The sequence below is a fragment of the Mytilus galloprovincialis genome, chromosome 6, assembly GCF_965363235.1.
Source record: "Mytilus galloprovincialis chromosome 6, xbMytGall1.hap1.1, whole genome shotgun sequence".
NCBI lineage: Eukaryota > Metazoa > Mollusca > Bivalvia > Mytilida > Mytilidae > Mytilus > Mytilus galloprovincialis.
Window position 1 is genome coordinate 97,116,911 of NC_134843.1, and position 144,125 is coordinate 97,261,035.

Sequence of the window (144,125 nt, forward strand, 5' to 3'; positions counted from 1 at the left end):
ACATAGATTTTTATTTTGAGTGAACTGTGTAATCGAGGTCAAAACCATTATTTGGCATACACCATGATATTTCACATCATAATTAACATGTAAGGTTTAAGTCAACTACCTTTACCAAAAACTTTAACATTATACAGGATACCAAAAGAACCACAGGCAGTTTTCCCTGAATTTTGTTTTGCCTTTAATCTGGTATATAAAGTGATTGATGACTACTAGACACATAGAACACAAAATATAATGCCCTACTTTTGCCATAAACAGGGTAAAAAAAGGGTACAAATCTGTTTAATAATACATAGTCCCCTACCAGTTAAAGTCCATTGTACTGCAACAAAATGCTAATTTGATCTATATCTTGACATGGTATTATGTATATAACACATTTTAGATCAATATCTGCAAACATGACGAAAAAAGTGTGGAAAACTGATTATTTTTCATGAATTTTCTAAGTTCAAGGACAATAACCTTGCAAAAAATTTCATTTGAACCAAACAAATTTGAACTTGCCCTTGAACTGGTCATGGTAAAACTATATGCTAACTAATAAATCAATATCTTCCAAGTATCCACCCAAGTTCAAATGATGTGGATGTAAGATACTTTGTACCTATCTTTTAAACAAATCACAGATGATTTTATTGTAAAATAAGATAAAAAAAAAAAAAACAGGTGCTCCACAGGGCGCAGCTTTATACAACCGCAGAAGTCGAACCCTGAACAGTTGGGGCAAGTTTGGACACAACATTCAAGCTTGATACAGCTCTGAATTTGGATTTCGATCAAATTTTTGACTATGTATGAGTTTCTGACACAAAACAAATGTCAAGATCTTACAAATCTATTGCGTAATATTGTGCAATTAAAGATTTCTTCTTTAAAAAAAAATTTGGAACTTGAGAAATTTGAAGGAAAAAAATAGAAAACAACTACCACCCCCCTATTTTTTGCAATTAGTCCAAAACCTGACATTTCTTTAAACAAAATATACAAGTAGTGTAAGGGAGGTAAATTTGAACATACCCAACATTGTATGTTAAATGTTTTAGAATTACCTCCCTTCCACTGCTTTTAAATTGTCTTAATTGCAATTGTCCATTGACCAGAAATACCTAATTTTCACCCTTTTTTGCCCCCAATTCCAAACATTTTGAGCCATAACCACTCCATACACTTAAACACAAGTTATTGTCTGAAAACTAGAAAAATGCTTCTTTTTGGCCCTTTTTGGTCCCTTATACCTACATATTCAGGAAAATTAACCCTAAACTGAATCCCAGCCTTCCCTGTGTTGTATGGAAACTTATGATAGAATGTCAGAGAGATCCATACAGTGACACACAAGTTATTTTCTTGAAACTAGAAAAATGCTTGTTTTTGGTCCCTTTTTGGCCCTTAATTCCTAGACTGTTTGCCCAATAACCCCTTAAAATAAATCCTAACCTTCTACTTAAGGTATTAAACATTGGGGTACAATTTCAGAACAATTGAAATACTAATACACAACTTTTTGTCCTGAAACTAGATAAATGCTGTTTTTGGCCCCTTTGGGCCCCTAATTCCTAACCCTTTGGGACCATAACCCCCAAAATCAATCCCAAGCTTTCTTTTGTGGTTATAAACATTGTGTTAAAATTTTATTAATTTCTTTGTACTTTATCAAAGGTTATTATCCACAAACCATCTGTCTTCGGACGACTCAGACGACAACGTGATACCAATATACGACCAAAATATTTTTTATTCTTGCGGTCGTATAAAAATTTTAAAAAAACAATAAAAATTTACATTTTCTTCTTAAATCATGAAAATTTAATACAAAAGAATTATTACATAAATTTATAACATACTTATTTAAAGAAGATATTCAAAATAGTTTTACAAAATTCACTTGTTTTTATCTTTTGAAACATAAAAGTAAGGTAAGGAAAGAAATCTAAAAAAAAAAAAAAAATTTTGAGTAAAGTTATTATTTTAATTACATTTTTATATGAAAAATAATTTGCTTGTAAATTTACATAAATAAATCTCTATAGAATAAAATCTGTAATGTATGCCCTTTATGGTAAAATCATACATCAAAGGCATCACAAATATATCTACACTGAAAAAACTTCTTAAAACCTGTCTAAACTTTAAAATACTTGAGAATGTAAAGAGTTTTTTTTTCATATAAACATCATCAATTAGCTGAAGATTCATCTTAATCTAAATGTTATTTCAAATTCTTAAACTTATTTTGTATCTCAACTTAAATGATAATCTATGATTCAAAAAGTCTACATATCAAAGATACCTAAATGCTTATAAACATCATCAATTAGCTGAAGTTTAATCTAAATCTAAATGTTATTTATTCTAAAACTTATTTGGTATCTCACCTTAAATTATCATCTATGCTTCAAAAATTCTGCATATCAAGTGATCCTATTTTACAATTTATAGACATAAAACAACAGCTTTATAATTTATCCTACCTGACTACACCAGTTAATATCTTTAGATATACACAATCAATAAAGGACAACATATTGTGGCTTTTGTCAATATATATTTTTGCAATTACTTAAATGAAACTTTGTAAAATACAATTCAATGTGTTACATGTTTGTGAGCAAGATATATATACCTGTTAATATTGTAATCTTTTTCACACTTCATAAATCTTACAAAATTATTGTATTAGGTAACATCAATTTAATTTGTAGTATCTTACTTATTGAAATCACATTAATCATGCCAACTGGTTTAAACAAAAGACTTTTTAATAGATATTTGCTGCTTCTCTGCTAGACCATGACATTAAGGAGTAAAAGCAAAGACTGGTCAGCTAGGAGTTACAATAAAGTGTCTAGGTAAGGTGACATGTCTTCCTGCTAGACCATGACATTAAGGAGTAAAAGCAAAGACTGGTTAGCTAGGAGTTACAATAAAGTGTCTAGGTAAGTTGACATGTCTTCCTGCTAGACCATGACATTAAGGAGTAAAAGCAAAGACTGGTTAGCTAGGAGTTACAATAAAGTGTCTAGGTAAGGTGACATGTCTTCCTGCTAGACCATGACATTAAGGAGTAAATGCATAGACTGGTCAGCTAGGAGTTACAATAAAGTGTCTAGGTAAGGTGACATGTCTTCCTGCTAGACCATGACATTAAGGAGTAAAAGCATAGACTGGTTAGCTAGGAGTTACAATAAAGTGTCTAGGTAAGGTGACATGTCTTCCTGCTAGACCATGACATTAAGGAGTAAAAGCATAGACTGGTTAGCTAGGAGTTACAATAAAGTGTCTAGGTAAGGAGACATGTCTTCCTGCTAGACCATGACATTAAGGAGTAAAAGCATAGACTGGTTAGCTAGGAGTTACAATAAAGTGTCTAGGTAAGGTGACATGTCTTCCTGCTAGACCATGACATTAAGGAGTAAAAGCATAGACTGTTTAGCTAGGAGTTACAATAAAGTGTCTAGGTAAGGTGACATGTCTTCCTGCTAGACCATGACATTAAGGAGTAAATGCATAGACTGGTCAGCATGGAGTTACAATAAAGTGTCTAGGTAAGGTGACATGTCTTCCTGCTAGACCATGACATTAAGGAGTAAATGCAAAGACTGGTCAGCTAGGAGTTACAATAAAGTGTCTAGGTAAGGTGACATGTCTTCCTGCTAGACCATGACATTAAGGAGTAAAAGCATAGACTGGTTAGCTAGGAGTTACAATAAAGTGTCTAGGTAAGGTGACATGTCTTCCTGCTAGACCATGACATTAAGGAGTAAAAGCATAGACTGGTCAGCTAGGAGTTACAATAAAGTGTCTAGGTAAGGTGACATGTCTTCCTGCAGACTGTTACCTTGTAAACTTACCAGTTAACAAGAGGCTGTCAAAGAGACAGCAAACTGGGATTTTCCTGCAGAGTTCAAACCCAGAACAGTTGAGCAAGTATGGACACAACATTTAAGCTTAAAACAGCTCTGAATTTGAATTGTGATTGAATATTAAAATTTGAAAAGCTTTTGTTGAATGGTTCATGAGTAAATGCAACGACATGACTGGAAATGCTATTTTTCAATTTTTCAAGAACCATAACTCCTGAACAGGATTGGTGAAAATCACCATTATTGAACTTGACCTCCATTTTGTCATCAGTAACAACATATATAAATTTGAAAAGCTTTGGTTGAACAGTTCGTGAGTAAATGCACGGACACTACTAGAACGACATTTTTCAATCTTTCAAGATCCATAACTCCTGAACGATAAAAGTCAAAATCGTCATTATTAACCTTGGCCTCCATTTTGTTGTCAGTAACAACATATTAAAATTTTAAAAGCATTGGTTGAACAGTTCATGAGTAAATGCATGGCTAGCAGGCCTGCCCGACTGGCTGCCTGCCCTCTGTACATCCTCAAATCAATAACTGATATTTTCGTTGCAAATCCAGTTAAAAATCCATCTCAGCATGTTGGTCTAGTACAAAGCTGAGTAAATACTCATATTACATGTTCTTATCCTGAATATGCAGATCAATTTGACACTGGCTATTAACAGCCATCAATCATCATCATCATTAATCATATAAAAGAAGTTTTCTGATTTTATCAATGAAAATCCAAATACATCTAACTTGGAAAAGGACAAGCTGAAATAACAGTTGACAATTTGGTAGTTGACTAATCAGTTGACAGTTAAGACTTTTTGACTCTCTACTCTACATTTCCACACAATCTCATCATTTTGAAGTTTCTTATTTGATTTTTTTTAATGCAAGTTTATTTGCTGCAACCTTCTTCTATAATGGAAAAGATAAATAATGCTGGATAAATTTACTGGAACTGTATCATAATGATCAAAGATGTCTATTCTTTCATTCACAAAATCTATGTATGTTTTAGCAATACAGTTCATCAACAGGCTGCAGGTATTCCTATGGGCACTAAATGAACCCCTTATAAAGCAGAATTATTCCTGTTCCTGTATTGTTTACAGTTAAGGTCAAACTGAGTAACTATTCCAGCTAACAAAATAATATAATAAATATAAACCCTTACCTTGATGATATTTTAACTCTATTTTAATAATGTCTTCAGATTTCAAAGAGCGTAATCTTTTTCTTACATGTAATAATTTGTTCAGGGTTTTCCTTGCCACAAATTACTTTACTAGATTATTTTCCTATTTTTAAATTAGAATCTGCAAATTAATTGGATGTGTCTTGTTCTACAAGAAAATGTCCTTTTTTTGTATCCTTAATAAACGTGCTAACCATCATTGACAAAATGTAGGTTTACATTAACATGCATCATTAATCATTGATTACGTGATAAACAACTAGGACTCCACATATTAAAATCTTTTAAAAACATCCTTGAAAGTGGGACTCAATTACAAATTTAAACTCATCATAAAAAAAGCTTCTTTGAAGTTATTTATGTAAGAAACACACACTGTCACAAGAGCCAGCAAAGCCAGCAAAACTATACTAAATGTAGTTGTTCCCGGACTTTTTGGACAATGTTTTTTTTATTAATAACAAAAGTAATAAATTGCTTCACAGATTGCAGCTTGATACGACCGCAGATGTCCAACCCTGAACCTGAACCGTTGGGGCAAAAAGTGAGCACCATAGCCAGAAATTAGTAGTGGTTTTGCTAATTAATATTCATAATATGTAAATGAGAATTGTACCACGTGATAGTACTTTGAACTGGACTGAGATAGGCTTGATATTATTAAAATCTTTAAAACACGGATATTATAAGTTGCCCGTCACAGAGTCCTTATTTACAATCACTTTGATATTTCCGTAAAGTTGTCAGGCGGTCAAAATCAAAACAATGAACGCGAATTTAGTGAATTTTTCGTGCCTTCGTGAGTTTATTCTTCTTGAAATAGTGACATTTTAATTTTACGTGGGAACCTAGAGTTCAACGACTACACATACAAGGTTTGGACTTGCTTATTCTTTGGAAATTCAAGTTTCATATTTCACCCAGGCAACCTGTTTTTGTAATGACCTTGTAAGCCAATTTTCAACACGAAGTTTGCAAATTTGACGTTTCAGCCATTTTAGCCTGTATTTTACACTGCAATGTTAAAGGCCTCTCGCTTCGATTTTTAAAATAGCTCAGGAACCTGTATTTTTGCAACAACAGTCATTATGTTTCGTTTAAATGGTGTATATTGTTGTGTATATTCATTTTCTGCCCCGGCAACCTGTCTATCACTTAAATTAAAATTAAAACAGACATTTTTTCAAAATTTCCTATCATTTTAATGTAATTTCCGTGACCCGTATCCGATTTCTTTAGTATAATATTCAAATAAGCAAAGTGGCGTTGATTTCTGGATATGCAATAATTGCACTTGATACAAGTCTGAATTTGGATTGAAATTATATATTTCACACACAATACGTTTCTGACACAGAATAACTGGAGTCAAAGAACTTAGAATTGGTTATATGTTTGAATCTATATTCAATTTTTTGCTTTTGTGCAAAAAAAATTAAAATTTTTTACTTCCCTCTTTTTTCTGCTTTTGTGCAATACACTCTGCCGTTACCCAGTTTCTCAGCCTCATATAAAAAAGTTTATATTTTTCTGACATTGATCTATATATTTATCCTCATAAAAAAGCACTTAAAAAGATGAACTTTCGCAAAATTATAGGTGATAATTCAAATTTGTAAACAAAATATCTGGTCTACTTTACCATGCATACATGGCATAAATTGATTAAAAATTGTTTGGACTATTTTTGTCATTTCAATTTATATTCAATTTTTTCATAATCTTTAAATATTTTTGTAATTTCATAAACTTACCTGTCATTATTAAGTTTAAGATCCACAACTATGACATCATAGTGTTACAACCTGAAACAGACAATAATATATGTAAACAAAATAAAAGCAACTCATTCAGATATCCTCAGTCATGTGAATTCATTTAAGTTTTATTGATCAGTATGAGAACTAATTTTCAAATGGTTGAATGATAAATCATTTTCCTTGACTTGGATACAGAGTCACAGACATGTACAGTTTTTTGTACACATTACAAACATTCAATAGACCAGATATATTTGTCCTAGTACTTATAGTACATAGTGAGGACACGCTACAGAAACTTAAACTCGACCAATGAACCAAGAAAAAGAGGTCAGATGACACCTGCCAGACAGACATGTAAACCTAACAATCACGCCATACATCAAATATATAAGACCTATTGCTTTTAGAATTTGAAAACAGACCAAAACATAGAAACTTAACCTTGACCAATTAACCATGAAAGTAGGGCCACATTCAGATGAAACCTGCCAGATTGAACTTGTAAGGAACCCATATCCAAATAAATGATGTCCTATAACTGAGATTATAGATTATGTTATGGATGTGATGCTATAATTTTTAGAAACAAGATGGTATTTCAATTTCTCCTGTTTTCCTAAATGCTAAATAAAATATCTGGGGAGAACACTAATTACTCATAAGTGATAAAAAAAACTCTACATTTATTTCAGCTGTCACTTAACAGTGAAGATAGAGACAATGTAAGTGGACATGTGACAGATGGAAGCGTCATAACATAAGTAACATATGTATACAAAGTATGAAGCATCCATGTCTTCAACCTGTTCAAATATCAGTTGCGGACTGCCTAAGAGGGGGCCCACTCCAGTCATGCTTCAGTTATTTCCTATATATAATGATCAACCCAAAAATTCTGCTACAAAAGGGGGGGGGGTGAAAAACCCTCTTAATCTGCCTCTGAATATCAAGCTTTATAATCATGGTTTAAATACAATGTAACAGCCCTACTGTATTCCCTACAACTCATATTCTGCAACTTTTGTCACATGCAAAACAAGGATTTATTGAATCCTAGTTGGCTGAATAAATTTCCCCTTCAACCTAAATTACCAATTAAAATCTTGATTAATTGTTCATTATCATTAGAACTAGAAAATGACAAAATGAACTATAAATAAAAACTATCATTAGACTTCACATGTGTATTCTCTTATTCTCTCTATTCATCAACCACTGATTGTTGAAGTCGAAATAATGAACTTTTTTTTTTTTTTTTATCTTTGATCATTTTGTATGTTTAAGGTTACCGGTATATATTGTACATTTTATGTGAAGGTTTTTTTATCTTCTATTATTTGTTTACAGTATTTTTGTAACTTGGTGAATATGGTGAATAACACTACTAATGGGATCTCCTTTAATTATATGTTGCCATAGCTACAGATAATTACAAAAAAGTAATATACATGTGACATTTACTTGACCTTACACCACATCTAAAGTTGTGTAATAATGGAATGGATACAAATCCTAATACTTCAGAATTGAACGCTTCTTTTTATAACTTTATTTTGGTGTATTTTTAATATTACAAGCCTATCAATAACAAAAAGAAGCATGCAATATTTATAACTACATTGCTACAACCATAAATTACAAGTTTTATCAAGGTTTTCATTTGTTTTTGCATTGTTGTCATGATAAACATGTGCAGTCATTAAGGTTTCATTTCATTGGTCAAAGGAATATATATGGCTTAGAATTCAATTGTCTTTAAATTCTGATGAAACATTCATCTTTTGCTGTGTATTGTTATTATCCAACATTGGATTGAGGTATAGCAGGAGGGTTGAGATCTCACAAAACAGGTTTAACCTTGTTGCATTTTTGCCCCTGTCCATTTTCACTGAACCTGTCCTTTTTTTTTTGGGGGGGGGGGGGGAGGGGGCAGCAGAAGTTCAATTCTTGTTGCTGGATTTTACAGCTGTACTAAAGACTCATTGATGGCTCTTTTGGCTGTTTTCTACTCTTCCATTGGGGTGTTGTCTTTATGACACATTCCCTTGTTTCCATTTTCAATTTTGAGTACATTGTACTGCCAATTCAGAAATTATTGTGCATATTTATTATTCAACCTGACAGACCTTAATGTGAGAACAACTATTGTGATTAAATGAAAGTCTGCATAGAAATATGTGTGCAAAATTCAAAAATGTGACTTCTTACTATCTTACTACATGTATTGTGATACTCATCCAGTCTCATTATTCATAATAATAAAACCTTGCATTAATTTCGGAATTTACAGCAGGGGCGGATCAAGCCATTTTCTAAAGGGTGTGTATGTGTGTTCCAATCATATCATATGTCCCTATTCAAATGCATTGATTGTCTAAAAAAAGGAGGGGTTCAAACCCCTGGACCCCCCCCCCCCCTTGATCCACCACTCAACTGAGTTGTAATAATATATAATAATACAATTGGTTTAAAAATAATGAAATAACTAAGAGGTACTGAAAACAAAGCTCCCCTAAAGTTCTTGATTTCCAAAGGGAAATCCCATAAATATACTAGAATCTTATTGAAGATGATTGAAAAAAGGTTTTATATTAAAAATATAATAAACAAATAAAGAAGGAAACGGTTTATCAGTTTTCATTACTGAAGCATTACTTCCTTTTTCAAGAGATATTTGATTGGAGGATTCATACCGTTTAAATACAGAAATTTTCTCTCCTGTTTATAAACTGAAATGTATGTTTATGCACATATTTCTTGATTTGTCATGTGCATCTAAGTCTTATATCTAAATTAGTATATTGATGCATGTTATATGGTTAGGTGCATCAATTGCTTTAATCTTGTTTAATATAAGACATATCTTTATTTGTCAAGTGAAACTACCTCTGTAGGACTAACATCTTAATTAGTATGTTGTTATGTATATTTATATGTTTTGAGCATCAATTCCTTTTACCTTGTGTTATAAAGACATATTTTTATTTGTTACAGCTTTTACATTAATGCTAGCAAGACAAATCTTTGTTTGGCTTGCTTGCTTTGCTTGTATCAATGTTTGCTCAAGCATGGTAATTAAGATAGGCGGGACTTCAGCGTGTATACATCATACTTAAATTTTATGTTGGAGGTTAAGGACACTAAATTTTAAAACATCACATGACACATATTCTCACATGTTTCCTTACCTGTAAATATACAATACAGACAGGATTCTACTTCGTCGAAATTATCTTCCTATTACGCCAGTTCATTTTCACAATCGTAGAAACGGAAGACAATTTTTTTTCAGAGATCCAACTTAAAGACTGTCGGCAAGCACTTTTAGTAAAATAGCTATTCGAACACACCTACTCTGATTTTGTGATCCATTGGATAGGTATTTCACTTGACCCTTATATTTCATCTTTTAATACTGTGATTTTTTTATGTTATAAAGTCAACCTGTAGCTTTGCTATATGAAATGATAGAGTCTGAAGCGAGATGATGTATCAAATACTCTTGTTTTGTACATTTTCAAGACAAATATTCATCTGAAACACACCCTAACATAAAAAAGGTGCACTCGATTTTCTCTTTTCGATACAATTGTTTCCCATTTTTTTGGAATATTTTCTCGAGTTGCATAATCGAAGGACAGACATGGAAATAACTGACTGAACTAATAGATTGATATGTTATAAAAACAATATTAGGTCAATTAATGTTGAAAGCCAGTTTCTCAGCCTCATACAAGAAAAAAGTTTATATTTTTCTTTCATTGACAAATTATTGTATTTTTACAGGTGAGAAAAAATGTGAGAATATTTGTCATGTGATGTTTTAAAATTAAGTGTCCTTAACCTCAGACATAACGTCCAATAAAATTTAAGTATGATGTATACAAGCTGAAGCCCCGCCTATCTTAATTACCATGCATGAGCAAACACTGATACAAACAAAGCAAGCAAGCCAAACAAAGATTTGTCTTGCTAGCATTAATGTAAAAGCTGTAAGTGCATCAAGGACTAACGCCTCTATCTCATATGTTGATAACTTGATATATATACTTTGCACATCAAAAGCTCCAAACTTGTGTTATCTAAGACATATTTTTTGTAGCACCTAGGACTAATGTCCCTATCTCATATGTTGATATAACTTGATATATATACTTTGCACATCAAAAAGCTCCAAACTTGTGTTATTTGTTAAAAAAAAGACATATTTTTTGTAGCACCTAGGACTAATGTCCTTATCTCATATGTTGATATAACTTGATACATGTATATATACTTTGCACATCAAAAAGCTCCAAACTTGTGATATTTAAGACATATTTTTTGTAGCACCTAGGACTAATGTTCCTATCTCATATCTTGATATACAACATGTACAATGTACCGATATATACTTTGCACATCAAAAGCTCCAAACTTGTGTTTTTAAAGACATATTTTTATTTGTTAAGTGCATCTAAGAATAATGTCTCAATCTCATATGTTTATACATATGCTTTGCACATCAAACGCTTCAATCTACTGTTATTTAAGACATATCTTGATTTGTAAAGTTTATCCAGGACAATATCTTAATTACAGTTGTTACATATGTTACATGTATCTGGTCTTATTCTTCCTCATTCCACTGTCATGACTGTAATCTAAACAGAATTTTAACAGCTGATTCAGAAATATAAAATTGAGAAAGGAAATGGTGAATATGTCAAAGCGACAACCACTCGACCATAGAGCAAACAACAGCCGAAGGCAACCAATGGGTCTTCAATGTAGCGAGGATTCCCGCACCCGTAGGTGTCCTTCAGCTGGCCCCTAAAATATGCATAATAGTACAGTGATAATGGACGTCATACTAAACTCCGAATTATACACAAGAAACTAAAATTTAAAATCATACAAGACTAACAAAGACCAGAGGCTCCTGACTTGGGACAGGCGCAAAATTGCGGCAGGGTTAAACATGTTTATGAGATCTCAACCCTCCCCCTATACCTCTAGCCAATGTAGAAAAGTAAAAGAATAACAATACGCACATTAAAATTCAGTTCAAGAGAAGTCCGAGTCTGATGTCAAAAGATGTAACAAAAGAAAATAAATAAAATGACAATAATACATAAATAACAACAGACTACTAGCAGTTAACTGACAAGCCAGCTCCAGACCTCAATTAAACTGATTGAAAGATTATGTCTTTATCATATGAATATCAGGTACAATCCCTCCCGTTAGGGGTTTAGTATCATACTATCATAAAATATATGAGAAGAACATAACCCGTGTCATGCCAACAACTGTTTTTTCAGAAATAAATGTGTTTAGTTCCGATGCAAAGACCCTATCAGTGAATCAATGTTAAAGCCAAAATATGCAATCTTTAATGACCTGACAACAGTATTGTAACTATATCCCCTTTTAATAAGTCTATTTAAAGGTTTTGTTAGTTTCTGAGGAGAATACTGACATTTTTGTGCTTTATAAAGAATATTTCCATAAAATTTTGGATGTGAAATACCTGAACGTATAAGATGTCTGCATGTTGAGTTATATTTACGAATTATTTCCTTATACCGGTGATAAAATTTAGTAAATGTTTTGACCAGTTTGTGATATCGAAAACCCTGGTGTAATAATTTTTCAGTAATACATAAATTTCTCTCGCTAAAATCTAATACATTGTTACATACACGAGCGAATCGTACAAGTTGAGATATATAAACACCATAAGATGGTGACAAGGGAACGTCACCATCTAAAAATGGATAATTAACAATAGGAAATGAAAAATCATCTCTTTTATCATAAATTTTTGTATTAAGCTTCCCGTTTATGATATAGATGTCTTTATCAAACCAATATCAATATTTTATTTTATATTTCAAAATACTTTCAGCCATATATGCAACTTTAAATTAAAGTCATATGAAACCTCAAATTTAAAAAAAAATATGCATATGTTTTCATAACTAATTGGATAGTTTACATTATACAACTTATGTATATATATACATGTACTTTTTTCTGAGGAAAATCCTTTTATTTGTCCATATTTAGAAGAAGTTTACTTATTTTTAATTGCTTGCTTCCAGGAAACAATTCACCAACAAATTCTCTGTATGCATAGTGAACTGAGTGTGACCCTCCTCGTAAAAATCTGGTGATCGCAATACACATGGATCTGTCTTTAAAATAAACAATTATCTGATTATACATGTTAAACACATGCTCAATACCCATGCTTTTTGTTATTTGTTTACTATAAGGTGACAATCGGTCAACTTCGGCTTCAAAACACGGCATTTAATGAGCAGCCATATTTGCTAAATCACAACAGACAGAGAGAAAAAAAATTGACGATTATACGATATATTTGCGTAAAAAATTATAAAATCGTCCACAGAGAACTAAGTTTATGATATATAAATGCATTTGGTTCAAGAATGGGATAAACATTATTTTTCACCACTCACACCTTTCTTATGACTTTAAATTTTAAAAAAACAGGATTTTTTTTTAAACATGTACATGTATCATACTGGAATGGCTATGTTCTACTTAAGAAATAATTCATGGGGGCTTGAATATATCGTGATTTTACCACGGGTTGGCCCTTTATGACAAATATTTTACCCCTGAGCTATCAATATTTGTCATAAAGGGCCAACCCGTGGTAAAATCACGATATATTCAAGCCCCCATGAATTATTTCGATTCTGATAGGACACATACGGCAATTCTTTTGGATCGAAGCGCTCTAGGTGTAGGCAAATATTTGCCGTTCCCATAAATAAACGCACTAATAAACTAGCGTAAAAGAACGGAGCAAACTGCATTAGTGACATGTTTAAACTATTTAAAATAATGTATTTAGACAGTTTTGGATGAATTTGAATGATAATTTATTTATATGTCTTATATGATGTACAATAAAGGGCTTTTGCCACATTTTAGCATCATTTGTGTATGTTTCCTTGTGATGATTTTCGGATTCACAAGCGTGTATTTTCCCGTAAAATGCTTACATTCTAACGTCATTGTTCTATGACGTCGGGTATCTCATTCATAAAAAAGCATATGACGTGGGAGTACAATCGGAACAGCACTGGCAATATATTCATATTTTACCACGGGTGTGTACTCAAAGCGTTTGAAGGACGTCATGTTAGAATGTAAAATACACTGTATGTGAAGTTTCACAAAAAGAAAATCCTTCATAAAATCAAAATCTTCATAGATATACTGCTATTTAATTGTTGTCTTCCTGTAACCTTATTTTCTGCTACTTTGCATATGCAGTGACTTTAACTACAATACCTCCCATTAGAACCTCAGCCACCAAGCATCACTTGAGCATATCTTTCTATATTGTGATGCTAGACTGCTGTTTCAGGTTAGGGTGAAGGTTGGTGCCTGATAACATGTTTAAACATTTCTATGATGTTTGGTGTCTTATGGAGAGTTGTCTCATTCACAGTGAATCATACAACTTCATCTTTTCAAATGTTGAAATTAAACTTTAACATTTAAGTTATGCAAATATTAAAAGTCGATGAACCCTGACTGAAGGTACATGACTAAACAATCACCATGGAAATGAAATATGCCAATGCTAATACAACTGCAAAACAAATACCATTGGCTTATAATAAGATGTTTCCTTTAAACAAATATCATTGACTTAACATTATCAGTTCATCTTTGACTGATCTAATCACAAACTAATACCATACCAAATATCATTGACTTAACATTATCAATTCATCTTTAACTGATCTAATCACAAACTAATACCATACCAAATATCATTGACTTAACATTATCAGTTCATCTTTAACTGATCTATCACAAACTAATACCATACCAAATATCATTGACTTAACATTATCAGTTCATCTTTAACTGATCTAATCACAAACTAATACCATACCAAATATCATTGACTTAACATTATCAGTTCACTTTATCTTTAACTTAATCACAAACTTAATCACAAACTAATACATGTAAACTATTAGACAAAAGTTTCAAAGTCGATAGACCATGACTGAGGGGGTGGGGCCAAAAATTATCAATGGAAATGAAATGTGCTGATGCATATACAACTGAATACCAATTAACATTGGCCTACCACTAATGGTCCCCTTGAAATGACCTATGTAATCACAAACAAATACATGTAAACTAGATGCAAAATTTTCAAAGTCAATAGACCCTGATTAAGGGGGAGCCAAATTATCTCCATGGAAATGAAATATATACCAATGCTTATACAACTGCATACCACATATCATTGACCTACCACTAGTGGTTACCCATAAACTGACCTTATCACAAACCAATACATATATTATTACTTATTTCTGTATTTGTATTTTGTAAATGTCGGCTGGTATCATTTCTGTCATTGTATGTATAGGAATTTACACCAATAAAATTAAATTATTTGAAAAAGTTATTATTATTATTACATGTAAACTAAGCAAAAGCTTTGAAGTCAATAGACCATGACTGAGGGGACAGGGCCACACAATCTTCATGGGAATGAGATACCTATGTCTTGCTTTTTGACTCCATCAAGGCGAGACAAAAAAGACCAGTTACAAACCTGAGTAAATCTACTATCTTTAAATATTGTATGTTATTATAATGACAGCTTAAGGCAGCAACCATTTGATTTTACGGGGGTTTTTTTTTTCTGGACAAATTTTTTTTTGCCTGCGGCAAAAACAATCTATTTTTTTCGCGACAAGTCGATAACAATCTTTTTCTTTCAATTTTAGCATTACATATAGTGGCAGCTGAGGGTGAAACAAACAATTTTTTTTTTCTCAGAATCAAAAACAAATTATTTTTTTCTCCAAAAACTGGAAACAAACTTTTATTTCCAAAAAAAAACATAGCCCCCGCCCCCCCCCCCCCCCCCCCCCCAGAAAATCAAATGGTTGCTGCCTAATACATGAAATAATCAGTCATACAGTTGTACTGGGATAATCTGTGTTTTTGCATTTTTTTTTGGATTGTTTTAAACTATCAACTGCTCTATGTCAATTAACAACAAAATTATCAAATTTAGAAAACGAAGTTATTTGTAATAAATTGTTATGATGACGTGGGAAATGCATAATATGCCCCGTTGTGCATGTCCTTGTGATGTAAGTAACCAGTCAGGGTGGGTATCCGTTAGATAATTAGAGAAATATACCTTTACAAATGAATGACAGCTGTCATGGGTGTTCCCCAGAGCTTCCAAATTATTCCAAAGTGTACTTCCACACTGTAAAATGGTTAATGTCTTCCTTTATTTACTTTTTCATAAATCATTAACACACAGTTCAGGTAAGACAGAAACAGTTTATTCAACTCTGAACAGGAAACCAGTTCAAACTATACGATATAGTGTTAATTTTTCATAATGAAAAATGAACATTACATCATATCTTTTCAATTAAAACAGTTAAAATAAAATATGAGAATATATGTAATGTGATACGCTATAAGGTACCGATTTTGTTTTCTTGCTATACGTAAGAAATCCAAATTATGTAGTATAACAATAATTTGTAGAATTTTTACTATTAGAGTTATCCCCCCTTACATGGCTTAGTTGAAAAATGTATTAGAACAAAAAGATAAATTTAATATTTGTTAAATATGTTTAAATCATGCAACAAATCAACAAATCTTCTTAATTCGTATTTACAGTATTACAGATTATTTGTCAATCTGTCTAAAAAAATTGCAGATCCAAGCAAGAATATGATATCAGAAATGGTCATAAATGATCATAAATGGATAAATATAACTGTAGTATGTGTAACACTTATCAATTCAAAGTTTTAAAAAGTTTTGAAATTTTAGATTTTTGGAATTTTGATCAAAGTTTTAAAATATCAAAATTTCAAATTGTGTAAAAGTTTTGAAATTTTGAAACTTTAACTAAATTATTAAAATATTAAAATTCTAAATATCGTTTTTAAATTTGATAGTTTAGACTGAATTTGATCAAACTTTTAAAATACTAAACCTTGCGTGCAATTTTGATTTTTTTCACTTTTTGAATGTTTGGTTTTTTAAACTTTTGATTAAAATATCAAAAATAGAAAAGGGGCAAAAAGAGGGGTACCTGTAAACTGGGGAACGAAATAAAAGTGAAACGAAACGAAACAGAATGAAACGAAAACATGCTGATACATAAAAGTTAATGTATAGAATAAAACCACAGGTACGGACAGTTCTATGAGGTGAAAAATAGGATGACAAAATAAATATTTCTCAAAAGAAGAGAATTCATTTTGAACCAAGACACACGGCTCTGATAAAGACCATTTTACATGATGATTTACCCAGCACCCATATTTAAGAAGTAACAGTAAAAACTGATTAACTCGCAGTAGGTCAAATAGTATGGTTAGGCTGAGTATATATGTGTTTTCTGCTGGACTTTAAGCAATAAAATGGTTCAATACACGTTGTATTATCTTATTTGATTTCAACTTTTTCTTTTTTTCTCTACTATTTCTTACTTTCTGCAATCATGTCGGTAGATGAATAAATCTTTAATGATCATCTTTAACGTTTTAATCAGCAACAATTTCCTTTCTTTATTAATTATAAAAAAGAAGAAGTGGTATGATTGCCAATGAGACAACTATCCACAAAAGGCCAACATGACACAGACATTTTAAAACAACTATAGGTCACCGTACGGCCTTCAACAATGAACAAATCCCATACCGCTTAGTCAGCTATAAATTGTTGGCCTTAGATATTCAGCTTTGAGCGTTCCTGATCCATAAAAGCGCTTCGGTCGTAACTTTTAACGTTTTGTTTTCATTTTTTTATCGTTTGCATGACGATCGTATATTGCCTTGTATCAATAATTTCAGTTCTAAGTATTTGTACGGTAGGAAATCTGAATTCATGGTGTCCCAATGAACGATGTGGTATCTGGAATGTGGGAGGTTTTCGCTATCTTATTACGCCGAAATTAAGAGTAAAATCAATTATCGGTAGCCTGGAGTCAGGAAATTTTTATAAGGTTTCTACATAAACTCTTCATAGAAAGTTGCCCGGGTGTAAATTTTTTATTTGCGCCTGACGCGCGTTTCGTCTACAAAAGACTAATCAAAGACACTCGAATCAAATTAAGTTTAAAAAAAGCCAATAAAACCAAATTAAATTAAAAAGGTAAAAAATTTTAAAAAAATAAGAAACGTCAACATACAACTTATCGTTCTGGTTTTGTAAAAGCTGAACACATTCATCATATTTATCATAAACGTATACCATACACATTATTTCCAGGCTTCATATTAATGTAAAAGTTGCCGCTGTACATTATGCCCCCATCTATCCACTTGTAGGCGTCGGCATTTTGAAAATTAAAAAAATATTTTGAATATTTTATATTAGCGATAAATGGTAATCTTATTTGGGAATCTGATATATAAATATTGTCACTAAGGATACATTCACGAAGGGCTTCAATAATGGTACATAAAAATATTTTGAACCCCAGTTTGATAGGGGAAAATCTGTGCAAGCAGAGGACAAAACAAATATCATCTGAATCCAGATTCCCCCCATACCTTAAAGTGTTAAATTTTGAACCAAATAATTTGATCAATAGCGATAAAAAAAAACTTCATAAATTAAATTTTAAGAGCTTAGCGTGATTTTTTTACTTCAATAAAACAAATTTTGGACTGATGCTTGTAAAAAGTATATGCATTTATCATATACGTAGCTCCATTGGGGGCTCTATATCAACCTCTGTTTTTAAATAGCACATAAAAGGAAAAGGTGTTTTTTTTGGTATCAAGAGATATCATTTTTCCGTATTTGTTATTTATGCGTTTTTAAGTTATCGAACGATAATCAACTTTAATCAAAGTAAAAGAACACAGGTACGTCCAATCAGAATGGGACGTGTAAAGAGAGTGCCACGCTGTCAGCTGCATGATGGATTTTTCCATTTTTGGCCATACACCAATGTTGCTCTCGAAAAACCAGTACATTGTAAAATGCTGAATTTCAAGTAAAGCATTCACCTACAGAACACTGAAAACTGAATATTTGAAAGTGAAGTATATATAAGAACCGAATCAATTAAAGAGGTGTTTCGCTAAAATGAAGTTAATCTGATGTACAATGGTTGTCTTCTGTTGATGTAGTTCATACGTGTTTCTCGTTTTGATATAGATAAGACCGTTGGTTTTCCCGTTTGAATGATTAACACTAGTAATTTTTGGGGCACTTTATAGCTTGCTGTTCGGTGTGAGCCAACGCTCCGTGTTGAAGGCCTTACCTTAACCTGTAATGGTTTACTTATATGAATTGTTATTTGGTTGTTGAGTGTCTCATTGGCACGCATACCACATCTTCCTTTATCTATTAAACATACCAAAATACATCTATAAGGGCTACTTTGCCCGAGCCAGCTGAATCCTGAGTTTCTTTGAAATTTGTATGTAAAGAACCTATCTTGAATTATCGATTTTTGGTTGTCAGTGACAAATATTTCATGAATGATAGCAATAAATACAGCAGGGAGGATTTGTGTTTGTTATTCATTTGATGAAGACATTATCTTTCAATTAGTTTAATTGAGGTCTGGAGCTGGCTTTATGTATATATGGCAGTCCTTTGTTAATTTATTAACATTGTCATTTTGATTACTTTCTTATGTTTCCTATTCTGACATAGGACTTGGATTTCTTTTAAAGTGTGTTTAATTAACTGTGTGAATGTTAGTTCCTTCTACATTTTCTAGAGGTAGAGGGGGTGTGTGATCTCACGAAACATGTGCATTTGTGGGCCTGCATCTGTCCCAATTCAGGAGCCTCTGGCCTTTTTGATGCCGGTTTAAATAGGTGCCGTGTGTATATGTTTCCCTCTTTTCGCCCCTTTTCTATTTTTGATATTTTAATCAAAAATTTAAAATATCAAACTTTCAAAAAGTGAAATAATCAAAATTGCACGTTAGGTTTAGTATTTTAAAAGTTTGATCAAATTTTTAAACTATCAAATTTAAAAACGATATCTAGAATTTTGATATTTTAATTATTTGGTTAAACTTTCTAAATTTCAAAACTTTTACGCAATTTGAAATTTTGATATTTTAAAACTTTGATCAAAATTCCAAAAATCTAAAATTTCAAAACGTTTTAAAACTTTGAATTGATAAGTGTTACACGGACCTGTTTTGGATGATCCGTACAATTTGATCGACAGACATAGGTTTTCAACTCTAGCTTTCACACAACTTTATCATACAAAAAATACCTGAAACGAGATATTATCAAAAGAGATGCGAAAAATACCAGTGACCAGTGGGACAGACAAACTCATAGATCGAAAATAATCTGACAACGCCATGGTCAAAAAAGAAAAAGACAAACAGAAAAATGAAAGTACACAAGACACAACATATAAAAATAATAAAGACTAAGCAACACAAACCACACGAAAAACTAAGAGTGATCTCAGGTAAGGGTAAGCAGATCATACTCCACAGTGTGGCACCCACCAGACGTGTTGCTCATGTTATCAAAAATCTGTTAAATAGTCTATTTCGGTACTTTTCAAGACGGTAGGTCACATTCTTGAAAAGGGAAGGGGATTGCTGCTTCATAGAAATGGAAAGTTCACAATCGGGAAGCTGAAATCATCTCTTTTGTCGTAAAGTTTTGTTTTCAAACGGCGACCTTCATTGTCAATTTCTAGATGTTAGTCAAGACTGAAGACAGACTTAAGTGTATCTGTATCTGTTGTATTTTTTATCTCAAGTTCTAAGGGATATATGCGTTCAACATAGTCACCAAATTTGGAGTTATTTAGTGAGAGAATACCATTTGTATAGCGGATAGGACGTTGCTAACTTCTGATCTTTCTTCCTAAGAAGTTCCTGTATGAAGTCAGCCTCATAATAATAAAGAAACAAGTTGGCAAGAAGAGGGGCACAATTGGTTCCCATTGGAATGCTGACAGTCTGTTGAAAAACACGTCCTCCAAACGTAACAAATATGTTGTCAATGAAGAAATCAAGCTGAATTTTGATAATGTCTTGATAATGTCATTTTCAGATATTATTGTTTTTTAATCAGAGTCACGGATTCTTTATGAAATAGGATTTATCCCTCCGAGGCTTTAGACAAGATACATTGGCTATTCTTTTTTTTTATGAAATAAAGCAATACTAACTCTTTCGATTTGTCTTTTACTTTGGAATGGGGCATACTTGTGAAAAGTCTTGAAAAGTCAAATGTTTTAATACTATTGCTAGATGAAAAAAAGTAAAATCACAAAAATACTGAACCCCGAGGAAAATTCAAAACGGAAAGTCCCCTTATCAAATGGCAAAATCAAAGGAAACACACATCAAATGAATGGACAACAACTGCCATATTCCTGACTTGGTACAGGCATGTTCAAATGTACGAAAGAGTCTTAGATTGTATGTACTCTAAAAGTTCTCTGGAATGCTTTAGTTTCCACATCTTCTAGAAATAAACTCATCGTAGATATCAGGGTTGAAATTTTATATTTGCGCCACTTCTAGAATAGGCAGTTTCACAATAACTTTGAATGGTACTTTGAAAAATGTGATCGCAGATTTATTTTCTGCAACTCATATTTAGTCCTTTACTATATTGAAAAAAAAGAGAAATATGCTAGATAAACTTATTGCAACTGTGATGAGATGATCAAAGTTTCAAAATTCATCCTTGAATACAGCAACGAACCAAACCAAAAGTAACCGAATTTTCGACTTTCCCTAGATTAATGCTGTCTTCTAAAACCCACGTGCACAGGTTTCCAAAAATACAAAACTATTTTTTATTTACTTTTAACGTCTTACACATGTAAAACGTTGACTCTTGAACGTTAATATATTGACTTCTAGTGTACTACTAGTATTTCCAGTTTGAATATTTCATCTTTATTCTAAATTCATTAATTGTTTGTACTATATATGTTGATATACGGAAATAAAGATGTTTCTGTGTCCTTTAATTTTGGTCGTTATGATTTGAAGGATCAGCTCAGATAATGTGCACCTCAATTAATTAAATCAACTTAACTTTATGTAAAAGGCGTCTCTCGGAAGATTTGATTGAAGTTGATAATTTTCGTTTTTCACCATAGTATTTAACTCAGAAGGTCGTCTTTGATCTCTTCCTTTATTCTTTAGGTAAATTGTCTGTTGACAAACTACAAAAATGGAAGCCGGTTGAACTCCTAGAACCTGAGGATGCAACTGTGAAAGCTGATATCTGCTAGTGAGATGCTGTGAGTCTACTTGGTGATATCCAGACTTCATGTCAAGAACTGTATAATAACTGTTTCCATTATTATAAGAACTGAAGTGGATTTGTTCGCACAATAAATCTGTATGTTTAGTTGCCAATAGTCACTGCACATCACCAGCTTCACACATTTCTTTCTTAAAAGAGCAGCATTTTATGGCTATTGATAGTTCGTCAGATGATTGTTTGCCTTAAGTTCCGTATGATGGTTATGAAGTTATACCCGAGGGTATCACCAGCCCAGTAGTCAGCACTTCGGTGTTGATATGAATATCAATTATGTGGTCATTTTTATCCTCAATGCTCTTCTACTTCGGATTTCAAATGTTTGGCTTTGAGCGTTCCTGATGAAGGTAAATCCAGAAAAGCGCTTCGGACGCATTAAATTATTAAACGTGTTGTTTTCTATTTTGTACTTGTTTGGCTTCATAAATATTTTGATATGAGCGTCACTGATGAGTCTTATGTAGACGAAACGCGCGTCTGGCGTACTAAATTATAATTCTGGTACCTTTGATAACTAATTATAAATTTACTGTTTACAAAACTTTGAATTTTTCGAAAAAGTAAGGATTTTCTTATCCCAGGAGTAGATTAGTCACAGTAACGAACTATAATATAACAATGGCCATATTCCTGATCGACTTGGTACAGAACAATTTAAAAAAACATGGTGGGTTGAACCTGGTTTTGTGGCATGCCAAACCTCCCGCTTCAATGGCAATGTTAAATATAACATTAAAATGACAACATAACATTACAGGACTACAATACAAATAAATTGGAGAACATACTGGACAAAGAAACACACGAATAATAATTAACAAAAGGCACCAGGTATAAAATTTAATACGCCAGAAGTGCGTTTCGTCCACTCAAGACCTTTGATAACTATTGAAAGCCAAAACAAGTACAAAGTTGAACAGCACTGAGGACAAAAAGTTCAAAAAAGTTGTGCCAAATACGGCTTTTCTGCTTGTGTAAAGAACATCCTTATTATTTAGAATAATTTATACTTTTGCAAACAGTAAATTTTATAAAATGACTATATAATAGTTAAACGCGAGAAAGAAAGCGAAGATACTCTTTCCAAATTAATTATTTATGTGAGTTCGTTAATATAAATCAGAATTAAGAAACTGAATGGATCTATGAACACCCATGTCAGATCAATGTTTAAAGACCAAAATGTTGCAAATCACTTGTCCTACCTAAATGCCAAATATGTCGTTGTCTCCGCAGACAAAGCCCCAAAATACATTACACATTCTCCAAATTAAATAAACTGCTTGATAAATGAATTAGGTACTGACAATTCAGTTCGAAACTCAACTTATACCCCCACGACATTAAAAAAGAGGAAGTTCTGGATCAGCATAGGTCTGTTTTGTGTTATTGAATTTTAACCAAAAATTAGGAAAAAGTAAAATCACAAAAATACCGAATACCGAGGAAAATTCAAAACGGAAAGTCCCTAATCAAATGGCAAAAACAAAAGCACAAACACATAAAAAAATGGATAACAACTGTCATATTCCTGACTAAGGAGAGGCATTTTCTTATGTAGAAAATGGTGGATTGAACCTGATTTTATAGCTAGCTAAACGTCTCACTTGTATGACAGTCGAATAAAATTCCGTTATATTGACAACGATGTGTGAATAAAACAAACAGACATAAGGTGAAAATGTAAAAAATTGGGGTACACCAGTCAAAATAAATCACTATAAAAACAAATAAATATGTAACGAAGAAACACAAAAAGGCACACAGACAAAGCACATTAGTAAAATGAAAGACAAGAATACAATAATTTACCATAGCACAACAACGGGTGGTCAAAGTACAGAGCAAAGTCAAATGTAACAAAAAAAAAACCAACAAGGCATAGTATACCCAAAGCACATGGGCAAAATTTAAAACAAGAAATAAAAAATTGACCATAGCACAATAACACAATGACGGGATGTATAAGTACAGAGCATCGACAAATGGAACAGAACTCGATCTTCCATCACTGTACTCCTTACAAACAACGATATATTTCTGGGTTTCCAAGTGCTCCACGAATCATCTTTCTAAAGCATCAACATCAATTTTATCAGCAATCAAAGCCGGGCTTCAAAGTGAAACTACATATCTTAGAGGTGGCGTGAAATGTGGAAACTAAAAAAAATCAAAGATCAAAAGAGTGCATACAATCTTATACCCATTTTTTTTTGCAATCAGTATTAACCATTTGAATTTGACTTTTCTACACAAGTATTCCCAATTCCTAAAGAACGAATTGAAAGAGTGTGTCTGCTTTATTTCATTAAAAAAAAAAAAGAATGGATAACGTAGACACAAGTCCGTGTCTTAGGGATGGATTATTCGTACTTTGTCAAAAAATCACTCTGATTCAAACAAAACTGAAACTGAATCATTAATTAAGATGCTTGATTTCGTCATTGACAACATGTTTGTTACGTTTGGGGGACGTGCTTGTCAACAAAAAATCGGCATTCCATAGGTAAAAACTGTGTCTCTCTTGCCGAATTATTCCTTTATTTTCATGAGGCTGACTTCATATCGGAACTTCTTAGGAAGAAAGAAAAGAAGTTTAAATTTACTTTCCGCTATAAAGATGATGTTTTCTCACTAAATATTTCAAAATTGTGTGAATATGTTGAATGCATCTATCCCATCGGATGGGAGATAAAAGATACAACAGATACAATTAATTCTGTTTCATATCTTGACTAAAATGTGGAAATTGACAATGAGGGTCGGTTCAAAAAGAAAACTGTACTACATGAGAGAAGTTTTCAGCCTCCCAATTGTGAACTTTCCCTTTTTTGTAGCAGCATTCCGGCAGCGCCTGCATACGGAGTATATATATCCAAATCGATACGATAGTCAATGGTTTGTATTTCCTACTATCATTTCATTGATAGAGTGTTGCCGCTCACAATGAAAATTTTGAACCAAAAATTCCAAGTGTTGAAGTTGAAATCATCCCTAAGTAAGTTTGTCCAGACGCCATCACAGGATTATAATTAAGAACGCCAGACGCGCGTTTCGTCTACATAAGACTCATCAGTGACGCTCATATAAACAAGTAAAGTTGAAGAGCATTGAGAATCCAAAATTCCAGAAAGTTGTGCCAAATACGGCTAAGGTAAGTCTGTGTGTGTTACATTTTAACGTAGTTTCTGTTGTGTCGTTTGTTTCCTCTTATAATGTGAATTCGCATTGCTATAAGACGTGTCACGGTACTTTTCTATCGATTCCCTATTTCATGTATTTAGTTTTGATGTTATATTTGTTATTCTCATCGGATTTTATCTCATGCTTAGTTCGATTCTGTGTGTATTACATTTTAATGTTGTGTCGTTGTTCTCCTCTTATATTTAATGCGTGTCCCTCAGTTTTAGTTTGTAACCCTGATTTGGTTTTTTTTCTATCGATTTATGAGTTTCGAACAGCGGTATACTACTGTTGCCTTTCATTTAACGCTTTGTCTGTCATAATCCTCGACTGAATTCATCAGTATTTTGAAGATATGATTCTAATCCATGGATTTAGGATCATGTTATTTCGGGCCTTTGAATGACATATTTCGCAGAGAAGTGTTATTGACATCATTTGTGTATATAAACTGTTTGAAAAGTCTGTGACTTGCAACATCCGAAATGATTTCTTTACATTTGTATTGGTTTGAGTGAGGGTTCGAAACAATGACTTTTGAACACCGGTATACTACTCGTAACTACTTTTGCCTTTATTCCATACATACATTGTACAATGAATGAAGTTTTGAAATGGGCGACGAATTTAGCTTCATGCGAATGTGATGAATGCATAATGACTGTTGTATAAATGGCAGTAGGTCATTAGTAGAGACACCATATGGATAATTAGTAATTAAGGAGATGTATAATGACGATGACCATTACTCGAGGAGTAGAGTTGGAAAATTTCATCACATTCACCAATCATCTCTATAGTTGTAGCAGTTGAATCGAACGATATTGCTGCTTTTTCAATAGGTTGAAGCAAAAAGAAACATTATGGTATGGTATCGGAGTAGACATGGTCGCCTGAAATATTTATATATCTGATATCGAAAGGTATGAAAATTTGCGAGTGCTATAGAATGAACTTGTTTTTACTGACCGAATTACACAAAGGAAGAAGAGAATGACTCTTGATTTTGCCCTTTATTTGACTTGTTTTAATACCCTCTATTTGGGCCCACCTATTTGGATGGTTTAGATATTTTTTTAAATCAAATTAATCTATCTGTGATTTTAGGTAGATTAAGCATTATACCAAAATATCTACCGACATTTGTGTATATTTTAATTCCTATCATGTCTTAAATCAAAAGCTCCAAATGGTGAATTTGAAATCATCCCTTTGTAAATTTTGCGGACAACATCACAAGTTGGTTGACTGTCCTGACACAGATGATAGCATATATGTTCATGATGTCGTAACTACAATCCCATCCTCTCTTCACGAGTGTGACCTACTAATATAAGACTTGATTCCAGATTGTACTAACACGAGCAACATGACGGGTGTCACATGTGGATCACGATCTGCTTACCCTTCAGGAGCAACCGAGAACACCCTCAGCTTTTGGTGGGGTTCGTGTTGCTTATTCTTTAGTTTTCTATGTTGTGTTTTGTGTACTATTGTTTGTCGATTTGTCTGTTTGCTTTTAGCCATGGTGTTTTTCAGTTCATTTCGATTTATGAGCTTGAATGTACCTCTGGTATCTTCAGTCCCTTTTTTTTAATATGCATGCTGATGTTTTTTTGTATCTCTCCATCATGGTTTTAAGTCTTTTAGATAAAATTGAGAATGGAAACGGGGAATGTGCCAAAGAGACAACAGCCCGACCATAGAACAGACAACAGCAGAAGGTCACCATCAGGTCTTCAATGCCGCGAGAAATTCCCGGAGGCGTCCTTCAGCTGGCCCCTAAATTTTTTTTTATACTAGTTCAGTGATAAGGAACGCCATACTAAACTCCAAATTGTACACAAGAAACTAAAATTAAAAATAATACAATAAATAATTTATTTTTTAATGTGTAAATAATCTTCTCTCGTAATTTTATATATAAAAAAAGAGATGACTGGATTTGACTGATTGTGATTGATTTAATCAATCTGGTTTGTACTTGTTTATAAAAGGTTAAATGTTAACTAAACATTGACAGTAAATATACACATGAAAAAGAGTGGAGTCCGTTTGGTTGTGCAAGATTGTTAATACAATTACTCCTCAATTAGAAATCGTCGCAAAAAAAAAGAGAAAACCCAAAACTTAACAGATGAAATATTCCACACGCAAATCCCACGGATGAGAAAATTAATCATCAATTTTAATAAAGCGCAAAATAATATTTAAAACTGGATTGAGAACTTACCCTTTATATTTACAATAGTGACAATGTTATCAAATCTAGGAGGCATTTTACTTTAAAGCCTCATATCTTGACTTACGTCTAGAAATTGAGATAAAAACTGTACAACAAAACAGACGAATTGAGCTTTCCAATTGTAAACTTCCCATTGCTCTGTACTGCCTTTCCAGCAACTCTCAGTTGATACAATATTCCATAGCTTGTAGATTCTAGTATAATTTTTCCCTTGATGTAATGCTGCTGCTTACAATAAAAATTTGAACCAATAATTTCAAAGTGAAGTTGCAATTGCAATTATCTCTTACGGAAGCCATTGCGAGTTTGTTCATCGTTATAAAATATCTGTTCACAGATGTCGACGATGTTTTCAATTGTCGTAACCAAAATCCTGTCCGCTTTACCCGAAATATGACCGACCGATGTGAACTTATCACCTTGTTTGTTCTTACATTAGAACAAAGGCAAGTGCTACACTAGGAACAGGATCTTATCACCTTTCTGGACAAACTAAGAGCAACCCCGTATTTGGGTGTGCCCGGAAATCAATTAATTTTTCATTTTTTTTTACATCACTGGGTCGATACCTCTGCTGGTGGACTATCAGTCCCCGAGGGTATCATCAGCTCAGTAGTCAGTATTTCGGTACTGACATGATTTAACAAACTTTACTAAAATTGTCTGTTTATAGATTTAGAAATTATTAAGAAACTAAGGTTTCAACTCCCTCAGGCAAAGTTGGCTTTAGATGAATTTGGCTATTTATTTTAGGTATTTTTGACATATAGCTCTTCAACGATTTCGGTACTTATACATCTTCGGATGTCAAATTTTTGGCTTTAAGCGTTCCTGATGAAGGTTAATCCAGAAAAGCGCTTCGGACGCAAGGAATTATTAAACGTGTTGTTTTCATTTTTTTAACCATATGCTAGTATAAAAGTATAACAAAAATGCCGAATTCGAAGGTTAAATTAAAAAAAGGGAAGTCATAAAAACAAACAAAGTAAAAAATTATCAATCAACGGAAAAAAAGTCAAATTCCATATATAATCTTGTTAAGTTGTCGTTTTATATAGCCATAAAAAAATGACAATTAACTCTCTTATTCAGACAAAACATCAGTGTTTTATAAAATTACATTACATTCAAAACTTGGCTATACATTCCGTTCGTTTTACTAACATCATAACAATTTACAACAGTTATTTGATATTTTCTTTCACTTTTAAAATATGGGTTAATTATCTAATGACGACACCTAATTTTTTCTGTGAGGCTCCCGGTACTATTTAACAAATAATTAATAATATTGATTTTTTGTCAATGCTGTATGGCCCATAGTGCCTACCATTATCAGAAACTGATGAAAAAAATAAGTATAATTTGTCACCATGCTGAAACTCAAATTCAAATTCCACACGCAAAGTGACCAGTAAGATGGATTTGGCTAATTCCTTAGGGTCTTTCTGGTTAAAAAAAACCTGTTCAATCGTTTCGTTTCTGGTACTTCCTTGGCTTTCAAACATTTGGAATTATGTGGAGCAGGATCTGCTTACCCTTCCGGAGCACCTGAGATCACCCCTAGTTTTTGGTGGGGTTCGTGTTGTTTTTTCTTTAGTTTTCTATGTTGTGTCATGTGTACTAGTGTTTGTGTGTTTGTATTTTTCATTTTTAGCCATGGCGTTGTCAGTTATTTTCGATTTATGAGTTTAACTGTCCCTCTGGTATCTTTCGTCCCTCTTTTGGCTTTGAGCGTTCCTAGTGAAGGTTAATCCAGAAAAGCGCTTCGGACACATATAGTTTATAACGTGTTGTTTTAATTGTCAATACTACTGCTGGTAGGGGCTCGTTTCAGTTCTTCGGGACTGAGGTGATTTATAACAAATCTTTCTAAAAAAGTCCGTTTATTAGTTTTCAAATCGTAAAGAAACTAAAGGTTCAAATCTCTCATGTACCTGATGAAACTGAATCCAGAAAACGGTACCGAACGCATAAAATTTATGACGTGTTTTTTTTCATTTTTTTTACAGCACTGGATCGAAACCTCTGCTTGTGAAAGAACGTCATTTTTAAATTTATAGCGGGAAGTAGAAATATAGCTGGTGCATTTCTCTCGATTTTGGTTTGTCAACGGATTTGTTTTCCTTTGATCGTTTTTTTACTATTTAACAGCGGTATTCTACTGTTTTCTTTATTAAGTCGAAACGTGTGGCTGACGTACAATATCTATGATGAGTTTGTCCTACATTTGATTTTACTCCATCTATTTATAATTATCTTACCTTCTATACATTTCTAGGAATACGATTGGTTAGAAGCGTCCGCGTGGAGACCGTGTATATTTCATATTAGGTTAATAGGGAGGCGGGGCTTATTTCATACACGGTGAGTAGTGGTGTTACGTCCCTTTATATATATAAAATATATGGTAGATAACAGCTAAATCGATAAATCTATGCAGAATGGAGCCATTGCAGGTTTTTCAGGATGTGTAGAACATACAAGTGTTCTTAGTCATCTCATGCATGACTGGAAAGAAGAATTTGGCAGTAGTATGGTTAACCCTGGCAGATGCATATGGATCAGTACCACACAAATTGATAGAGATGGCAATGGATAACTACCACATTACAGATCACATCAAGAAGATAGTCCAAAATTATTTTGGTGGAACACAGCTGCGATTTACTGTAGATAACAAGACAACAGCATGGCAGAAGTTAGAGAAAGGAATAGTTACTGGTTGTGCCATCTCACCGATACGTAGGAGGTAACTGTATTGTATTTTAAGCTCCGACGGCGGCATCAATTGGGGGTCAGTTTAATGGTCGCAAATTAAGTTTACTGGCGACGTGTTAGCGGAGACAGTAAACGGGTATTTGCGACCATCAAATCCCTTTTCAGGTTGCTCTGACACAGGGAATATATCGATGGCAGAACGACAAGGTCCTAAAACATCTGGCAGAGATCCTTGATATTGAGAGAAAATGAAGAGACCATAAAAAAAGAGGCAAAGCAGATCAGATTCGTCAGAGAGGGAGATACTGGACATGCAATGAAGTCACAACAGTACTTCATCTTGAACAAGGGCAGTAAATGGAACATGAGGGCTGACATTGGCAAGAAGCTTGTGTTTCCAGAATGCGTACAGACAACCCTACGCCCAGACATTGTAGTTTGGTCACACTCGTCAAAGATGATAGTTGCAATAAAACTGACAGTTCCATGGGAAGAGAAATGTGAAGATGCATACCAGCAAAAGAAGGAAAAGTACACAGAGATGATGACAATATGTAGAGAGACAGGTTGGAAAGCATGGCTGTTCCCAGTAGAAGTAGGCTACAGAGGTTTTCATGCAGTCAGTATTGAGGATGCTACAGGCAAAGGGAATAGTCGGTAAGGCAAGGAAGACAACAGTAAGACAGCAAGGAGATGCACCAAAAAGATACGCCGAGTTAATCTGAGCTGAAAGCCGCGTGCTGATGAGTAGAGGTCAAGGAAGACAACAGTAAGACAGCAAGGAGATACACCAAAAAGATACGCCGAGTTAATCTGAGCTGAAAGCCGCGTGCTGATGAGTAGAGGTCAAGGAAGACAACAGTAAGACAGCAAGGAGATACACCAAAAAGATACGCCGAGTTAATCTGAGCTGAAAGCCGCGTGCTGATGAGTAGAGGTTTGGCCACCTCTAATGACCTGCCAACCGGAGGATATAAGGGTACAGGGTCGAAACATCTAGTGAAGGTTGGAACCAGCTAAGTCATCAAAGCATCGACAAAGAGCGACAGAGATTCAGATATGAAGGAAGATGAGCAGTTAAGAGAATATGACAGCAGAAAAGCATAATACCACAATCTGTAAGTAATAATAATCTATCATACGTTTGATACGGTGCTCTTTGTCCGATATTTGGTTTTTAGCAACGGACAAAAAGAAAGTGTCGGACGAAAAGCAAAATTAACGGACAAATAGCAAAACGGACCGAAAGCAACGGACAAAGAGCAAAAGTGTCGAACAAAAAGCAAATGCCGGACCGAAAGCACCATATCACACGTTTATCTCTTTGGATTTCAAAATGTTCTACCTCAATTGAACCTGATAAATGATATGCATGCTGTTTATTATGCTAAATAGATAGATACTGCACGTGTCGAGCGCACAAAACTTATAATAGTTAGGGATCTTTTTTTTCATTTCTTAAAGTTTACTTGAAAAACATTTATCATGAAAATCGATAGAGACTATCATATATTTGCCATCAACACCAAACCAAATTACATAAAATAAACTTGTAGAGAACGTGCGAAACATTGCAGGGTTCAATTTAGGAGGGTTTAATTTCGTCGCCAGTTTTTCCAATGGCGGGAGAGAAAAACAATGGTTTTTTTAAAAAGACACATTTGTTTTATCATGGTGGTTCGATTTACAAATAATGTCCTGAATTCAAGAAAATGGACGTATTTAAGCATGTGTTAGCCTAACAAGTCGGTGACTATTTTTGACTGACTGACCGTCTATAAACCCTACTTTGTAAGGACGCTAGAGATTTGATTGTTATCTAACTCTGTTCAATTTTAGATTTCTTTTCCTTTACAAATTGATTTTAGCTCTTTTGATGCTTAACTTCTGTAATGGAATGTTTCGAATTTCTATATCTGTAGTTGGAGAAATATTTACTCGCTATAGTTTTGAGGTTGTTGTTTTAATAATTTTTGGTTGTATATCAACAGCATAATCATTATACAATGATGTGGTTTTACAAATTATGATTTTTTTTTTTAAATAATTAACAAAGTTTAAGGTAAACACCGCTATTTAACCATAATGTTAAAATCAAACCATGAATAAATTATTAGGAATGAAAGACTTGTCCTTGTACACGACTTTTCCTTGTACAAACAAAGTTAAATTTAAACAATAAGTTAAACAACTTTCTCAAATTTCCATCTTATTTTTGCGTTGACAAAACTGTTAAAAGTCCTTGGTTGTCATATAATTATCCCGTTATAGTCGACCTCGATATGTTTGTTGGTTAAGTTATTAGGTGTCTTCACTGAGGGACACTTTTGATAAGAGAGATAAATTCATAACAATAGCCTATTCAGTAAACAGTGTTTATAAAAAAAATACGTATGGTTGATTCGCAGTAAATTTATTGATTGAAAATTAATTGCATTGAATACTGTTCGGAACTTCATAAGCATCCTAGAATCTATCCATCAGTGTCAGAGCATTGTGTATCGATTGATCGGATCAAGTTTACATCTATAGTATATGTGTTAGACATTGCTTTTTTGGATATCTAAAAGGATTCAACTTAAGATGGAGATTACACAATTTGCATTTGTTATAATTTTTCTTGTAAATATTGTTGAAGGTAAGTTTACTATATGTATTTTATTTGTTGGTGAGGGCTTGAAAATAACAAATTGAATACTAATGAATCGATATCATTTTGTTTCCTAAGCGTAAGTCGTATTTGTGAATGTAACTTCTGTATTGGTATTTCAGTAGAGGTCATTCTAGGACAGTATATAATCTCGAACCTGTTATCTTCGGCATCGATTTCTGTATAGATATTTTGGCCTTATTTTTTCTAACTCTAAAGACTATGTATATATCATATCAGATATGTCGGCTTTGGAAGCAACTGGTGTAAATTGGTATTTAGGCCCAACAATGTATCAATTTAGGTTTGGTCTCAAGTCAGGAGCATGTAATTCAATGGATGGTTGTTGTAGCGTATCATATTTTTTTTTCGTAAATGTTTTTGTATGTTTACCAGGCTGTTAGTTTTCTCTTTTGAACTGCATAACATTTGTTAAGTCGGGGCCTTTATATAACTCTCGCATTGGCTTTCAGTCCATTGTTGTATGCCGTACAGAGATCTATAGTTGCGAGTATCTTCTACATTTGATAGTTGCCTCGATCATTAACTTTTTTATTTATAGGTTATTCTATAGAATATACTACATCAGTATTGTTAGCGGTGGATGTGAAAGCATTAGTACGATCATTTTACAAAGAATTGTATCTAACACTTTTAAGGCTTTTCTCCTGTTCAGTAAGGAACTGCCTCGGTTGTGTCGTGCATGCATGGTAGTTTACTCGCCTCGAGTTTGGGAGGTAGGTTTAATCCCCACCTCGGTCAAATCAAAGACTTTAATATTGGTATTTTCTGCCTATCTGCTAACCACATGGCATTCTGAAGAGCAATGAGTCGTAGGCTTAGAGACGGAATACTCTGTTTGTTTATTGGTGTTTTCGATCCAGTACAAAGCCGTGGTTCTTTTAATAAGTATATGGTGATTGTTTAAAAGAGACCAGGAAGGTTATAAGAACAGGATTGATTGATGTTCGCTTTACGTCCAGTGACAAATATGTCATGCATGTTCAGGACGAGAACAAATAAACAATAAAGGTTGAAAGGCTAGACATTTGAAAGGTCTCTGTTAATGTTGGATAGGTTTAGAAACTAAGCATTGGAATAGGCTTTTTATTCTTGCAGGTAAAATGATGAAGTGTTACACCTGTGACTCACGAGAAGATAGCCACTGTGGAAACACATTTGGATATACTAAAGTCCAAGCTGAAAACAAACAACTGATAACAGACTGCAAGGAAAGTCAGGTCTGTAGGAAAACAACAGTGGAGGACTATGCAGGTACTAATAATCTCTATTGAAAGTTTATATAACATAAAAACAAAACATGCATAGGTGGATAGTTTTCTCATTAGCACTTATACCACATCTTCTTATATCTATATACGCTGGTTGTGATCTGATATTCATACTGGTGCAAACACATCGGTGTTTGTGTGTGTGTGTGTGTGTGTGTGTATGTTTGATGGCCCCTTCGGTGGTGCTGGTCAGTAATGATTATAGATTTGAAGTCAACCTTTTACAACCAAATACATGCAATAAATCAAATCAAGTTAAAATGTCAACACTTTCATGTAATTTATTTTAAACGTATGAAAAATGGGATTCTCAGACGCAAAAATGTACTTGTATACAATCACTTAAATTTGTAAAGTCTACGAAAAAATGACAGTATTATATTGTTTATTGGATATATTAGATAACCGATACATGCACATTCCCGGGTACTATGTAAAATATCCCAGCACAGCAACAATGAAAGGCTTACATTCACTATATAACATGAAGGTACTAAAATGTATGATTGTTCATGTCAATTTTAAAGTTATATTACGTATAGTAATCATTTATATATTTTATTTTAGGGTTATTTTATTTCTTTCTACTGTAATCTCCTGATGTAAATGTGACTGTGTTTTGTATATTTTTACTTCAGGCTTGTTTCACATCTGTGACAGTGTATTTTAAATAAAGCTATATATATCATATAGTATATGTGTAACAGGCATCTTCTTGTTATCATTAGTTAGACATTTTCTAAAATTCCTGCAATTAAGGCTTAGGTATTTTAAATGCTGGAAAAATTGAAAGGCATATTTCAAAATACAGGAAATTATTCTATATGAAATGTTCACTAAAAATGTTGAAATGGCTGATCTGTTACGCATTTGTTCTGATTCATTTGTCTGGCTTTAAACCTGCATGGTCTTAGCAATACTATAACAATCACAGTTGGTTAAAACCAGACCATGACACATTTAGCCCTACGTGACTGTAGCAATTATTGTTCTTTCAACAAGCTGACTCATTTCCACGTATGACGGTATGATGCATACAGAGCAGGAGACACCTATCTTGTCAGCGTAATGCTTCTTCATGTTCTTATGGAGATCTTACAATTCCCTGTACATGTTTTGTTTTTCAGTTACCTTGATTTGTATCTTCTTAGTTGATTTTTAGATTTGAACATCAGTAAACTCAGTACTGTCGGATTGTAAAGACCTAGAACATCAGTAAACTCAGTACTGTCGGATTGTAAAGACCTAGAACATCAGTAAACTCAGTACTGTCGGATTGTAAAGACCTAGAACATCAGTAAACTCAGTACTGTCGGATTGTAAAGACCTAGAACATCAGTAAACTCAGTACTGTCGGATTGTAAAGACCTAGAATATCAGTAAACTCAGTACTGTCGGATTGTAAAGACCTAGAACATCAGTAAACTCAGTACTGTCGGATTGTAAAGACCTAGAACATCAGTAAACTCAGTACTGTCGGATTGTAAAGACCTAGAACATCAGTAAACTCAGTACTGTCGGATTGTAAAGACCTAAAATAAGAAATATTATACAAACACCTCAAATGTTATTGTTTCCTTGTCTATAAGAACTAAAAATTTAAACTTTGTTTTTAGGACGTTTTGTGGTACGAGAGTGTGTGGAATCCGTGGTAACAGGTTGTAGAGAGATGCGTCGTGACGGCGAGGTCTGTGACTGTGTCGGTGAGTTGTGTAACAGTACAGACATACCCAGAGTATATTTCGGATTAATTATCGTCTTGGTTGTAGTGCAGAGATTACTACTGTTATAGACCGGGTACAAAGGAAGGCGATAATGAACACCAGTGGGATGTAATTACTTTTTACCAAACACTGTCACTCTGAACAATAATTGACAATATCACTCTTTTATGTAAATTTGCATCTACTCTGATTTCACCATATATGTACAGTAGTTCTCGTCCATCTTCATATTAATTATATTTGCATGAAAGCGAAATCAAGATAAACATATCTTATTGAATTGCAGGGAAATACTATGTAGTATTTTTTAAAAGTGCAGCTTTACCCCTTTCCAGCATCTTTAACGACAAATACCTCGTAACTAAATAAACATATGAACAAAGAAGACAGATATGTAAATAAATAAATAGGAGATATATATGTTGTTTTATAATGAATGGTTAACAAGCTTCAAGGTTGTAATATATCAACCGCTTTATGAATTCAGTTAATTATGCGTGTTTTTGTAAATACTGATACTTTTCCTGAAAATAAATCTTCTATACATCCTTGCAGTGACATATATATGCACACAACACTTTTCTGGGTCAGTTTTTGTAAAATCTTTGAAATCTTGAGTAAGCTACTCACTAATTACTAACCCTATAATTGATATACATGTATGAGGAGCAAGATCTGCCTACCCTTCCGGAACACCTGAGATTACCCCTAGTTTTTGTGAGGTTCGTGTTGCTCATTTTTAGCTCACCTGGCCCACAGGGCCAAGTGAGCTTTTCTCATCACTTGGCGTCCGGCGTCCGGCGTCCGTCGTCCGTCGTCGTCGTCCGTCGTTAACTTTTACAAAAATCTTCTCCTCTGAAACTACTGGGCCAATTTTTACCAAACTTGGCCACAATCATTATTAGGGTATCTAGTTTAAAAATTGTGTCCGGTGACCCGGCCAACCAACCAAGATGGCCGCCATGGCTAAAAATAGAACATAGGGGTAAAATGCAGTTTTTGGCTTAGAACTCAAAAACCAAAGCATTTAGAGCAAATCTGACAGAGGTAAAATTGTTAATCAGGTCAAGATCCATCTGCCCTGAAATTTTGAGATGAATCAGACAACCCGTTGATAGGTTGCTGCCCCTGAATTGGTAATTTTAAGGAAATTTTGTTGTTTTTGGTTATTATCTTGAATATTATCATAGATAGAGATAAACTATAAACAGCAAAAATGTTCAGTAAAGTAAGATCTACAAATAAGTCAAAAGGACCAAAATGGTCTGTTGACCCCTTTAGGAGTTATTGCTCTTTATAGTCAATTTTTAACCATTTTTCGTAAATCTTAGTCATCTTTTACAAAAATCCTCTCCTCTGAAACTACTGGGCCAAATTAAACCAAACTTGACCAAAATCATCATTGGGGTATCTAGTTAAAAAATTGTGTCCGGTGACCTGGCAAACCAACCAAGATGGCCGCCATGGCTAAAAATAGAACATAGGGGTAAAATGCAGTTTTTGGCTTATCACTCAAAAACCAAAGCATTTAGAGCAAATCTGACATCGGGTAAAATTGTTTATCAGGTCAAGATCCATCTTCCCTGAAATTTTGAGATGAATTGGACAACTTGTTGATAGGTTGCTGCCCCTGAATTGGTAATTTTAAGGACATTTTGCTGTTTTTGGTTATTATCTTGAATATTATTATAGATAGAGATAAACTGTAAACAGCAAAAATATTCAGCAAAGTAAGATCTACAAATAAGTCAACAAGACCAAAATGGTCTGTTGATTTCTTTAGGAGTTATTGCCCTTTATAGTCAATTTTTAACCATTTTTCGTAAATCTTAGTTATCTTTTACAAAAATCTTCTCCTCTGAAACTACTGGGCCAAATTAAACCAAACTTGGCCACAATCATTATTGGGGTATCTAGTTTAAAAATTGTGTCCCGTGACCTGGCCAATCAACCAAGATGGCCGCCATGGCTAAAAATAGAACATAGGGGTGAAATGTAGATTTTGGCTTATAACTCTGAAACCGCAGCCTTTAGAGCAAATCTGACGGGGTAAAATTGTTTATCAGGTCAAGATCTATCTGCCCTGAAATTTTCAGATGAATCTGACAACCTGTTGTTGGGTTGCTGCCCCTGAATTGGTAATTTTAAGGACATTTTGCTGTTTTTGGTTATTATCTTGAATATTATTATAGATAGAGATAAACTGTAAACATCAATAATGTTAAGCAAAGTAAGATTTACAAATAAGTCAACATGACGTAAATGGTCAATTGACCCCTAAGGAGTTATTGTCCTTTATAGTCAATTTTTAACAATTTTCATAAAATTTGTAAATTTTAACTAACATTTTCCACTGAAACTACTGGGCCAAGTTCATTATAGATAGAGATAATTGAAAGTAGCAAGAATGTTCAGTAAAGTAAGATGTACAAACACATCACCATCACCAAAACACAATTTTGTCATGAATCCATCTGCTTCCTTTGTTTAATATTCACATAGACCAAGGTGAGCGACACAGGCTCTTTAGAGCCTCTAGTTTAGTTTTCTGTGTTGTGTGTTTGTGTACTGTTGTTTGTCTGGTGTTTCTTGGTCTTTTTCTTTTTTAGTCATTGCGTTGTCAGTTAATTCACGACTTATGAGTTTGAATGTCCCTTTTGTATTTTTCGCCTCTCTTACGAAATAATCTGTACCTCGTTTGGTCGCTGGTTGAAAATTGTTTCATATGCAATCATATCCCTATTTTTGTAAGTAAATAATAGCATTGACTGTTATACGCTTTGTTTTGAAGACAATTTCAAGTCGAACATCTTGTTTACTATCAAACTCAATGCATATTTTACATTTATATCTTAAGCCCTGGTCACAACGAGCCCACAACACATCTATGCAGCGCCACGACAAGAAATTTTGTCAAATCGCGGGTCATCTGTGATCGTCGTCCGACAGTCGCTCGATATTTTGAGCATCGTGGCGCTGTCGTGTGTCGTGGGACGAAAATTGGACATGCACCTTTTTTGCTCTACGATTTTTTGTCGTGTCACTGTCTTGTGGCTGTCGTAAGAGTCTTACCACAATTGTGCGACTGTCGTGCGATAAACACATTGTCATGGGTACCAACATAAACCATTTTAAGAAAGAAAAAAAAAATCGTACGGCTGTCGTAATACATTCGTGATACAGTCGCACGATTCTCACGAATACCAAATTTCGTACGATGCTCGCACAGCATTGATTGTCCGTCGTACGACAGTGGTACGTTCGTCGTGCAACATATTTTTGTTTTATTTAGAAAAATACAATTCGTCGGTGATGAATATTTGGAAACATACCGTCGCTTAAAGAGGATGGCTATTCCACCATAACGAAATACGTTTGGCCCGGCTGAAAATGCGCCTTACCGGACTCCAACCAGAGCAAACAATCATCTATTTATTTTTCTTTTCGGAGGCATCCTGGTTTAAATTCGCTGAACAATTATAATATAAACTAATACGAAAAACGTCGTTTACTTGGACCGAACTTATAATGACACTTTTATATTGAAAGCAAATGGCAAATAGCTTACAATAAAACGGGCCTTCTATATATACTAGTAGTGCCGGAGTCAAACGCGCGAGTGACCCACGACTGTTGTGCGACAGTTGTAAGACAGACATACGACGCGCATCCCATGACATGAAAATCTGAAAAATAGCCCCAAACAACTCATGATTGTCGTACGACTGTCGCACGACCGACTTGCGACAAACCCACGACAGGACAATTACAATTTTTTTTCTGTCGTGTACCCATCGTGTACCCATCGTGGACATGTCGTAGCTGATGTGACCATTGGAAATATTTTTTTGACTTTTAATTTGCACGACAGTGCCACGACAACTATTTTATAGATCTTCCACGACAAAAAATCGTACGGTCTGTTGTGACCGGGGCTTTAGTCATTATTGCTAAGTAAAAATCAAAATATTCAAACTCAGATAAATCATACTGAAAAAGAGGATGCAACAGAAATACATATTTGTTTAACAAATCATCTCTGTACTTCTCTATACTACTAATACATGCAATATGACAACAAATGAGTGTATTTTCTCTCTGAATTGAATAACTACAAAACATAATGCAGCTAGGGTAAGATACGACCACTGTATATAGTAATTTACTATAGCGTATTTGTATATGATTTAAATTAATGTTATACTATATGTAACCACCTGTTAACAATTCTTTGCTCTGAGAAAAGTTGTTTAATTAAACAGGTTTAATTAATTTAGTTTTGATATTCAATGTTGTGTCCTGTTCGGAGTTTTTCACAGGTTGAAGCTCAATATGGCATTGTAGTGGTAGAATTACATATACATATATATACATTTATACTAGAATCTAGTTTTGTACACATTTTGATAGTTTTGTAACCACGTGTACTTCTGTATTGTGTTGAAATAAACATCTTGATATAAATAATTGTTTCACAATATATCTTACCAATTCTATACTGCAGTTGCTCTCACGAATTTCTATAAAAATAAAGAGATCTGGTATGATTGCCAATGAGACAACTATCCACCAAAGTTCAAATACGTGAATGTAAGCCATCATGCTGCGTTCAAACGTAATTCGACGTTAAATTTTAATTCGTATTATGAATGTTTGAACGAGGCATTAGACGCAACCATACGGCCTTCAACAACGAGAAAACCCCATACAAATAAGAAAACCGACGGCCTAATTTATAACATAAAAAAAATGATATGACAGACATGAAACCACAAAAACCAATGAACTACAAGCTCCTGGCTTGGAACAGACACTTACAGAATGTAGCGGGTTTAATATGTTTGTGAGCGCTCAACTACCACATAAACTGGGACAGTGGTGAAACAGCATAACATAAGTACAACTGTAAAAATCTGTAACAATTGATTGAACCCAAAAGATAGATACGAGGCACACAAAAAAAATAATAGGGCCATAAAAAAGAATAGGTTTGTTTGCCCAAACGCTACCTACCCAGAAAAAAGCTGCCTACTCAAATTCTTTTATTGTCCTGAATTGAAGAAGTTTTTTTTTAATCAGATAGGCATGAAGACTAATAAACACCCGATACTTCAATTTCTCTTTTTCGAAAAAAAAAAAAAAAGAAAATGCCTACCTACCTACCCACTGTCTCAACCTTTGGGTAGGGTTTGGGCAAACCAAAATATTTTTAATTGTGGCCCAGTATTCGAAGTTATTACAGGCGATGTAAAGGCCCATACCAACTTTTGAATAAATAATGTTCCGCTAGACTATTATCAATCAACAACCAGAAGTTGTATCTGACTTACCGTATTTATTAGCAACGGTTTGTATATACTCATTTACCGTGAATAGCCTACATATGTGGTTATGAATAATTACAGAATTATTTCTTCTATATTCAAATAAGGAGATGTGGTATGATTGCCAATGAGTCAATTCAGTATCCATCAAGGTTCAAATGAAGTGGATAAACACCATCATAGACAACCGCCTTCAAAATCCCATTCTGAGAAAACAATCGGAATCTAACACAGAATCTTGACACCTAAAACATATCCACCCAAAATATAATGTCAAGCCTAAGTGACACTCAGTTTTATACTTAAAAAATAAGCCATGAACTTTCTTAGAGCTACCTAGGCGGAATACATTTAAGAAAAAATCTTATACACAAAAAGTGACAATGGAGCAATGAATGTTTTAAACTTTTCCCGTTATATGTTACCTGTAAAATGGCGCAAATGTAGTTTTTCTAAAAAAAAATAAAAATAATTGCGTATATGTAACTTAACCTTGTGGCGTAAATGAAAGATTGGAGTTTGTAAAAATTGACGCAAATTTAATGCGCCTGAAACCCGACCTGATCAAAAGACTATGTATTCACCATAGAAAAACCAACCACAATATCTTCTGTCAAGGGTTTAGTATCATGACATCATAAATAATACGCGAACAACATAACCAATATCACGTCAACACCTGGTTTTAGAATAATGTGTAAATTCCTATACAAAGACTCCACGTGTGAAACAATATTGATAAAAAAAATGCAAATTCTAATGACTTGACAACAGTATCCCTTGTGAATAAGCGAAGTGTTTTGTATAGAATATTACCACAAAAAAGTGGAAAAACCTGTTCTATGATTTTTAATGGTATTGTGTTATATATGCACCTAATCACATTTCCGTTTTAATCATACAAATTAATAATGGGGTCACATGATTCCTCGATTCTTTTCTTCCGTAGAATCTGGTAGTTTCGATAATTTGAGTGGGGAATGTTTACATGATGGGCTATGTCATTACACCATTACGCTATATCATTGAGGTTTCAGTTTTTCCCCATTGTCCTTGACCTCATATTCGTGGTTCAACCACTGCTTAAAAACTATTAGAATTTATCACCTGAAAGGGATAATAGTATTTGTTATACAGGATCATTGAAAGGTCTTGAAAAGCAACATCTGACCTCGACCTCATGCCATGCATTACGGTGATCAAGCTTACGTTCGTACTTCAGATAATGTAACCAGTAGGTCAATATTTATAGTCAGAATGATTGTAAAGCGTACAAATTTGGCAGGGTTCATCTGTTCCTGGTCCCATTTTTATGGTTCATTTGAGAATGTTATCTTTTCATGGTTGTATGTCCGTTTCTCATATACTATTAGCAATATGTTAACTATAGTTGGTGTATGGAATTATTACAATGTGCACATGTCGGTCTGGCAGGTCAAGCGTGTGTCTGACCTTAACCTCTTTTTCATAGTTCATTGGACAATGTTATTTTCATGGTTATATATCAGTTTCTTAGATACTTTAAGCAACATGTTAACTATAGTTGGTAGATGAAATAATTGCATTGTGCATATGTGTGTCTGACCTTCACATTATTTTCATTGTTCACTGGTAATATGTCCGTTTCTCGGATACTATTAACAACTTTAGTTGGTGTGTGGACTGATTGCAATGTGCACATGTTTGTCTGACCATAAACTTATTTATTATTACATTAGTCAATGTAAATTTTTCAAGGTAAGGTCTGTTTTTTCAGGACTAACCGTTATGTTAACTATAACAGTTGGTGTATTAAAAAGTGTGTGGTGTAGATGTGGTCTTTATAGCAGGTTTGTCTGACCTTCATCTTTTTTGATATTCTTTCAATAATAAATCAGTTTCTTAGATACTGTAAGCAAATGGTCATCTTAATGTGTATGGAATAGCTGTAAGGTATACATGTCTGTCTGACATTGGTCATCTGACTTTTGACATCATTTTCATGGTTTCATTGGTCAATGTTATTTATTCCTGGTTTGATCAGTTTCTTGAATACTATAATCAGAATGTTAACTTTATTTGTTTTATTCAAGGATTATAACATGTAAATGTCAGTATGTGTGACCTTCAGTGTTCATTTGACATTGACCACATTAACATAGATAATTGATAAAGTTATTGTGATCTTGCAGTAAACATTTATCTTAGACTTTTAACACAATATAATCATGATCGACCAATAAAGCAAGGGAGAAATTTTAACGTCCAGTGGCTAATGAAATGTATATTTAGGCCGAATACATATTAGTGTGATCAATATATAAATAAATTGTTTTATACTACACCACAGGCTGATCAGGATATTTAACTTAATAATGTACATAAAAAAGACCAGGTGTTTATCCGCACACATATACCTTACTCTGAACCAATCAGTCTTACTTCTATATGCATCATGATTAGCAGATAAGCAGCAAATAACATTTTGTTTAAATATCTTTGGTTTGACCCAACAGGGTTTCAACCTACAATCTCTTGCACTTTGGCATTCACGCTACCATGCCAAACCATTCATATGATTTAAAAGCATAGTACTGCTTGAATAATTTTGCTAGCAATTAATTTACAACAAATAGTTGAAAAATACTGGAGATATGCAAGAGGTTTTATTCATTTTGCCTAATGTTTCATAAACATGTTTTGAAAAGGGAATGAGACTCTCTCAAGGCAGCTGAATTTTTGTTGTCTGTATGTCTCTTTCAGGGTATGGTTATACAAACAAAAGGAAAAATAATTACAATTAATAAAACCGGTAAATCTTTCATCAGAACAAGTGTATAAAATAGACACAAAAATGAATAACTCTTCCTTTACTGCAGTAGTACAAAGATAATAGGTGAAATATAAACACTCTGTCAAAGTATTGGTATTAAAATCAATAGGCAAAATTAGTATAAGCAACAAGACACATTTCATAAAAGATTTATATACATATAACATCAGCATTGTGTGTCTATACTTCAACTAGTGTACAATTACACACATGCACACAATCTTTCACAGATACATAACATATTTATTCAGTATACATATATCACATTATGAACACTTCTGTGCCAGCAAAAAATACAGATATAAAAATCTATGTTTCTAATTTGAAAGTCTTTTTACATGGATAGACATTTTTCCCCACTAAAATAATAAGTTTCAGAATTTAAGAAATCTTTGGACTGAAGAATCGGTTTCATTTAGATAGTTCCTCCTCTCATTCATAAAGTTTGTGACAATATAATATTCAATGATTGTCAAGAGGAGGCAACTCTTATATGCAAATAACCTGCAGTATTTTTTTTTACATGTGTAATTTTACCTGCTATTAGTGTTGGTAAATATCGGTTGGTGACAAATTTAGATATTGTTGTATGGAAGTAATGCCATCTGAAAGGCAGTTATAAGTTAATACAAATACGTTTAACAAATATTGTTTTGATGTAATCATATTAATCTTTACAAAATGAACACATTTTTGCTTCAAATAAAATTTAACTCTGCAGATTTACTCACCGTGTTAAAGACCCATTGGTAGCCTTGGGCTGTTTTCTGCTTATGGTAATGTGGTAATCTCTTTACTATATTCCCCGTTTCCATTCTCAATTTTATTGCATCAGTAGCAATATAATGGATATTCATCAGTCAAAGATGTATCATATTATCTGTCCATCTACATCATGCCAAGAAAAGACCTGACAGATAAAATGTCTTCGATATACAAAAAGTTGAATACAAATGGAAATTTTAACGTCCTTGACTGGCTATACAGTTTTTGCACTGTCAGCTAAAAAGTTGAATAACTGAAATGCCTACCTTTTATAGATTTGGTTACTTACTAAAAATATTAATTTCTATTAGGAGGGTTGACACACATAAAACAACTTGTTGGCTCAATGAAATAAATATATATTATTTTACAGCACTGTGGTAAGAAATTGATGCTTTTTATGAATGAATGTTACAATTACAAATGCATGTACATACAAATAAACAAAGTAAACTATTGTAAAAATTCTATTATCACACTAGGTTCAGGATATAATTATCCTCAGAGCCTACTATTTGTTAATAAGCTTCCTCAGAGCATACTATTTGTTAGATAAGCTAGCTCATTTTTTTTTTTACATAAATAAGGCCGTTAGTTTTCTCGTTTGAATTGTTTTACATTGTCTTATCGGGGCCTTTTATAGCTGACTATGCGGTATCGGCTTTGCTCATTGTTGAAGGCCGTACGGTGACCTATAGTTGTTAATGTCTGTATCATTTTGGTCTTTTGTGGATAGTTGTCTCATTGGCAATCATACCACATCTTCTTTTTTATATAGCATATGTTATATAAATTGTAGCTGCAATATTGGTCTTTTTAACATTGGGTTATGGCCCATAACTTTCTTCCTGTATTCCTTCAATAATCTATGCAAATACACCAAATACATGAGGTCTTCCTTATCCACACTGTATACGAATATATTGAAATCTTGATGGCCAGATGGTTAGATAACAAGATGAACATAACATTTGATGACATCACAACATTAAGGCCATACATAACTATTTTTTAAAACTATGACAATACTTTGAATACCTTATAATCAGTACTACATGTATTAGTTGATTAGAAGATAGGTTATCTTTAAACAGATATTTTTCTACCAAAATCTAAATTTTGCTGTAAAACTGTAAATTTGATGCAAATATTTTGGTCTTGTATAAACACAAAATGATGTAAATGTATCCAGCAGTTATCCTAAAAATGGCAAAGAGTGAAAATAGTAACTCCAATTACAGGGAAAGTGTATGAAATATGGTCCAGTAAGGCAAAGTTACATCTTCAACTTTCTTTTATTAAAAATGTGTAATGTTGCATATCATCAACTTCTACTGCATCAAATACCAGTAGTAAAACAAGTTCACACATATTTTGATGAATAATGGAAAAAAAAAACTAAATAAATAATCTCCATGAATTCAAATGCATGAGAAAATTAATAAATGTAATAACATGTTAAAATATTGCTGTATTCATGCCCACAATATTGATAGCTGGATGACTTCTTTATAATAATGCCTGCATATAGGGGAAATAACTCTTCAATAACTTAAAATCATTGATAAGACAGGATTCAACAGAAAATATTTAGCATATCATTTCTGAAAGTACATTTCATTACCCTCTAATTCTGTAGTGACAATTATTCCAGTTGCAGTTTGACATTCTACATTCAGAAGTATTCTTAAGAATTTATATATATACCTCTATACTTCATCACACATACACACAACCTAATTCATAAACACACAATTTTGTACATAATTAGTAAAATATAATGTAAGCTATGATCCTATAATTAGTCCTATACCATATCGGTATTGAGGTTTTTGAAAGTTAGCTAAACTAGCCATTCCACTTAAAGCAAATGTGAATGGAAACGGTAATAATTTTCTTTCCAGTGTTGCTTCTATTCCCCAATTTGTATCTACGCTACCTGCAAACAGAAAATAAAAAGGTGTCTTCATAGATATTTCAAAATAAGATTCATGAGGCAAAAATAAATTAAGCTGTTTGCATAGCATGACTATAACCCAAGCATGTGCATTTTTGTTGATCCAGGACAGCGGATTTAAATTTAATACAAATACTATGAAAGTTTGAGATCTTTGGCCTTAAGCATGTTTTTTTTAATAAAATAGTTGCATCTGTACAAGATTCACACATGGTAAATTTTACAGAATTATACAGACTATTGAACAGTTTGAGGTTTGTATACTGTTTTACTGTGACCTTTCGCCTCTGTGAGAGAGGTGAACTGAACATAACTAAGATGCTGTAGAACTAAGGTTAACCAAACTTGGTATGTGAATGATTGTGTCACATATTAAAATTAAGGTTAACCAAACTTGGTGTGTGAATGATTGTGTCACATATTAAAATTAAATTGCTGTGTGTGATATTAAAACAATCCTTGACAGTGAAGATATATGTCATTTCTTATACAAATATCAGCTGAGATCAAAATTTAGAGATCATTTATTATCTTTAATCTATTTTGTTTTTAAAATGATTTGACACATACACACTGTGTATCATTATTTGACATACCTCTGAATGTTATAGAAGCTTCTGGAACCTCTAGTTGATAAGCAAGCTTACATACACTCTCTCCTTGAGCTAGACTAGTCTCTATTTCAGCTCCTACATCTAATTCTTCTGTTACTTTGTGATGATAACATAAATGAGCACCACCAACTAAAGGACTTATATTTCCAGATAAGGTCCATTTATCACCTACAAATACAAACAAAATGCCTTACAAATTCAAGTTTTGCATTTTCTGTCTACAAGAAAAAAATATTGAACACAAATTTAAACATTCATTAAGTCAACATCACCGATATTTAAGGTAAAGATGCAGTTCACTGATTTTGAATGCAAGTCAATTTTTTCACCTCATTCAGATAACAACCATGCAATTCATCACTAAAAAAAAATCTTTTGTGTAAACTTTTAAACTAAGTAGCAAAATATGTCTTGCTAAATTTCAAAATTTTTAAAGCATCATATAGACCAAGTGCTTTGCAGGGCGCAGCTTTATACGACTGCAGAAGTCCAACTCTGAACAGTTGGGGCAAGTATGGACACAACATTCAAGCTTGATACAGCTCTGAATTTGGATTGCGGTTAAATAGTTGACACAACATAGGTTTCTGACACAGAATGAATGTGGTATAAGAACTTAAACTTAAAAACTTTAAAATTGGAAATTTACCTATTATGGTCCAATATCCAAAATCAAAATACATGGTAAGATTCAGCCCATCAAAGAACCCCAAGAATTCAATTTTTGAAAAAATCTAAGAAAGTTCAATTTTGAACTCTTCAGACCACAGCTGACACGAAACAAGTTTTTCAGATTTGTTATAAGTTGTAGTATAAATTTGTTAATGCAATCACATATATTTTTTTTTTAATTTGAATTATATATATTTACATATATACTAGTAAACAAATAAATCAACATGATTTACTAACGTATAACATACATTTGCCTGTCCCAAGTCAGGAGCCTGTAATTCAGTAATTGTCGTTTGTTTATGTGTTACATATTTGTTTTTCGTTAATTTTTTTACATAAATAAGGCCGTTAGTTTTCTCGTTTGAATTGTTTTACATTGTCTTATCGGGGCCTTTTATAGCTGACTATGCTGTATGGGCTTTGCTCATGGTTGAAGGCCGAACGGTGACCTATAGTTGTTAATGTCTGTGTCATTTTGGTCTTTTGTGGATAGTTGTCTCATTGGCTATCATACCACATCTTCTTTTTTATATTAGATTCGGCATATCAAGGAACCCCAATAATTCAATTTTTGATGAAATCAAACAAAGTTTAATTTGGCCCCTAATTCCTAAACTGTTTGGACCCAAACTCCAACAATCAATCCCGACCTTCCTTTTGTGGTTAGTAACCTTGTGTTTGAATGTCATAGATTTCTATTCACTCATAATAATTTAATGTGTGAAACCAAGAAAAATGCTTATTTGGGCGCTTTTAGGGCCCCTTATTCTTATCTGATCAGACCAAAACTCCACAGGTCAATCCTAACCTTCAAATTGTGGTCATTAACCTTATGTTTAAATTTCATAGATTTCTATTCACTTATACTTAAGTTATCGTGCGAAAACCAAGAAAAATGCTTATTTGGACCCTTTTAGGCCCCTAATTCCTTAACTATTTAGACCACAACCCCAAAAATAAATCCCAACCTTCCTTTAGTAGTATTGAACCTTTTTTTTTAAATTTATAGAGATTCATTAAATAAAACTAAAGTTATTGTCCGGAAACTTAATGCGTCTTCGGACAAAGACGACAACATCATACCATTATACGATGCAAAATTTTGTTTGCATTCGTATAAAAATTAAAACATTTTGCTCAAGGAATCTTCAAAACGTGTATTTTTGGCTTAAAATACATAATGAGTTTTAAGCCAATAAAATTATACCTCTCATACATGTTTTTATTACATAGATCACTTTATAAAGAATACACTTATGCAATTACTAACCAGTAAGTTTAGAGGCTACAGATAAAGCTGTAAATTCTCCTCCAGGGACTTGAGGACCATACTGACATACTAACTCAGCACCTATTGATAACCGTGATGTCACTTTCTGCAAGTACTGTGTAACTAAAATACCTGTAAAAGAAATTTGAAGTTTTGGTAAAATTTCATTACTGGGTTTGCTGTCTTGTGGGAGGTATCATATCACCTCAGTCTTAAGAAATGTATTGGCAAAATACCAAATGCTTGAGTGACATACTGAGTGACAATTTAACTCCGGGTTATGAATGATAGGGACAAACACCTCATGCTAATCACATCTTCCATACTGCAACACCATCAACCTTATACTTTAGACAAAGTATAAACAGCTGTGCCAGTGGTGCATGATATATCTGTGTGTGAGTTTAATACATGTTATAGAATGAATAAAACAGTGTGCAAAACTTGTATAAGACTGATGAAAACATGCTTGATTTATCCTGAGACATGTAGAAATTGTTTACAATCTGACAAACTCTTGAAAAACTAACATGAAAATCATTAGATTCAAAGGAAGCTTTCTAGAGTCATACTTCTTCAAAAATTTAGTGTGAAAAACTGTCTGGACATATTCAATAACTAATGTCACAATCTGTATAACATGCATTTACCAGACATATTGAGTATGTCTAGATTGCCTTGAATTAATAAAGTGTATGTTACAATGACATATTGACTACATCTAGATTGCATAGCTATTAAAGTTTGTGTTTACCTGACATATTGACTACATCAAGATTGCATAGCTATTAAAGTTTGTGTTTACCTGACATATTGACTACGTCAAGATTGCATAGCTATTAAAGTTTGTGTTTACCCGACATATTGACTACTTCTAGATTGCATAGCTATTAAAGTTTGTGTTTACCCGACATATTGACTACGTCTAGATTGCATAGCTATTAAAGTTTGTGTTTACCCGACATATTGACTACGTCAAGATTGCATAGCTATTAAAGTTTGTGTTTACCTGACATATTGACTACGTCTAGATTGCATAGCTATTAAAGTTTGTGTTTACCTGACATATTGACTACGTCTAGATTGCATAGCTATTAAAGTTTGTGTTTACCTGACATATTGACTACGTCAAGATTGCATAGCTATTAAAGTTTGTGTTTACCTGACATATTGACTACGTCTAGATTGCATAGTAATTAAAGTTTGTGTTTACCTGACATATTGACTACATCAAGATTGCATAGCTATTAAAGTTTGTGTTTACCTGACATATTGACTACGTCAAGATTGCATAGCTATTAAAGTTTGTGTTTACCTGACATATTGACTACGTCTAGATTGCATAGCAATTAAAGTTTGTGTTTACCTGACATATTGACTACGTCAAGATTGCATAGCTATTAAAGTTTGTGTTTACCTGACATATTGACTACGTCAAGATTGCACAGCTATTAAAGTTTGTGTTTACCTGACATATTGACTACGTCTAGATTGCACAGCTATTACAGTTTGTGTTTACCTGACATATTGACTACGTCCAGATTGCCTAAAGTTAGAGATGCTGTATAATCTGAACCTCTGTAGTCTATACCTGCTTGTGTTGCTACACATTTGTTGTCTTGAATCTGTCAATATAAAAATCAATTATTATGCATCAAATTTCTACACAGCAGTGCCCTTTACAAAGCTTCAAAACTTCGAGTTTATTCAATAATTATAGTTCACAAGGAAAAATCAATTACTTAATTGTACGAAACAAAAAATACAATTACAAGACTGACTTCAGTGGTTGTGTAGTTCAAATGAAGATGTTGTAAGCACTATATGCCTGTAATAAGAATGGAGACTTTGTCTATTGGCCAAAGATGACACCACTTGTAAACTAGAGGCTCTAAAGAGCCTGTGTCGCTCACCTTGGTCTATGTGAATATTAAACAAAGGAAGCAGATGGATTCATGACAAAATTGTGTTTTGGTGATGGTGATGTGTGTGTACATCTTACTTTACTAAACATTCTTGCTGCTTACAATTATCTCTATCTATAATGAACTTGGCCCAGTGATTCAGTGGAAAATGTTAGTAAAAGTTTACAAATTTTATGAAAATTGTTAAAAATTGACTATAAAGGACAATAACTCCTTAGGGGGTCAATTGACCATTTCAGTCAAGTTGACTTATTTGTAAATCTTACTTTGCTGTACATTATTGCTGTTTACAGTTTATCTCTATCTATAATAATATTCAAGATTATAACCCAAAACAGTAAAGTTTCCTTAAAATTACCAATTTAGGGGCAGCAACCCAACAACGGGTTGTCCCATTCATCTGAAAATTTCAGGGCAGATAGATCTTGACCTGATAAACAATATTACCCATGTCAGATTTGCTCTTAATGCTTTGGTTTTTGAGTTATAAACCCAAAACTGCATTTTACCCCTATGTTCTATTTTTAGCCATGGTGGCCATCTTGGTTGGATGGCCGGGTCACCGGGCACATTTTTTAAACTAGATACCCCAAAGATGATTGTGGCCAAGTTTGGATTAATTTGGCCCAGTAGTTTCAGAGGAGAGGATTTTTGTAAAAGATTACTAAGATTTACGAAAAATGGTTAAAAATTGACTATAAAGAGCAATAACTCCTAAAGGGGTCAACTGACCATTTCGGTCGGTTTGACTTATTTGTAAATCTTACTTTGCTGAACATTATTGCTGTTTCCAGTTTATCTCTATCTATAATAATATTCAAGATAATAACCAAAAACAGTAAAATTTCCTTTAAATTACCAATTTAGGGGCAGCAACCCAACAACGGGTTGTCCCATTCATCTGAAAATTTCAGGGCAGATAGATCTTGACCTGATAAACAATTTTACCCTGTCAGATTTGCTCTAAATGCTTTGGTTTTTGAGTTATAAGCCAAAAACTGCATTTTACCCCTATGTTCTATTTTTAGCCATGGCAGCCATCTTGGTTGGTTGGCCGGGTCACCGGACATATTTTTTAAACTAGATACCCCAATGATGATTGTGGCCAAGTTTGGATTAATTTGGCCCAGTAGTTTCAGAGGAGAAGATTTTTGTAAAAGTTAACGATGGACGCAGGATGACGACGACGGACGCAAAGTGATGGGAAAAGCTCACTTGGCCATTCGGGCCAGGTGAGCTAAAAACAAGTCAATTTACTAAATTTATTGACAAACTAAAGAAAATGGAAAAAAAAATCCAGCAATGGTTAAATGTTTATAAAGGGGCATAACTCATGAATAGTAAAAATGACCCCACCCATTTTTTGACCTTGACCTGTGTTTTGTGGTTATATAAGTTTATAACATTTCCTTTGAGCCAACTAAATATCAAAAAGAATAAACAAAAATTTCTCAGATTTTTTTATGTTTATAAAGAAGCAAATATGTTTGAAGTAAATGTGGTGCCACCCAATTTCGAATTTGTGATTTGTTGTCATAAGAATTGTGTACAATTTTCATAACATTTGATCGAGGCAAACTTAAGTTAGAGAGAACTAGTATGTAGTACTGAAACAAATTTGTGGAACTTTTCACTTACAGTATTCCCCCTGGTAAACACATAATGCTCCTGTTGCCTAGCAGCAGGAGGATAATAAATAAAACATACCTGTGTTACCAGTTTTGATCTAATATTCTGTGAAAATGCATGAATTATGTTGGCGTTGAGATTACCACTGGCATCCATATCACCTAAAACCACTGGAAACATCTGTAAAAAAGAATACAAAATAATGCAATGATAATCTTGCCTTCTGTTGGCACATGCACATGATGAGGCATATAACAGTAACATAATTTGTTTGAAATGTATTTAAAGGAAAAAACGTTATTCAACTTCTTGTTCTAAAATAAATTTAATAGTATTTATCTGGTATGGTGAGAAGAAAGGAAAATCCGTCGTTAATTTTATCTATTTTGGGTGATATAAAATAACATAAAGATAATTATTCTGCAGCACTTAGTCCTTTGTCCAATACATATTTTACTGCTATTGGTACCAGATAGATTAACAAGAGGCTCTCAAGACTCAAGAGCCTGAATCGCTCACCTTGATTTTTTGGCATTGATCTTTTGTTTAAGAGTTTAAGTGTCCAATTTCATCGTAGTTTGTTGTTTTGGTTAGGTTCAACTTATCAAAGAACCTAAAGAATTAAATTTTCAATGAAATCAAACAAAGTTTAATTCAATTTTTGAGATCTTACTTTGCTGATTTTTTTTGTTGTTTACAGTTTATCTTTATCATTAAAAATACTCAAGATGATAACCAAAAACTGCAAGATTTCCTTAAAATTACCAATTTAGTTGCAGCAACCCAACAATGGGTTATGAGATTCATCTAAAAATTTCAGGGCTGATAGAACTTGACCTAAGGAACACTTTTATCCCATGTCAGTTTTGCTCTTAATGCTTTGGTTTTTGAGATATATGCCAAAAACTGCATTTTATCCCTATGTTCTATTTTTTGCCATGGCGGACATGTTTTTTGACGAAACAGATAATAAAACACAAACTTTATTCTAGACACCCCAAAGATCATTCAGCTTCAGTTTGGTTTGAATTGGTTCAATGGTTTCAGAAAAGAAGATTTTTTAAAGTTAGAAAACATGATACACAAATAATTGTGTAAAATTGTCCTTAAAGGGCAATAACTCTTTGAGGGGTCAATTGACAATTTTGGTCATACAAACTTATTTGTAGATCTTACTTTGCTGAACATATTTGCTGTTTACAGTTTATCTTTATCATTACTACTATTCAAGATAATAACCAAAAATTGCAAAATTTCCTTGAAATTACCTATTTAGTGGCAGCAACCCAACAATAGGTTATCACATTCATCTGAAAATTTAAGGGTTGATAGAACTTTACCTCATAAACACTTAAACCCAACGTCAGATTTGTTCTAACTGCTTTGGTTTTTGAGATATAAGCCAAAACCTGCATTTTACCCCTATGTTCTATCTTTAGCCATGGCGGCCATGTTTTTTGATGAAACAGAAAATAAAACACAACATTTATTTTAGATACCCTACGGATCATTCATCTTAATTTTGGTTGGAATTGGTTTAGTAGTTTCAGAGGAAAAGATGTTTGAAATAGTTTACACCAGACGGACGACGACGATGGACGCCAAGTGATGGCTAAAAAGGAAAATTTAAAGCATAAAATATTTCTGATGCCTATAGTCAAGTGACAAACCTCTTGTGGTCCTAATTGTTTAGAGCCAACATATGTAGCACCAAATCTGTACCCAGATGATGCAGGATTTACTGTACTAAGATTAATGGTATGACTGACTTGAAAATGACTGCTTAATCCTTTTGAAAAGATAAACTTTCCTCCCTCGAAGCATTGGGGAAATATATCTAGAAAATATAAAAGTTTATCATATACAATTCACATAAAAGTAATTTTATTTACCGGTATTGTTGGTAATTACTTTTAAACTTGAATATTTATTAGGGGTTCAAATTTACAGAAAATTATAGGTACAAGAAACTGAAAATTTCAAGTTACAAATTTAAGCACTATAGAAAATGAATTCATAAACACCTCAGTGTAACTTAAAACAATTCAAACTGAGTGTTATAAGACACTATCCAATTGTGATACTGACATTTTCAGTGTAACTTAAACCAATTCAAACTGAGTGTTATAAGACACTATCCAATTGTGATACTGACATTTTAGGGAAGCTTTGATGATGTTAGTTTGGTTCATATGTGTTTCTTGTTTTTTATATAGTTTAGAAGGTTGGTTTTCCTGTTTGAATTGTTTTTATGCTAGTATTTTAGGGCCCTTGATCAGGTTTGGAGAATCCCTTAAATGAGGGACTCAGTGTTCTCCCCAGGGCCTTCTAGCATCATGGTATTGTGATGCTTCGTGTATCTGAAGTGGTTTTCTTATAGATTATGTCATGGATGTGATATTTTTATTTACATTGTTTCCAAATTCTTTTTTTTATGCCTGATTGATTGTTTGGTGTACTACTTTCAACACTATTGTGCTATTTTCTGGCGGTCAGTTTTAATCGGTAGATCATATAAAAAAGAACCACCGTCACTGACATTACATCTTCTGACATCAGACTCGAACTTCTCTTGAACTGAATTTTAATGTGCGTATTGTTATGCGTTTACTTTTCTGCATTGGCTAGAGGTATAGGGGGAGGCCGAGGGTTGAGATCTCACAAACATGTTTAACCCTGCCACATTTTTGCGCCTGTCCCAAGCCTTTGTTAGTCTTGTATTATTTTAACTTTTAGTTTCTTGTGTACAATTTGGAGTTTAGTATGGCGTTCATTATCACTGAACTAGTATATATTTGTTAAGGGGCCAGCTGAAGGACGCCTCCGGGTGTGGGAATTTCTAGTTGCATTGAAGACCTGTTGGTGACCTTCTGCTGTTGTCTGCTCTATGGTTGGGTTGTTGTCTCTTTGGCACATTCCCCATTTCCATTCTCAATTTTATGTGTATGCATGAATTGCACAGGTTTGGGAAAATACTTCATTACATATTGCAAAGTGAAGAAATTAGCTGTAAATTTCATGTTTTCCAGGAAAATGCACCATCAAGTATTCCAGTATTTCACTATTTGGGAGATAAATGTAATGTTTGGAAGTAATTTCTAGAGTAAGTATTAAAACTTAGTTTAAGCTTGGAAAAATTGACATCTATGCTCCATAAAGATTCCACCAAAACTTTGTAAATATCTCAAATTTGAAGGGTAGTGTTCAAACTGATATTGAGTGATAAAGTAAATTATTATGCAAAGATGCCAAGGTCATTTAAAAGGACCAAGAAAAGGGAGATCCATAACAACTGACATTGTCAGGCGATGTCATGAAAAAGTATCGAACCTTTGCATTTTCTGTGGAGCTCTTCAAATGTCCCTGGATTATTGTCAGCCGCTGTTTGTTCGGTTGGTTTTGGTGTTTCTGTGGATGACTGAGATGATGCCGGTGGTGGGTGAAGCGGCGGTGGCGACAATGACATGCCACCTGTAGTTTCATTTGGACCTGCAGCTGAAATTTTGTTACCCATATCTACAAATGTCTTTGAAAGTTAAATAAAACAGTTCATTAAAGTTGCCGTAGTGATGAATTTTATGTCATTTCTATGCCGGCAAATCTCATGTGTTTGCTGCCATGTGCTCCCGCATGCGCAATCTTCCCGGAAATAGGTCTAAATACGAAACTAGATCGGTGAAAGCTTAGGATTTCCGCAATTGTGTTCCTTTTGTTAGTTTTTAGCACTTTTTACTTGTCAGGTAATTTTTTTGAAAAAATTATAAAAAAAATATTTTTATCAAGAACAATACCCCAGAAAATATTTTGTATCCAGATTTTCCTTATTTTTTAAATTTTCGAAAAAATATAATTTGATTGATAGCATAAAAAAACTCGATAAATGTTCACATACAGAAATTTTTGACTCGACAAAAAACCAAAACCAACCCTTGCAGTTAAATGGTTGCTCCCTTAGCATTATTTACTTGCAAGTGATTAATCAGATCTCATTCTATATTCATGTGACCATCAATTTAAAACTGAAGCTAGAGATGGTCAATGCATGAATTAGGTGTGTTTAGGCAGCAACCATTTGATTTTCTGGGGGGGGGGGCTATGGTTTTTTTTTCTGGACAAATTTTTTTGACAATCTATTTTTCTCGCGACAAGTCGAAAACAATTTTTTTCTTTCAATTTTAGCATTACATATAGTGGCAGCTGAGGGTGAAACAAACAATTTTTTTTTCTCAGAATCAAAAACAAATTATTTTTTTCTCCAAAAACTGGAAACAAACTTTTTTTTCCAAAAAAAACCATAGCCCCCCCCCCCCCCCCCCCAGAAAATCAAATGGTTGCTGCCTTAGTCATTAAAAAGAACACAACATTGAAGGTGAAACAAGAGTAGACCATTTTATTGACTGATTTGTTCCACATCTTGATTATGCAAAGGACAGATTTTTTAGGGTAGTAATGCCCTTTACCATCAGGCGTCAAATGGTTAAAATTTTGCTGTAATTCATCAAATGACTTATAATTATCTCTACCGTCATTTTTGAGGAAATTTTTACGTGATTCATCAAAATCAGTCAATCATTTTTATCGTCTAATAGAAAGTGTACATTTTATCGTCATGCACCAAACATTACTGTTTAAATCATTTGGCAAGAGTTTTTACCGTTATTCCTCATGAAGGTACCCCCATTTTTACACATTTATAATTATTTTCATAATTTTTCAGGTTGTTTTACAAAATCATGTGACTGGAAAACAATTTGCCTCATTGCTTAACTTTCATTAAGAAATTGGCAATGAGGGTCAGTTGGAAAAAAAAACTTTATGACAAAAGGGATGATTTCAGCTTCCCCATTGTGAACTTTCAATTTCTATGTAGCAACATTCCAGCAGAGAATGGATACCGAGTATAAATCTATCATATGATACAATATTCCCAGGATTGTATTTCCTATCATGATTTCCTTTATAGAGAGTTGCTGCACACAAGGAAGCTATTAAACCAAGAGTTCCAAATAGATCCCTTTGTAAACAGTGGCTGATTCAAAACTTTTCACAAGGGGGGAGGGGAGGGGTGCTTCAGTGATTCCCTATATAATCAACCAAATTTTTCCCACGAAAAAAAGGGGGGGGGGCCTCCTGGATCTGCTTATGGTAAATTTTACAAACACATATGCACCATCACAAGTTGGTTGACTGTTATGGAACCACCGTTTCACAGTCACAGATGATATTGGATATGTTCTTAATATCGTAACTCCAATCCCATTCTCTTCCACAAATGTGACCTACCAAGTTAGGACTATTTACGTGGTTTGTAATAACATGAACAACACGACGGGTACCACATTTGAAGCAGGATCTGCTTATCCTTCCAGAGCACAGTAGATCACCAGTTATTAGTGTGGTTTATTTTGCTAAGTCTTCAGTTTTCTATGTTGTGTCTTGTGATCTATTATTCATGTTTGTTTCCAGACATATATAGATTGACAAAAAATGTAAAGAGCTCAAATGTTCAACGATAAATGATCATCAAAAAAGTCATCCTTACTCAAAACATCTGAGTTATTGCTCTTAAATTACCTTTTTTATATTTTCAGTTTTTTTGCCATTTACCTTTAAAATTTTAATGCATTTTTTGGTGCCTTTCCATCCTTAGTTTACAACATAGTTTTCAGATCTGTGTAAGAAAAGCATGGACAATTGATCTGATTTTTAATTTGATTGCCTGTATGAAGACATAGCAATAGAAAGTTTCCCCATTATTCAGTATATTTGGGTTTTTTTTATGTAATAAGTGTTGTCACCAGATTATAATCAAATTGGCTGTGTGAAGTACATAGAAAGTTTTGTTATGCTCCGGTTTATAATCTTCAAAGTGTGTACACAGGATCTGTAAATAAATTGTATTGGATGTATGATGTACAAAGAAAGTTCCCTCAGGCTTCTGTTACTGTATATTTATCTCAACATTGCTGAAATTTTAATCTGCCAAACATGTATTAGGATTAGTGTTTAATAGTAGAACTGATGCAGTTGTTTTTAAGGCGTTGTTATACTTGGTAATGATCACTTCCTTCTCCTGGTGTTACCTTGGAAGGCATGAATTTAAACTTTTACAGTGATGGCATATTTGTTCACGTCCTTATTTTTTTTTCTTTTAGTCTGTATTGTCTATTCTATATTTCAGATATTGGTACATTATGCAAAAAATTTCTATCTTGTTATGCCAAGTAATTGTCAAAAAATGCTGATAACAGTTAACAAAGTGGGTTGAAAACAGTTAGCAGCTCAAATTGATCTCAGATAACAGTTAACAACACCTTGAAAAGGGCCATAACAGGTCAACACAAAAAGGTATTGCCCCCACCCCCCAAAAATAAGCCTGTCTAGTGTCAGGCTAATAATAATTTTCCTATAGTTTGGTAGAATTATACGACAGAAACTTTGTACTTCAAAAATGGGAGAAGATACAAAAACCATAGCAAATTAAAAAAAAATAATGTATTAAAAAATAAGAAAATTTATGAGGGGAGATAACTCAGATAACTGAACCATCATACCAGATTGTATTGTGATATTATCTTTTCATTTTGTAGCATAAAAAAATGAATTGCAGCCCCAATTTTCTATTGACATTGAGCATTCTGCTATATAAACATTTTTTTATACTAATGTGTTTGAATTGAAAATTTTGTCACTTGATTAAGCTCACTGTGTTGCCATGGTAGGTCATATTTGTCTTACTGGCAATCATACATCTCCTTTATATATACTTATTAAATAACATTTTTTTACCTATAATTTCTGCTTTTGATGAGTTTATTTTTATGAACTATCAGACTGAATCTGTAAACTCTAAAAAATAGAAGATGTGATATATTTCCAATAAGACAACTATCCACCAGGAACCAAATTACAAAGACATTAGGAACTAAAGGTCACTGTGTAGCCTTCAACAATGAGCATCACCCAAATCTTGAGTATATTAATATCAAAATAAGAAAATGTGGTATGATTGCCTATGAGACAGCTCTACCCCAGAAACCAAATGGCAAAGTGTGTCTGATACTGTGTCAAACTTGTTAAGTTTCTTTTCACTTTCTCAATGGTAAGTGCTTTAAAATATACAATGTCTTTAGGCAGTACATCACAGTTTACCAAAACAATTAATCATAAAACACATAACATATTCATTTATTAGATTCTTCATCAATATACTCAATTGAAGGTTCTTTAAAATCAAAAAGAGTTTCATCAATATATTCCTCCTGGATTGGATCTGTAACATCCTCGGGGTAAAATGTTGGCATGGGTGGTTCATTCTGTATCTCTCTCCGTCTGTTTGGCAGACATGTATCCATTATTCTGACGTAACAATGATTACCACCTGGTGTAGTACCAGTCACATATAACACATTGTATTTAGTATTGATTCTCAAAATCTGAAAAAATAATGAAGAAAGCATTTATAAAAGTCAACAGACACCTTTATACTTAATAATAAATAAATATATATAGAAACTAAGATTCAAAGTTCTGTGGATTCATTATTATTTGTTGGATACCAATTTTCATTGATTTTGTTGATACAGGTGAACAAAAAATTCAATTAACACATTTTCGAAAGGTTTTGTATGCAGAGATTGGCAAGAGCATGAAAACAAAAGTTTTCATCAATCCACGAAAATTGAGACCAACTAAAATCCACAGTAACCTTGGGTAAAATTTACCCTTATATAATTTGGCTATTTTTTAACGTCCTTTTTAGTCATATAACTTCTTATATTTCTTTCTATATATATTTGTACTTTATTCATTTGATACCAATTTCGTGGGTTTTGTGGTTACAGGTGAACCAAGAAATTAAATGTTCATTTTTCAATAGGTTTTGTATACAGATATTGACAAAACCATGTATCAAATATCCAAGAATATGTAAGTTTTCAGCAATCCACAAAAATAACTGAATCCACAGTAATGCGACTGGGTGAGTATCACAATAATAAGGACTCTCATTTTGATAATTGATACATATATCTGTATGCAGCTTTCCTGAAATCTCAATAAATAATCTCACATTTATGTCCATTCTTCAAATGCTTGCATTAATTTCTGAATTTACAGTAATACATGTAGAATATTCAGATACCAATAATTTCTTTTATCTTAATTTCACAATAACAGCATAAATATTGTATAAAACATTAGTTATTTTTCTTTCATAACATAGATTTTTACTTTTTTTTATCTTATATATTTTTTTATATCTACACACAGTGGTATAATACAAGAATTTTTTAGAATGAACCTTCAATATTAAAATTTAAACTGTTAGTTAAATTGATGACAATAACACAACTCTGAGTAAGTAGAGTTACAGCACAAGCATACATGAGAGTTTTGTACTCCATATTATAGAAACACTCATAATGTCTCATACTCTATCTGACTGGTGATCATGATTAAGGAAGAACATAAAGTACAGACTGACTGTGCTGTATAGGTTTTGCTCATTGCTGAAGGACATGGTGACATATAGCTGTTTATTTCTGTGTCATTCGATCTCTTGTGGAGAGATGTGTCATTGGCAATCATACCACATCTTCTTTTTTTTATTAACAGAGTAAGTAAACACAATATATATATATTAACTACACTTCTGAAAATTTGGTTAATAAATTTTTATTACCCTCAAGCCTTTAGCAAAGTTCCAGTCCGCTCCCATGTGACCAGGCATTTTCTTTCCTTTCCATATACCTGCCATGTTCTGTAAACAAAGTAAAAATAAACAGAATTGAGGTACAGGTCTAAACATATGTTTAATGTGTTGGACACCCATAAAGGTAACACAACTGAACATCTCATTGGAAATTTGTTAACTAATAATATACTAGTAAATAATCTATAAGACAACTATCTTACATATATGACAAACTAGATAATACTTATCATGGCTAAAAAGACAATACAACATTTACAAAATCCATCATTTGGATGTGTTTGAAACTATTTTTCCAGGATTTAGAAACAAAATGTAATTGTCATTTGCTAGAATAACAGAAATTAAACTCTTAGAAATAACACCCAAAGAACAATTGTTTTTTTAAAAGTTTGACACTACATTTTTAACTCTGCCTTCTCAGTTGCCTAATGGTTTTGTGACAAAATTACAACTTCACCAATTCAGGTATCTACCAAAGATCTTAGAAATTAGAATATAATGTATTTGTTACTTACCCCTCCCTCCTGTTTCTCCCATTCTCCTGTGCCATTTAGTCCCCCAATGAGATGCTGGTCCACCTTATTTGTTACTTACCCCTCCCCCTCCTGCTCCTCCCATTCTCCTGTGCCATTTAGTCCCCCCATGAGATGCTGGTCCACCTTATTTGTTACTTACCCCTCCCTCCTATTTCTCACATTCTCCTGTGCCATTTAGTCCCCCCTATTTGTTACTTACCCCTCCCCCTCCTGTTCCTCCCATTCTCCTGTGCCATTTAGTCCCCCCATGAGATGCTAGTCTACCTGATTTGTTACTTACTCCTCCCCCTCCTGCTCCTCCCATTCTCCTGAACCATTTAGTCCCCCAATGAGATGCTGGTCCACCTTATTTGTTACTTACTCCTTCCCTCCTGCTCCTCCCATTCTCCTGAATCATTTAGTCCCCCAATGAGATGCTGGTCCACCTTATTTGTTACTTACCCCTCAATCCTGTTCCTCCCATTCTCCTGTGCCATTTAGTCCCCCATGAGATGCTGGTCCACCTTACTTGTTACTTACCCCTCCCCTCCTGTTCCTCCATTCTCCTGTGCCATTTAGTCCCCCCATGAGATGCTGGTCCACCCTATTTGTTACTTACCCCTCCTCTTCCTGTTCCTCCCATTCTCCTGTGCCATTTAGTCCCCCATGAGATGCTGGTCCACCTTACTTGTTACTTACCCCTCCCCTCCTGTTCCTCCATTCTCCTGTGCCATTTAGTCCCCCCATGAGATGCTGGTCCACCTTATTTGTTACTTACCCCTCCCCCTCCTGTTCCTCCATTCTCCTGTGCCATTTAGTCCCCCATGAGATGCTGGTCCACCTTATTTGTTACTTACCCCTCCCCCTCCTGTTCCTCCCATTCTCCTGTGCCATTTAGTCCCTCCATGAGATGCTGGACCACCTTTCATACCATGTCTCTTCACAACACCTTGGAAACCGTAGTCAATACTGCAAAACAATACAAAACAAACATTGAATCAAAACAGACAAATAAATTGACTGAATCGAAAAGTGTCAATGTGTGATATCAACACACAAGTGTAATTCCAAAGAACAATAGCAACACATAAATACAATTCATAAGGACAAAGTGATGATTTTATGGTGCAAATACCATACAGTGTATGTACAATAATTTGTTAAATATTATCTTGAATTGTACAGATGTGAAGTTATTGGTTTCTAGCAAAGAAGCACACTCGTATTTATGTTGTGTTATCTTGTAGTTATGTGCAAGGTTTTGCTCCTGTTGAAGGCATCACTATGACTCTATTGCTTTACTCTTGGTTTTGTCATTGTTAAAGGATAATGTGCTATGAATAAATAAACCATATCACTTTTTGTTTTATTATGCCATTTTATGGGGGATTCATTTATTTTCATGGGCACCAAATGTTTTGTGGATAATAGATAAAGGAAAATTTGTATTTTTGTGCCCATTTGATTTCATGGTTTTACACAAGTCTACATACAAGACTATAGAAAATTGACATTTTGTTGAACATTTAAATTCATGGTTCACCTGTACCAATGCAAAGATTCAAAATTATAATGAATACTGAATTCACAGTGTCAACGAATTGCAAAAAAAGCTACATAAACTTGTAGATTTCTTTATACATGTACCATGAGTTCATTTATTTCCGTGAGTAAAATTTTCATGGATTGCCGAAACCTTGTAATTTTGCGGATATGTGATTTCGTGGTTTTGCCAAAGTCTGGATACAATTTTATAGAAAATTGTTTTCCTATAAATTTTAAATTCGTGGTTTGTCTGTAACCAAGAAACCAATGCAAATTGGTATCCAACAATTAAAAATGAATCTAAAATATTCTTATTATTTATGTTTATATCTTCATACTCTGAAATTCAGTACTTGCAGTTTGTGGAAATATCATTAAAATTTATTATTGATTACCCAACAACTTCTGAAAAGGGCTTAAACTACTTAAGTTCCAAAAAGCATAATTATGTAAAAATGCAAAGGAGAGCATATACTGTTTTCATAATTTCTTTTTCTTTTATGACCTTCATGTTTTATCTAATAATACTTACGTTTTAGCCTGAGCGTCTATATAATCTCCAACCCTAAAGTGCATTGCTGTTAATGGTAACCCTAAAATCAAATTTAAATTACAGACTTAACGATTTAAAAACTGCATTGGTAATATTTGTCAGTGAGCATGACACATCAATTCCTAGGATCTTACAACATTTAAGGTATATATATGGTGTGGTAAGAACTAAATGCTTTTTTACTTGGACAATTTTATTGCCAAACCATAAATAAAGGCAAAATATTTCTGAACCTTACCAAAATTATGATCAATATCTGCAATCATAATAAAAAAAAAGGTCAAGGCAACTGTTTAATTTCAGTAGGATAGAGTGATTGCATAATGGAAGTGGCTAAGCTCTTTTGTAAGGTCCCATGTATTATTTCTGAGTGACTAGCTAATTTTAAGAGGTCGACTCAGTCCTCGAAATTAGCACAGAAAAGAAGGACATGTCCAGTAACAATAAATTCAGTCCTGTCAACTTTTTTTAAAATTTTGATATAATACATTCCTAAGAAAAATGGAAGAATCGTTTATTTAGTCCTGTAAATGTCTAACCCAAATTTGTATGAATGACAACTTTATTATTCCCTACAGCCTCATATATTTCAACATTGATATAAACTTATTACATTTAACATTTATATATACCTGGTTGTATAGCAGCATTAGGTGATACAAGGAATCTTGTCATCTTTATACCTATTACATTCTCTACATCCCCATGTTTAACATTTACATATACCTTATCTTATCTTATACCTGGTTGTATAGCAGCATTCGGTGATACAAGGAATCTTGTCATCTTTATACCTATTACATTCTCTACATCCCCATGTTTAACATTTACATATACCTTATCTTATCTTATCTTATACCTGGTTGTATAGCAGCATTCGGTGATACAAGGAATCTTGTCATCTTTATACCTATTACATTCTCTATATCCCCATGTTTAACATTTACATATACCTTATCTTATTTTATCTTATACCTGGTTGTATAGCAGCATTCGGTGATACAAGGAATCTTGTCATCTTTCTCTTTGGTGGGACACCAGCTTCAGTGAATAAATTATTATATTCTTTACTAAACTACAAAAGAACAGGTAACTATAGTAACAGTCAGCTGTGTATAGCTATAGGAAGATGTGGTGTGAGTACCAATGAGACAACTCTCCATCCAAATAACAATTTATAAAAGTAAACCATTATAGGGCAATGTACGGTATAGTGTAGTATCTTTTTCCCCAAACTATAATTTTAAAATATTTTGCAAAAAATATGTCATACATGTAGATATAAGAAGATGAGGTATGCTTATGAGTTTCTGTTAATAGGCTGTGGATGCCAACAGGGACACTTATGTGAATGCAGAATACTCCTATAATTTCATTAAACTTCATTAAGATGAGCTTAAAATAATAAAGAGTTACTCTATGAACTCATGATAAGCTTGTCACTTTTTCAAAGAATAAAGTTCCATACCACCTCAATGTCATATAAAAAATTACAAAAAACTAAAGGGAGGTTTTTTTAATTGATATACAAGAATGTGTTCAAAGTACACGGATGCCCCACTCGCACTATCCTTTTCCATGTTCCATGGACCGTGAAATTGGGTAATTATCTAATTTGGCATTAAAATTAGAAAGATCATATCATAAGCAACAAGTGTACTAAGTTTCAAGTTGATTGGACTTCAGCTTCATCAAAAACTACCTTGACCAAAAACTTTAACCTGAAACTCCCACTTTCATTTTCTATGTTCAGTGGACCGTGAAATTGGGGTCAAAAGTCTAATTTGGCTTATAAATTAGAAAGATCATGTCATAAGCAACAAGTGTACTAAGTTTCAAGTTGATTGGACTTCAGCTTCATCAAAAACTACCTTGACCAAAAACTTTAACCTGGACGGACGAACGGAGCCACAGACCAGAAAACATAATGCCCCTCTACTATCGTAGGTGGGGCATAAAAACAGGTCACCAGTTTCATGAACACTGCTCAAAACACCTTGGAATCATTGAGTGAAAACTGAAACCCCCTTTTTTTAATGAATAAAACATCATTATTCTGAAACATAAAAACCAAAATTAAATAAAGTCAAAAGGGAGTTTATGTCAATATAAATATTAACAATTCACCAAAGTTTAATGATAACTGCTTAAAATGATTTTGAGTTATTGTGCGACATGTTGATGGATGCACATACAATGTTATACATTATTATCTCTAGAAACTAAGGAGGCACATGGTGTTGCTAATGAAATTGACATGAAATTGACAACGTTTTCAAAGATAAAATAGAGATAAACAGATTATCATTGATCTCAAATCAATTGCTTTTTTCATTTACGCCGTACCGGCTCAAGTGGAAAATCAATCTCGTTGAGATGATCAACAATATTCTATAAATATGTCCCATAAATGGGCATTTTTAAACGGGCTTATAAAAACTCTGAATCTTACCAGATGAGGTTCACAGCTCAGAGCTCCAACTACAACACTACCATACTTCCTACCCCACCATGGCTTCCATCCAGCTGATTGGGCAAATTTTTCTGGTGGACTGTATCTTATAACATGGTTATCAATGATCTATATTAAATAGAAAACTGTTTTTTACATGTATAAAAGTAAATGAATTGTTTATCATGCAAAATTTACGAAAATTTATTTTCCTTTTGATGTCACAATCACTTTCACAGTCTTCCTAAAATTTCTCACTTTCAACAAAGTCAGTTACATAAAAGTATCTGTAATCCAAATGAATGACGAAATACAGGTGATTTTATGAGTAAATTTGACTAGGAACACAATTTTATGAAGTATTGAGTTTAATTCAGAAATGTTGTATCCTATATATTGTTTAAGCAGTGTAAACATTGAAATTGTCCATTACATTATGTAAAATAAGGTATATAAAGGAAGAAATTGGATTTACAGAGGCAGCTGTAATGAAGAATTGAAGGAAGAGTGAACAGGAAAAAAAATAGTTGGTTGTAAATCCAAGTCCAATTTGAAATTGTTATATATTTTTATCATTGTAATAATTTTCATCTTTCTTTTTATCAAAAGAAGGGAAAATAATGTCTATGAAACTGAGATACAATAGACTTTCAAAACATGAGGGCAGTCACATAAGATGAGAGAACATTTAGAAGTTTCTATTCTATATGACATCATTCATTACCAACCTGAAGTAATGTTGTTTCTATTTTTGTACCATCTTTTCTCCATTGAGGTATAACTCCTATCTTTAAAGCTAAAACTCCAGTTCTTCTTGTTCTATAAAAAGATATATAAACTGTTAACACAAAACTCATTGAATTCTGTTTCTGAAAATAACCCAAGTCTTTTTAAATTTAAACAAATGGATTAGTCAGTTTGAAAAGTTGAGTCTACAACCTCAAACTCCAAGATTTGTCCTGAAAAGACAGATCTTTATATTGGCATCAGCACTGAAGATATATATACCATGTGAACATTTTCGGGAATTGATGAAACTAAACATGCTAAAATTTAACATACAATGTATTCCTCTTTACTAAATATTTCCTAAACTACCTTAACCTTAAATTCTATGTCTAATTTCAGATTGTTCAGCAATAAATGTATTCAATGGATTTTAATATATTTGGTTTGTTTTTATACTGTGCTTCAAATATTTCCAAACTTACCTCAAATCCCATTCTCCTCTTTCTAAAGGTTCGTCTTTCAATGGACTTGGTTTATTTTTATACTGTTCTACTGATAAATCTTTTATAAATTGTTTATTTTCCTGGGTTAACCCTTCATCAAAGGACTTGACCCTCCGTCTTACAAACCATTCAGGATGCCTACTGCTTCTTTTTCTGTAACGCACTGGTTGATAGCAAGTTAAAACCCTGTGTTGAAATAAATGAATAATATATTATACAGCAGAATGGTTGATATAAAATTCTACATGAAGAGTTTTAGAAAAGAATTTCGACTGACATTTTCATCAGCATGATCAGTGTAATCCTATAATTCTATTGATAAATGCACTCACTTTCCTTTAATAACTTTAACTGCCTATTGGAAGAAAACCTATAATGACCATATTTCTTTTCCTCATGTCACTCTTTTGAGTGACATTCAGTTACAAAATGATTACTTTTAATTATCAGAACTACGATTAAAAGTTTATAATGTGCGAATGAGGAGCACTGACCATTTCATTAAATGGAAATCTTTTTCATAATACATATATATATGCAAAAGACATAATGGTTTGAACTTCAAGTTTTCTTAATTTGCTACAGAAATGTAAATACATATTGTAGTTCCACTAGAAATTGTAAAGTTGAAAACAAAGACTTTTGTTCGTTAATTATTCAGAATTCAACATGAAATGATAAAATTGAGAAAGGAAATGGGGAATGTGTCAAAGCGACAACAACCCGACCATAGAGCAGACAACAGCTGAAGGCCACCAATGGGTCTTCAATGTAGCGAGAAACTCCCGCACCCATAGGTGTCCTTCAGCTGGCCTTTAAAAAATATGTATACTAGTACAGTGATAATGGACGTCATACTAAACTCTGAATTATACACAAGAAACTAAAATTAAAAATCATACAAGACTAACAAAGGCCAGAGGCTCCTAACTTGGGACAGGCTCAAAATTGCGGCGGGGTTAAACATGTTTATGAGATCTCAACCCTCCTCTATACCTCTAGCCAATGTAGAAAAGTAAACCAATAACAATACGCACATTAAAATTCAGTTCAAGAGAAGTCCGAGTCCGATGTCAGAATATGTAACAAAAGAAAATAAATAAAATGACAATAATACATAAATAACAACAGACTACTAGCAGTTAACTGACATGCCAGCTCCAGACCTCAAATAAACTGATTGAAAGATTATAAAATTGAGAAAGGAAATGGTGAATATGTCAAAGCGACAACCACCCGACCATAGAGCAAACAACAGCCGAAGGCAACCAATGGGTCTTCAATGTAGCGAGAATTCCCGCACCCGTAGGTGTCCTTCAGCTGGCCCCTAAAATATGCATAATAGTACAGTGATAATGGACGTCATACTAAACTCCGAATTATACACAAGAAACTAAAATTTAAAATCATACAAGACTAACAAAGGCCAGAGGCTCCTGACTTGGGACAGGCGCAAAATTGCGGCGGGGTTAAACATGTTTATGAGATCTCAACCCTCCCCCTATACCTCTAGCCAATGTAGAAAAGTAAAAGAATAACAATACGCACATTAAAATTCAGTTCAAGAGAAGTCCGAGTCTGATGTCAAAAGATGTAACAAAAGAAAATAAATAAAATGACAATAATACATAAATAACAACAGACTACTAGCAGTTAACTGACATGCCAGCTCCAGACCTCAATTAAACTGATTGAAAGATTATGTCTTCATCATATGAATATCAGGTACAATCCCTCCCGTTAGGGGTTTAGTATCATACTATCATAAAATATATGAGAAGAACATAACCCGTGTCATGCCAACAACTGTTTTTTTAGAAGTAAATGTGTTTAGTTCCGATGCAAAGACCCTATCAGTGAATCAATGTTAAAGCCAAAATATGCAATCTTTAATGACCTGACAACAGTATCGTAACTATATCCCCTTTTAATAAGTCTATTTAAAGGTTTTGTTAGTTTCTGAGGAGAATACTGACATTTTTGTGCTTTATAAAGAATATTTCCATAAAATTTTGGATGTGAAATACCTGAACGTATAAGATGTCTGCATGTTGAGTTATATTTACGAATTATTTCCTTATACCGGTGATAAAATTTAGTAAATGTTTTGACCAGTTTGTGATATCGAAAACCCTGGTGTAATAATTTTTCAGTAATACATAAATTTCTCTCGCTAAAATCTAATACATTGTTACATACACGAGCGAATCGTACAAGTTGAGATATATAAACACCATAAGATGGTGACAAGGGAACGTCACCATCTAAAAATGGATAATTAACAATAGGAAATGAAAAATCATCTCTTTTATCATAAATTTTTGTATTAAGCTTCCCGTTTATGATATAGATATCAAGATCGAGGAAAGGGCAGTGGTCATTGTTATCATTAGCTTTATTTAAAGTAAGTTCTACAGGATAAATTTCTTTAGTATACATACTGAAGTCGTCATTATTTAGAGCCAATATATCATCCAAATATCTAAAAGTATTGTTAAATTTTTGTATCAAATGTTGTTTTGATGGGTCTTTGCTAATTTTAGTCATAAATTGTAACTCATAACAATACAAAAACAGGTCCGCAATAAGTGGTGCACAGTTAGTCCCCATTGGAATTCCAATAACTTGACGATATACGGAATCTCCAAAGCGAACAAAAATGTTATCAAGTAAAAATTCAAGTGCATAAATAGTATCAAAGCATGTCCAATTGACATAGTTCTTTTGTTTATTGCTACTAAAAAATGATCTAAAAGAGTTTGAACATATGTACTCGCATTCCGACTTTTTAAATGCCCAGTTAATTAGGGATGTGAATTTTTTCTTAATAAGAATATGAGGCAAAGTGGTATATAGGGTAGAAAAATCAAAACTTTGAACAGATTCAAAATCACCAATATATGCATGCAATTTATCAAGTACTTCCAACGAGTTTTTGACACTCCAAAAGTAATTAATTCCACTATTTTCAAAGGCCTTATTTGAACAATTTATTATCAGGTTTTTTATTGTACCAAGTGTACTAGTAAGTAAAACAGACAATTTAGTAGTTGAACAATGGCTGGAAGATGAAATAAATCTATATTTGTAAGGTTTTTTGTGCAGCTTCGGAAGCCAGTACATAGTTGGGACTTTCATTGTGTTTGGTTCTGCTTGTAAAGAAGTAGCTAAAAGTTTATGTTTGTTACAGATGTCGTTTTCTGAAAATGAAGTCAGTTGGAATGTTGGTGAATTCGTGATTTCCTTTTGCAGAACCTCTATATAAAATTTACGTCAAACAATAATGATATTATTAGCAGCTTTATCAGCCGGGACAAAAACAAATTCCTTGGCTAGTTCTGTTAGTTTATTTTTGATACGCGAAATAGGGTTTTTATAGTTTTTGTTGAGGGTAAAATGTTCTTTAAAATGTTGTATTCGAATATCAACTATCTTCATTACTGAATTAATAAAAGAGTCCAAAGATTTTTTGTCAGCTTTTTCCCGTTTTACCCATTTCAAACAGTAGGCGCGGAGTGAATCGTTGATGATATTACGACACTCATTCCAGTTAATAGTTGACGGGGGACGATATTTAGGTCCTTTACTGAGGAATGATTTTAACTCTCGGTCGCGAACGATGTTAAGGTCTCCTGTTATAACATGGGAAATTGGTCCATAGGTGTATTCTGAATTACTGCAATTACACGACATAGGTGTATTTTCAGTGATATTTACATCTTTACACAATTGGCTATAATTAAACACATATTTTCGGGTAGATTTCTTGTAAATATAACAAATGAGAGGGAGTTCAGTATTATCAAAATATCCAGGAATTTGGTCTTTAACAGAATGGTCGTTAAAAATACCGGCAATATTTACAAAATCAAAACCTTTATTGACATACTTTATTTTAATAAAATGTTTTTTATGATCTTCAGGTCGATCAATTTTTGGAAACAGTTTAGAATAACAATATGCCATTATAATTTGGACAATTTCATACTTAGGACTGTAATATGAAATTGTGTTGCAATCCTCTAAAATTTTATTTAATTTATTTATAGGTAAAGAACAAAGCTTGGTTAACAGATAATGTCTGCCATTGTTTTTTGAAATGGAAATTAGGTCCGAAATATTTGTATGGTTGGTCCGAAATTTTCTTTGATTGCGATTTTTTCTGCGTCCATGAGAACGATTTTTACGAACAGTTTTAGAAACTGTTTGTCTTCATCATATGAATATCAGGTACAATCCCTCCCGTTAGGGGTTTAGTATCATACTATCATAAAATATATGAGAAGAACATAACCTGTGTCATGCCAACAATTGTTTTTCAAATAAATGTGTTTAGTTCTGATGCAAAGACCCTATAAGTGAATCAATATTAAAGCCAAAATATGCAATCTTTAATTACCTGACAACAGTATCGTAACTATATCCCTTCCTAATAAGTCTGTTTAAAGGTTTTGTAAACTTTTGAGGTGAATACTGACATTTTTGTGAAGAATATTACCATAAAAGATTGGATGTGAAATACCTGAACGTATAAGATGTCTGCATGTTGAGTTATATTTACTAATTATTTCCTTGTACTGATGATAAAATTTAGTAAATGTTTTGACTAGTTCGTGATATCCAAAACCCTGGTGTAATAATTTTTCAGTAATAAATAAAGTCTAATACGTTGTTACATTCACGAGCGAATCGTACAAGTTGAGATATATAAACACCATAAGATGGTGACAAGGGAACGTCACCATCTAAAAATGAATAATTAACGATAGGAAATGAAAAAACATCTCTTTTATCATAAATTTTTGTATTAAGCTTCCCGTTAATAATATAGATATCAACATCGAGGAAAGGGCAGTGGTCATTGTTAGTATTAGGCCAAAAATAAAATATTGTTTGTTTCCCCTCACACGACCGACCCGGCAAAATCACCGCGACCCAAAAAATTTTATTGGCCATTCTTGTCCACTATTTTTTTTTTTGTTATGTTGGTTATTGGTGTTATCTTTCCGATGCTGTAGTCAACGAGCGTTTCAAATCAAGGCATTTTTGCAAGGAAGCGTCTACATGATTCGGAATCAAGGAAACAAAGCCACACGATTTGTGTGCAAGGGTGATCTTTTTTGAAAATAAAAAAAACCTGAAGCATCTTTCAACCCGCTGAGTGCATCTTAATTTGTTTTGTACCTAACCTCTGTTCCTGAATCGTGCTTTAAAATCTATCTACTTACTTTGTCTTTGAACAGGTTGGGCACAAGTCAGGAAATGTGGGATACATGTATTCCCTGCTTTCAGGGAACGTCCCTGTTTTCTGGTGTAAAAAAAACCCAGTTTAAATGGGATTTCCTTTTTCAATTTATGGCATGAACATTACAAAAGGGCACGTTTTAACGTTATAGCTGCATCCGTAGAATTCGTAAATACTTAATAAAAGTAATTTAGGAAATACAAAACATGAATATAAAGTGAAGCCGTGTTTCTTCTAGAACTCGAAAAAAACATACAAATCTTTGGTTTATTCCTTGAATGCCAACATCCTTTGATCTATCGACAATTTACCTGTAAATTTATGTTGGCATTCGAGGAATAGGTGTAAGTAGCTATCACAACAAAAGTGCATGTTTATCAAAACAATCATACTCTTATTCCTTTTTTTAGTTTAAAAAATAATTGTATTTAACTAAAATGTCTTCAATATTTCTAATACAAGTATGTCTTATGTTAATTAACATTTTAATTGCCAATATATCTTTTTTTTTTTATAAAAAGTTTTAATTTTAATATTTAATTTTTTTTTTATTTTAAAATTCATAATAATTTTAACCCTAAAATTTACAATTTTTGAATAAAAAAGTGATAAAATGTTGCAATTCTATCAAGTACGCTAATTGTTTTTAACAGTTAAATACTTGTAAAAACACCAATTGTTATTATATAAACATCTATTGAAATATTTTTGTTGGCATTCAAGGAATAGGTAACACATAAAATGTTGGCATTCAAGGAAGACACCAAATCTTTGTTTAGGAATCAATTGACCAAGCTGCATGATCCAGGTGTAACTGAACATAACTAAATTAATATGTTCACTTCTATTGAAATTTTTTATTCACTGAATTTTAATTCCCAAGTGATTAACATACATGTATCTTCTCATAATTGATGATCAAGGTATGAATTGGTGAACAAAGGAATTGTTTTGTTGTGGATTATGCATCAAATTTGACTTGAAATAAACTTGATTTTTTAACTAAAAAAACACTTGCTATCATTAAGCATTGTTATCACAAGTAGAATATGCGCTTTTGTAGATTTCATTACATTAAATGAATAGGAAAAAAGGAGGTCCCTGTATACTGTTTTGTTTTAACACCAGAAAACTGGGGTGTACACTGAATTAGAATACAGGGAATACCCCACTTTTCTTGACTTGAGCCTTACCTGTTGAATTTTATACAAATTCAATATAGAAAACCATATCAAGGAATAAAATAAAATAATTTGCCTACCTACCTACCCATACCCCAACAACCTCAGTCGGGTGAGGGGAAACAAAGATATTTTTAATGTTGACCTTAGCTGAAATAGAGATCAATTTATAATGGTAGTCCAAATTGATTGTTGGTTGCTTATCGTCAAGACAGTGGCAAATATTTTATTTATGTTCAGGACAAGAACATGTTGAAAATACATTCAATAGGTAGGTCTTACAATGTAGATCGTCAAGGGTGAAGGTGGGGGAAAGTTTAGACTACCAAGGTAAAAAGAGGGTATATTGTATGTGGACAGAAATTAAGTCTTGCAACATCTGATACATCTGAATGGCCAAACCGACGTTTCACTTTGGTGACGGTTTTCCTTCTGGTCGGAGCAACAGTGGTGACAATACTTTTATTCACCAGTCACCTTTGAGGTGTAGTCCCGAGTAACCAAATGGATAATTCAGAACCATTCAAGGGATTAATGTTCTAATCAAACATTATGCATCACAATGACGAAAGTGATTTATATATAGAGGACTGTTTTAGTCAGCTTATGAACATTAATCAGTAATAAATGGACTGTTTATTGTAACACTGTAATTTTGGTCCTAAATTCCTAATTATAACAGGAAAAATTGTAATGGTTGGCATCTCTGTTCTTTATCGGCTAGAGGTATAGGGGAAGGCTTCAAATCTCACTAAACATGTTTATCTCAGCCATATTTTTTTTAACCTGTCCCAAGCCTCTGGCCTTTGTGAGTCTTTTTTTTTGCTTTTAGTTTATTGATGTTTTCAGCTTCCATTTTCACTTCAGTAATACATATTTTTGTTCATGGTTCAGCCCAAGCCCAAGTCCACTTCTAGTTGCATGATTTTTTTCTCTTCTTGTTTTGAAGACCAATTAGGGCCTTAGGCAGTTTTCCTGTTTTCATTATTTTTAGTTACGTAATACCATCAATGTTTTACAAATTACTTTGGTCAGGTTTGTTACAATTTGCCAGGTTAACTATTTATACATAACCCAAAAAAAAAAATCACGCAAATTGTAACAAACTCCTGTGGGTTTGGTTGCTTTGACACATTCAAAATTTCCATTCACAACTTTATTTGACTTCTATTTATGTCATTCCATGCCTAAAGACTTGCCAAATGCATAACTTTATGTGTTCTCAGAGTTTAACACTACTAGTGAGCCATAGCAATTTTAGCTTTTATCAGCTTAAAATGGATAATTTATAAGAGATGAACTTGAAATTTGACGACAGTTAGATTTTAATTTGTCAAAGATTGGCTTTTGAAAGTAAATCACACCTAGAAATTGTGAAAGCATCACGAAAGAGTATATTCTGCAGACAATTTGATGCACAAACAAGAGGTGATCTTGAAGCCATAACGTTCCATGAAATATCACTAAAGTGTTCATTTTCTGTATTATATTTCTTTTCAACTATCTATATGATTTTATTGTGCTCAATTTCCCGGCTCAAATCAGACATTGAATTTGAAAAGAACCACTTTTAAATGCAGTTGACCGTTTGTAAGAAGGCTCCTGGGACAAACCCTCCTTAAATTGATTTTTTTGGAAGATGTTAAAAAAAATTGTTATAAAATTTTATTTTAGATCTATCTTCCAACTGATTTCCCCTTATTATGTGTTCTGTTTCTGATTCCTTCAATCTAAGAATAACTGTAGTTAGTATATATATGTATGGAAAATGAGGCCAAGTAGAGGAGCTGAATTTATTAACTGTACAGTCATATTATCAATTCAAATTATTTATTAACTTTGAGCTTTAATATGGATCACCAGTTTAATGAAATACATGTACAGTGTATACGTAACGGTATGACATATAACTGAACTCCCTTTAGGCAAAACTAATAAAATCTTAATTAAATTTTTAAATCTATTAATGATTTCAAAAAGTGTCATTCACTCAACAGTGCGTCCTATACAAATATTTAAGATGCTTTTAGGCAACAACCATTTGATTTTCTGGGGGGGGCTATGGTTTTTTTTTCTGTACAAACTTTTTTTTTCGCCTGTGGCGAAAAACAATCTATTTTTTTCGCGACAAGTCAAAAACAATTTTTTTCTTTCAATTTTAGCATTACATATAGTGGTAGCTGAGGGTGAAACAAACATTTTTTTTTTCTTAGAATCAAAAACAAATTATTTTTTTCTCCAAAAACTGGAAACAAACTTTTTTTTCCAAAAAAAACCATAGCCCCCCCCAGAAAATCAAATGGTTGCTGCCTTACATATATTTTTTTTTCATTTGGAAAAGTTAACAATAATGTGTTAAAACCACAATAACCCCATTCAAATGCATTAATCGTAAAAAAGGGAGGTCCAACTATCAACCCCCTGCACCCGCCTCTGACGCGTAGCCAAATATTTAAGATTAATTTCTAATCAAGTACACCTTTCCGTGATTATTGACTACCACGGTACATATTTTATTTGTAATAACGGAACATTTGTTAGGATAATTGAAAAGTTTATAAAACCAGGTAAAGGTTCAATTAGGGGAACAGACGATTTAAAAATAAACAAGATAAATGGGTGTGCAATCATCGAGGATATGGTTATTCCGGATCATCAATAATGAACACTTTACTGCAGTGGAAAATAAAGATTTGCACAAAATAAAGATTACAAACCAGACCTAAAAGGAAAATTACTCGACAACGATATACTTTAAATGTAATAAGTTATTTTTTTACATTTTAAAATAATGAATTTTATATGATTTTCAACCCAAATTGTTCGTACAAATTTGATGGAAAAATACTGAATTTACAATCTACAAATGTTTGAACTCGGAATAGTCATTATTATTTTAGGAACTCAGATTCATCATCACAAGAATATTACACGGAAAATAGCTGAAAATCCTTATCTATTAGCAAATCACAATGAAAACATGAATGTTCATTTAATTATTGTATTATTGTCCTACTTATCCTTCATACCGTTGGCTGTTCCAAGTTCTTTTGATGATGTGACATCAAACACTCTTGGTGCTTCTGCCAAGGGCTTGATAGCAGCCTTTGGGGATTATAATGCTAACAAAAACACTGACCTGTTTGTTATTGGAGATGCAGGTAATTTGTTTTAATGTCTCGTTTCTGAGACTACCATTTGTTATCTTAGTTTGAGCTCTTGTATAGTCAAAAGCATGATCATCTACATCTATCATGTCTATTACTACTCATCTGCTGGTACCTCGACCCGGCCGCTTGAACTTTTGACGTCAACAACAATCACTTTTCCATTGTGGCATCAAATATTTTGTTTTATGAGGTCAACATTTTACAGGAACCTGTGTGATATCCAGCAATGGCGGACAAATAGCGATAAGGTGTATCAAATAACACTGTTAATACCCAAATAAAACTTGTAATGACTGAATAACACTGTTAATATCTGAATAACACTTGAAATTTTAATATTAGCACATATTGGTGACTTTTAAACATTGATTATTATTTTAGTGTGTACATCCAATATGGTGACCACGGAAATCACAATGGTGTTACCCCGATTTTAAGATGAATACAAGAATCTTTATAATATCCAAAAAAACAAACTGATATACCCCAATAACAAGATTTTTTATGGTGTTATGCTACTTTTTGATGTTGTTACACTACTTTTAACAACTCTTAAAGAATATTAATAAAAGATATTACTCGTTTTTACTCAATAAAATCCATAAAATAAGGAGATGTGGTATGCCATGTATGCAGATTGCCAAAATGAGACAACTATCCACTAAGTTACAGTATTTTTTAGTAATCATCAATAATAAAAAATCTTATGGATATTTGGATATCATAAGAAGACGGAAATTTGAAATGTTGAGCTCTATCAATTGTTCATTGATCAATTTATTGTTAAAACTGTCAGGCAATTTCTTACAATTAATATGTTTACATTGTCATAATTTCCAGTCAACTCTAATTAGCAATGATTAGAGCCATTGCCTTTTGATGAAAATTTTTTTTTGCCGTTGATCTTAAAAATTATACATGTTTTATTAGAATAGATACATACATGTCAAACAAACTTAATTATAAAGCAAAAATGATCAGCAGGTCAAGATCTACATTTGAGACGATATGGAGTTCTGAAGACTCCTTATTTGAGTTATTGCCCTTTTATGATGATTTTTACCATTTTTTTAAATGTCTGTCTTATACAATGTTATATGTTAAAAATTATAAAAGTCATTAAGATAAATAGAAACTTTAAACAACAAATACTGTCACTCTTCATAGAAGTGGTTGCTTAAATGAGAATTTTTTTACCCTCTTTTGTGTATCAAGCCAAAAAATCCAGAAGATAGAGAGAAATTAAACAGACAAAGTTAAGCAATTCAAGAAAAAAAAAAATCTGATTCATGAATTCTATTCTTTTCTTCAATGTTGGTGAGAGTCAATTGTTGTTTATGCACAGACCTAGGTGAGCAACACAGGCTCTATTGAGCCTCTAGTTATCATGTAAAACACTCTGTAAAGCACCTAGGTGAGCAACACAGGCTCTATTGAACCTCGAGTTATCATGTAAAACACTCTGTAAGACACCTAGGTGAGCAACACAGGCTCTATTGAGCCTCTAGTTATCATGTAAAACACTCTGTAAGACACCTAGGTGAGCAACACAGCCTCTATTGAGCCTCTAGTTATCATGTAAAACACTCTGTAAGACACCTAGGTGAGTAACACCGGATCTATTGAGCCTCTAGTTATCATGTAAAATACTCTGTAAGACACCTAGGTGAGTAACACAGGCTCTATTGAGCCTCTAGTTATCATGTAAAACACTCTGTAAGGCATATTTCTGTCAGATTTGTATGATTATTCTACTTTTTTACAGGCACTAGTGTTAAGATTTACCTGGCCACTAAAGAAGTGACATCTGATGAAAGTAAATACCAGGAGGTCGTACTTATACCTGGTAATACTGCTAATGGAACTGTCATCACAAGTGTGGTTCCTGCCGACTTTGATGGGGACAATCAGATGGATATCCTGGTTACTAGGCAACTAAAAGATGTATTAGGGGTCAGAGTTCAGATTTATTGGGGACATCATCAGCAAACTAAATTAGGTATGAATCTTATATCATTATTCTTCCTTTTGAATTTTATGGCTTTGTGAAAAATGTACCAGTTACGTAAAAAAAAAAAAGAAAACATATGATCAAGTATTAAGTCTTCTTTTATCTATGTATGGTTCTAAAACTTGGACAGGAGCATAAAATCCTGAAAATTAAACATGCACAATAAAAAAAGGTGTTTTTTTTTAACAAGGTCCAGCTGGCTCTTAAGGTGGATCTTAGGTCAATATTTATGGAAATTTTGATATCCTAGGCCAACCTTAAAAATATGTTTGTTTGCAGTTTTCCGACTGTACCTTCAGACTGAAGGGTCGGTAGGTAGGAAAAATATTTTATTTTATCAGCCAAAATACAGTTTAAACAAGCAGTTACACTAAACCAAGTTTCTTGTGAAGAAAAAAAAAACATTTTAAAACAACAAACACTGGACATGCTGAAAACCAACATCAAATGAACTGGCATTTTCAGATAAAAAACTTTTTAACCAAAACTGAAACTTTAACATAGTGTCATTATCCAATTTATGACATAAAATATGGTATAATTATTAAATACTGGAACACTTATAAACAAGGAATGTCATTATGACTAGAACTGTTTTAAAGAAATATATTCAGACATGTATGCTTCTTGACCATGTTGACTAGAATGTTTTCATGAGTAGAGTATTTTCATCAGAAAAATGTAGATATTAAAGATTTATAAGACAATGTATTAAAGAGTGTATTTTTAATAAAAAAAAAATAACAATTGAATCTTCAATTGAAAAAAGGCAACTCGAAAAAAAAGTATTAAGACATTCGACTGTTTTCATATTTCTAACAGTATTTAATTATATGTGATAAGGTTATATTTTTGCCAGGCTTTAATGAAAACCAAAGAAATCTAAAGTTTGGGGTGAAATCCATAGCACCCCATTAAAAGTAAATGGTCTGTACTGAAATGTTTTTAATGCATAAAAAAAATGGCAGCATAGCTCCTAAGGACATGTTTTAATTGAATTCACACAGGCCACACAGTTTGGGTATATTTAATATTGTAAGAAAGAGAATAATTGCAATGAGTGGGGCAGCCCCCCTTATCCTAAAGGAGCATACTCATTGCAATCGAAGATAGATTTAATATAGAGAGAGTATATTTATTTTTCAAGCTAACCATTCATTTTCTCTACATCTTTGTGTAGTTATGGTTGCTTCTTATTGATTTGGCATGATCTATATCCATTAACATTTTAAATGAGCCCTTCCTCCGTACAGGCGTGTTTACACTGAGATAACCATGAAGATTTAAGTCACGGAGGAGTGGTTTCATCTTTGTCGTCTTCACAACAATTTGTAGAAAATATGCCATACTTCAAGCTGCTGTCGAATTATTCAACCACTGAAATTGGTTCTATAAAGTCAGGCTCCACAGATTCTGTACCCGATTTGTTTGAGACAGAATGGTTATCGTGTCAGTTATGAATTATATCCGCTGCATCATCGTCAATGATATCATCACACATCATTACATGTGCCTGAATCTGTATAAACAGTTTACTAATAAACTTTTTTGTTTGTTATTTGTCTTAAAATTGACACGAGACGACAGCGTAAAGTACTCCTCCGTGACTTCATGGATACCTGTAAACAATTTCCATGTGCTTTATCATTAAATGGCCACATGAACGCTTGACGGGAAGCTAAGAAAAACCGAACTTGAAATGCGTAATTGACCCAGACTTTAAATCATTTCCGGAAAGGACCCAAAGTTCCAGATCGCGTCAATAGAAGTATTAAAAAAAATTTCTTCAAATTTAAAGCAATAAAATTTTCACAGTCGGGAGGATTTTCAAGGGTCGGTCGGTAAACTGCAAACAAACAATATTTTAATTTAAGCCCTATTCATACATGAATATTTTGTAGAAGCAATGCCTTTAGAAATACAGGGAGGATTAAAAGATCAACCTTTAGTATTAGAGTAAGTACATGTAGATATCAGGCATGTGGTAATCATAATCAGTAATCGTAATCAGCTGTAATCGATTACATTTTGCAGTGTAATTCTATGTAATCAGTAATCATGCCATTTCTGATTACAAGTAATCAGAATGTAATTGATTACATTGCCAAAAACAGGTGTAATCTCGATTACTTTTAGATTTTTTATACGACCGCAAAAATTTTAATTTTTTGGTCGTATATTGCTATCACGTTGGCGTCGTCGTCGTCGTCGTCGTCGTCCGAATACTTTTAGTTTTCGCACTCTAACTTTAGTAAAAGTGAATAGAAATCAATGAAATTTTAACACAGGGTTTATGACCACAAAAGGAAGGTTGGGATTGATTTTGGGAGTTTTGGTCCCAACGTTTTAGGAATTAGGGGCCAAAAAGGGCCCAAATAAACATTTTCTTGGTTTTCGCACTATAACTTTAGTTTAAGTGAATAGAAATCTATGAAATTTTGACACAAGGTTTATGACCACAAAAGGACGGTTGGGATTGATTTTGGGAGTTTTGGTTCCAACAGTTTAGGAATTAAGGGCCAAAAAAGGGCCCAAATAAGCATTATTCTTGGTTTTCGCACAATAACTTTAGTATAAGTAAATAGAAATCAATGAAATTTAAACACAAGGTTTATGACCACAAAAGGAAGGTTGGGATTGATTTTTGGAGTTGAGGTAACAACAGTTTATGAATTAGGGGCCAAAAAGGGGCCCAAATAAGCATTATTTTTGGTTTTTGCACCATAACTTTAGTATAAGTAAATAGAAATCTATGAAATTTAAACACAAGGTTTATGACCATAAAAGGAAGGTTGGGTTTGATTTTGGGAGTTTTGGTCCCAACAGTTTAGGAATAAGGGGCCCAAAGGGTCCAAAATTGAACTTTGTGTGATTTCATCAAAAATTGAATAATTGGGGTTCTTTGATATGCCGAATCTAACTATGTATGTAGATTCTTAATTTTTGGTCCCGTTTTCAAATTGGTCTACATTAAGGTCCAAAGGGTCCAAAATTAAACTTAGTTTGATTTTTTAACAAAAATTGAATCCTTGGGGTTCTTTGATATGCTGAATTTAAAAATGTACTTAGATTTTTAATTATTGGCCTAGTTTTCAAGTTGGTCCAAATGGGGGTCCAAAATTAAACTTTGTTTGATTTCATCAAAAATTGAATAAATGGGTTCTTTGATATGCCAAATCTAACTGTGTATGTAGATTCTTAATTTTTGGTCCAGTTTTCAAATTGGTCTACATTAAGGTCCAAAGGGTCCAAAATTAAACTAAGTTTGATTTTAACAAAAATTAAATTCTTGGGCTTATTTGATATGCTTTATCTAAACATGTACTTTGATTTTTGATTATGGGCCCAGTTTTCAAGTTGGTCCAAATCAGGATTCCATATCAAGTATTGTGCAATAGCAAGAAATTTTCAATTGCACAGTATTGCACAATAGCAAGAAATATCTAATTGCACAATATTGTGCAATAGCAATTAATTTTCAATTGGAGTTATCTTTCTTTGTATAGAATAGTAGTTGATTATTTATGTTGGAAATTTGCCAGACATGACTATGATGTCATTTTCTATTTTTATTTGCCAATAACTTTATGTAAATAACTTCATTGGAAATTTGCCAATATAAAATGTTGCTGATGAAGCTTTTTTTCCTTATCTTATCTAAAATGTTTTTAGATAATGTATGTTGGACATTTGCCAGACATGACTATTTACATTTTGGATATTGAACCATAATAGTTTAATATTAAATTTAAAAACTTTAAATTCTAATTTTCATTTCTTAAACCAAATTCATAATGTGACATAAACCTATGTTGTGTCAACTATTTAATCACAATCCACATTTATAGCTGTATCAAACTTAAAAGTTGTGTCCATACTTGTTCTCATTTCAGATTTCATAAATAAAAAGAAAATTTCTTCAAACATTTTTTTGACAGGATTAATATTCAACAGCATAGTGAATTGCTCAAAGGCAAAAAAAATTTTAAGTTCATTAGACCACATTCATTCTGTGTCAGAAACCTATGCTGTGTCAACTATTTAATTTTAGATTTAAATAAGTTTGAAGAAGAAATCTTTAATTGATTTGTAAAATCTTGACATTTGTTTTGTGTAAAAAACCCATATAATGTCAAAAATTTGATCACAATCTAAATTCAGAGCTGTATCACGCTTAAATGTTTTGTCCATACCTGCCCCAACTGTTCAGGGATCGACCTCTGCGGTCGTATAAAGCTGCGCCCTGCGGAGCACCTGGTTTAAGATTACATTCATATGATTACTTAATGATTACAAATTGTGTATACTGGTATATAGGAAAATAGTTTTTGATAGACAATATGAAACTGTAGAGCATGAATAAAAAAAAATCATGAAACTAGTATTCACTTTGATGGGACTTTGTTTAATGTGATAAATAGTATCATCTATACAACAAGTTTTGTATAAACAAGTGTTTTATTTTGTTAACAGTTTACTAAAGTAATTTGCTTTCCAGTGTTTGTGAGATTGAGCTCTTATGATATAAGAGTATGTCTTGAAAGCATTTATGTTCATTGATTGAACACTTCTAATATTAACTCCAATTTCATATAAGTATGCCCAACATTTTTATATAGCTACAATGAAATCCAAAAGCAGAAAACATTTAGTTCCAACTTTGAGAGTCGACATACATAACTGCATGAGCCCTTTTAATTCAAAATGGAATTTAAAATCATATTTCATTTTTGACAATTTTAATAAATTTTGTTTTCCATAAATATTATGATATAAATACATGAAATATATGTATTCAAAATTTTCAAACAAATTATAACAATTAACCACTTACAACTTTATTGATATTGCAATTAAGACAATAAAATTTTAATACCCAAGCTCATTTATTTTTTGATAAAAAAAAAATGGAAGTAGTAATTAACACCTGTAAAAACATTTATGGATGTGTCAATTATGTCCTCACAGACAATGAAACTATACTTAATTGATTTTTTTATTATTTGTTCAGGTTTTTTGTGAATTGGGCAGTTGGTTAAAATGTGTAGAAAAAAACAAAGTTATATCTTTTACACAGAGAAAGGACACTTGTCTATAGCTATGTTATCAAATTACACATGTTACACTGTACTGGTATAAATTCTTTTAAATAAGATTAATAAATTATGGGTTTAAAAAAATCACCAAAATTAGCTTTTTCGTGAATATAAAAGTTATTAGAAATTCTTTAATATTGTAATATACAATGTAATCATAAGTAATAACAAGTAATCATGATTACTTTAAAGAAAAGTAATCTAATGTAATCAATTACATTTGAAATAATGTGTAATTTTAATGTAATCGATTACATTTTATAAGCAAAGTAATTGTAATTTAATCGATTACATTTTAAAGTAATCGACCCCATCCCTGGTAGATATATATAAATGAGCAATGAAACATCAATTACTATGATAGTTAATACTAGCATTAAGAAACAGTTCAAATATCAAGTACGTACAAATAAAAAGTATGGGTCTTCAACATGCAAGTTTTTGCTCCCTGTTGATGTGTTCATTGCAACTTTGTAATAAAGAACAAGAAAACACAACTCGTTTGGTTTAGTCAAATTTGTGAAACTATTTAGTGCTTGAATTTATACATTTTGTTTTTTTTCCATGAAGAAAAACAAAAGATAATCTGTCAGAATTAGATTAGACTTCCCAGTGTCCATATTGACGGAAATTGGTAAAGTTCATGATATTTAAGATACACAGGCTACATATATCTCTGTATTAAAAGTGTTTTTTAAATATATTTCAAATATAAACACTTATTTATGTGTTATGTTAACAAGTATGCTTGAATTCTTTGACACTAGTATTTTGAAAGATAACGTTTTTTAATCCTTTTTAGTGCAAATGGTGATATGATTCCAGATTTACTAGGTGAAAGTTTGGATGGTAAAAGACAATTTTATATATTTCAGTAAGTATAAATGAATACTAAATTGATAATAAAGGGAGATGTTCTGTATAAGTAAAAGAGACAGCAATCTAACAACATTTGTTCCTTTAGCTCATATATGGTGCTATGAATTTATACAAATTGTAAAAAATCTATAGGACAGCAGTTGAACCTGGTAAATCAAAGCAGGTCTACAAACAATGACAAAGGAAACAACATTTGGGACAATACAACTTGTGTTCTCTGGAAGGGTTATCTTATCTGGTAATGAGTTACAACCAATGGAAACAACATTTTTGCTGTAATTTTTCACTGATAAGGATATTGTCACATCATAATTTTTAGCTCACCTGGCCCGAAGGGCCAAGTGAGCTTATGCCATCACTTGGCGTCCGTCGTCTGTCGTTGTCGTCGTAAACTATTTCAAGAATCTTCTCCTCTGAAACTACTAGGCCAAATACTTCCAAACTTTAACTGAATGTTCCTTAGGGTATCTAGTTTATAAATTGTATCCGAAGTTTTGATCTATCACCAAACATGGTCGCCATTGCTAAAAATAGAACATAGGGGTCAAATGCAGTTTTTGGCTTGTATCTCAAAAACAAAAGCATTTAGAGCAAATCTGACATGGGGGGTAAAAATGTTCATTAGGTCAAGATCTATCAGCCCTGAAATTTTCAGATGAATCAAACAACCCATTGTTGGGTTGCTGCCACTTAATTGGTAATTTTAAGGAAATTTTGCAGTTTTTGGTCATTATCTTGAATATTATTATAGATAAAGATAAACTGTAACAGCAAAAATGATCAGCAAAGTAAGATCTACAAATAAGTTAATATGACCAAAATTGTTAATTGACCCCTTAAGGGGTTATTGTCCTTTAATGACAATTTTTCACAATTTGTTCATCATATTTGCTAACTTTAAAAAATCTTCTCCTCTAAAACTACTCAACCAAATTCAACCAAACTTCAACTGAATGATCAGTAGGGTGTATAAAATAAAGTTTGTGTTTTATTTTCTATTTCGTCAAAAAACATGGGTGTCATGGCTAAAAATAGAACACAGGGTAAAATGCAGTTTTTCAAGAATCTTCTCCTCTGAAACTACTAGGCCAAATACTTCCAAACTTTAACTGAATGTTCCTTAGGGTATCTAGTTTATAAATAGTATCCAAAGTTTTGATCTATCAACAAACATGGTCGCCATTGCTAAAAATAGAACATAAGGGTCAAATGCAGTTTTTGGCTTATATCTCAAAAACTAAATAAGTAAGAGCAAAAGTGACAGGGAGTCAAAGTGATGAAAAGGTCAAGATCTATCTGCCATGTAATTTTCAGGCTAATTGAACAACCTATTGTTGGGTAAATGTCAGATATAGTTATTTTTTTTATTTACATATTATTCTAGTATGTAGTTTTCTTTTTCATACCCAATACTCTCTTTCTGTCAATTGACCCCTTAAAGAGTTATTGCCCTTTAAGGACAATTTTACACAATTTAAAAAGAAAAAAAATACAATGAAATTGGACACTCAATCTCTTAAACGAAAGATAAATGCCAAAAAATCAAGGTAAGCGATTCAGGCTCTTGAGAGCCTCTTGTTTAAGTTAATAATTGTTTTATTATTAGCAATATATGTATAGCTAATCATATTATTGCCTTTTTTTATTTTATCAGAAATGGACAAAGAAACTACACTACACAGCTTCTGAATGACACTGCTGATCCATTAAGATATCCACAGAGTAGTGCATTCCTTGATCTCAATGGAGATCTAACTGCAGGTAAGGATTACAGTGTATTTAAAGATTAATAATCGATTGATGCAGAGCCAGTAAAACAAATTATTTGTGAGTCAAATCCTCAAACTGCACCAAGTCTTTGACGACAGTACGTTTATTCCAATACTCTAATGCATTTCAAAAAGAAATAATACATTAGAGCTTCGAAATTTATAAGAATAGAATAGATTATCTTAGAAAACAGTGAAGCTCGCAGTCGCTAATAAGAATCAGATGTTTAGTCTATCATATATATTAATGATGTCTCTCGATATAAAATATGATATGCAGTAGTCGCAATTATTCAAGTTAAGTTTAAGTTCAAGAACCCTCTCAACTGGGTGTTGTATTCATGTTGAGTACCTAGTAAAAATAAAGGGAGACAATTTTGTTTTTTCAAATTAAGAACCTTCTCTTTTGTTTTTGTAGATTTGTGTGTTGTATCAGAAAAGGACAAGAAACCTCAACTAGAGTATTGGTATAATAAGGTGATTGTTGTTATGAAAAAGAAGTATTGGTTTAATAAAAGATATTTTTTGTAAGAAAATTAGTATTGGTATATATATAAGGTAATTGTTGTAATAACAGGTTACATACTGGAGTATTGGTATAATAAGGTAACTTTTGTAATAAAAGGTTAAATATAAGTAACAAAAGTCATAGTTTTGTCATGTAAAATGTATATAGAATGTACTTTTATTCTTTACTTTGGCACAAGTAAACAAACTACTATTCAAATTGATAATATTCTGTTTCTCAAATGCATGTACATCTATGGTCAATAAATCAAGAGAACGATCAACAGTCAAACTATACTGAGCCGAAAAGTTTAGCAACAAAAATGTGAAATTTTATTTTATTACAAATCATAACAACATATAATTTTAATAATAACAAAATAGAATTATGACATGTCAGAAGCAACATGAATGTTTATCACTCACATTCATTAGGATTTTTTTTGGATGGAGTGTGGGAAGAACAAAATGCGGAAATGAGTATAGTGTTATTCAAAATCAATTTCTCAGCCATGCCCTAAGTGCACCAATGAAGGATTGGCAGGCACACCAGCAGCTCCCCTTAGTCATGCACTACTTTTGTGGCCGAAAAAAAACTTGTCACATGTTGACGTAAAGTGAAGGTAGCGCTTCTCCCCTGGCGATAGTTTTTTTTGGTCTACGAGATATCGACCTATCCTGTGCAGTTGCAATTTGTTGATATCTGTCTCTAAACTTTTGCCTTATGCACATTAAATCGAGCCAAGATGTCAGCAACACTCATTCTACCATCAACCATTCCAACAGCTTTCTAAGAGTGATTTTAGGGGTGGCCTGGTTGACGCCCCACACAATTTTTTCAAAGGTGTATGTGTTTTTCTTACCAATGGTGTGTTTCTGAACATAAGTGAAAAAGAAATTTTTAACATCGTTTTAAAAGTACAGGTACAGAAGGTAAAACATCAATTACATGTGCAAAGCTGAAATGGCGCCAAATCAATCACCAGGAAAAAACGTACAACTGTTTTAAATTACAGGTAAAACTTAAGGATTATATCAATGATGTTTAAATAATTTTTTTCCAGAAACAACAAAATTTTTTTTTTTTAAAGTGTTGCTAAACTTTTTTTGCTTAGTATAGTATATAATTCAAATAAGGCCTGTAATCTGCAATATATGCACAACTCAAAAACTAGTTAAGGAGAGATAACTCTTTAAAAGCTTATTCAAACAAATGACTTAACCATATCAAACTGACATATAACAGTACCTACATAAAACCATTATTCACTTAAAATGCTATTTATTAAAAATAATATATTTTTTAACCAACTTTCAATATATTATTGCAATGATTAACTCAAATTTCACTGGTTAATAGGAACCTTTAAAATTAAGATTGTACTTGTTGAAGTAGATTTGTTTATTTACAGGATGGTGTTTTAACATTTGAAAAATCAATACCTTATCCCACAGATGCTGAATTGTTTGGTCAGATTACATTCCTTGATATTGGAGCCAACAGAGGTAATTATATGTGATAGTTATCCTTGTAAGGAATATGGTAAATGTAATGGCTAACTTTAACCTGTCAGCAAAATGAGCAAGTTGAATCTGAATATCAATGTATGTACCAAGAGGAAGCATGAAAAATCATGGAATTACTTTGAATAATAGTTTGATGAACAGTAAAGGAAGCAGAGTTTTTTTTCTGAATTCTTTTTCTTCCTGATATCCACAAAATGCATGGATGAAATAAAAGGCGTAGTTTTGCTGTATGCCATTGCTGATAAATTATTACGAACAACAAAATTTTGTATATAAACTCATCATAGATACCAGGATTGAAATTTTGTATTTGTGCAGACCATGTTTCATCTACAAATGACGTATAATATTGTAAATGTTGAAGGGAACCATGTTTATGAAATGTATTGGGCTTGCACTTACCTTTGAACTATTACCGTATATAACTGTTTTGTCATGTTTATAGCTGAAGGAAACCATGTCTACGGTATTTTACCAGCTTGTACAGATACCAAATGTACCAAAAGTGTGTTGTATGTATTAACAGACTCACAAGATCAGGTAATAACATATGATAAGTGTGTTGTATGTATTAACAGACTCACAAGATCAGGTAATAACATATGATATAGAAATAAGGAAATGTAGTATGATAACCAATGATACAGCTGTCTACTGGAGTCTGATAACCAATGAGACAGCTGTCTACTGGAGTCTGATAACCAATGAGACAGCTGTCTACTGGAGTCTGATAACCAATGAGACAGCTGTCTACTGGAGTCTGATAACCAATGAGACAGCTGTCTACTGGAGTCTGATAACCAATGAGACAGCTGTCTACTGGAGTCTGATAACCAATGAGACAGCTGTCTACTGGAGTCTGATAACCAATGAGACAGCTGTCTACTGGAGTCTGATAACCAATGAGACAGCTGTCTACTGGAGTCTGATAACCAATGAGACAGCTGTCCACTGGAGTCTGATAACCAATGAGACAGCTGTCTACTGGAGTCTGATAACCAATGAGACAGCTGTCTACTGGAGTCTGATAACCAATGAGACAGCTGTCTACTGGAGTCTGATAACCAATGAGACAGCTGTCTACTGGAGTCCAAAGGTAGAGGATGTCATCAACTATAGGGTCTGTACAGCTTCTACAATGAGCAAAACATAGAAAGTTATGAAAGGCCCGGAATTACAAAATGTGAAACAATTCAAAAGAGCAAACCAAGAGGGCATGAAACATGCTAACAACAATGAACTAAGAACAAATTTAGCAAACAGAAAAAAATGGCAACCATTGATTAATAGAAAAATCTCAAAAAAGGTTTATGCACAGTAATTTCTGTTTGATTGTTAGAGGAATTTTTGTCCTAACAATATAAATCTGCATTGTCATTGTAGAATAATATTTTATTGTTGTAGTGGAGTAAATTGGACCTGAATATAAAATCAGACAAAATGGACTGGAACTTTGTGCCCCCAGACAAAACTCCTGCAGGAATGCACAAAATACCTATCACTGTACGTGTTGGAGACTACAACCTAGATGGATATCCAGATCTATTAGCTGTTCTACGTAACACATCACAGGAAGGGTAATTTTATGAATCTGTTCTTGTACTTTTACTTCTATAAAAAATGGAAAACAACACATTTAATAATTTCATGCATTCAAAGTGCTTTTCTGGATTTACCTTCATCAGGAACACTCAGAGCCAAACATTTGAAATCCGAAGATGTATAAGTACCGAACCTGTTGAAGAGCTATATGACCAAAATACCTAAAATAAATAGCCAAATTCATCTAAAGTCAACTTTGCCTGAGGGAATTGAAACCTTAGTTTCTTAATAATTTCAAAATTTAAAAACAGATAATTTTAGAAAGGTTTGTTAAATCATGTCACTGACTACTGAGCTGAAGATACCCTTGGGGACTGATTTTTCAAAATTTTCAAAAGCATTTGTTGATATTTATCAATTCAATGGATATAGGTAAATGCTTTATTGCTTTTTATTGATTAAAATTACACATCCACTTATATGTACAATTTACAAACATTAACATTCTGTTATCCTGTCTTTACTGAGTGAAAGTGTCAAGATAGGTTAAAGTTACAAAAAAAAAGCATTCAATACTTATAATTACATTTTTACCTATAGGATCATAAAAACACGCCTTTTATCAAGTATTTATTTCATTTACCTGTGCACTTTATTGTGGGACCTCGTGTCATCATGAATGAAAAGTTTTATTGTGTGATACAACTGCTTAAGGAATAACACGTGATGTACAGTTAGCCAATCAGAATAAGGTATTATAGTGAAACATACATTTAATGTAATTATTACATTTTGTATTTTTATGGCCAGGTTTCAACAGAAAGCTTTTATCTTAGAGAACAGAGCTTGCTCTAAGTGTGCCACAAAAAGACACTTTGGTTTGGGATATGAAGTACCAATGCATTCAGATAAAGAGAAGGCTTTGTTACCAGCTTTCTATGATTTCCAGGACAATGTAAGTACTGTTTTAGTTATATCTGAAAGGATTATGTTATTGTACTGATATGAATGATTGATCAGTCACCACAAAATAAAAAAAAAGTAATTTACATCTCCATACTGGACTGGTAAAAAAACAACAATTGTGACATGCTTCTGATCTTTTACAATATTTTTATGCAGATAAAAGTTATGTTATCGCTATTTTATGAAACTTTCCTTTGATCTTACTGATAATTTCCTTTCTCAGCACAGTAGAGTGATCTGAAAAATCATTGCTAGAAACTAAGGGCTCACATGCCGTTGTCATTGAAAAAAAACAATGTCTTCATAAGTAAAATAGGGATATACAGATTATCATTGGTTATCTCAACTCTGTTGCTTTTCTCACTTTCTTCGCACTGGCTCAAGTGAGAAAATCAATCTTGTTTAGATGATCAATGATAATCTATAATTATTTACACATTTTAAATGCAATATTTATATTTCTCCTTCATAGGGAATCCTAGATCTGATAGTAACAACTTATGGAGAAGATAATAGCCCACATATACATCTATTAAAACATACTTTTACTGACGATGCTTTCTTTCTAAAGGTGAAAGGTAAGTAAATATCGAGATAAATTATTTGTAAAAAATCAGAAATCATTGGTCATATATTTTTATTTACATCTGAGGTCAAGGTCACTAGTGATACAGATATAAGACAGAAATTGTATAGAGAAGACATTAATAAGCAAAAAAAATACAATGGAAAATCCTTTATTAAAAAATGGCAAAGTCCAATCCACAAAGACATAGAAAAAATGGAAAACAACTGTCATATTCCTGACTTGGTACAGACATTTCCTTATGTAGAAAATGATGCATAAAACCAGGATTTATAGCTACTTTATTTAAATGCCTTTTCAATTCAAAAATTTAACAAGAAAACTCACAACCAACACCCAATTTTTACAGGAACTAAACTAAATATTTATTTTTCTTACTAAAAGATTATTTGAATATAATAAATTTTCTGTGTATACATTTCAGTTGTAAGTGGACTGTGCAGCACTAATTGTCTCAATGGTAGAGAGGTAATTATACTTTAGTTGTAAGTGGACTGTGCAGCACTAATTGTCTCAACGGTAGAGAGGTAATTATACTTTAGTTGTAAGTGGGCTGTGCAGCACTAATTGTCTCAATGGTAGAGAGGTAATTATACTTTAGTTGTAAGTGGACTGTGCAGCACTAATTGTCTCAATGGTAGAGAGGTAATTATACTTTAGTTGTAAGTGGACTGTGCAGCACTAATTGTCTCAATGGTAGAGAGGTAATTATACTTTAGTTGTAAGTGGACTGTGCAGCACTAATTGTCTCAACGGTAGAGAGGTAATTATACTTTAGTTGTAAGTGGACTGTGCAGCACTAATTGTCTCAATGGTAGAGAGGTAATTATACTTTAGTTGTAAGTGGACTGTGCAGCACTAATTGTCTCAATGGTAGAGAGGTAATTATACTTTAGTTGTAAGTGGACTGTGCAGCACTAATTGTCTCAACGGTAGAGAGGTAATTATACTTTAGTTGTAAGTGGACTGTGCAGCACTAATTGTCTCAATGGTAGAGAGGTAATTATATTTTAGTTGTAAGTGGACTGTGCAGCACTAATTGTCTCAATGGTAGAGAGGTAATTATACTTTAGTTGTAAGTGGACTGTGCAGCACTAATTGTCTCAATGGTAGAGAGGTAATTATATTTTAGTTGTAAGTGGACTGTGCAGCACTAATTGTCTCAATGGTAGAGAGGTAATTATACTTTTTTGCAGCACTAATTGTCTCAATGGTAGAGAGGTAATTATAGCTTTTTTTACTTTAATAAAAAAACCATATTTATTTCAAAAAATCATGTACATGACATACATATAAATGCAGTGATACAATAATACTTAGGGATTTTGAAATTATATAAATCCTTCTCCCTGACTTTTTATTAATGTGATTTGTATGAACAGAAGCAAATCTGGGTACGACTTTCATAAGAAAGCAACGAAAACAATAAAGACTTCAAGTAGAACACACGACCATCAACAAAAGACAAGTCATTCAAACAATATTTCAAATTTTTCTGAGTTCATGATAGTTGAATACTACTGAGAAAGTTAAAACCTTTTAATCCTGTTTTTTGCCTTAATTTATATGCAAATGAGCTACATAATTCTTGATCAGACCATTTACTTTAATAAATATAAATTCTTAAGTCTCTTGTCCAAAGGTTGATAATTTGTAAAGTGGCAATTTCTTGAGTTTAACATATTAAGTAGTGTTAGTTGTTTGTGTAGTTTCATTATCTCAGAACTAGAATGAATGTGAAGATGGTTATACATCCACTTCTTTTGAATTTAGTTGGATAGTTGTCCCATTGGCAACCATACCACATCTCATATATATGTCTCCACATAATTGAATCTCTTCCATGTGTTGTTTCAGCCTTATGGAATAAACCAGCCTGGTCCTGTTGTTAAGTATACAACTGAGGATAATGAAGGAAGGTTACAGATTGGTATAGGTAACTATTTCTGTAGAGTTTAACTAATAACAAAGTTATAGAAACAGCCATATATGTCTTCTTATTCAATTTGTAGACAACTAGTTCAATTATCTCCCTTTATTTAGAGGACTCATTGAATTGTCTCCCCATGATTTAAACAACTATTTAAATTATCTTCCCTTGAATTAAATTAAGTTAGTTATCTTTCAAATTAATCGTGTTGAATAGCCTTCCTTATATATTAGATTAGAACATTTCCACTATAGATCTTTGCTGAACATGGAAATGTGCCCAGAAGTATTGGTATTCTTACATCAACAGTTTTTATACGCCCGTCGTCTTTTAGACGGGACGTATTATGGTATACCGTTGTCCGTCCGTCCGTCTGTCCGTCCGTCCGTCCACACTTCGGACAATAACTCAAAAACACTTTCACCAATTTCCATGAAACTTAAGTGAATTGTTTATATCTATTGACGTAAGCTCCCTTTCGTTTTTTTTTAATTTCAGATTTTAAGTTTTGGATTTATGGGGCTTTATTCATAAAAAAAGGGGGGATTTTCAACACTTCGGACAATAACTCAAAAAGGCTTTCACCAATGTCCATGAAACTTAAGTAAATTGTTTATATCTATTGACGTAAGCTCCCTTTCGTTTTTTTTTAATTTCAGTTTTTAAGTTTTGGATTTATGGGGCTTTATTCATAAAAAAAGGGGGATTTTCAACACTTCGGACAATAACTCAAAAAGGCTTTCATCAATGTCCATGAAACTTTGGTGAATTGTTTATATCTACTGATGTAAGCTCCCTTTCAATTTTTATAAATTTCAGATTTTAAGTTTTGGATTTATGGGGCTTTATTCATAAAAAAAAGGGGGATTTTCAACACTTCGGACAATAACTCAAAAAGGCTTTCACCAATGTCCATGAAACTTTGTTGAATTGTTTATATCTATTGATGTAAGCTCCCTTTCAATTTTTATAAATTTCAGATTTTAAGTTTTGGATTTATGGGGCTTTATTCATAAAAAAAAGGGGGATTTTCAACACTTCGGACAATAACTTAAAAAGGCTTTCACCAATGTCCATGAAACTTTGGTGAATTGTTTATATCTATTGATGTAAGCTCCCTTTCAATTTTTATAAATTTCAGATTTTACATTTCCGTGTTATGAATTTTTATGCTTAAAAAAATGGGGGATTTTCCAATTTTTGGGACAATAACTAACACTTTCACAAAATTTTATGCAACTTTGATAAATTGTTTATATCTATTGACATAAGCTCCCTTTCCATTTTTATAAATTTTAGATTTTAGGTTTTCTTAAATAAAGAATTTTTATACTTAAAAAAGGGGGATTTTATGAAACTTTGGTGAATATATTAATGTAACATCCCTTTTGATTTGTATATATATTTCTAGTTGATCATATAAATTCATTTAAAGCATAAAAGACAAGTTAAAAGAGCAACGGGCGTATCATGCGCTAAAGCGCAGCCCTTTATTTTAAAAACACATGATAATTTTTGTGATATTTTTTGCCAATACAATAATTATTTATTGTAAAAAGGTGTATAGATTGTTTTCTGTTTAATTATTTATTATTCTTTTATCTTTATTTTAAGCTTGGCCTGGTTACTAACTTTCTGTACATTTGATATATTTACAGCTTCCCAGCTAACACAGTCAGCTCACTTCAGTTTACAGTTACCATTTACAGTATTTGGATTGGGTCAGACACCAAACTTTGTAGATACATTAGAAGTATCCATTCCTTACCCTACAGGAAAGGTAAGAATTAAAAGAATTAAATCAAACATTAGTATGTTTAAAGTTTTATTACCAGATCAATAAATAATTGTTACAACACCTGAAAAGAATTTTACAAATTTTTCACATACCATAATTGGTGGCATATTGCACGAATTCACTGTAATCTTGTTTCTTTCATTTTCAGTCAGCTAGAAAAAAATCTTGGACAGCAGTGATACCGAATTCACAGCTTATAATTATACCTTATCCTAATGATGACCCATCTAGGTATATTATTATGTAGTGACCTGATAAGTATCTTTTTTATTTTTGGAAAAAATCATTAAGCCAAATTGGTATACACTCTGATAATTAATATATGCACAATCAGTGTTTGAAATTTTTTTTCAGTACTAAAGTTCAAGACTGGCTTCAGTTTTACAGAACCTTATAGTGAAAATTATCCTGAAATATGGTCAGATTTCTTTAAAATAACTTTTCAGTTGTGCCCTATAAATGTTAGACACTATATCTGAAGAAACAAAAACTATTATACATAACTAGAGATATGAAATCTGCGTTAATTGCACAATAATCTGAAACCTGATTGTCTTGTCACTCAATATTCATGATTTAATAATACATTGTACTGCTAAAGAGCATTCATTTTTTTTTTTTTTTCAGTTGGATAAACAAATTATTTATTACCCCAAGTAGACTAGTACTGCTGACTGGTGCTGCTTTATTAGGAACATGTGGCTTCCTTGCTGGTATTGTAGGGATTCTTCATTGGAGAGAAAAGGTAAGGGACATAACTTGTTTTATTAAGAATTATGTTATTATAACAACAACAACAACAACAATACTTTATTTTAAGAGGGTTACACAGTTAGCTATATAACTAATCTTCCCTGAGGCCCTCATCATGAGAAATCAAACAAAATGCAAACATATACATTGCATACAAATTGCATATAAAATAATTAATCTATGATTAAATGCTGATTTCTAATGCCTCATATCATTTCTTTGAAAAAACAAATAATCAAAAATAAGAAATAATGATACATTCAACATTGGTCAAGGGGAGGTTATTTTGTAAGTACAATATTGCACATGTTTGGAGAATATCATTTCACCTATGAAAAATTACAAACACAAACTCCTATAATGTAATATTCTACTCAAGATAATAGTCAGTTAATAGTACTAAGGTGTATATATCATTGGTTGTGGTACTTACTCTCAAATGTGTACAATGAACAGGAAAGGGGTGAAGACACTCAAACTGAAACTTATCCAACGATTAAAGATAAAAACATTTTAAGGTCACTGTATGTCATTCAACGATAAAAAACTAAAAAATATTAAGGTCACTGTATGTCATTCAACAATAAGCTGGTGATTTTGTGTATTTTAAGTAGCTCCTTCTTTTGAATATTACCAATAACAATAAGAGATAATGACAAAGGTCCATGGGTGAGGGTAGGAATGCCCTTTACAGTCAGATATCAAATAGTCATTTTTCGGCTACCGTTAGCATCAAATTGGTTAAAATTTTACCTTCATTCCTTAGAGGTGTCAGATAATTATTGTTACCATTATTTATGGAAAAATTTAACGTGATTCGTGAAAATCAGTCGATTAAAAGAAAGTATACATATTATTGTAATGCACCAATATTACCGTAAACATCATTTGGCAAGAACTTTTACCATTATTCGTCATAAAGGTACCCCCATTACGAACCCTCATAGATAGTGTTAATCCACAAAAGCAACCATTATCATATATTTAATAATGAGATATTATTACTGAAATTGTTATAAGTGTATTTAGAACATATTCATTTCATTTCAGATTGAAGATAAGAAAGAGAAACTCATAGACTCACATAAATTTCACTTTGATGCAATGTGATGATAAGACCTTGTAGGACTTAACAAATTTCTGTGCAATTCCATTTTTTGATTGAGAGAATGTCTTGAATGGAGTATGATTATATTTGATATAGCATGATTTTATGGATGTGTAAATGTAAAAATAATTTACTCAGTATTTCTATTGAACTGTCTTTTGAAATCCATAAACTAATTTAACTATTCAACATTCCTTGTTTATGAGAAACCATATCTAAATACTGTAAATTCAGAAATTATTGTGTTCATGTATTATTGCGATTTTGTCATTTTAGACTAAAACGCAATTGTTTTCTTTGTGATATTGAGAAAAATCCTGTTTAAATCTTATAAAGAATTTCAAAATGTGAGTTTAAATTATGCAATAATACCCCTGTTGCATTTTCGCAATAATAAAACATGGCAATAATTTCTGAATTTACAGTTGATGTTACAACTGCAGATTTAGAAGGGATTTAGTTCTGAATAAAAACCATTGATGTTTACACGACTTGAAGAAAGCATTTAATATAATTTCGATCATCTATTGTCATATTTTGACAGACATTATACCCTTTAAAGAAAAATAATCTAGATTTTACGAGATGACTAATATAAGTAGATTTTAATGTAAACCAGTTAAGGTGACAATGCTGTGATTCATTATAGACAGTATGATGGTTGTGAACTTGTGATCATTGGTATTTCTATAATGCTATGTACCTCACATGTATGTGTCTATTTGTTTATTTTTGTTTGTTTACTAAATGAGTGATTTTAAATGTGTTATTGTTTTGTTTTCTTGTGGTATCCCATTCACTATATTTATAATGAATTATAGTTTTACCTACACACACAGGTATTAGCTTAAAAAAGATAATGACTTTTCTAACTTCTGAATGTGTGTAGTTTTATAGTAGATAGCTTTATTTCAGTGTTGAAGAAAAGAAAGATTTTTGAACAAGTCTGTTGAAAATTACCTGGTCATATGTATGGCAAAATTTAAACTAGACCTGTTGTGCGCTAGTTAGATATGATACTATTTTATTTCTTAATCAGTTGATGTGTTTTTTGCATGTTTGTATTCTATCATTGTACTTTTGTCCGATATTCCTAATTTAACATGTTTTGTAAATATAATGGCAGTTTCAACTATGATTGGATAACTGAATTATTTATTATAATTATGAAGTTTTCTCTTTATTTTCATACATTCCTTTCATGTTTATTTCTGGATAACCAGCAACATTTTACCCCCCACCTCCCCCAAAAAATTGTTTCTATTGTAACACAATTTCCTGAAAATGTACCATTATACTTTTCTATTTCATTATTATTTAATCTTGTAAAACATTATTATGTAAAATAAAAAAAGGGATAAAAGTTTGTATTTTGCCTATTTTGCATGTTTATGTAATAAAAACATGGAAATATTTATATGTATATATACTTATCATGTTTCTGAACTAATTTATTTTGCACATAAAAAAAACTTTTATTGTAATATTTAATAATGAAATAAGGCTATTTCATCAATACTTTTTTTTCTTATTAAATGATTTATTTTACTACATGATATTTTAATGTTTTATATTTATAAGTATTAAAAGAAGTGGTATTATTGCCAATGAGACAACTCTCCACAAGAGACTAAATAGCACAGAAAATATACAACTAAAGGTCACTGTGCGGCCTTCAACAGTGAGTGAAAATAGGGTTAAACTAGTTTGAAGGCCCCAACCCTCTCCTAACCTGGGACAGTTGTGTAACAGTTTAACACCAGAACAAACCATAAAAAAAAAACAGTTGAAAAAGGCTCAACTCGGATGGATACAAAACATAAACACATCTAACAAAAGCACAGAGTGGATGTGGCAGGGTACTTATACATCCACACATCAAAAAGTACAACTCAGAGAGTACTCACAGCTACTGACATCTAGTTCTAAGGCAATAACATCTATCGTGGTAAAAAAATCATGTTTCTAAGAAGTAAATACCAATCAGTTCACATCCAGTATCCAATGGATTTAATGTAAAGACTCTATTAACACAGTCTGTCAATGGAAAGACTTGGCCATGAAAGGAGTAGGTTTGATAAGGCCCTAAAATAGCCCCCTTTTTTAGCCTAAATTTAAAAATAAGATTTATTGACCAATATCACAATGAATATAAGCAAATACAGTTACTAGATCGGAAATAAGTCTTCTTGTTGCAAATTTACGTTCCTGCGTTTTATTCAGGACGTCACAAATAGTACTAATTTAGATTTTTTACAAAAAATCAATGAAAACGGGTAAATTTCCATTAAATATTTGGACAGGAAATATATAGGGCATACGTTGACAACAAAGATCTTTGACAATAATGTTTGTAATGACATTTTACTTGTCTAACTTGAATATAAAGGTTGTCGGCACCTGCGCTCTATGTTTCCTGATCTTAAATTTGACTGAAATCCTGCTCATTTTGACCTAACTGGGATGTAAAAATCAACACATAAGAATAAAAGAAATATGGTCAAAAATATGTTTATGAAAAGTTATCTTTTGAACTACAGAGACGTGCAAAAAGTATTCGGTCACAATGGCGTCGTGTTTACGTTTGTACAGGTGACTGACTTTTAAATGGCCTTGCCCCACGTCAATCACGTCACTGAGTATTACTGTACTAGTCTTTTAGCGTTGTGCATCACATGGGCTACTGTCATGTGACGTTTGTTGTCGTCTGCCATTGTAGTTTCGTTAAAACAAGTAAAATAACAAAGATGGGTAGAAAAGGTCAGGAACTGTCAACAGATGTCAAAAACATGATTGTGGAAATGTTCCAGAATGGATTTTCTCGCCGAAAAATCGCTGACATTCTTAGAATTCCCAAGTCAACAGTTATTGACAATGTTCGAAAATTTTTAGACACGGGTTCTGTGGAGAATAAACCCAGAAGTGGCCGACCATTGTTTGTAAAACCACGCGACTACCGCAAGCTTGAACGCATTGTAAAGACAAGTCGGAGGAGCTCTTTATGTGACATAACAAACAAGTTTAATGAGGAAAATTGTGTTCCCGTGTCTAAACGTACCATCCAGCACCATTTACATAAACATGGGTATCACAGGTGTGTAAATAAGAAAAAAATCGTGATCCGGGAAGTCAATCGGAAAAAAAGACTTGCCTGGTGCAGAGAAAAAAGGAGATGGACGGTTAATAACAACTGGAAAAAGGTTAATTTCTCTGATGAAAGTAAAATCATGATTGGACATGATGAACGTGTGTACGTATGGCGAAAAAGAGACGAGGGGTGGAGACCGGACCTTGTGCAACCGCGGACTTCACAAACTAAATATCAAGTCATGATTTGGGGTTGTATTTGCTGGAATGGCGTCGGTACACTTACTCCTCACTGTAGAAGGCAATATTAATGCTGTCAAATATCAAGAAATACTTGATGAACATTTGTGGCCAGTGATAGCTCGGCATTTTCCGGGAGGAAATTATTTATTCCAGGATGACAACGCCCCTGTCCATCGTGCACAGTCCACCCAAGAGTTTGTAGCTCGGAACGGAATAACCGGTATGAGCTGGCCTGCACAGTCCCCCGACTTGAATATAATCGAAAACGTTTGGTTACATGTAAAAAGAAAACTTCAAACACGTACTGGGATGATTAAATCTAAAAATGAATTATTCCAAGAAATCCACCGTATTTGGGTCAGTATTTCCCCTGCCTATATTCAGTGCTTATACAAGTCGATTCCGAAAAGGGTATTAAATGTAATCAGGCTAAAAGGACACTTAACAAAGTATTAGAGGTAAGTTTTTATTTTTGTTGTATTTCATTGGTTGATTTATTTACAGTGCAAGCATGAACTTCACAACTTTCGTTTTGAAACGTAAACATGACGCCATTGTGACCGAATACTTTTTGCACGTCTCTGTATGTGTCCAAACTTTATCCTTGGAATGCCTATTGGATAGTAGATCATATTGATTTGTATATGGAGTCAAAGATCAAAGTCACAGCAAATATTGAAAGACTGAATCTTTGGAGAAAAAAAATGTTTCCCAATGTAACTTTTGATCTTTAATCTTTCATACTTCCTATGATCCAATTTTATCTTAAGAATCATTTGTCTGTAATAACTGGAGAATGCTACTTTAAATATATAAGAAGATAAGTTTTTAAGTCACAAGGTCAAAGCATAATTTGGTGAAATTTTGGTACATAGTCCAAAAAATAACTGCTGGAAACGAAAATGTTGCCAAATTTTCAGTCTGCTTGATAATTTCCCAATAAGATGGAGAAGACCTATATAGTTGTTTTGTTCAAAGATTATAGGTCAAGGTCAAAGAAGATATTCATTGAAAAGTCTTTGGGAGGTTGAATAATGCCCCACATGAGAAATTTTGTTTTAAACTTCAATGATATTTTATACACAAAACAACAAACAATCAGTTAAATTAAACAACTTCACAAATAAAGTAATGTTAATTGATGAAGAGGTTTACAAATCGAGGACGACCTCATTATTTGTTAAACCGGATTTTCGGATGTAGTACGGGATTGGTTTACGGTTTACAAATTTGACCTATTTCTTGTTTTGCTGAACATTTTTTACTGACGAAAAAGAATGTTTTCTAGAAGAATAATACGATCTACACCTTCATTCAAGGTAATTCTTTACAAGTATTCAATTGGTCATACCGTAAAACACTGAAGCATGCTATTTATTCTATTTAGAGAAAATGAATTACAAAAAATAGCTGACCCAGCTGATTGACGTACGTTCCTGATTGACCTGCCACTACATCACATTAGTACATGTAGACATGGACAGAGACATAGAATGTAGAAGTTATAAAACGCCTATGTAATTTGATAATCAGTCTCTGTAAAAAATGTAAAATGATGCCAGTTTACTGGCCCAGTGCACAGGCAAATTATGACAGGGGCATTAACAGTCAAGACAGAATTAATAGATAATACAACAAACGACCAGGCAACTGCATACACTGATGTATCATGCATGGGAAACCCAGGACCATGTGGAGCTGGTGCAATCATCTTCACAGAAAACTTGAGACCAGCAATACAACTACATAGAACTGTCGCTCAAAGAGGATCCATCTTGCTAGCAGAGCTGGTAGTAATTGTGATTGTACTGGAATTTTGTATACTGGAAAGACTATACAACACCATCACCACACTTAAGATCTTCTCTGACAGTCAAAGTGCAGTAGGACTCCTAACACTAAATCTGGCATCCAAATCCTACATTGATGTGATTTCGAGACATCAGAAAACACATCGAGGACCTAAGAACTAAAGGGATGGAAATTTGCATCCTATGGACACCAGGACACGCAAATATTCAAGGGAACGATGAAGCAGACTTACTGACAAAGCAAGCAGCAGAAAAAGCAACACAACTCTTGCCAAAAAAACAACATAATTACCCTTCAAGACGTAAAACAAGGTGCACACAAGAGTGTCATGCTGAAGTGGCAAAGACAATGGGAATTAAGCGACACAGAAAGAGACCTTTTTGAGATAACACCAAACGTTAAAAACATCCCAACTTTGATTGTACTATCCAACCTAAAAATTCTTCAGCATCTTTATACAACTAAGAGCTGGCTATACCACCCTTAACTACTATAAACAACGCACAGGGCAAAACACCACCGATTTATGCAGCTGTGGAACTAGGGAAACACAGCAACACTACCTCACAGAGTGCCCCAACTACGAGTGTTATAGAGAAGAAATGTACCATCAAATTACAAAGGAAATTGGAATCTGTAAAATCAACACAGGCACCCTGCTAGGAAGACTAGAACAAGAAAACACAGAAGAATATAAACGGAAGTTAGAAATCATTTTGGCCTTTATTGCAAAAACAGGACGTTTCGACTTACCAGAACATCTGCAATCTCAATTGTAACAGCAAAAACAAAATTAAAGTACATGGAGGAAGATACACATAGGGCGTAATATGCACCAATGAGAACAGTTGTGCCATAAGGCCATAAGATTGAGGATTTGGTGGATCAGACAGAGTTTTACTGTCAATGGTTAATTTTCATTTTCTGCATTTTGAATACAAATTTACTTTGGCTCATGAACATTTGTATTGTTTACAAAGTTGCTTTATAAAATTTATTTGGAGGTAAAGTGGATGATATTACAAAATAAAAAGATGTTATTTTCATTATCAGTTATAATATTTTTGTGCCCCCAGCAACTGAAGGGCAACTGAAAAAAGGGAAGCATCTGTCCCTCTGTCCTCCTTCCGTCCTTCCACCCCATTAATATGGTTATAAAGCTATTTCACACAACTCCTCCTACAGTTTGAATGTGACGAAAGAGTTTAGTATGGTACTTGAACTAAAGTGTGCATTCTTGTGGTTGTGTTGTGTTGTTGGGTGTCTAAGTTTCATTTGTACACGAACGACAAATGCCAAGTATACTCTTTAACAGGTTTTCCTTGAAATCTACTGGTAGCGTGATTAAGGGAATCCTGGTCAAATAAATAAAATAAATGGATCCTGGTGTAGTCTGAACGAAGTCTTGTAAGTGAACATAAACAAAAAGTCGAATAAAGTTCAATACTGTTTTATTAAAATCACACTACTTTAACAAAGTTACAAGTATAACACAATGTACATCTAACTTCAGGCTCAACAATATGGCTGTCCTCTCTACTAAATAAACTCAACTGTCCTCTCCTCACTATAAATTCTCTCTCCCTTCCTATCTCACACTTTTTCTCTCTTTTATATGACTCCTACAAGCCTGTATACAAATATAGACTACTAGGGCAGCCGGGCTTCGTGCTGTCCGTGCTCCAGTGATCCAGGCTCCAGGTGTTCCGTGCACCTTCCATAAATTTACTAGGGCAACATATGCAAAACATTAGGGCTCCTTAGTCAACCAGAAATTTAAATATAACTCCTAATTAATATAATCTCTGATGATCTCTAACTGTATTAAATGGCTATGTGTGAAAATACAGATGTATGTAAACCTGATACAATCAGATAACATGCTTGACCTAACATATAAAAATGTTACAGTTATGCAGTTTTCACTTTGCTGGCTGTTTGCACATATATATTGAAGGTGTGCATGTGGTCAGGATTTGATTTTTATTGATATTACCTTGTTTGGGGAGATAGTTGAACTTTGTACAGTGAATTATACACCTATGTGCTCCCATGTTTATCTTTGTGTATTTTAAAATGAAGCATAAAATCTGCTGGGACATTTGTGTCTCCCAGCAGTGGCAGATCAAAGGGGGACCCCTTTTTTGGACGAACAATGCATTTGAATGGGAACATATGGTTGAAACCCCCCTCCCTTTATCCTTAAAAATGTCTGGATCTACCCATGCCCAGAAACAATAATATCTAAAAGAAAGTCCTAAATTTACTTTGTTATAATACAATTACTTCATTGTTGAGTGCAGGGGGCATCATCACTTATGCTGAGTTCACACGTTATTCGAATTTGTTTCGCATTAACTAATTTGAATTAGTTTAATTCGCATTTGAAACGTTTTACGTCCTAATGTCAACTCTAATTGTAATTTGCAATGTGATTTAAATTTGCTAAACTGTCCAAACGACGTTAAGTTTTAATTTGTATTAACTTAAAAGCGTATTTTAATGCGAATTGGATAATTCGAATTAGCAAATTCGCCTCAATTCAAATTAGAAAAGAAGAGTGTGTGAACGCGATTGGCGAATTTGATTCCCTTTAGATTCAAATTCAATTCGAATTAAATGTATGTGTGAACAAGGCATTAGTCTAGTTTTATTTGTAATGCTGATTAATTTCAGCAAAGTTATTTTTTGTTGTGCCCTTTTCTCTTTTCTTTTTTAATCAACTAAAAAAAGATTAAATTTATAGCACCCTTTAACTTAAGAATCAACTTACCTGGTCTCTTCCATATTTATTCACTGTCGTGACTACTGACTCTAATCATCAAAGTGTACCATTAAAATTTTAAAATACATTTGTAGCTTTATTTATTTAAGACTGATTTTTTTAAAAATTTCAGTTAAATGGTTTCATAAAGAAAAATATTCATCAAAGCAGTGTAAGACACAATTCTAAGGTATATGAGCTGAGAGTATACCAGATTAAACCAGAAAGTGTAAAGCCCTTTATGGAGTTGTCTAAAGAGTGGCTCCATCTACGAACACAGCACTCTGTATTGATTGGCTATTGGACTAGTGAAATAGGTGGTATTAATGATATGGTACACATCTGGGAATATGGTAGGTACAATGTATAATCAGCATCTAGCTAAAAATTCCACTAAAATCCATGCTAAGGGCCCTCTTGAACATGCACTGACTGAGTTGTTAGTTTTTACTCCATGTGGAATAGAAACAAAGTTATGTACAGTACTGGGATAATTCCTTATTATGGCTACATTGCATATGTAAATTGTACAATAAATGTGACAAATAGTTGAATTAAAAGATTTCTTTGGAAAGTTTTTATATTGTACTCAAGAAATGTAAGAAGTTCAAGGATGTATGGAGCCAGTTTGTTCCTAAATATTTTAAAGACCTCAGAAATTTCAGCATATAGTTAAAACAAATAATCTGATAATGGAAATGATATATTTCAAACATATAACCTTCACTTTCATCCCTCCTCTGTTAACCACAAATCAATACTGTTCCACAGTAAGAAATTTACACTTAGATATGTCAGAAATTACTGTAAGGCAGTATAGCTTTAAACTTGTGACTGATGTTTCTGCTTATGTACCATCTGATAAATAGAACGTCACTCTTTAATAATAATAAATATTAAAAACATACAAATCCTATTGGGCACAAGGTTTGTCAGTTGACTTTAGTTAATTTATAAGCAGGATTGAAAAAAATACACCTTAATGCTATTTGTCGGCCATTACTGGACATCACAAAAGTTCCCGTAAAATTTTGATGTCCTTACAGAAAATATCCGACGCAACAATAGAAAAGTGATTGTTGTATGACGGCAAAAGTTCAACTGGCACAGATTTCCAAATAGTGATAAGATGTAAACATGTAGTGAATAGATTTTGTGAAATTAAAGTGATAAAAGTAGAATTTTATGATTGATGGTCAAAAGTCATGTCTGCTGTACTTTTACTTCCTGTACAATTTCAGATAGTTTGGATCACAGAGCCAAAGTAAGACAAGCTTTAGCTAGTGATGCCTCCTGGATAGCTAATTACTTTGGCAAAATATTACCAATGATGACACGACAGGAGAATTCTCTATTGGTACCTAATGGAGAAGTCAATCTTAATCAGCAAGATCTCAAAGGTTTGTCATTTACTAAATTTTTAGTACATTTGTACCTAATTGGGAACCCTGTATCAATCAGATATAATCTGTGGTATGAGTGCCAATGAAACAAATCTCCATCCAAGTCACGATTTGTAAAAGTAAACTATTTAGGTCAAGGTACATTCTTCATCATAGAGCCTTGACTAATACTGAACAACAAGCTATAAAAGGCCCCAAAAATGATGAGTGTAACCATTCAAGCAAACTAAATCAGTCTGATTGTACACATACTTCATAACATTGTACATGATCAGAAGAGGGTAATTGTATAAAATTGAATGTTTTCATTTGTTTTCAGATTTATAATTTTTTTCTTTCAGGTGTTTATGAACTGGAAGTTTTCAATGGTAAAACAGTTGACCGACCTGATGACAAATTACTGGGATCTTTCACAGGACTGATTGGACCACTCAACACTGGTACGCTATTTTTCTTGTTGTTACCTGTGTTATTAGAGTCTGGATAATTGGAAAGGTTTTCAAAATCCCAGAAACTAGTTATATAATTCTTTGGAAAATGAGTCAAAATGAAATTTGTGGTTCATCTATTCCTATTTAATTTGATATTTCGGTTATCTCCCCTGGAAACTTTGTGAAAATCAAAAGTGGATATGTCAATCAAAAGTTGCCTCTGTTTTCTGATTTTACTTGAATATTCTACTGATTTTCCATTAAAATATCTTAATTTGATTTGGAAAGTATTCTAATTTTTGTCGAGCCTTCGACTTTAGTCGAAAAAGCGAGACTAAGCGATCCTACATTCCATCGTCGTCGTCGTCGGTGTCGTCGTCGGCGGCGTCCACAAATATTCACTCTGTGGTTAAAGTTTTTGAAATTTTAATAACTTTCTTAAACTATACTGAATTTCTACCAAACTTGGACAGAAGCTTGTTTATGATCATAAGAAAGTATCCAGAAGTAAATTTTGTAAAAATAAAATTCCATTTTTTCCGTATTTTACTTATAAATGGACTTAGTTTTTCTGCGAGGAAACATTACATTCACTCTGTGGTTAAAGTTTTTAAAATTTTAATAACTTTCATAAACTATCCTTGATTTGTACCAAACTTGGACAGAAGCTTGTTTATGATCATAAATAGTATCAAGAAGAAAATTTTGTAAAAATAAATTTCCACTTTTCCGTATTTTACTTATAAATGGACTTAGTTTTTCTGCGAGGAAACATTACATTCACTCTGTGGTTAAAGTTTTTGAAATTTTAATAACTTTCATAAACTATCCTTGATTTGTACCAAACTTGGACAGAAGCTTGTTTATGATCATAAGATAGTATCAAGAAGAAAATTTTGTAAAAATAAATTTCCACTTTTCCGTATTTTACTTATAAATGGACTTAGTTTTTTTGCCAGAAACAAAACATTCACTCTGTGGTTTAAGTTTTTAAAATTTTTATAATGTTCTTAAACTATCCTGGATTTCTACCAAACTTAGACAAAAGCTTGTTTCTGATCATAAGATATTATTCAGAAGTAAATTTAAAAAAAAAAAAATTCACTTTTTCCGTATTTTACTTATAAATGGACTTAGTTTTTCTTCCAGTTAACATTACATACAGTCTGCAGTTAAAGTTTATAAAACATTTATTAGATTCATAAACTATCCTGGATTTTTTACCAAACTTGGAAGCTTCTTTCAATCAAAAGACAGTATAGAGAGGGAAATTTTTATTGATGTTTTTCTTCATTTTTGTTGAGTCTGCGATTAACAGCAAAAGTAGGCGAGACACTGGGTTCCGTGGAACCCTTACAAATTTTTTAAATAATATCTGAAATTTAATTTTAATAGAATTGTGGTAAAACTTTTCTATCAAAGACATGGTTACCTCCCTTTAGAAACATACTTTCAGATTTAAAAGGAACTTTATAACAATTTTTTTCTTGTCCAATTTCTATATTGTTCATGTAATAAACATTTTAAAACAGGAAAATTTCTCTTCCCTTTTGTCATTTTTGTCAAGCCTGCAACTTTTGAACGGATAGTGTTCCGGCGGCAGCGGTGTTAGCTAACTTCTTGAAAGCTTTATATTTTAGAAGGTGGAAGACCTGGATGCTTCATACTTTGTATATAGATGCCTCATGTTATGAAGTTTTCGTCAGTCACATGTCCAAATTTATTTGACCTCATTTTCATGGTTCAGTGACTACTTGAAAAAAAAGTTAAGATTTTTTGTAATGTTAAATTCTCTCTTATTATAAGTAATAGGATAACTATATGTGGTATGTGCTTACCTTCCAAGGTCCTCCTGCCCACAAGACAGTTTTCACTTGACCTCGACCTCATTTCATGGATCAGTGAACAAGGTTAAGTTTTGGTGGTCAAGTCCATATCTCAGATACTATAAGCAATAGGTCTAGTATATTTGGTGTATGGAAGGACTGTAAGGTGTACATGTCCACATGGCAGGTGTCATCTGACCTTGACCTCATTTTCATGATTCAGTGGTTATAGTTAAGTTTTTGTGTTTTAGTCTGTTTTTCTTATACTGTATGCAATAGGTCTATTTGGTGTATGGAATGATTGTAAGGTGTACATGTCTTGCTGGCAGGTGTCATCTGACCTTGACCTCATTTTCATGGTTCAGTGGTCAAAGTTAAGTTTTCGGTTTTGATCTTTTTTCTAATACTATATGCAATAGGTCTACTATATTTGGTGTATGGATATATCCAATGATCTATATGTCAGTCCCACAGTTTTTATTTGACCTTGACCTCATTTTCACGGTTCATTGCTCAGTGTTAAGTTTTTGTGTTTTGGTCTGTTATTCTTAAACTATAAGCAATAGGTCAACTACATTTGTTGTATAGATGAATTGTTAGCTGTACATGCCTGACTGGCATGGTTCAACTGACTTTGACCTCATTTTTATGGTTCATTGGTCAATGGTTAGTTTTCTTGGTTAATGTTAAGTTTATGTGACAGTTGTAGTAAAGCTTTATATTTAGGACTGTCAACATAATATCAATGATTAATAAAGAAGGCGAGACATTTCAGTGTGTGCACTCTTGTTAATTTAGATAGAAATCCAAAGAATAAAAAAGTATATTGATAAATGTATTCTAGAATTTTAATTCATTAAGACATCTTAAAAGACATTTCACTCTTCTTTTTTTTTAAGCCTGCAACCTGTGGTTCCACAAGTCAGTAGATGATATGGTAGACAGTTTAAAGAAAGTGAATACTAAAGGTTAAATTTCTGTCATTTTTATACGACCGCAAAAATTGAAAAATTTTTTGTCGTATATTGGTATGATGTTGGCGTCGTCGTCGTCGTCTTCGTCCGAAGACATTTGGTTTTCGCACTATAACTTTAGTATAAGTAAATAGAAATCTATGAAATTTAAACACAAGGTTTATGACCATAAAAGGAAGGTAGGGATTGATTTTTGGTGTTTTGCCTAACAGTTTAGGAATAAGGGGCCAAAAAGGGCCCAAATAAGCATTTTTCTTGGTTTTTTGCACAATAACTTTAGTATAAGAAAACAGAAATCTATGAAATTTTAACATAAGGTTTATGACCACAAAAGGAAGGTTGGGATTGATTTTGGGAGTTTTGGTCCCAACAGTTTAGGAATTAGGGGCCAAAAAAAGGTCCCAAATAAGCATTTTTCTTGGTTTTTGCACAATAACTTTAGTATAAGTAAACAGAAATCTATGAAATTTTAACACAAGGTTTATGACCACAAAAGGAAGGTTGGTATTGATTTTGGGAGTGTTGGTCCCAACAGTTTAGGAATAAAGGGCTAAAAGGGTTCAAAATTAAACTTTGTTTGATTTCATCAAAAAATGAATTATTTGGGTTCTTTGATATGCCAAATCTAACCATGTATTTAGATTCTTAATTTTTGGTCCTGTTTTCAAATTGGTCTACATTAAGGTCCAAAGGGTCCAAAATTAAACTTAGTTTGATTTTAACAGAAATTGAATTCTTGGGGTTCTTTGATATGATGATGCTAAACATGTAGCTAGATTTTTGATTATGGGCCCAGTTTTCAAGTTGGTCCAAATCAGGGTCCAAAATTAAACTTTGTTTGATTCCAACAAAAATTGAATATATGGGGTTTTCAATATGCTGAATCTAACCATGTATTTAGATTTTTAATAGTTGGGCCCAGTAATCAAATTGTTCCACATTAAGGTCTAAAGGGTCTAAAATTGAACATTATTTGATTTCATCAAAAATTGAATTCTTGGGGTTCTATGATATGCTGAATCTAACCATGTATTTAGATTTTTAATAGTTGGGCCCAGTAATCAAATTGTTCCACATTAAGGTCTAAAGGGTCTAAAATTGAACATTATTTGATTTCATCAAAAATTGAATTCTTGGGGTTCTATGATATGCTGAATCTAACCATGTATTTAGATTTTGGATATTGGACCATAATAGGTAAATGTCCAATTTAAAAATTTCAAGTTTTTAAGTTCTTAGACCACATTCATTCTGTGTCAGAAACCTATGTTGTGTCAACTATTTAATCACAATCCAAATTCAGAGCTGTATCAAGCTTAAATGTTGTGTCCATACTTGCCCCAACTGTTCAGGGTTCGACCTCTGTGGTAGATAAAGCTGCGCCCTGCGGAGCATCTGGTTATTCTTTAACACACACTTGTATTCTATTTTATTCGATGAAAACAGTCGGACAATTTAACAAGACTTTATATACTTTAAAGTGCTTTGAATGTGAAAATAAAAATGTTTTATGTTTAATATAGTTTTTAATAATGTGTCAGAATAAAAATGTTTGTTGATTTAGGCGCAAAACCACTTTCACTGACCTTGACTATTAATTTGTTTTAATTTCGAGGATGAATTAGGAGTACCACAAGTAAACAATGAACTTTGGCAGCAAAACAGTAAATTGTGGTCATTTAAGACCTAAACCACTGCATTCACAGGCGAAAAGAAAATAAAAACTGAAGTTTAAGTAATGCAAATCCAACTTATTTGGTGGGACCTCCTCCAAATGTAGTCCTGATCAGGTTACGCAGGAAAAGAAGTTAACATGGATGATTGATCAGATGCAATTTATCTTTGGTTTACTTTCAGGATCTACTGCAACAGGTCATTCACGTTTGCTGATGCCAACTCCATGGTCACCGCTGAAGTGAATCTGTCATATGTCCATGGTCATCATTTGGTACAATGATTTGATGAAAGAAAGGGGCTGAGGATATCCAGTATTATGTAATAATGTGTTTGTCTGTATAGCCACTTTGTATTATTCTTTAAAGTTTTAAGTTGTTATGTTCAGTGCAATGTATATTTTCAATCTACTTTATTTTACAATGTCAAAACATGTCAGTTGTTACATTTTTTACAATGAAATTTTATTCATGGTTGTTTATTAAAATTATATTTTTTGCAATGAGTTTAAAAATTGTATGTTTACTTTTTGTTGAACTTGGATCTTCTAAATGTTATTTATAGTTTAATAGTCATTTGTTATTGAAACAAAATTAAAACTTAAGCAGTCAATGATATAATAAATTTGTTAAGATTTAACATCCATAACTTTTTACTTATTTATTCAGAGTCAAACAAACTTGTCTTCCATTTTTTTTTTTTTTTTTTTTTTCATATTTACACATGTCAGTGGCTGCTTTATATTTTTACATTTACACGTCTATGGGTTCTTATTCATTCAAGTAAACAAGTGTTCAAATCATACTTTTTAAGTGTTTGATATATGAATTTTAATTTTATATACATGTAGTATAATTAAGAAAGATTTTGCAAACTTTGTGTTTTGTTATATTAATCAGTAAGTTAATTATAGAAAAGTTGATTGATAAATTATTTATGAACATTAAGAGCAAATCTCTTCTATTTCTATTTACAGAGTAATATAGGTAATATTGAAAATATTTTATTTTTACAAAATTCTGCAACTGTAAAATGGATGCAATTAATTGGAAATATCAATATTTTTGTGATTGATATTTGTATTATTTTAAATGTCATTTTAATATTGGAATTAAGTCAATTTGGTTGCCTATTGCTTCTGCTTTACCCAATACTAAAATGTCACCATTGAAACTTCCATATTGCATGCAAGAGTAAAAAATTCCAATGTTTTTAGTCAAATCATTTTATACTCAAGTTGATACAAGTAATAATTAGATGTTGAATATCCACTTTTTATATCATTTTTGATATATATAAAATTTATTGTTATATACTTATACAAGGTGCTTAGTTATTTTATATTATAATAAAATAATTGGAAAAACTTTAAGTTGTTTTATGTTATTTTGAAAACTTCATTTTCTATTTAACAAGGTTCTTAGTTCAGCCCTGGCCTCAGTTTAGTCTGGCTTTATTCTTACATCACTAAATCCAGTTCACCTCCATCTCCTTCAACTAAACTGCAAGCTCTTTAAAAGCAGTTTTTTCTTGGGAAAATTTGAGCCATTAGTTTTCATACATGAAAGTTATGTATTAAATGGTAGATGTTGATAAGTAACCAACTTAAATTACCTTTTCTCCAGCTATATGATCCTATATTGAAAATTAGTTTCCCTTGAACAAATTCCTGGTTTTTGATGAAATCAAGTCGGCATCAATACCAATATGTTCAAACGTTTTCATCACATGTTCTTAGCAACTATTGGAAGAGAATTACTTCATATTTGGTCAGGAATCCAAGTGATTAGTTGTAATATGTGAACACCTTTTGGATATGTCAGATGCCTGCATTTGTTTGAGAATACTTTGAATTGTTAAATAGTTTGAATGAACTTTGAACAAAAATCAACACAACTATACGGAATGAAATAATTTCCTGTTTAAAATTGGTATACACTTAGTACATGTATGTCTGCTGTAATAATCATGTTTTAATTTATGAAAAGATAAAAATATCACATTAACAACATTATTAAGGTAGGTACCTATCAAAATGTTTAAACCCCACTGCAATTGTTTGCACCCGTCCCAAGTCAGGAACCTGATATTCAGTGGTCATTTGTTGATGTGGTTCACATGTTTTTCTTGTTTCTCGAGTTTTATATAGATAAGACAATTGGTTTTCCTGTTTGAATGGTTTTATACAAGTCATTTTTGGGGGCCCTTTATAGCCTGCTGTTCAATGTGAGCTAAGGCTCTGTTGAATAAAGTACTTTGACCTATAATGGTTTACTTTTACAAATTGTTTCTTGGATGGATAGGCCTCATTGGCACTCATACCATATCTTCTTGTATCTATTTTAATTTATTTATGAAATAAGGTCAATGTTAGGTTTAACCCTGTCATACAGACAATTTTATATTCAATATAGTTGATATATAACTCCACTATTGTGATTTTAAGTATATTGTGTCTATGGTAAAGGTTTTGCTACAATTATCATGATCAGATGAATACAGCAAGAGATATGTACATCTTGCCATCATTCAATACACCAAATATAGCAACACCAGCTTATCTATAATACTAAAATTACGAGGTCCAATTTGTCAGCCGTCATCGGGTAAAAACGACAAATCAAAGAATTGCAACTCTATATATAACTAATATAGGACAATGGTGTAGATTAAAAATTACACCACTCCAGACCCTTAGTTTTCAGCATAATTAATATTGCCAATAATTAACAAGTTCCGGGTCGAATCCGATACCGATACAAATAGTATACTCAGCTATTACCTTATCTGTACGTTCCGCATTTGACAGGCGCACCACCAAACGGTGTATTTAGGATTTTGCTATATACACGGGTCATAATCAAAGGACTGACACTACTAAATTCAATCATTGTCAAATTGTTCCCTATTGTAGTTTTATTCAGCAATCAGCAAGACTTTCTAAGATAACTAATATAGGACAATGCTGTTGATTAAAAAATACTCCATTCCTGGATAGCCAGGACCTTTTGTTTTCCAAATAATTAATATTTCCAATAACTGATAAGTTCCAGGTCGACGGGTTCAAACAGAAAGATTTGAAAGCAGAGAAAACTGTGTATCTTATAATCGACATGACTTATCAGATGACAATACCAATTACTAAAATAAGGCTTAGGCATAGTTATACACTTTAATTCAGTCACGGACCCGCGATATCACGGGTGTGTACTTGTAGTATCTAAGAAGCAGAGCTCACTATGAAAACTCTACGTCAACCAATGAACCATGAAAATGTGGTTAGATCAGACAAACCCAGCAAGACCAGTATATACACCTTACAATCATTGCATACACTTATTGTCCCTTTTGCTTATATCTGAAAAATGGACCAAACCATAAGCTTCATATTGGTCAATGAACCATGAAATTTAAGCCCCACTCAAGCAGACATGCAGTTGTTAATTTCTGTGTCATTTGGTCTCTTGTGGAGAGTTGTCTCATTGGTAATCATACCACATGTTTTTTTTATATGTGTTAGACTCAGATTGACGTCCAATTGTTTGATCCTCAAATCGACATCTAATGTGCCGTCATTTATTGCCAAAACGACGTTCGATTTATTATAGTCTTATCTTGTCGATGTTCAATATCAATGAATAATAAAATAACAAATTGCTGCACTTACACTTATACATGTATATTGATAAATGGCATGTGAGTATATGTTAATAATCGAAATCGGACTTCTCTTTAACTGAACTTTACTATGCGTTTACTTTTCTACATTGGCTAGAGGTAAAGGGGAGGGTTGAGATCTCAAAAACATGTTAACACCACCACATTTTTTGCGCCTGTCCCAAATCAGGAGCCTCTGGCCTTTGTTAGTCTTGTATGATTTTTTATTTTAGTTTCTTGTGTATAATTTGGAGTTAAGTATGACATCCATTATCACTGAACTAGTATATATATTAGTTATGGGGCCAGCTGAAGGACGCCTCTGGTTGCTGGAGGTTCTTGCTGCATTGAAGACCTATTGGTGACTTTCTGCTGCATATTTGTTTTTCGGAATTCTTTTGTTTTCAGTTATTTTTAAATTCCAATTGTTTTACATGTTCAATGTCATGGACTTTAATTGCCGTCTTTATCATTGTTGAAGGACGTACGGTTGTCCATAGATATCAGGAGATCTGGTATGAGTGCAAATGTGGCGACTCTCCATCCAAGTCACAATTTATAAAAGAAAACCGTTAAAATACGTTCAACATGGAACCCTGGCTCACACGAAAAGCAAGCTATAAAGATAAAGGTCTATATGCTAGTAATTGCTTACATCCACTTCATTTGAACTATGATGTATAGTTGACCGATTAGCAATTACACCACATATAAAAATATTGACCTAGAACTGTCTTTACTACTCTCACAGGTAATCCAAGTTTCAGTTTTGTTATCAAAAAAAGTAAAATCACAAAAAAACTGAACTCTGAGGAAATTTAAAACAGAAAGTCCCTAATCAAATGGCAAAATCAAATGATAAAACACATCAAATGAATGGACAACAACTGTCATATTCCTGACTTGGTAGATATTTTCAAATATAGAAAATGGTGGATTGAACCTGGTTTTATAGAGCTAAACCTCTCACTTTTATGACAGCGCATCAAATTCCGTTATTTGTACAACGATGCAAAACTGTTGTAAACTGTTTTTTGTCCCCATTTCGGCAGTTTTGTTTATTTGTTTTAGATATATTTCTGTATAATATGGCAATATTGGCCCAAAAAGTCTTGGCGTTTTGATCTTTCCATAGGTCCATTAAAATGGACGTCGATTAGAGAAGCTAAAAATTGGATGTTGATTAGGGGAGCAAAGAATTGGCCGTCGATTTGAAATCTTATTGTGACGTCAACTTTGGACGTCAATTTGAGGAATGGACATCTATTAGAGACTGGACGTCGATCTGAGTCTTACACATGTACCGGTCTCAGATTTCCAAGCATGATCAAATAAATAATCAAGTTGGTTGTCGCCAATCAAAAGGTAGTCAATGCCTTAGGATATATTTAAACTTGTTGTAAAACACATAATTTAGGTACAACAATAGAACCTGGTCTATTTTTCCAAATTTTGTTATTCAAGTTAAGTGGTCATCCTGTAGGTAGCAGTTTTTTTTAATTTGCGCTAATTGTTTCCATCGTTGATGGAAATACAGCAATATAATTGCTTAAATCCACTTGATTTGAACTTTGGTGGATAGTTGTCTCATTGGCAATAATACCACACCTTCCTAAGTTTAGGTATAAATAAAACTGGTATGTAACCAACCCCAAGTCAGAAATTATTGCATGAATTTATGTCATTTTAGTCTAAAATGCAATTTTAATTTATTGCGATATTGAGAAAAATAGTGTCATAATTCATTTAAATTATTGCGTTTATAACCGTCACATTTTTCGCAATAATAAAAACATCACAATAATTTCTGAATTTACAGTATCTTGTTGTAACCGGTAGTCTGTTTTTTATCTTATGGTCAGTACCTTGACCGTTTGTTGTAACCGGTAGTCTATTTTACCTTGACCGTTTGTTGTAACCGGTAGTCTGTTTTACCTTGACCGTTTGTTGTAACCGGTAGTCTGTTTTACCTTGACCGTTTGTTGTAACCGGTAGTCTGTTTTACCTTGACCGTTTGTTGTAACCGGTAGTCTGTTTTACCTTGACCGTTTGTTGTAACCGGTAGTCTGTTTTACCTTGACCGTTTGTTGTAACCAGTAGTCTATTTTTTATCTTATGGTCGATCATATGGTCTTTTCTTTGGCTATTTTTGTTATCCTTTTAAATGTTTTCATAAATCTATGTCTGTACGGAAAGCTTATAAAATTAAACTTGATAAAGAAACAAATAAGTTTTATTAAAAAATAACATAAAAAAACAAAATTAAAATTTTACACTAAAACATACTAACAAAAAAAAATAAAGTTACTGACTAGAAACAAGTAGATTTTGGTAGCAGCCAAATATACTGCCTTAGCCATTTTACACTAAAACAAACTTGTTTATAATAATTTGAAGGTTTTTAACTGAAATTTCAAAATATAAAAAATATTGCTATTTAAAATAATAATATTTCTATAGTATTCTGTCTTTTAAGTTTTTAAACTAGTTTTATTTTCATAGTAATTTTCTACTACCATAGATAAAAGAAAGCACAAAAATATCCACTCATTTAACAGGGGAAGGTTCTCACTATATTTTAAGAAACAAAAGAAAGAGTGTTTTATTCTCTACTGCAATGTATAAAAAAACTTCCTACTGAATTTGTACATTTGTTATAAAATATTTTTTGTTTGTTAACAAAATTAAGTATCAAAATACTCAATATAAAAATATATGTTCAGAAAATGATCTTTCTAAATTCTATACCAATCATGTTCTTTCATTATGATTATATTTTTCCAAATTTGTTAATGATTAACAATTTAAATAGACATGATTATTATTTATAATGCCAATATTTGAATGCCTTATTGTGTTTCTTAATTATGTTACATGCAAAATACTGAGTTATGTCCCATGTATAATTTTACATGAATGTTCAATGGTCTTATCATAAATCACTGTAGAAAAAGGTTACAAAAATTAAAATTATATAACACTTAACAATATAACAAGTATGTAAAGTAAACTACTAATAAGTCAATATTTGACTTGGATAAATAAAAACAAAAATGTTCATAAAAATACAGATAGCACATCCTGTGTAAAATTCATTTAACAAAAACGGACTAATACAATTGTAAAATTCCTTTATCAAATAATAAAACAAAAATAATATAAAGTTATGTCTCTCTTCCTTTGAAATATAATATGTTGACAGATATGTTATGCCTGTAATTTTGATAGAATATTGCAAATGTTGAAATGAAATGACAATACTTTCACATGAAAACATTGCAAAATATTTTAAGTTAATAAACCATGACTGAAGAAGCAGCGCCAAATAATATTCCTAAAAATGAATAGCCAATACAACCAAAAACCAAATATTAATGACTTTTTTATAAGAACACTATGCTTAAGATTCAAAGCCATTAAAATTAGAAAGATCATATCATAGGGAACATGTGTTCTAAGTTTCAAGTTGATTGGACTTCAACTTCATCAAAAACTTTAACGAGAAGTGGGGGCAGACTGATGGATGAACAAAGGGATGGACGAGCAGGCACATAAACTGAAAAACATAATGCCCTTAGATGGGGCATAAAAAAATTCTTGAAAATTGTTAATAGGGTTAAAACTAATAAAATATCAATGGCCTAGGTTAACAAGGAAAATCATTACCACCTTTTTTTCATGTTTCTGAAAAGTAATACATATGTCTCCTTTCAAATAAAAAATAACAAGAGGCTGTCACAACGACAGCAAACCGGATTTATTAATATTTATTTGTGTCCTGGTAATATCAGAAGAACCATTACTGATGAATGGTGAAAGTGAAAATCGTCCATATCAAATTTGACCTCAATTTTGTCATCAGTATCAACATATTAAAATTTGAAAAGCTTAGATTGAATGGTTCATGAGTAAATGCAACAACATGAATGGAAACGCCATTTTACAATCTTTCAAGAACCATAACTCCTGAACGGTAAAAGTCAAAATCGTCATTATTGAACTTGACCTCTATTTTGCCATCAGTAACAACATATAAAAATTTCAAAAGCTTTGGTTGAATGGTTCATGAGAAAATGCACGGACACGACTGGAAACACCATTTTTCAATCTTTCAAGAACCATAACTCCTGAACGGTAAAAGTCAAATTCGTCTTTATTGAACATGACCTCTATTTTGTCATCAGTAACAACATATTAAAATTTGGGAAGCTTTGGTAGAACAGTTCATGCGTAAATGCACGGACACGACTGGAAACTCCATTTTTCAATCTTTCAAGAACCATAACTCCTGAACGGTAAAAGTCAAATTCGTCATTATTAAACTTGACCTCCATTTTGTCATCAGTAACAACATATAATAATTTCAAAAGCTTTGGTTGAATGGTCCATGAGAAAATGCATGGACACGACTGGAAACACCATTTTTCAATCTTTCAAGAACCATAATTTCTGAACGGTAAAAGTCAAAATCGTCTTTATTGAACATGACCTCTATTTTGTCATCAGTAACAACATATTAAAATTTGGGAAGCTTTGTTAGAACAGTTCATGCGTAAATGCACGGACACGACTGGAAACTTCATTTTTCAATCTTTCAAGAACCATAACTCCTGAACAGTAAAAGTCAAAATCGTCATTATTAAACATGACCTCCATTTTGTCATCAGTAACAACATATTAAAATTTGGGAAGCTTTAGTAGAACAGTTCATGTGTGAATGCACGGACATGACTGGAAACTTCATTTTTCAATCTTTCAAGAACCATAACTCCTGAACGGTAAAAGTCAAAATCGCCATTATTGAACTTGACCTTCATTTAGTTGTCAGTAACAACATATTAAAATTTTAAAAGCTTTGATTGAACGGTTCATGAGTTAATGCACGGACAACATTTGATTGCCGCCCGGCCGCCCGGCCGCCCGCCGTACATCCCCAAATCAATAACCGACATTTTTGTCACAAAAATCCGGTTAAAAATACAACTGACAATTCACTCTGGAACTATCAACAATTAAAACTTATTATGAAAAACCTAAACATAACTAAACACAAAAAAAGATAAGTTTCTGACAATATCACAATAATAAGAACATTATCCAATATGATTGTATACAAAAAGACTTCAGTAGTAAATAAACAGGAGAAACAGAAGGTATTACAGGTATTTACAAAGAAGAGCAAAAGAATTCAGTAGTAAATAAACAGGAGAAACAGAAGGTATTACAGGTATTTACAAAGAAGAGCAAAAGAATTCAGTAGTAAATAAACAGGAGAAACAGAAGGTATTACAGGTATAAATTTACAAAGAAGAGGAATAGAAAGAAAAGAAAGTGTATGTTGGAGGTTCTTTACTGTTAGAAACTTAAAGCTTGGAAAATAATATTATATAATTGTGTGTCATGTGTGTGGACTATATCAAAACATTTATATAAAAATAAAATTTACAAAATACACAAACAAACAAAATAAACAAACTCTTTAAAAATGTTTCATGAAACTCCAAAAGAATGTTTAACAACAATCTTAACAAAAATTTGACATAATTTTCCATTTATACCAGTAATTCAGAAATTTTATGAATGTATAAATGCTATTCTTTATATTTTTTTTTTACCTCAGTTAATGAAAATAACTGTAATTTGCTGTCTGGATGTGAATAGATAAAATAGCGTTTATTGAATGTAATACCCCTCACTTCATATTTATTGGATAAATCAAAACAATGCAAATATTTCTGAATTACCAGTACCAACTAAGAACAGTCAAATGACTGTTCATATAACCTTACAAAGGTTTACAAGATTACTCCACAAATTAGATAAGAGAACATAGCATACAAAGTTTTAAGATAATAAATTGTAACCAGTTTTTCATCACAAAGATTAATTTAACATATAAATTTGGAATATATACAATATTTGATTAGCTGAACAAATATGAATATGAGGCTTTTATATTCTTGGTATAAAACTACTATTGCACTTTTAACTATAGATTTGTGCAAAACATGTAAAATTAAGAAGTTGAGCAACCTTTTAGACTAACAAGAAAAATAGATATATTGTAGTACTGACTCACTGTAACAAAGGTTAAAATTAACTTCCAAATTTCATGGTAATTCCCTGACGGTTTGACCAAAGATTTTTATGTCTAAATAATGTTAAAACCTGTAACAGACTGAAACTAAAAATCTAAATGTTTGCTGCAAGAATAAATATGTTTATCTATCAGTAAAATATAGAAAAATTGAGAAAAAAAAACAATATTTTTTCCAAATTTTGCTCAACAGTTGAAAACTTTTTATCAAGAAGAATCATATGATCAATTTCTTTAAAATTTATGAAGCTTTGACAACATTATAAATGTCTCCCAAGAAAAAATTTAACCAAAATCTGTATTTAAAATGATTATGACATGAAAGTCAGAATTAAGGAACACAATGTCTTGCTAGAGACAAAAATAAATTTAGATTAAATGACTGAAACAAGCTGCTTAGTCAAGAGGGAAAAAAACATTCTTAGCCCCATAAGTACACTTATAATACAAATTCACAATAAAAAGTGGTCATATGTTATAACTTATTCAATAACCATTCATATCAATTAGAAGAATTCTAAAACTCCATTCCTTCTTCTTGTGCAATTTCCTGAGATATTGCCAAGTATTCATCTTGCACATTTCTTCGCTCATCTTCATATACATTTTGACCTTGTGCTTTGAATAGTTCTATATTTTGGCACTGAACATTGCCATTCTGTTCAATTCGGCACTGTACTTTATCAGAATTATGTCCAATTTGATGCTGTACATTTTCTCCCACTGCGTTATTGTTAGAATCAAAATTAAAATGCTGCTGTTGATCAGAAAAATTTGCCATGGGAATATTTGGCTGTGCATTGATAGGAATGTGGGATGATAATTCCAGTAACGAATAATTTTCAGCTGACTCAGTGTTTCCATTGATGATATCAATTTGACTTTTCTCCACTGGAATGCTAGAAAGATTATGGTATTGCTCCAATGGAATTCCAGGCATACCAGGATTTTGCTCCTCTGAAATCCCAGGTAGATTAGGGCATTGCTCCTCTGGAATGTCAGGCATGTTAGGATTTTGCTCTACTTGATTCCCAGTTAAATAAGGATATTGCTCAATTGGCTCTCCAGGCAGATAAGACTTTTGTTCTATAACTAGTGGAGTTCTGGTCAGATTGGTAAATTCTTTGTTGTTTACCATTTCGGATAAGTCAATATCAGAAGTTATAGATGTAATTTGATCATTCTCAAAATATCCTTCCTCCTCAAGCAGTCTGAAGGCATCAGTTAACATGTCATTGTTGGTAGGAGAGCCATTACTCTTGGAAATTACAGTTGTTTTGTCAATATCTGGTTGCCTAATCTTTGTTTGGCAGCTTCTCAAGTTTGGATCACCAACTGATAAGGCATCATTTTGTAGTTTCCCCTCACTAGTATTGCAAGCTCTAAAACATGTGTCATTGGTGAGGCATGTTCTAAAATGTGGATTATCAAATGACATTCCAGGACTGTTTGGTTGGTTATTGGTGAGACAAGCTTTAAAATGTGGATCATCAAATGACATTCCAGTACTGTTTGGTTGGTTAGCGGTAAGGCATGCTCTTACATTTGGATCATCAAAATACAATCCAGTACTGTTGGCTTGGTGAGTGGAAAGACCAGTTCTAAAACTTGGATCATCAATAGACATTCCAGTATTATCTCTTTGGCTAGTATTTGTTAGGCAAACTCTAAAATTTGGATCATCAAATGGCATTCCAGTATAGTCTTGTTGGCTAGTAATGGTTGGGCAAGCTCTAAAACTTGGATTCTCAAATGGCATTCCAGTTCTATCTTGTTGGCTACTTTTGGCTAGGCAAGCCCTAAAATTTGGATTCTCAAATGGCATTCCAAAACTATCTTGTTGGCTTCTATTGTTTAGACAAGCTCTAAAACTTGGATTATCAAATGGCATTCCAGTATAATTTTGTTGGCTAACATTGGTTAGGCAAGCTCTAAAATTAGGATTATCAAATGGCATTCCAGTACTATCTTGTTGGCTACTACTGGTTAGGCAAGCTCTAAATCTTGGATCATCGAATGACAAAGTAGATGAAGATGATGACGAATTGTTCTCTATAGCAAGTGAATTCTGGGAAATCAATGAAGCATTTTTAGAACAAGGTGTTAAATCATTAAACTGTGCATCTTCACTGGAGTAAACTGTATCACTAATGAAATTTTGTGTTACTTGCCTGCCAATCTGACAGTCAAAGAACGAAGACTGACCACTGGATGTGAACTGACCAAAAGAGAAATCAGAATTACTCTTCACCAAATTTAACATAACTGATTTTACATCTGACAGTTCATTTAATAAATGTTGTACCTCTGGCTCGTGGTACGATAATGTAACATCCTCTGTACTACAAAATAAGTTAACACTTTGCTCCATAGGAACCAACGATTTCTGAGTACTATCTGTATGACTATCTTCTAAAAGCATCAGATCTTTTGAGGCAGGTCCTGAAAATATAAGATAAAAAGTTTTGTAGTCTGTATCATCTTGACATGGCTCTGTACTTATACATCCAGTTATTGTGCTATTGTAAAACATTTTTGTATTTTTGTCTTTCATTTTTGCTAATGTGCTTATAGATTAGATCGTTGGTTTTCCCGTTTGAATAGTTTTACACTACAAATTTTTGGGGCCCTTTATAGCTTGCTGTTCGGTGTGAGCCAAAGCTCCTTGTTGAAGACCGTTCTTTTACAAACTGTAAAATGGATGAGAAAGTTAACTCATTGGCACTCATACCCCCATCTTTTGATATCTTTAGTATCATGTCATAATGGTACTTTTATCTTATCTAATGCTAAAACTTCTGTTTCTAGATACATAAGGAAAATCAGGTAGATGGGATTCACTTCATCACTACTTATGAGTTAAACATCATTAATTGAGAATTTAAAGCTAAAATAATGTGATCTAAGGACACCCCAGCTTGCAGAAAAACTCTTTAAAGGTAAATTTCAAATTCAATGTGTTTAAATAATAAAATAATTAGATTGTACAGTCACTATCACCATGGAACCAAAAAAAAAAAAAAAGAGAAAACTCTTCAACAAAAATGTCAAAACCATTTCAATCTTACTTGACCAGTTTATTTTCAAGATACTGCATTTTAATTTCGAAGTATACATTTGATATAATACACTCAAATATTAACCCAAGAAGTCAAAGGTAACTAAGAACTTTCGAAAGGGAATGCTAAAATCACACAAAACAAACTTAACCTGTATCTTAAGGCTAATGACATTTAAGTTAATGATATGACGTTAGTTTCAAAATATTTGATCAAGCTGTATTTTCATTTTCCACTCTTTAAACAAAAAATTCTTAATCATAATATTATTTTCATTATCATATCTTTTATCAAAGGAGTTAATACAACTTTGACCTATAATGGCTTACTTTTATAAATTGTGATTTGGATGGAGAGTTGTCTCATTTGCACTCATACCACATCTTTTTATATCTATATATAGCATAATGCACTTACCGAGATCTAACCCGATACAGGATTTCATGATATTAATAGCTCGCCTATAGATTTCTCTGTTGTTTCTGTGAACCAATGATTTGATATGATGTCCGTAATGCCATTTTTCATCAAATATTTTATTGCAGATAATACAATGATATTGATGACTACTGTGTTTTTCCCTTCGATGCTCCAACCTCTCTTCCTGAAAAATAAATCATGTACAAAAGAAAATATTTGTAAAGTTTATCATCAGATTGAAGGCCATACAATGTCATTGGTTGGCTAAAAGATCAAAGCTTTCAGCACTATAATTTCATACTCAAATTTCTGACAAATGTGACTTTTCCATTCTTGACGGTGATCCATAAGCTTCTTTCAAAATGCATGTTATCGATAGCATCATTTTAATGAACATATCGGTATAATTTTCATTTTTACCATTGAATTGAAGTCTTTGCAAGTATTTTTTATTGTAATATTTTTAAGTATCATTTCACATTGATCTGTTTTTTATTGTCCATAATATCTTCATTGGTGAGTTCTGCACTGATTTTATTGTAACCTTTGTAACTTTTTATATGGTATTTAATGCCAAGTTCAACATTTTAGCTACCAGTATATTAAGATGGCCAGCTTTTATTATGGGAGGAAGTGAATCCAGGGAAACCCACCAACCATATGCTGTTAAGATCTGAGTCGAACACCAAACCATGAATAATGTTTGAACTCACACTTCAGAATTGCCAGGCAAGCTATCATTGTAGATGAATTGCTTAGACCCCTAACTATCAAGGGACCCCTTTGTTATAGTTGTTTATATTTGTTTGCCTAATATCAGGAACCTGATTCTGACAAATAAGTGATGTATCCTGTATGTTTTTCTTTCTTTTGTATGTATGGTAGTCATTTCATGCAAATACTTGTGTACCTATTTCATTTAAATATATTCAAGATAAAATGAAATAACTTTTACCTTGTTTGAGAAAAGTAGTCCACACTTAGCACATCTGTAAGGGTGATGAATCTTTACATGGTGTTTAAACTGCCTGCTTGGAACTGTTTGCTTACAATAGGCACAGATCTTTGTTGCATATAACTTCTTCAGTGCTTCAGCCTTTAGTCTAACGATCTTCTGCTCCGAGGGTTCAGTCACTAAGCGAAAACAAACCTTGTCACCATTTGCCATTGTTTTCTTCTTAGATTTTGCACCTAATATCTTTTTTAACGACTTAGTTTTTGGTGTGGATAGAGACTTTAATGGTTTGTTAGATGATTTTTTCATAATATTTTTTTTAACCTTTTGCTTTTTTCCATTTTCTGACTTTTTCTGGTTATCCAGTTCTGTGACCGCATCACAACCCAAATTGTTCATCTGTTCAGGTAATTCCGCTGCAGGACTTATACTTTCAGTTGACCTTTCTTCCAAAGTACTACTTTTATTAAGCATTTTCCTGCAATTTGGTATTTTCTTCTTTTTTGTTTCTGGTGGTTTGTTTTTCATTTGATTTTCATCCATTTTATCAAAACTTTCCTCTGTATTCTCATTTGTTCCTTCTTCTCTACCATCAAACTCAAGTTTTCTTTTTGTTCCTTTACCTTTACTCTTTTTATTAGAAGAATCAGACTTTTTGTGACAAAAAGATTCTGTACTTTTATCAATATCATCTTCCTTAGAAATGTCATTTATTTCTGGACAGATTGTATCAGTTTCATTCAATTTTTTCCCTGAAGCTTTTTTCTTTTTTAAATTTCCTTTTTTACTAGGAAGGTTAATTGTAGGGTTTTTGGAAACCTGCAATGCTCTGTTTCTTGTGATTCTTGGTACTAACATATCATCTGATTCTTTTAACTTTTTCCATTTCTTGGTATTTGTTGTTCCTTGAGATCTTAGCTCCATAGAATTATCGCTTAAATTTTTACCTTTTTTTCTTTTCTTACTTTTTGTTATTGAACTATTTACATTCTCAATGTTCAGCTCATCATGATTTTGACTTTCATTTCCAAGGTGATTGGACTTGTCTCCAACTGCAATCATATCAATTGCACTATTAGCTATATTCCTCTCTTCTTTCCCTTGAACAACTGAGGTTTGACTGGAATATGAACATGTAGATTTAATCAATGTCCCAGTCTTAATACAAAGTTTCTGTGCAGTCTTTGTGACAATGAGTCGTCCTTTAGAAATGTCAATATTCAATCGTTCTAATATAGGAATTAACCATTTTCCTGGAGTTTTTTCTTCCACAACTGTTTTTTCTACCAATGGTATTGTATCACTATCACTATGTTCTAGATATTCATTAGAACCAGGACTTTGTGTATGGTTTGAAGCTGTGACTGCCTGATCCTCTGTTGATCCACCCTGCACAGTAGTATCAATAGGAACAGATCGGTCATTTTCAGTAGCTGCTGCAATAAGAAAAGGCAAAGAATGATGATCATGTTCTTTTTTACTGTTCTGTTCTTGCCCATCACATATATCACTTTTAAGATTTTGTTCATGTTTGTCTTTTTTGTTCTTTTGATCACCTTTAAGAATTTTTTCTTGGTTGTACTTTTCATCATCTACAAGATTATGTTCTTGTTTGTCCATCTGATGACCTTCAGGATTTTGTAATTCCTTGTCCTTATTATCATCTTCAAGATTTTGTTCTTGTTTGTCCTTTTGCTCATCAAGATTTTTTAATTCCTCATGCCTTTTACAAACATCACCATTTTGTTCTTGCTTGTCCTTTTTATTGACTTTACAATTTTCTTCATGTTTGCCTTTTTGCTCTTCTTTATTATGATATAGACCATTTCCCCTCAGTTTGTTTATTCCCTTATCTTGACCATTTTCCTCACTTTTATCTCCATTCAACATTTTCCCTCTAACATCATTCAGTAACTTATTTATTCGTTGGTCAATTTCATTTTCTAGTTCACTATTCTGTAAAATTTCATCACTGCTGTGGTTATTACCGGTATTAGTCTTGTCAGATTTGACCTCACATGAGTTGTTCAGTATAGTCCTGTTTGATTTGACCTCACATGAGGTTTTCTGTGTAGTCCTGTCAGATTTGACCTCACACGAGCTGTTCAGTATAGTCCTGTTAGATTCGACCTCACATGAGTTGTTCAGTATAGTCCTGTTTGATTTGACCTCACATGAGCTGTTCTGTGTAGTCCTGTCAGATTTGATCTCACACGAGCTGTTCAGTATAGTCCTCTTTTCAGAACAGGTTCCTGAGTCTGTGTTGTACAATGTCTGGGTCTCTACACTCTTATGACTTTCTCCTAAAGTTAAAAGGCCTGTCAATGCTTCTGATTCTTCTGGAGATATATCCTGTCTTTTTAGAGGGAGATCTTTCTGTTTGCTTGGTACCACATCCATAGAAATTTTAGGTCTTTCCAAAAAGCATTTTAACTGTTCACTAACTGGCATTACAACTGAAGAATAATCTAACTTGTCTTCATCCTGTTTGTCAGTATCTTCTATCAAATATTTTCTGTCTTTAGAGGCTTTGGTTACTTCTTTATTCAATTCTATTGTTTTTGTCTTTGGCTCGCAATTATCTTTTGTTTCCCCAATGCTATCACAATTCTCACCATTATCTTCCTGCTTTTTCTCTAAACTGATAATCTCTTTTTGGGATTTTAAATTGTCTAAAATATTTTTTTGCTTTTCTTTTAATTCTTTGACCTTTGAAGGCTTGCAACATCTCTTTTTCTTCACATTGTCTGCATGCACAATATCTTTTTCAACCAAACTTGAAATTTCTTGTTTTTTCTTTCTAGCCTCTCCTTGTTCAACATCTTTACCAATGTTAGACGACTTTTGCCTGGTTCGAATGGTAGAATTTGAGAAACAATCTATAATTTTCTCATTATTATCTTTAATTTTTCCACTACATAAAAAGTTCATTGCTTCCTGGAACAGCTGATTTTCTGTTGGAGAAAAACGTTTATTGGTCCTTGTTTTCTTAGTTGATAGAATAGAACTACTCTCAGTATCTACCACTTTTTTCTTTAATAATTTTGTTGTTCCTTGGGGTAACATCAAATTATCTCCCTTGCCTGCATCTTCTTTTAAATTATCTGATTTTTTATCAATATTTGATATCTCATCTTTTCTTTTTTTACTGTCAATCTTCTTTGATGGTTCACCTATAGAATATTTTTCCTTATTACTATCAGTTTCCTCATGAAAGTTTGCTTCTTTTTGCAGTAAATCATTTTTATTTTGGATCTTACAACTTAATGAAGGATCCGTTTTAGAATTATTGGCTTTATTGTCAACAGAGTTATCTTTTAGAAGAAGAGTTTCTCTTTGAAATAAATGTTTGTGGTTTTCATCCTTGGTGTTATCAGTCACTTCTGTCCTATTTCCACTACTTTCAGGATCAAACTCACTTTGTAAACTTTTCTTTGAATGATTTGACTTGCCCACTGCACAGTCTGTTTTATCCTCATTTTGGTCACTTTCACCTGGTACCTCATCACTGTATTCTCCTGGTACCCATTCACTATAGTTGTCTGTACTGCTATCATCTTCAGACTCCCCCAATGACCAATCACATTCGTCATCTGAAACTGGAATAGAATTTAAATCTGACAATGTATCGTCCAATGAACTATTCAGCAATGATCTTATCTGATGAGTTTTTATGGTATCTTTCTCATAGTGACTGTCCGATGGAATAATCAATGGTGTGTCATCTGAAACTGGAATAGAATTCAAATCTGACAGTCTATTGTCCAATGAACTATTCAGCAATGATCTTATCTGATGAGTTTTTATGGTATCTTTCTCATAGTGACTGTCCGATGGAATAATCAATGGTGTGTCATCTGAAACTGGAATAGAATCCAAATCTGACAGTCTATTGTCCAATGAACTATTCAGCAATGATCTTATCTGATGAGTTTTTCTAGTATCTTTCTCATAGTGATTGTCCAATGGAATAATCTGAGGTGATTCCCTGCGGTCAGTTTCTATATCCTCTCCATCACTATCATCGTTTTCAGGAGAAGCTATAGAAGCTTGTAATATATGATGATGGTTAAATTCGTTCTCATTTAACTCTAAGTCCATCTTGTCTAAAAATTCTTTGCGAATTGTTGGTTTTGGGATTTCATCAAGATATCTTATAACCCATGGTGTTAGAATCTCTGTGTTGTCATGATTGTATTTCTCATCACAAAGCATTCTCATGTGTTTATTTGTGGCAACAATGTCAGGGTCAAAATCTAGTCTTTTGGGGGAGTCGTTATTGTTCTCATCTCTGTCTGCATCCTCTTCGTAGGCATAGCAACCAAGAGGTAAAGCAAGGGGACAATATCCTAATTCTAAGAAACTAAAATCTTTACCAGTGGATTGAATTTTTGGTGACATTTTTGAAGGTGTTGGAGTCTTGCAGTTATTGTTACCATGTACACCTGTTTTCTCTGTTATATTGTTGGAACCTTTGCTGTCACAATTTATTTCCTTGTTATATGAAAATGACATACTCTGGGGAATGTCATCTTGTAAAATTAAACATTTATCTTCAAACTCATCTTCATAGTTTTCTTTAACAGACTTTTCATCTTTCTCATCTGGCAGCAATCTATCATCTTCATAATTTTCTGCACTGGAAAATAAACAATCGTCACTAATTTTGTCAGTATGAAGTGAGTTAGATTCTTTATTTAATTTGTCTGGAGTCTGACAGGAGTAAGATTTTTCAAGCAAGTCAGATGTTTTCCTGTATTCATCCAGGTGTTTGTTCTCATCCATGAGATCAGTGTTATCAGTGACATCGCTATTATCACATCTAGTCCTTGTGCTGTCAGTGTCAAATACACAGGTAAAAATGTTTCTATCATTAGCATTGGAATTGCATGACAAAGGTTTATCACTGGATTGAGTCGTTTCTAGAGCGGCAGGCTTTTCATTTGTTTCTTTTGTATATTTTACAGTTTTGCTCAGAATAGGACTTGTCTTTGAAAAGTTTGAACTTCTTTGACATTGCATATGTTTAACTCTTCCATTTTGGGAATTATCTTGGTAGGTGTCAATTGATTTGGCCTGGATTCTTGTTTCTACAACCTGTTTGCACTCAGCTTTGTTTGGTTTAATCTGCTGCTTCACAGTTTGTCTCCCATGCTTGTACTCATCTATGCTTAATTTATTAGGCTGATTTCTTGAATGTCTAACAAGATTATAATCATCCTTGTTTGCTGAAATGGTTTGGTTTAACTTTTGTCCATCAAGTTTGTTGTCATTGTTGCTTGCTTTATCCCCTTGGTTCCTTGCAATGATCTTTTCCTCAAAGTGTTTATTCCTCCTTAAGTCAAACATAGCTTTAACAACATCTACAAGAGCCTGTCTGAATCCTGTATCTTTAGAGGATACCTCTTTTCTGTCTTGACAGGAGTTCTCAGAACTTTCATTTTCTCCACATGGATTTTTTCTTGGACATTCTGGATTTATACTTTGTAACTTATCAAGACTTTGATTACAATCCACATTCTTTCGATCATGAAGCAAAGGTGCGCTTTGTGAGTAACTACGATTATTTGTTGTACATATTTCAGCATTTTGATGGAAGCTGTTTGTATTTAGTGCATCATTACTTATGGTAGAATTTTGTTTACATGCCTCATGGCGTGGATCACAATTCTTTGTATTTGAGCGGATATATATAGATCTGGCAAAATTCTGCTTACTTGCCTCAAGGCGTGGATCACAATTCTTTGTATTTGGGTGGATATTCAAAGAATTGGCAGAACTCTGTTTATGTGCCTCAAGGCGTGGATCACAGTTCTTTGTATTTGAGTGGATATTCATAGAATTGGCAGAATTCTGTTTCTGTGCTTCAAGACGTGGATCATGATTTTTTGTATTTGAGTGGATATTCATAGAATTGGCTGAATTCTGTTTCTGTGCTTCAAGGCATGGATCATTGTTCTTTTTACTTGAGGAATGGATATTCATAGAATTGGCAAAATTCTGTTTCTGTGCTTCAAGGAGTGGATCACAATTCTTTGTATTTGGGTGGAGTTTCAAAGAATTGGCAGAACTCTGTTTATGTGCCTCAAGGCGTGGATCATAATTCTGTGTATTTGAGTGGATTTCCATAGATCTGGTAGTATTTTCGTTAACTGCCTCAAGGTGTGGATCACAATTCTTTGTATTTGAGTGGATATTCATAGAATTGGCTAAATTCTGTTTCTGTGCTTCAAGGCGTGGATCACAATTCTTTTTACTTGAGGAATGGATATTCATAGAATTGGCAAAATTCTGTTTCTGTGCTTCAAGTCGTGGATCACTATTCTTTGTTTTTGAGTGGATATTCATAGAATTGCCTGAATTCTGTTTCTGTGGTTCAAGGCATGGATCACAATTCTTTGTATTTGAGTGGATATTCATAGAATTGGCAGAATTCTGTTTCTGTGCTTCAAGACGTGGATCACAATTCTTTGTATTTGAGTGGATATTCATAGAATTGGCAGAATTCTGTTTCTGTGCTTCAAGACGTGGATCATGATTCTTTGTATTTGAGTGGATATTCATAGAATGGGCTGAATTCTGTTTCTGTGCTTCAAGGCATGGATCACAATTCATTTTACGTGAGGAATGGATATTCATAGACCTGACAGAACTCTGTGCAAGTGCCTCAAGGGATGGATCACTATTCTTTGTATTTGCGGAGTGGATATTCATAGATCTGACAGAACTCTGTGCAAGTGCCTCAAGGGATGGATCACTATTCTTTGTATTTGCGGAGTGGATATTCATAGATCTGACAGAACTCTGTGCAAGTGCCTCAAGGGATGAATCACTATTCTTTGTATTTGCGGAGTGGATATTCATAGATCTGACAGAACTCTGTGCAAGTGCCTCAAGGGATGAATCACTATTCATTGTATTTGCGGAGTGGATATTCATAGACCTGACAGAACTCTGTGCAAGTGCCTCAAGGGATGGATCACTATTCTTTGTATTTGCGGAGTGGATATTCTGAGATCTGGTAGAATTCTCTTCTAGTGCCTCAAGGCATGAATCACAATTCTTTTTATTTGAGGAGTCCATTTCTATGTTTCTTCCAGAATTCTGTGTTTTCAATTGTTGGTGTGTCTGGTGGTATGGATCATCAGTATTTGTTTTCTGTAAATCAGAAGTTTTAGTTTTACACAAATTCTGTTTTTGCCACTGTTTTAATGCCAGATTATAAGATGCCTCTGCACTTTGTGCTGTCTGAATCCTTTCTTGACCTTCACTCTCTGTACTTGGTGTTGTCTGGGTCCTAACTTGACCGTCACTCTCTGTGCTTGGTGCTGTTTGAGTTCTAACTTGACCGTCAATCAGACATTCTGATGATGACTTTACATTAACCTGCTGATGACCAGTTGCTTTGTTTTGGTTTTCATTTTCTCTCGACTTTCCAGTAACCATTTTTGCATTATCTACAATTATTTTGCTTTCTACAGTTGGAACATTTGCAGAAATAGCGAAGTTCTTTTTCTCCATTGGTTCATTTTCAGGAATATTTCTTTTATCTGCATTCATACATTGTACAGATTGACCAGATGAATTTGAAGAGCATAATATATTTGATTTTGTTTTATCAACAACACTTTCCAAATGTTTACTTTTATCTATTGTCTGTGATATTTTTTCAGTTTGTTTAGCTTCAGTAGTCATGGTAATAGTAGAGCCTTCAATTCTAAAATTCTTTTTATTTTTGGCAGCCTCAATTTGAATTTTCTCTTTTTCTTTTTCTTTGTTTATCAAATCTCTTAATGCTCTCTGTAACAATGTAGACTCTTTTACCAATTTGGACTTTACCTCATGATTCAATGATGCTTGTTGTTCAATTTTAGTCCTCAGATGTTGGTTGATCAGTTTGGATTCTACATCAGAATTCAAGGCAGACTGTCTTTCTGACCTATCTGTACTAACAGTGTTATTGCCATTAGAATTTCTGGCTATTCTCAATGAATTGATGTATGAATTCCTCTGAAATGGACATACATTTGAATTTTGAAATCTTTGACCTTCATCTGTAGCAGAATTTGTCTGTCGTACTTTCAGTCTTTCCGTGGAGCTATCTCTTTGACAGTTTGTCAGTCTTTCCGTGGAGCTATCTCTTTGACAGTTTGTGTAGTATGCTGCATTAGTATGATTCTCATCTTCATATGAAAAATTGTCTGTGTTCTTACGACTGTAGGAATGGTCATCTAAACCATTGAAACTTTGATCAATATCTATAGAATTATTGTTGATGAAATCAGACAGAGCCACACGAGACTGGGACATGGTCTGTCTTGTCTGCTGTTCTCCTACATTCATGACTTGACTGCATAACCTATCATTAGATTCAAACTCTTGTACAAGTTGCTGCTTACCACAAATAGCATTGTTATCTATGGACGAGTTCGTTTGTGGATTATTAAATATGTTTCCAGGCAACATGTTATTTTGCATATAATTCTCTTCATTATCAATCATAAAACGATTTGAATTTCCTGTGTTACTTGAGTCCAGCCTTTGATGCATAAGCCTCCTTTGTGCCATTGTTCTACAGCCACTAGGATGATTGCTAATGGATGATCTCCGAGGGGAGGGAAACATATAATAGAATTCCTGAGTCTGACAAAGCATTCTCCGACATCTTATAATCTGTGCACTTGGACTGCATCCTTGACCCTGGGTCTGCATTATATTGACATTGGTATTGTGACCTTGGCCTTGTATTATATTGACATTGGTATTGTGACTTTGACCTTGGTCCATGTTTGTATTTCCAATCTGTTTATATAGCACTGGAGATGTACAATTCTGTTGATTCTGAGCATTCAATATCTGGAATCTGTTCTGTTGCAATAGCAAATGTGGTGGCTCAGGACATTCTCTCCTGTCAAAACCTCTGGGTCTGTACATTATCTAAAAAAAACAATATAAAATTGATAATCTCTAATAAAAGAATAAAGTGGGAAGTAGATTTTTGGTAAATAATAATCATCCTACTTGTTATCTTATTAAAAACTAAAGAACCTTAGTGAGCGTGTTCACATAACCCATGCTGCTACGCCCCCACATAATCACTGGAAAAATAAAATAACTCTGAGAGAAAAAAAATTGAATCATAATTTCCTACTATTACCATCTACATAGTATGTCCTTATTATCTACAAAGTTTCATGAAATTCTGTTGTGTGGTTTCAGAGGAGTTGCAATGAAAAGAACAGGACTGACAGACGGACAGGTCAAAAACATTATACACGACACAATAGATTGCATGGGGTATAATAATATTTATAATCTAAATATGCCAGTTCAAAAGGAGTGGTCTATTTTGCAGTCAGTCAACTAGATCTAAATACAGTCTCACTTTGACAGTAATCTGTGAACATGAAAACAAAAATTAATCTAGATACGTTCTACTGTATATTGGTGAAAGAAATGCTGGTAATGTTCTATTGTGTATTTGTGAAATGCTGGATTTGTTCTACTGTATATTTGTGAAAGAAATGCTGGATATGTTCTACTATGTATTTGTGAAATGCTGGATTTGTTCTACTGTATATTTGTGAAAGAAATGCTGGATATGTTCTTCTGTATATTTGTGAAATGCTGGATTTGTTCTACTGTGTATTTGTGAAAAGCTGGATATGTTCTGCTGTATATTTGTGAAATGCTGGATATGTTCTATTGTGTATTTGTTAAATGCTGGATATGTTCTACTGTATATTTGTGAAATGCTGGATATTTCTACTGTATATTTGTGTTATGCTGGATATGTTCTACTGTATATTTGTGAAATGCTGGATATTTCTACTATATATTTGTGAAATGCTGGATATGTTCTACTGTATATTTGTGAAATGCTGGATATGTTCTATTGTGTATTTTTGTGAAATGCTGGATATGTTCTACTTTAAATTTGTGAAATGCTGGATATGTTCTATTGTGTATTTGTGAATCGCTGGATATGTTCTATTGTGTATTTGTGAAATGATGGATATTTCTACAGTATATTTGTTAAATGCTGGATATGTTCTACTGTATATTTGTGAAATGCTGGATATTTCTACTGTATATTTGTGAAATGCTGGATATGTTCTACTGTATATTGGTGAAACGCAATCTGGATATGTTCTATTGTGTATTTGTGAAATGCTGGATATGTTCTCCTCTATGTTTGTGAAATGCTGGAATGTTCTATTGAGTATTTGTGAAATGCTGGATATGTCCTACTGTGTATTTGTGAAATGCTGGATATGTTTTACTGTGTATTTGTGAAATGCAGGATATGTTCTACTATATATTTGTGAAATGCTGGATATGTTCTACTGTGTATTTGTGAAATGCTGGATATGTTCTACCGTATATTTGTGAAATGCTGGATATGTTCTACTGTATATTGGTGAAATGCTGGATATTTCTACTGTATATTTGTGAAATGCAATCTGGATATGTTCTACTGTATATTTGTGAAATGCTGGATTTGTTCTACTGTATATTTGTGAAATGATGGATATGTTCTACTGTATATTGGTGAAATGCTGGATATTTCTACTGTATATTTGTGAAATGCTGGATATGTTCTACTGTATATTGGTGAAATGCTGGATATGTTCTACTCTATATTTGTGAAATGCTGAATATGTTCTATGGTATATTTGTGAAATGCTGGATATTTCTACTGTATATTTGTGAAATGCTGGATATGTTCTACTGTATATTTGTGTAATGCTGGATATGTTCTACTGTGTATTTGTGAAATGCTGGATTTGTTCTACTGTATATTGGTGAAATGTTGGATATGTTCTATTGTATATTTGTGAAATGCAATCTGGATATGTTCAACTTTAAATTTGTGAAATGCTGGATATGTTCTACTGTGTATTTGTGAAATGCTGGATATGTTCTGCTGTATATTTGTGAAATGCTGGATATGTTCTACTGTGTATTTTTGTGAAATGCTGGATATGCTCTATTGTGTATTTGTGAAATGCTGGATATGTACTATTGTGTAGAAATGTTGGATTTGTTTCTTTTGTATATTTGTGAAATGCTGAATATGTTCTACTGTATATTTGTGAAATGCAATCTGGATATGTTCAACTTTAAATTTGTGAAATGCTGGATATGTTCTATTGTGTATTTTTGTGAAATGCTGGATATGTTCTACTTTAAATTTGTGAAATGCTGGATATGTTCTATTGTGTATTTGTGAAATGCTGGATATGTTCTACTGTGTATTTGTGAAATGCTGGATATGTTCTGCTGTGTATTTGTGAAATGTTGGATATGTTCTGCTGTGTATTTGTGAAATGCTGGATATGTTCTATTGTGTATTTGTGAAATACTGGATATGTTCTATTGTGTATTTGTGAAATGCTGGATTTGTTCTATTGTATATTTGTGAAATGCAATCTGGATATGTTCAACTTTAAATTTGTGTAATGCTGGATATGTTCTACTGTGTATTTGTGAAATGCTGGATTTGTTCTACTGTATATTGGTGAAATGCTGGATATGTTCTATTGTATATTTGTGAAATGCAATCTGGATATGTTCAACTTTAAATTTGTGAAATGCTGGATATGTTCTACTGTGTATTTGTGAAATGCTGGATATGTTCTGCTGTATATTTGTGAAATGCTGGATATGTTCTACTGTGTATTTTTGTGAAAATGCTGGATATGTTCTATTGTGTATTTGTGAAATGCTGGATTTGTTCTATTGTATATTTGTGAAATGCAATCTGGATATGTTCAACTTTAAATTTGTGAAATGCTGGATATGTTCTACTGTGTATTAGTGAAATGCTGGATATGTTCTATTGTGTATTAGTGAAATGCTGGATATGTTCTATTGTGTATTTTTGTGAAATGCTGGATATGCTCTATTGTGTATTTGTGAAATGCTGGATATGTACTATTGTGTAGAAATGTTGGATTTGTTTCTTTTGTATATTTGTGAAATGCTGAATATGTTCTACTGAATATTTGTGAAATGCAGTCTGGATATGTTCAACTTTAAATTTGTGAAATGCTGGATATGTTCTATTGTGTATTTTTGTGAAATGCTGGATATGTTCTACTTTAAATTTGTGAAATGCTGGATATGTTCATTGTGTATTTGTGAAATGCTGGATATGTTCTATTGTGTATTTGTGAAATGCTGGATATGTTCTATTGTGTATTTGTGAAATGCTGGATATGTTCTACTGTATATTTGTGAAAAGCTGGATATGTTCTATTGTGTATTTGTGAAATGCTGGATATGTTCTACTTCAAATTTGTGAAATGCTGGATATGTTCTACTGTATATTTGTGAAATGCTGGATATGTTCTATTGTGTATTTGTGAAATGCTGGATATGTTCTATTGTGTATTTGTGAAATGCTGGATATGTTCTATTGTGTATTTGTGAAATGCTGGATTTGTTCTATTGTATATTTGTGAATTGCAATCTGGATATGTTCAATTTTAAATTTGTGAAATGTTGGATATGTTCTACTGTGTATTTGTGAAAAACTGGATATGTTCTACTGTATATTTGTGAAATGCAATCTGGATATATGTTCTACTTTAAATTTGTGAAATGCAATGTCCAAGCCATAATTGTCAACATAAATTAAAAGCTTACTCCTTCAGCAAGTCATAATAAAACTCAATTATGTTCCAATGATCCAGGTCAGTAGGCATAAAAAGAACAAAGTCTAGAAAAATGTTAGATTTGAGATTGAGGGTAGGAAGGAAAGAAGGAATGTATGAATGAATTACTATCTATAATAATCTTAAAGATAATAACAAAAAACGGCTAAAAATTCCATATCAATTCAGGGACAGCAACCTAACAATAGGTTGTCGGATTCATCTGAAAATTGTTGAGGGGATAGATTTTAATCGGATATTCATTTTTACCCCCTCTCAGATTTGCTCTAAATGATTTAGTTTTAGAGATATAAGCCAAAAACTGCATATGATCTATTTCTAGCCATGTCGGCCATGTTGGTTGGCAGGCTGGGTCATCGGACACATTTTTTAAATTAGATACCCTAGTTACAAAAGTTACAAAAAAATGTTAAAAATTGACTATAAAGAGCAATAACTCCTAAAGGGGTTGACTGACAATTTTACTATCTATAATAATCTTCAAGATAATAACAAACTAGAGGCTCTAAAGAGCCTGTGTCACTCACCTTGGTCATTGTGCATATTAAACAAAGGACAGATGACAAAATTGTGTTTTGGTGTTGGTAATGTGTTTGTAGATCTTACTTTACTGGACATTCTTGCTGCTTACAATTATCTCCATCTATAATTAATTTGGCCCAGAAGTGACAGTTGAAAATTTTGTAACACTTTACAAAAAATTACAAAACTTACAAAAATTATTAAAAATTGACTATACATGTAACTCCTTAAGGGGTCAATTGACCATTTTGGTCATGTTGACTAATTTGTTGTTCTTACTTTGCTGTACATTATTGCTGTTTACAGTTTATCTCTATCTATAATAATATTCCAGATAATAACCAAAAGCTGCAAAATTTTCTTAAAATTACCAATTCAGGGGCAGCAACCCAACAAAAAGTTGTTGGATTGGTCTGAAATGAACAATTTCATCCACAGCAGATTTGCTCTAAATGCTTTGGTTTCAGAGATATGAACCAAAAACTGCATTTTACCCTATGTACTTTTTTTAGCCATGGCGGCCATCTTGGTTGGTTGGACAGGTCACATTTTTAAAACTAGATACCCTAGTGATGATTGTCGCCAAGTTTGGTTAAATTTGGCCCAGTAGTTTCAGAGGAGAAGATTTTTGTAAAAGTTAACGACGACGGACGACGGACGACGGAAGCCAAGTGATGAGAAAAGCTCACTTGACCTTTGAGGTGAGGTGAGCTAATAATTCCTAGTTTAAAGATGAATTTTTATAATTTTATCAAAGAGGATCTAAAAATTCAAAGCAGGGTTCAAAGTTTATTGTTTGCAAATGCTACCAAAAATATTATGAAAGTGTGATCATAAAAAAAAACCAATTCTTGTTGGCTAATTATGAATCATGATACTGTGGATTCATTTTTATTCGTGGTATACCAATTTTCGGGGGTTTCGTGGGTCACAGCGAACCACGAATTTAATAATTCAACGAAGAATAATCCCAAGAAATGTGTATGGAGTCGGATGTTATGCAGTTCTAGTATAGTGTTGACTAGGGACAAACACTGTAACATAACACGTGTTTTTTATTGAAAGAAGATACAAGTATTTTGATTAAATCTATAATAAATATATCGAATATCAGTGATAATTTACTTTATAAAATTTATTAAAACTGTTCATGGAAAATAACTGCAAGTTGTTAATTACCGTGTCATAGTTTGGTTTACCACTGATTAAAAATCAATAGGATTAAGTACGGGGATATTGCCCGTAGGTAATATTGTTTATGACAGGAACATTTATTTTCACACCTTATACTTATATCACTGTTTATTATATCGTAATTAGGGAAATGAGCTTTCAATCATAAAGTTTTGAATGACTTATAGGATTCAAACAAGAATTTATAAATTGTAAAACAAACAAATAATTAGTTGTCTCTGTCCATTATTGTAATCGAAGTTATCAATGAACACTTTAACCTAGAATGACCAAGCGAGGATTTTGACGATTCAAAACTTTTTCAATTAATTCCTTCTTTTTTTTGTTTTTTGTTATTATTGATCAAACCAAGGAGGTTATATGATCTCCTCAATCAAAAAGAAATCCACGAATTACGTATCTAATTTTTTGTTGTTGTAATCAGCGATCCACGAATTTACGTATACCACGAAACGTCTTTTTTTCTCTATCCACGAAAATTGATACCCACGAAAATAAATCAATCCACAGTAGTCTCCTCCCAAAAAAATTATAAAAATCCAGAACCAACTTAATTTTACTTGAAGAGTTTCACAAAATGACTTTACTCTACCTACTTTCTTGGTCACAAAAAAAGTTTTTGTTTGAGTTTGACTAATCTAGTTCATGCCTTAATCTGTAGTGCTGACACAAATCAAACTAGATGGCTAATAAATTGCTATATTGAACTAAATCAAACATAATTTTAATACTCAACCAGGTGCTCTGCAGAGCGCAACTTAATACGACCGCAGAGGTCAAACCCTGAACAGTTGGGGCAAGTATGGACACAACATTCCAGCTTGATACAGCTCTGCATTTGGATTTGTGATTCTGACACAAAACAAATGTCAATATCTTACAAATCTATTGCGCAATATTGTGCAAACAAAGATTTCTTCTTCAAACTTATTTTGGGCCCCTAATTCCAAAATGGTTTGGACCATTATCCCCAAAATTAATCTCAACCTTCCTTTTGAGGTATTAAACCTTTTTATAAAATTTCACAGAGATCCATTCACTTAAATTAAAGTTATTGTCCAGACACCAAATGTGTTTTCGGACGATGCAGACAATGACGACATCATACCATTATATGAACGCAAATTTTTTTTGCGGTCATATAAAAACATGTCCATATAACTTTCATGAACTCCAACACAAGTTTAGTTGATGAAGGATGCCAAAATATTTCCATTCTCTTTTTTGTATCTTGTCTTAATCTTAAAAACTCCCATGTTAACCCTAACAGAGCTCCAGATAAGAATTTACAAATTGGGGTTTTTACCCACCATTTTTTTTATGTAATTGGGTTATAAAGTTTTTTTATTACATTATCAATTCCATTTCACCCCTCAAGCAAATATCAAATTGGGTTTTTCACCACCAAGCGCCTTAATGAATTTGGTTTTTTCATCAACACAATATTGAATATTTAGGCATGTTATAAACACATTATATCAACCCCAGATGTTTTTCCATCTTTAATATGTTTCTTTCTTTGTATATATGTGCTAGCTATTTTATTTGGTTTATTCACTGACGAGCACATCAATTTGTGTCCCGTTTAAAACTTTCTGCCAGTTTTGTATTTCCTCACAACATATATAAACTGCAGCTGGTGTCACTGGTTGGTCTTGGACAGTAACTAATTACTTTTCTACATCCCATATGATCACCCTACAGTTTAGTTGGGGTAGGTGTAGCTAAGTGTTTAGATTTTTATGTAATATATGTGAAATTTAGGTGTTGTAAGAAAGTTTTGCCAGTCCTTTCACCTATTTGCCAGATCTACTTTTTAATAAAAGTAATAAGTAGTTCCCAGATTTAAGATATACCCCAAAACCTTGACCAGGTTTAAAGGGTGGTGTTCTGTTGTAAAACAAGAGGCTCTCAAGAGCCTGAATCACTCTTTTCTTATTTTTTTGCAAATTTTTCATCAATGATTATTTTTGCTTTTTACCCTTATGTTCCATTTTGGCCATAGTGTCTATGTTTCTTGATGTACAAGGAATTGAAATACAAAATTTATACTAGATTCATTTGAGAAGATTTTTAAAGTTAAAAAACATAAAACAACTTGTGTAAAATTGTCATTAAAGGGCAATAACCCCTTAAGGGGTCAATTGACAATTTTGGTCATATAAATGTTTTGAAGATCTTACTTTGCTGAACATTTTTTTGCTGTTTACAGTTTATCTTCAATAATGTTCAAAATAATAACCAAAAACTGCAAAATTCTCTTAATACAACCAATTTAGTGGCAGCAACCCAACAATCGGTTGTTTGATTTGTCTGAAAATTTCAGGGCTGATAGATCTTGACCTTTAAATCATTTAAACCCCCATGTCAGATTTGCGCTAAATGCTTTAGTTTCTGAGATATAAGCCAAAAACTGCATTTCAAACCCATGTTCTATTTTTAGCCATGGAGACCATGTTTGTTGATGGATCAAAAATTCAAATACAATTCATAAACTAGATTCCTAAAGGATTGATTGCTGTAGGTTGCTTAACGTCCAGTGGCAAATATTTCATGCATGTTCAGGACGAGAAAAAGTTATCAATAAATACAATAGGTAGGTCTTGTCATAATAGAGGCCATTCAGGATGATGGTCAGGGAAATTTGGACTGCCACTGGAAAATGAGGGTATATTGGATAGGGACAGATTCCTAAAGGAAAGTTCATTCAAAGTTAGGAAGTATTAGGCACAATAGTCTCAGAGGAGAAGATTTTTAAATGTTAGCAAACTTTGTAAAATTGTCTTTAAAGGGCAATAACTCCTTAAGGGGACTATTGACAATTTTGGTCGTTAAACTTTTTTGTAGATCTTACTTTGCTGAACATTATTGCTGTTTACATTTTATATCTATCTATAATAATATTCAAGATAATAACAAAAAAACTGCAAAATTTCCTTAAAACTCTACCTTTGTAACTCGTAACTTGACATTTGTAACTCGCAACTCGACCCTCGTAACTCGCAACTCAATACTTGACAATAAGTGAATCCCCCACCACAGTGGGGCGTAAAAAATAGAAATTTTAAGCAAAAAACATAATAATGAAGAGACGTCACTCATTAAATTTTTTTTAGCAATCAAAATAAACAGCTGCACCATGAGTGCATGATAGGCCCGTCATATTTTCAAAGAATAAAGTTCAAGGTGTAATACCACCAAGTCACGGTAGGTCACATCCGGTTGTATACAGAAATAGGTTGAAAAAAAATAATCTGATGAATTTGACAGTTTTTTATTGCAGTAAAACATTTTCTGTGTCTTAAATATATGTCTTTGG

At 32.8% G+C, this 144,125-nt stretch overlaps 6 protein-coding genes across 9 annotated transcripts; 3 read left to right on the forward strand and 3 right to left on the reverse strand.

Moving 5' to 3' along the window:
• The first annotated feature begins 32,702 nt into the window (after positions 1–32,702).
• On the forward strand, positions 32,703–40,423 carry LOC143080864 (uncharacterized). The gene is made up of 3 exons (XM_076256965.1): positions 32,703–32,928; positions 34,060–34,215; positions 35,849–40,423. The coding sequence occupies exons 1-3, from the start codon at positions 32,874–32,876 to the stop codon at positions 36,022–36,024; spliced, it is 387 nt and encodes a 128-aa protein (XP_076113080.1). The 5' UTR covers positions 32,703–32,873; the 3' UTR covers positions 36,025–40,423.
• Positions 40,424–44,227: 3,804 nt separating this feature from the next.
• On the reverse strand, positions 44,228–56,587 carry LOC143080865 (mitochondrial import receptor subunit TOM40 homolog 1-like). The gene is made up of 7 exons (XM_076256966.1): positions 56,258–56,587; positions 54,598–54,764; positions 53,006–53,107; positions 50,893–50,998; positions 49,374–49,505; positions 47,411–47,596; positions 44,228–46,796 (listed from the first exon to the last, which is right to left on the reverse strand). The coding sequence occupies exons 1-7, from the start codon at positions 56,439–56,441 to the stop codon at positions 46,645–46,647; spliced, it is 1,029 nt and encodes a 342-aa protein (XP_076113081.1). The 5' UTR covers positions 56,442–56,587; the 3' UTR covers positions 44,228–46,644.
• A 3,512-nt stretch (positions 56,588–60,099) lies between these two features.
• Positions 60,100–75,834, reverse strand: LOC143080866 (large ribosomal subunit protein uL3m-like). The gene is made up of 9 exons (XM_076256967.1): positions 75,731–75,834; positions 67,920–68,126; positions 67,437–67,527; positions 66,709–66,837; positions 65,232–65,331; positions 64,236–64,296; positions 63,016–63,127; positions 61,611–61,688; positions 60,100–60,363 (listed from the first exon to the last, which is right to left on the reverse strand). The coding sequence occupies exons 1-9, from the start codon at positions 75,808–75,810 to the stop codon at positions 60,112–60,114; spliced, it is 1,110 nt and encodes a 369-aa protein (XP_076113082.1). The 5' UTR covers positions 75,811–75,834; the 3' UTR covers positions 60,100–60,111.
• A 1,427-nt stretch (positions 75,835–77,261) lies between these two features.
• Positions 77,262–99,559, forward strand: LOC143080867 (T-cell immunomodulatory protein-like). 4 transcript variants are annotated; one of them, XM_076256971.1, is made up of 17 exons: positions 77,262–77,527; positions 79,302–79,535; positions 81,449–81,503; positions 85,446–85,517; positions 87,177–87,283; positions 87,710–87,768; positions 89,211–89,304; positions 89,771–89,865; positions 90,730–90,902; positions 91,678–91,822; positions 92,306–92,411; positions 92,962–93,005; positions 94,277–94,355; positions 96,008–96,129; positions 96,296–96,378; positions 96,775–96,892; positions 97,951–99,559. In XM_076256971.1, the coding sequence occupies exons 1-17, from the start codon at positions 77,347–77,349 to the stop codon at positions 98,008–98,010; spliced, it is 1,827 nt and encodes a 608-aa protein (XP_076113086.1). In that variant the 5' UTR covers positions 77,262–77,346; the 3' UTR covers positions 98,011–99,559. The 4 variants fall into 4 exon arrangements, with proteins under 4 accessions (XP_076113086.1, XP_076113084.1, XP_076113085.1 ...); XM_076256969.1 differs by lacking the exon at positions 92,962–93,005 and adding an exon at positions 93,080–93,123; XM_076256970.1 differs by lacking the exon at positions 92,962–93,005 and adding an exon at positions 93,139–93,182.
• Positions 99,560–102,548: 2,989 nt separating this feature from the next.
• On the forward strand, positions 102,549–112,604 carry LOC143080869 (protein NipSnap homolog 3A-like). The gene is made up of 6 exons (XM_076256972.1): positions 102,549–102,657; positions 106,048–106,267; positions 107,156–107,314; positions 107,659–107,757; positions 110,474–110,542; positions 112,406–112,604. Exons 1-6 carry the CDS (start codon positions 102,616–102,618, stop codon positions 112,465–112,467), a joined length of 651 nt encoding a protein of 216 aa, XP_076113087.1. The 5' UTR covers positions 102,549–102,615; the 3' UTR covers positions 112,468–112,604.
• Positions 112,605–121,530: 8,926 nt separating this feature from the next.
• LOC143080870 (uncharacterized) lies at positions 121,531–133,101 on the reverse strand. Its single transcript, XM_076256973.1, has 3 exons — positions 126,411–133,101; positions 125,453–125,639; positions 121,531–124,418 (listed from the first exon to the last, which is right to left on the reverse strand). Exons 1-3 carry the CDS (start codon positions 133,047–133,049, stop codon positions 122,494–122,496), a joined length of 8,751 nt encoding a protein of 2,916 aa, XP_076113088.1. The 5' UTR covers positions 133,050–133,101; the 3' UTR covers positions 121,531–122,493.
• Positions 133,102–144,125: the final 11,024 nt, after the last annotated feature.

Bases quoted from the DNA above. Each gene is read 5' to 3' on its own strand.
- LOC143080867 (XM_076256971.1), top strand. From the start codon at position 77,347: ATGAATGTTCATTTAATTATTGTATTATTGTCCTACTTATCCTTCATA. The intron at 79,536-81,448 runs GTATGAATCTTA...AATATTTTGTAG, and splicing joins TCATCAGCAAACTAAATTAG to AAGCAATGCCTTTAGAAATA. The intron at 85,518-87,176 runs GTAAGTATAAAT...TTATTTTATCAG, and splicing joins AGACAATTTTATATATTTCA to AAATGGACAAAGAAACTACA.
- LOC143080865 (XM_076256966.1), bottom strand. From the start codon at position 56,441: ATGGGTAACAAAATTTCAGCTGCAGGTCCAAATGAAACTACAGGTGGC. The intron at 53,108-54,597 runs GTTTGTCACTTG...TCTTTTTTACAG, and splicing joins AACAATTAGGACCACAAGAG to ATGTTTCCAGTGGTTTTAGG. The intron at 46,797-47,410 runs GTATGTCAAATA...TTCTGTTTGCAG, and splicing joins AGCTTCTATAACATTCAGAG to GTAGCGTAGATACAAATTGG.
- LOC143080866 (XM_076256967.1), bottom strand. From the start codon at position 75,810: ATGGCTTCAAGATCACCTCTTGTTTGTGCATCAAATTGTCTGCAGAAT. The intron at 68,127-75,730 runs GTGTGATTTACT...ATTTCAACACAG, and splicing joins GATGCTTTCACAATTTCTAG to GGTTTTAACTTGCTATCAAC. The intron at 60,364-61,610 runs GTAATAAAAATT...TTATTTTTTCAG, and splicing joins ACTTTGCTAAAGGCTTGAGG to ATTTTGAGAATCAATACTAA.
- LOC143080869 (XM_076256972.1), top strand. From the start codon at position 102,616: ATGTTTTCTAGAAGAATAATACGATCTACACCTTCATTCAAG. The intron at 106,268-107,155 runs GTAGGTACAATG...GTACAATTTCAG, and splicing joins GGTACACATCTGGGAATATG to ATAGTTTGGATCACAGAGCC. The intron at 107,315-107,658 runs GTTTGTCATTTA...TTTTTCTTTCAG, and splicing joins TAATCAGCAAGATCTCAAAG to GTGTTTATGAACTGGAAGTT.
- LOC143080870 (XM_076256973.1), bottom strand. From the start codon at position 133,049: ATGAATATCCATTCCTCACGTAAAATGAATTGTGATCCATGCCTTGAA. The intron at 125,640-126,410 runs GTAAAAGTTATT...TTTATTTTTCAG, and splicing joins GACTACTTTTCTCAAACAAG to GAAGAGAGGTTGGAGCATCG. The intron at 124,419-125,452 runs GTAAGTGCATTA...TTATATTTTCAG, and splicing joins CTGTATCGGGTTAGATCTCG to GACCTGCCTCAAAAGATCTG.
- LOC143080864 (XM_076256965.1), top strand. From the start codon at position 32,874: ATGGAGATTACACAATTTGCATTTGTTATAATTTTTCTTGTAAATATT. The intron at 32,929-34,059 runs GTAAGTTTACTA...TTATTCTTGCAG, and splicing joins TCTTGTAAATATTGTTGAAG to GTAAAATGATGAAGTGTTAC. The intron at 34,216-35,848 runs GTACTAATAATC...CTTTGTTTTTAG, and splicing joins AACAGTGGAGGACTATGCAG to GACGTTTTGTGGTACGAGAG.